The sequence below is a fragment of the Oncorhynchus mykiss genome, chromosome 6 (genome assembly GCF_057628025.1).
Source record: "Oncorhynchus mykiss isolate SJ-2025 chromosome 6, ASM5762802v1, whole genome shotgun sequence".
NCBI lineage: Eukaryota > Metazoa > Chordata > Actinopteri > Salmoniformes > Salmonidae > Oncorhynchus > Oncorhynchus mykiss.
In genome coordinates this window covers 49,235,001-49,370,000 of record NC_143027.1, presented here as the reverse complement: position 1 = coordinate 49,370,000, position 135,000 = coordinate 49,235,001, and the positions used below count along the sequence as shown (strand labels likewise).

General features: G+C 41.7%; 4 protein-coding genes across 32 annotated transcripts in view; all 4 read right to left on the bottom strand.

The window, feature by feature from the left end:
• The window catches only part of rab14 (RAB14, member RAS oncogene family), a 9,877-nt gene extending 8,597 nt beyond the window's left edge, over window positions 1–1,280 (bottom strand). Inside the window, exons 1-2 of one of the 2 annotated variants that reach the window (XM_021606685.3) lie at window positions 1,117–1,280; window positions 167–225 (exon numbers count right to left, since the gene is read on the bottom strand). In XM_021606685.3, the coding sequence (XP_021462360.1) occupies window positions 167–218 (52 nt within the window). In that variant the 5' untranslated portion in view covers window positions 219–225; window positions 1,117–1,280. Of the gene's footprint in view, window positions 1–166; window positions 226–457; window positions 681–1,116 lie in introns of those variants that run through there. The other variant, XM_090238131.1, reaches the window with a different exon arrangement.
• Window positions 1,281–14,236: 12,956 nt separating this feature from the next.
• On the bottom strand, window positions 14,237–79,149 carry c5 (complement C5). Its single transcript, XM_021606684.3, has 40 exons — window positions 78,806–79,149; window positions 78,367–78,562; window positions 77,789–77,945; window positions 77,582–77,652; window positions 74,640–74,734; window positions 74,441–74,523; window positions 74,206–74,296; window positions 73,352–73,454; window positions 72,979–73,111; window positions 72,591–72,706; window positions 55,593–55,796; window positions 54,586–54,789; window positions 54,097–54,306; window positions 53,780–53,929; window positions 53,270–53,399; window positions 53,009–53,074; window positions 52,683–52,886; window positions 45,644–45,728; window positions 45,267–45,352; window positions 44,619–44,767; window positions 44,054–44,290; window positions 43,086–43,146; window positions 41,981–42,070; window positions 41,390–41,602; window positions 41,048–41,126; window positions 40,393–40,645; window positions 40,126–40,297; window positions 39,803–40,008; window positions 23,631–23,786; window positions 23,207–23,269; window positions 21,220–21,313; window positions 20,867–20,906; window positions 20,199–20,301; window positions 18,869–18,943; window positions 18,583–18,688; window positions 18,404–18,490; window positions 18,128–18,217; window positions 17,865–17,948; window positions 14,808–14,946; window positions 14,237–14,680 (listed from the first exon to the last, which is right to left on the bottom strand). The coding sequence occupies exons 1-40, from the start codon at window positions 78,868–78,870 to the stop codon at window positions 14,548–14,550; spliced, it is 5,079 nt and encodes a 1,692-aa protein (XP_021462359.3). The 5' UTR covers window positions 78,871–79,149; the 3' UTR covers window positions 14,237–14,547.
• A 121-nt stretch (window positions 79,150–79,270) lies between these two features.
• Window positions 79,271–83,904, bottom strand: prdm12b (PR domain containing 12b). The gene is made up of 5 exons (XM_021606683.3): window positions 83,421–83,904; window positions 81,921–82,111; window positions 81,561–81,716; window positions 81,025–81,139; window positions 79,271–80,862 (listed from the first exon to the last, which is right to left on the bottom strand). The coding sequence occupies exons 1-5, from the start codon at window positions 83,635–83,637 to the stop codon at window positions 80,429–80,431; spliced, it is 1,113 nt and encodes a 370-aa protein (XP_021462358.1). The 5' UTR covers window positions 83,638–83,904; the 3' UTR covers window positions 79,271–80,428.
• Window positions 83,905–126,004: 42,100 nt separating this feature from the next.
• LOC110526076 (far upstream element-binding protein 3) overlaps window positions 126,005–135,000 on the bottom strand; it is a 79,273-nt gene continuing 70,277 nt past the window's right edge. For 26 of the 28 annotated variants that reach the window (XM_090238076.1, XM_090238078.1, XM_090238080.1 and 23 more), the window contains 4 exons: window positions 134,084–134,244; window positions 132,951–133,021; window positions 132,768–132,853; window positions 128,679–129,135 (listed from right to left, as the gene is read on the bottom strand). In XM_090238076.1, the coding sequence (XP_090094202.1) occupies window positions 128,918–129,135; window positions 132,768–132,853; window positions 132,951–133,021; window positions 134,084–134,244 (536 nt within the window). In that variant the 3' untranslated portion in view covers window positions 128,679–128,917. The other 2 variants (XM_036980327.2, XM_021606682.3) reach the window with 1 other exon arrangement.

The following is a 135,000-nucleotide window of genomic DNA, read 5'->3' as shown; positions in this document are numbered from 1 at the left end:
TGAAGATTTATGGGAAGAGTGTTGTAGTTGGGCTCATTTATAAAAGAGTATGTACACTTAAGCAGTATTCTCAGAGGGCACTTTTACATAAGACCAAAACAACTGCGATGAGACATCAACTAACATTAATTTCAGTGAGCTATGTAAAATATGGGAATCCACTTACCAATAATAATGTATTTGAAGATGTAGGAGTAGTTGTATGGAGCAGTAGTCATTTCGGCTCTTGAATAAGGAAAGGAACGTCAATTTTAATGAAACGTTCTAGCTAGCAATAACACCAACCAGAATGTAAACTATAAACAACCATGCCACAGACTGAGGCCCATTACAACAGTCAAGCTCGAATTGAAAACTATAAGCTAGCTATAACGTTAGCTAGCTAGTTAGCAAACCAATACATTTTCTCGTCATCTAGCCTATGCCATAATAAACATAATGCGAACTGCAAATTCACTTTGGCTATCTACTCCGATTTCAGAGCACTCTCGTCAGTGTGCCAGAGCACAGAAAACCTGATGAATTTATGAATGCTCAACACCGGTTGAATATGGCCCGTGCCAGTAATCTTCGGCAAAAAAAACGTAATTAACGTGTTGCAAAAAGCACAGCAACCAACTGCTAGGGTGAGTAAAATGGTCAGAGTGAGCTGTTATCTCAGTTAGTTTGGGTGCTTGACTGCCGTTGTGAGGTTAGAACACTCGGACCCTATTCATCCGCCAGAGCGTCCAGTGTGCGCTCTGAACGCTCATTTACGAACGGACAATCTGACAACACTCTGAATTTAAAAACGCCCAGAGCGCACTCTGGCACTCAAAAGTCAATTTACGAACACACCCTAAATTAAGCCTATTCGATTTTTTGAAAACGTGGTGCTAGCTAGATCAGAGGAAAAGGACGAAACAGTAATGTAATGGGGAAAACCTAGCGTTCTACATTGTAACGTTGGCCAAAGGGAACTCCCATTCAGTTGCTAGCTAGTTAGCTAGCTGACTCTTGCTCAAGTTAGCATTAGCTAGCTAACGTTACGCATTTAGCTAATTTAAAGTAACGTTGAGCGGTACCAAACTTGAATTCCCCAATTTCAGATAAACATGATACATGTATTTGTTTTACCTTGTATTTGAATACTTATCTAGCAGTCTAACCCGGCGATCTGATAAATCGGTCTTTTAAGAGGCTTTCACAATTCTTCATCAATAACAGCTAGCGCAACCAAGTTCAGCTGTATACCGCAACCTACTGGACAGGAGTACACTCAGCTAATGCTGCACCGATATGGAAGTGATCATTTTTTCCCCATGGGGTTTTTCCAATGATGTGTAAATTATGTGATGTGTATAAATGACACTGTTGGGGAAGCTACTCTGAAAAGACAGTTTAAAAAGCTGCCAGTTACTTCACTCTGAAAGAAGTTAAGCTAGGCTAGTGGCCAATCCTCAAAAATGGCTTTAGTTTTTGAGATACCCCTACCAAATGTAGAACAAAACACAACCATCTTTAAAAAAAAATCTCTGTCTCTCATTTATGAAATGGATTGTTGTGAAAAATATTTGACTGCAAAAGGGGTGACATTTATAGATATTGGGGCACACACCGCAACCTACTGGACAGGAGTACACTCAGCTAATGCTGCACCGATATGGAAGTGATCATTTTTTTCCCATGGGGTTTTTCCAATGATGTGTAAATTATGTGATGATGTGTATAAATGACACTGTTGGGGAAGCTACTCTGAAAAGACAGTTTAAAAAGCTGCCAGTTACTTCACTCTGAAAGAAGTTAAGCTAGGCTAGTGGCCAATCCTCAAAAATGGCTTTAGTTTTTGAGATACCCCTACCAAATGTAGAACAAAACACAGCCATCTTTAAAAAAAAATCTCTGTCTCTCATTTATGAAATGGATTGTTGTGAAAAATATTTGACTGCAAAAGGGGTGACATTTATAGATATTGGGACACACACCCCAACCTGGCTGGAGGGGGGCACAAATCAAATTTTATTTGTCACATGTGCCGAATACAACAGGTGTAAACCGTACAGTGAAATGATTACTTACAAGCCCATAACAACAATGCTTGAAGTAAAAAACTTTTTTTTTTAAGTGTTAAAACATTGATTTCTTATAAGGATTTTTTATAAGCTTCCGGGTTGGAGTCCCGCGCATTGAAAGCAGCAGCTCTACTCTTTAGCTTAGTGCAAATGTTGCCTGTAGTCCATGGCATACAGTCACTGTGGGGACGACGTCATCGAGGCACTTGTTGATGAAGCCAGTGACTGTGGTGTACTCCTCAATGCCATCGGAAGATTCCCAGAACATATTGCAGTCTGTGATAGCAAAACAGTTCTGTAGCTTAGCATCTGCTTCATCTGACCACTTTCTAACTGACCGAGTCACTGGTGCTTCCTGCTTTAGTTTTTGCTTGTAAGCATGAATCAGGATAGAATTATGGTCAGATTTACCAGGACGTGTACTCCGAGCATGCGCTGACCAACTGGCAAGTGTCTTCAGTGACATTTTCAACCTGTCCCTGACTGAGTCTGTAATAACATGTTTTAAGCAGACCACAATAGTCCCTGTGCCCAAGAACTCTAAGGTAACCTGCCTAAATGACTACCGAACTGTAGCACTCACGTCTGTAGCCATGAAGTGCTTTGGAAGGCTGGTCATGGCTCACATCAACACCATTATCCAAGAATCCCTAGACCCACTCCAATTTGCATACCGCCCCAACAGATCCACAGATGATGCAATCTCTATTGCAGTCAACACTGCCCTTTCCCACCTGGACAAAATAAACACCTATGTGAGAATGCTATTCACTGAGTACAGCTCAGCGTTCAACACCATAGTGCCCTCAAAGCTCATCACTAAACACCTCCCTCTGCAACTGGATCCTGGACTTCCTGACAGGACGCCCCCAGGTGGTAATGCACATAACACATCTGCCACGCTGATCCTCAACACGGGGGCCCCTCAGGGGTGCGTGCTCAGTCCCCTCCTGTACTCCCTGTTCACTCATGACTGCATGGCCAAGCACGACTCAAGTTTGCAGATGACACAACAGTGGTAGGCCTGATCACCAACAGCGAGACAGCCTATATGGAGGTGATCAGAGACCTGGCCGTGTGGTGCCAGGACAACAACTTCTCCCACAACGTGATCAAGACAAAGGAGATAATTGTGGACTACAGGAAAAGGAGGACCGTGCATGCCCCCATTCTCATCGAAGGGGCTGCAGTGGAGCAGGTTGAGAGCTTCAAGTTCCTTGGTGTCCACATCAAAACAAACTATCATGGTCGAAACACACTAAGACAGTCGTGAAGTGGGCACGACAAAACCTATTCCCCCTCAGGAGACTGAAAAGATTTGGCATGGGTCCTCGGATCCTCAAAAGGTTCTACAGCTGCACCATCGAGAGCATCCACTGGTTGCATCACTGCCTTGTATGGCAACCGCTTGGCCTCCGACCGTTAGGCACTACAGAGTAGTGCGTCTGGTCCAGTACATCACTGGGGCCAAGCTTCCTGCCATCCAGGACCTTTATACCAGGCTTTGTCCCCCCCCCCCCCCCCCCAAAAAAAATGTCAAAGACTCCAGCTTGTTTTCTCTGCTACAGCATGGAAAGCGGTACCGGAGCACCAAGTCTAGGTCCAAAAGGCTTCTTAACAGCTTCTACCCCCAAGCCATAGGGCTATCCTCTTTTACGCTGCTCCTACCACAGTAAAAATACAAGTGTTAATTTAACTCCTATAGTTTAATTCAACTCTGTTTCAGATAACATTTGGTCCCAGTCTATATACTGTTAAAGTTAATCTTCAGGTAGTGTCACATTTTCAGAGTTAATTGGACTCAAAATGGTGTTAAAATTCACACAAATGTGTAATAATATTTAACACTGGTTTGGTTATACTCTCCAGTGTTATTTAATCACTCTTTTCAGAGTCAAGTATACTCAAAATTGTGTTAAAATTGACACTTTTTTCTCTAGTGTTATCCAGAAAGTTACTGTTACCAAATTACTTAACTTGGTGTCAATATATGTGAATAAACACAACTCCACATGATAAATGTCCAACATTTATTGTAAATGTCATCAATTTCAATGTTAATGCACATCAACCCACCCCTCACCTTTCCTTTTAATCAGTGTAACCATTTACAGATAATGTCAACATTACAAGTGACATGCTCACCAGAAAAAGCAATATGGGACAACAAATGTGTTATTCATTCTATACGACATTTGTATATCAAATCATCTATGATAATGCAGGTTGTCGACATGAAAGAAAACAAAACCATGTTTTGACTTGGTTACTTTGTATGCATGGAAATGTTCTTGAAAAAATTATGCTTACCTTCATACCCCAACTATGAATTACAGGTCAAATTTTCTGGATGCAGTGGGGATAATGAATTAGAAAATGGTGCTTTGGTAAAAGTTTTCTGGGGAAACTGTTTAAATAGTTTGCGGTGCTCCACCATCAAATGTTTTAAATAAACATAGGAGAAAATATTATGTTAACTATTTGAAGTCATAAAAGGAGTAGGCCTCAGTGCTGGTCAGTAGAAGGTATCAAATCCCCCCAAAATAAGAATGTTTCTCAGTAGGCACCATGACAAAATTGCATTAAGTCCCAAATCATTCGATCCTTCTGATAAATTCACAGCCACTGGTTTATTGTTTCTTTTCATGAATCCATAATCAAAACTTTGTATTCTTAAATCTCTAAATCTGCAGATGTTACATGTTTTTCCTTCAGATAAAGAAATAATAACTTCAACTTGCACTGGGCCACACCCTCTAACAAGTCCTCACAGGTGTATGTTAGTCAAACAAGAATTCCATTTAGGAGAGAAGTTCCTTGAAGTAAAATATATAGCACCCAATTTATGAATTCCTAGCTTGGAACCCAAAGGGTTTGCAACCTCAAAATCATTATAGGACAATTTAATCTGTATTGCGTGCCTTTCTATTGAGAACAGAGGGTGACTCTTAATAAAAGTTCCATCGCAAATATCACAGTCTTGTGTCACTGGTATCGCGTCTTTGCAACATCTCTGAAACATGTTGACTTTTGAATGTTGACTGCAAGGTAGACAATAATGGAACATACATACATTTGTCTTGAACTGCAATCTGGTCACATGTTCAAGTCTTTTTCGTCTTGTGTCAAATCTTGAGCCAATGACATGTTCAACTGGTTCTACAGTTTCCCACTTCTCTGTGAAAGAATGTGGACCTCTTGTATTCAGAATTTAGCACAGTGAAAGGATTCTCTAACCCTTCAAAACATTCCTCGACTTTCTTGGACATTTCAGTTTGTCCATCATCACGTAGAACATGCTTAATGACAGTTTCTTCAGCTCACTGTTGGATAATCATGAACTCTTCCATGGAATTCACAACAGAATTAACTGTACTTTGACCTACACCTGCTGCCTTTAGATCAGCAGTTACAGATGCACACCTATTTACAATGTCTGGGGGAGACATCGCTGTCTCACTCTACATTTTCAGTCAACACTTCTCCAACAGCATTACCCTTACAAGTGTTAAAGGTGCTTTGAGGGTTTGAAACAAATCAACATCACCGACTGAACCAAATTAACTGCTAATGTGGCAATTATTTAAATGCTTTCTAAAACCAGAAAAGCTACCAAAGGAATGTGAACATCCCACCTGACCACATTTTAGATGAAGAGTTCTCCCAGGACAGAGTCCATTAATTACTTTAAGGTGCTTGAACTTGTATGCTCAGTCTTGCATAGAAAACACTTAATAATTTCTCCTTAGCAGATCTTCACTAACGCAACATTCTTGCTCTTAACTCAGGGAGTCTCCTTTGTTTCCCCCATATCAATGTTATAGATGCTTGTTTGCACAAAAGTGAAGAAGTTATTCAAGCAAGTACTGTATGACGTACCAAAAACGAAGTGAGCCTTAAAGAGTTCGTAAAAGGCTCCCAGTGGGGCCCGTAGCCTTGCATGGAACCGTATGCTTGCAGATCACAACAAGTAGGAGTGAATGCTGCTCTTTGTGGATCCCAAGGCAAGAAGGTAGGGCTGACTGATTTGGTATCCAGATGCTGCTGCACACTGGTTCCAACCTAACACACAACAGATATTGGTAGGAGCATTTAGTGACTAACTTCTGACAAAGGTTATATGAACATCAGATCACTTCACGCCATGCATGGGAGCTTGAGGTAGGGACATAATGTCAAGTCAATAAACATTGGGTAGTTAAGTTAGTTAGCATATTGTTAATATTCTTGCAAGTTCGATGTTTGCAAGAATATTAACAATATGCTAACTAACTTAACTACCCAATGTTTATTGACTTGATTATTCACATCATTCTTAGCATCGCTAAGTGGTATAGTCGTTGTGGTTCTCAATGGACATTGTTAGGGTGTGTTCGTTTATTCGCTTTGGCTATCTACTCCAATTTCAGAGCACTCTCATCTGTGTGTGCTAGAGCTTAGAATAACTGATGAATTTACAAATGATCAACACTAGTTGAATATGGCTTGTGTCAGTAAACCTTTGGCAAAAAAGCGTAAATAAATTGTTGCCAGCAGCACAGTTAGTCATCAACGCTCTAGATAACATGAAAACAGCCTAACCAGCTATGCTAGGGTGAGTAAAATGGTCAGAGTGAGGTGTTCTCTCATTAGTTTCAAAGTAGCTAGCAAGCCCATGTTAGCCAGTTAGCTTGGGTGCTTGACTGCCTTTGTGAAGTCAGAACGTTCAGATCAACCCTACTCCTTAGCCAGAGCGTCCAGTGTGCACTCTGAACACTGTCTGTTCGTAAATACACAATCTGACAACGCTCTGAATTTATGAACACTCAGAGCACTCTCCGGCACTCCAGATTGAATTTACGAACACACCGAAGTCGTAAAATGTCTAGCTAGTCATTTGTTATGCTAACAAGCTAGCAACTGTCCGGAAGACAGGAGAAGCGCTAGTACGTTCAACTGAAAGGACACTGTTTGTTTACAGCAGGTATTCCCAAACAGGGGTACGCGCCTGAGTAGCCTCTTTTCACTGCCAAAAATAAAACGAAACCATCTAGTGTTCAGCAAAATAACAACACAAGGTCAAATACAGGTAGCCTTGTCAAATAATTAACATCCAATCACATTAACCATTACTCTCTCGCGAGAATTCCATTAACAGTCTGTATGCATCCAAACGTGGCTGCTGCTCATGTTGATATCTGTACTGATGGCGCAAAAGCCATGACAGGGAGGCATAGTAGAGTGGTAACGCGTGTGCAAGCAGTTTCTCCCGAGGCCACTTGGGTACACTGCAGCATCCACCGAGAGGCTCATGCTGCCAAGGGAATGCCTGACAGCTTGAAAGAAGTACTTATTTGTAATAAAGTGAAAATTAATTACTTAAAAATCATACAATGTGATTTTCTGGATTTTTGTTTTAGATTCCGTCTCTCACAGTTGAAGTGTACCTATGATAAAAATGACAGACGTCTACATGCTTTGTAAGTAGGAAAACCTGCAAAATCTGCTGTGTATCAAATACTTGTTCTCCCCACTGTATATGTATATATATATATATATATATATATATATATATATATTCCATGTCAGATATATATATTTTCCATTTTTTATTCAAATGGAATGGAGTAGAACAGCAAACACACACATGGTCACTGCGCCTGCTACTCCTCTCCATTTCCATATGAAATAGCCATTGGGTGCTGTTGGGGAGAGGGCAGGCCCACAACAATGGCCGGAGTTGAATTGAACAGTACTTCACCTTAGTGACTGTTCCCTCTGCTCTATACAATACATATCTGTTTATTTTATGTTTATTTTATGTGATGATAAAAGGCTCATACAGTGATAGCGACTCCGACTGGGAGCCCCCGGTGCCAAGCTGCCCGCTCTACCTCTGCCCCCTCTACTCCTGCCTCCAGTGGTGTTCATATGCCACAGTTCATTACAGCATGGAGGCGTCGTTGTGTTCTGTGTCGCATGAAGTCCCCCATCACCTGCACCACTTGTTCAGTTTGCCTGTGCTTTACATCAGAAAGAGACTGCTATGGGACATGGCACAGGCCGCAAAATATTGTGTAGAGGACTTCCAAAGGGTAAATATTTTTTTCTAATATTTGTATATTTTTTTTGTGTGTTAGAATTCGTTTTTGATATGTTGTATATAGTTATTTGCACTGTTGTATATAATTATAGGTCATTTCACCAATTCGGCCACTTGGGTACATTTGGGCAACTTGTGTGGGACACCTGGGTGACTTCATGCTAAATGTCATGTAGCTCACCCATTCCTGAAGTTATCAGTCTGAAACTTTGCACACCTACAGTTGCCCTCTTGTGTTATCCATCACAATTAACTCCAGCATCCTATCTGACTGTATCAATATTCTAGTACATGTGAAGGATGATGCTACAACAATAAAAAACAGAAAACGTATGCTCTTTCTTTCTCTTTTCTTCCACCAGATCTACTGTGTTATATTCTCCTACATTCAATTAACATTTCCACAAACGTCAGAATGTTTCCATTCAAATGATACCAAGAATATGCATATCCTTGCCTCTGGGGCTGAGCTACAGGCAGTTAGATTAGGGTATGTCTTCAGGTGGAAATTGAGAACAAGGGATGCAGCCATAACAAGATAACTAAGGTCAAGGCGTGACATTCAGGGCTAATCTCTATAGTTAGCCAGCTAATTACGAGCGCTTGCTGAACAAAAAGACCTAACCTCTTCTGATATGTTGGAGTTGGTTCCCTGGTGATTGACATAGGAGCTCAGCCATGATAGCATGGAGTAAAAAGGTACCACCGTTTTCCCACCTGCATCTCCACTTTGACCCTTAATTTAAAAAAAATCTTAACCAACTGCCTCCACTTCTTGTAACAAGCTTCCCCTTCCATCCCCATTACCTCCCTGATCTCTTTTCAGGAGTTGAAACTAAACTATTGTCTTTGAAATCCCTACATGTGGCATCATAAAGATGTTTATATTTGCAACCTTCTTCTGATAGCCTTTCGTCAAATTTCTCCATGTTTGTTCTGAAGGAAATTAGTTTGTGTTAATACAGGATGTACCGCCTCCACCTATTCTCAACCAATCATGTCAATGCAGAGCTATACAGAGCTAAACGGAGGCCTCTGCATTGTTACAACATTTCAGAGGTGCACAGCGATGCGTGACAGATGCGTGGATCAAGCATAAATTGGCTTTTACGGTCGCTGTCCTTTCAGCACAACGAGCCTGTCACTTTTGATGTGACACTTGTTGCTATTGGTGATAGTGTGATATTGGTGTTAGGCTACCATAAGTTATGTAAACTGTGTGTTTTTTGTTTTGCTTCTCACACTATTAATGTTATGACCTATGCAGATGTTCAGTTTGTCCCAGACTCTAATTAGGTTCTATCATTTTCTTTCGTGTTTATTTACTTTTGAGCACTGAGGTGGAAATACTTTTTCTGGTGGGAGTATCTTTTTAACCTGTCTCTCCTCTCTGGGGAGGTTCCCATTGCTTGGAAGGCAGTCCCGGTGCATCCTTCACTTAAAGGGGGAGATCAAGCTGATTCAGATGACCATCCTATCCATAATAGATTACGGAGATGCAATTTATAGATCGGCAGGTAAGGGTGCTCTCAAGCGGTTAGATGTTCTTTACCATTCGGCCATCACATTTGCCACCAATACTCCTTTGGGACACATCACTGCACTCTATACTCCTCTGTAAACCAGTCATCTCTGTATACCCGTCGCAAGACCCACTGGTTGATGCTTATTTATAAAACCCTCTTAAGCCTCACTCCCCCTTATCTGAGATATCTACTGCAGCCCTCATTCTCCACAAACAACACCTGTTCTACCAGTCACATTCTGTTAAAGGCCCCCAAAGCACACTCATCCCTGGGTCGCTCCTCTTTTCAATTCGCTGCAGCTAGCAATTTGAACGAGCTGCAACAAACACTCAAACTGGTCAGTTTTCTTATCCATCTCTTCATTCAAAGACTCAATAATGGACACTCACTGACAGTTGGGGCTGCTTCGTGTGATGTATTGTTGTCTGTACCTTCTTGCCTTTGTGCTGTTGTCTGTGCCCAATAATGTTTGTACCATGTTTTGTGCTGCTACCATGTTGTGCTGCTGCCATGTTGCATTGCTACCATGTCGTTGTCATGTGGTGTTGCTACCATGCTGTGTTTTCATGTGTTGTCATATGTTGCTGCCATTTTATGTTGTTGTCTTAGGTCTCTCTTTATGTAGTGTTGTGGTGTCTCTCGTCGGGATGTGTGTTTTGTTCTATATTTACATTTTTAATCCCAGCCCCGGTCCCTGCAGGAGGCCTTTTGCCTTTTGGTAAGCCGCCATTGTAAATAAACATGTTTTTTTTAAACTGACTTGCCTAGTTAAATAAAGGTTAAATAAATAAAATACAAACATATTGAGGATATTGTTTTTTATATACTTATTGCAAGTCACTTTGGTGTATAACAATGAATTTACAAAAGTCCATGTACATTTTTTTATATAACATTTCATATGTAATTTTGGAACTCAGAAGAGGTTTTACTTGAGCTTTAAGGTATAACTAACCTACATTTGATATTTACTCACCATGTTAAAAACATCCAAAAGATTGATTCCATGCTTAGTTTGGCATGTTTCTACGGGCTGTAACGGAACTTTTTGAACTTTTCGTCCGACGTTCGGCGCCACCTGAACGCACTTTTTGGATTTGTTTACCAAACGCCCTAACAAAAGAAGATATTTGGACAAACATTTATGGTGGAACTGTGATTCCTGGGAGTGCATTCTGATGAAGATCATCAAAGGTAAGTAAATATTTACAATGCTATTTCTGAGTAATGTTGACTACCCAATATGGCGTGTATCTTTTTGGCTGCTTTGTTGTCTAAAGGCTGTACTCAGATTATTGCATGGTTTGCTTTCTCCGTAAAGTTTTAAAAAAATCTGACACAGCGGTTGCATTAAGGAGAAGTTTATCTTAAGTTCCATGTATAATAGTCGTATCTTTAGCCATGTTTATTATGAGTATTTCTGTAATTTGATGCGGCTCTCTGCACTATCACCGCATGTTTTAGAACTACTGAACGTAACGCGCCAATGTAAACTCAAATTTTTTTTATATGAACTTTATCAAACAAAACATACATGTATTGTGTAACATGAAGTCCTATGAGTGTCATCTGATGAAGATCAAAGGTTAGTGATTCATTTTATCTCTTTCTGCTTTTTGTGACTCCTCTCTTTGGTTTGAAAAATGGCTGTGTTTTTCTGTGGCTTGGTGGTGACCTAACAATTGTTTGTGGTGCTTTTGCTGTAAATCCTTTTTGAAATCATACACTGTGGCTGGATTAACGATAATTTTATCTTTAAAATGGTGTAAAATACTTGTATGCTTGAGGAATTTTAATTATGAGATTTTTGTTGTTTTGAATTTGGCGCCCTGCACTTTCACTGGCTGTTGCGGAGTGTTCCAGTCCTAGACAGGTTAATCTACTCATCAGCCCTAACAAAACCTATTGCATAGCATTTCTTATCCTGTGATACACTTAAGGGAAAGTTCAGGGATTTTACACACTGCAAACAACTAGCAACATTTTGGGATCAATTCCCCATGTAAGTCAATGTATTAAAGTAGTATGTATTCAATGTCATGCCTGATATTGTGACCAATGAATTGGTTGAAAGGTAGACAGCATTTGTAGTGTATTGCATTGGATAGCATGGTATTGTACTCATGGATGCCAAGGGAAGTCAGGATCTCCACCCCAACCCCCCCTTTCCAAAACAAACTGAAGAATTTATCTTTCGTCTCTGTGTTTCATACAGTGCCTTGCGAAAGTATTCGGCCCCCTTGAACTTTGCGACCTTTTGCCACATTTCAGGCTTCAAACATAAAGATATAAAACTGTATTTTTTTGTGAAGAATCAACAACAAGTGGGACACAATCATGAAGTGGAACGACATTTATTGGATATTTCAAACTTTTTTAACAAATCAAAAACTGAAAAATTGGGCGTGCAAAATTATTCAGCCCCTTTACTTTCAGTGCAGCAAACTCTCTCCAGAAGTTCAGTGAGGATCTCTGAATGATCCAATGTTGACCTAAATGACTAATGATGATAAATACAATCCACCTGTGTGTAATCAAGTCTCCGTATAAATGCACCTGCACTGTGATAGTCTCAGAGGTCCGTCAAAAGCGCAGAGAGCATCATGAAGAACAAGGAACACACCAGGCAGGTCCGAGATACTGTTGTGAAGAAGTTTAAAGCCGGATTTGGATACAAAAAGATTTCCCAAGCTTTAAACATCCCAAGGAGCACTGTGCAAGCGATAATATTGAAATGGAAGGAGTATCAGACCACTGCAAATCTACCAAGACCTGGCCGTCCCTCTAAACTTTCAGCTCATACAAGGAGAAGACTGATCAGAGATGCAGCCAAGAGGCCCATGATCACTCTGGATGAACTGCAGAGATCTACAGCTGAGGTGGGAGACTCTGTCCATAGGACAACAATCAGTCGTATATTGCACAAATCTGGCCTTTATGGAAGAGTGGCAAGAAGAAAGACATTTCTTAAAGATATCCATAAAAAGTGTTGTTTAAAGTTTGCCACAAGCCACCTGGGAGACACACTAAACATGTGGAAGAAGGTGCTCTGGTCAGATGAAACCAAAATGTAACTTTTTGGCAACAATGCAAAACGTTATGTTTGGCGTAAAAGCAACACAGCTCATCACCCTGAACACACCATCCCCACTGTCAAACATGGTGGTGGCAGCATCATGGTTTGGGCCTGCTTTTCTTCAGCAGGGACAGGGAAGATGGTTCAAATTGATGGGAAGATGGATGGAGCCAAATACAGGACCATTCTGGAAGAAAACCTGATGGAGTCTGCAAAAGACCTGAGACTGGGACGGAGATTTGTCTTCCAACAAGACAATGATCCAAAACATAAAGCAAAATCTACAATGGAATGGTTCAAAAATAAACATATCCAGGTGTTAGAATGGCCAAGTCAAAGTCCAGACCTGAATCCAATCAAGAATCTGTGGAAAGAACTGAAAACTGCTGTTCACAAATGCTCTCCATCCAACCTCACTGAGCTCGAGCTGTTTTGCAAGGAGGAATGGGAAAAAATGTCAGTCTCTCGATGTGCAAAACTGACAGAGACATACCCCAAGCGACTTATAGCTGTAATCGCAGCAAAAGGTGGCGCTACAAAGTATTAACTTAAGGGGGCTGAATAATTTTGCACGCCCAATTTTTCAGTTTTTAATTTGTTAAAAAAGTTGGAAATATCCAATAAATGTCGTTCCACTTCATGATTGTGTCCCACTTGTTGTTGATTCTTCACAAAAAAAGACAGTTTTATATCTTTATGTTTGAAGCCTGAAATGTGGCAAAAGGTCACAAAGTTCAATGGGGCCGAATACTTTCGCAAGGCACTGTACATTTCCTTGCGCAAGAGGCTGAATGTATATCACTGGAGAAAGCATCAGAGTGAACAAAACAGCGCCCCCTCGGTTATGTGTAGCCCATCTAACTGATGCTGTCTGGTCAAAAGGAGTATGACGTTGTTGCCCGTAGCACTGAATGCAAGGGACACCATCAAGCATTTGGCCTCCCTTGATATATATTTTATAGCCAGTTAGCGTTGAGCTAAACTGAGTGAGCTCTGCTGTGAATGGTCCTGGCACACCAAAAAAAAGTGTCAAGGGAAACAAGTTTGGTTTTGGCTTCACAGCAATCACATCACATCAGAAGCCAAACGTCATTGACAGAAAACTGGAATTGTTGCATCTCGTTGTGTCGTTATCCTCCGGTGGCTAGCTAGCTAACTAAAATTGTCCCTTTCCTAAATTAGCCACAGATGGAGATAGGGATTTGGACATGTGATTTTACTTAATTCTCTGTACTGGCCAATGATTATAAAGGCGATTCTGATCCAACTATAAATTCACATATTATGCCCCTGGCCTGAAAGGATAGAAAGGTCAACATGTAGCTAAGGTGTCTTCTTATTGTCTCAGCCTTATATCTTGGTGTCAAGGTACAGTTTATGAACTAACAGGTTATAGAGCAAACAATGCAATTATCACAACACAGGTTGTAATATCTATTTTTTTCCCTGGCTTGGCATCCCAGATGATGTTACACACACAGCTACTGACACACACACGAAATCCATATCATCTGTTTATTTGTACAAAATTAATGAGACCTATGACACGGTTATGTATTCATAATAATCCTAAAAACACCATATCATAAAATTATGTTGTGTCTTTCTGAGTTAGTATCTTGCTGTTTCCTTTTATATTTAGCTGCTATAAACAAAAAATGCCTAAATGTGTCTAAAGCAACCTTTGCCTGCTCATAGTTGTCATGTGATGCACACCAGATGATGTCAGTGTCTCCTGAACTTAAAACCTGCCGTTTTTTGTCTTGGTTCTGAATATTATGAATTTGGTGTTGAAAAGGGTGAAGTGCCCCTTTAACAGCCTTCAAATAGAACACGTTCTGCATAATCATTCAGAATGTCTACATATTTAGTGCAGGCGGGACTTCTCTCACATTCAGTTGGCCACATCTCAACTGTAGCCTGGGAATCCAAAGGGTATCTATACCTGAAACATAGGGTTAGGGTCAGACCTGAATCAAAAAATACGTGGTTATAGTGCAACAGTATATTGTCAGTAGCCAAGTTTTATAATATTTTTGTAATCCAAAATAAAGACCAATGCACACACTCACTTATAACTTCTGCCAACTCGTATCTGCATGCTGTCTGCACCCATGATCAGGTACTGCCCACCAATCTTCATATCCACAGAACTGCAACTGGCCTTTTTGACAAATTCCACCTCTGTGTTGATATTGACATTGTCCAACCCTGTCATTTACACAAAACAGGAATAAAGTTAAACACATATACAGTATATCACAAAAGTGAGTACACCCCTCACATTTTTGAAAATATTTGAGTATATATTTTCATGTGACAACAAAGAAATGACACTTTGCTACAATGTAAAGTAGTGAGTGTACAGCTTGTATAACAGTGTAAATTTGCTGTCCCCTCAAAATAACTCAATAACTCAAAATTGGGCCCAATTAGCCATTTTCCCTCCCCGGTGTCATGTGACTCGTTAGTGTTACAAGGTCTCAGGTGTGAATGGGGAGCAGGTGTGTTCAATTTGGTGTAATCGCTCTCAAACTCCCTCATACTGACTGGTCACTGGAAGTTCAACATGGCACCTCATGGCAAAGAACTCTCAAATAATTGTTGCTCTACATAAAGATGGCCTGGGCTAGATGATTGCAAAGACCCTGAAACTGAGCTGTAGCACGGTGGCCAAAACCGTACAGCGGTTTAACTGGACAGGTTCCACTCAGAACAGGCCTCGCCATGGTCGACCAAAGAAGTTGAGTGCATGTATTCAGCGTCATATCTAGAGGTTGTCTTTGGGAAATAGACGTATGAGTGCTACCAGCATTGCTGCAGAGGTTGAAGGGGTGGGGGGGGTCAGACTGTCAGTGCTCAGACCATACGCCGTACACTGCATCAAATTGGTCTGCATGGCTGTCGTCCCAGAAGGAAGCTTCTTCTAAAGATGATGCACAAGAAAGCCCGCAAACAGTTTGCTGAAGACAAGCAGACTAAGGACATGGATTACTGGAACCATGTCCTGTGGTCTGATGAGACCAAGGTAAACTTATTTGGTTCAGATGGTGTCAAGCCTGTGTGGCGCAAGCCTGTGCAAGGTCTCTAACATCCACCAGCTCTGCGATGTCGTCATGGAGGAGTGGAAGAGGACTCCAGTGGCAACCTGTGAATCTCTGGTGAACTCCATGCCCAAGAGGGTTAAGGCAGTGCTGGTGGCCACACAAAATATTGACACTTTGGGCCCAATTTGGACATTTTCACTTAGGGGTGTACTCACTTTTGTTGCCAGCGGTTTAGACATTAATGGCTGTGTGTTAAGTTATTTACACTGTTATACAAGCTGTACACTCACTACTTTACATTGTAGCAAAGTGTCATTTCTTCAGTGTTATCACATGAAAATACAGTGCCTTGCGAAAGTATTCGGCCCCCTTGAACTTTGCGACCTTTTGCCACATTTCAGGCTTCAAACATAAAGATATAAAACTGTATTTTTTTGTGAAGAATCAACAACAAGTGGGACACAATCATGAAGTGGAACGACATTTATTGGATATTTCAATTTTTTTTAACAAATCAAAAACTGAAAAATTGGGCGTGCAAAATTATTCAGCCCCTTTACTTTCAGTGCAGCAAACTCTCTCCAGAAGTTCAGTGAGGATCTCTGAATGATCCAATGTTGACTTAAATGACTAATGATGATAAATACAATCCACCTGTGTGTAATCAAGTCCCCGTATAAATGCACCTGCACTGTGATAGTCTCAGAGGTCCGTTAAAAGCGCAGAGAGCATCATGAAGAACAAGGAACACACCAGGCAGGTCCGAGATACTGTTGTGAAGAAGTTTAAAGCCGGATTTGGATACAAAAAGATTTCCCAAGCTTTAAACATCCCAAGGAGCACTGTGCAAGCGATAATATTGAAATGGAAGGAGTATCAGACCACTGCAAATCTACCAAGACCTGGCCGTCCCTCTAAACTTTCAGCTCATACAAGGAGAAGACTGATCAGAGATGCAGCCAAGAGGCCCATGATCACTCTGGATGAACTGCAGAGATCTACAGCTGAGGTGGGAGACTCTGTCCATAGGACAACAATCAGTTGTATATTGCACAAATCTGGCCTTTATGGAAGAGTGGCAAGAAGAAAGCCATTTCTTAAAGATATCCATAAAAAGTGTCATTTAAAGTTTGCCACAAGCCACCTGGGAGACACACCAAACATGTGGAAGAAGGTGCTCTGGTCAGATGAAACCAAAATTGAACTTTTTGGCAACAATGCAAAAAGTTATGTTTGGCGTAAAAGCAACACAGCTGAACACACCATCCCCACTGTCAAACATGGTGGTGGCAGCATCATGGTTTGGGCCTGCTTGTCTTCAGCAGGGACAGGGAAGATGGTTAAAATTGATGGGAAGATGGATGGAGCCAAATACAGGACCATTCTGGAAGAAAACCTGATGGAGTCTGCAAAAGACCTGAGACTGGGACGGAGATTTGTCTTCCAACAAGACAATAATCCAAAACATAAAGCAAAATCTACAATGGAATGGTTCTAAAATAAACATATCCAGGTGTTAGAATGGCCAAGTCAAAGTCCAGACCTGAATCCAATCGAGAATCTGTGGAAAGAACTGAACTGCTGTTCACAAATGCTCTCCATCCAACATCACTGAGCTCGAGCTGTTTTGCAAGGAGGAATGGGAAAAAATGTCAGTCTCTCGATGTGCAAAACTGATAGAGACATACCCCAAGCGACTTACAGCTGTAATCGCAGCAAAAGGTGGCGCTACAAAGTATTAACTTAAGGGGGCTGAATCATTTTGCACGCCCAATTTTTCAGTTTTTGATTTGTTAAAAAAGTTTGAAATATCCAATAAATGTCGTTCCACTTCATGATTGTGTCCCACTTGTTGTTGATTCTTCACAAAAAAATACAGTTTGATATCTTTATGTTTGAAGCCTGAAATGTGGCAAAAGGTCGCAAAGTTCAAGGGGGCCGAATACTTTCGCAAGGCACTGTATATACTGATATTTACAAAAATGTGAGGGGTGTACTCACTTTTGTGATATACTGTACATATATACACACATATATATTTCTTACTTTATATTTAAAAAGTTTTATAGGAGATAGACTTACCCCTTTTGAAGGGATCCTCCACATTTGCCACATAAGTACTAAAATCACCTTCTTCCGCAATGGATTTGATTTTTACCTTGAAAGCTGTGAGAAAAGACGCAAACATATCATATGCAAGTCCTCCTAAACGAAACAAATAGAATAAGCTCATCATACCAAAAAGGACTGCCTACAAATGTGAAATGTCTTCAATAAATCAATTGGGCATTGGAGACAATTTTTACTGATGAGGTGGTAAAAGTTCTAACAAAGTATCATCTTACCATATTTTATATTGTCATGGCAGGTAGTTCGTCTTCTTTCCTCAGCAGTGATGCTGGGATCCATCTCTGATTTGAAGTTGCAGCATTCCGCTATCATCACAGAAACGGATTGCAGTCACAAATAAAAATAAACAAAGTAATCACCCATAATTTACATTAACTTGAAAAATGACCAACCAGTTTTATCCAAACCCACTCATGTTCCACCCTCCATATATCTTCAATGCTTATAATTTACTCGCAAACACCACTGTCCTCTGAGCCCATATGACTTACCTGCCATGCAGTGGCACTGTTCCCCTACACAAAGCCGCAGTAGCTTGGTTTCTATAGGCGGGGAGTAGAGCTTGGAACATTGGCTCTCTGTGGAGCAATAGAGAAGGATTATTTTAAAGTTGCTCAAACTTCCTGTGGTATATTAGTTTCTATGGGTTTTGTTTTCCGCCATACTGTACCTTGATCATTGTACTCGTAGATTTTAAACAAGGAAGCACTGACCATGCCAACTCGAAAGAGTTCTTTTATACGGAATCCCACACAGACAAATTGGTCAAAGGGGACCTGTAGTGTGAAAGGCAATGACAGTGTTAACATTATATGACACACTTGAACAAAAGTATAGGACTACAGTATTAGGACAAATTTAAACTACAGTACAGGACTACATTATATGATTAATTTGAATGTCCACACCTAAACCAACATATTCCGATAGCAGAAGAGAAGATAAGTGGAACTTACTGAGTCCAGCTGAAGCACAACCTTGTCGCCTGTGATCTTGTAGTCAGATATCACAGATTCCAGTCCATCCCTAAACTGAGGGAGTTGATCACACAACCAAAAACAGGCCATTTCATTCATGTGGAACAGTGTACAAATACACTGAACAAAAATATGGATTTTACTGAGTTACAGTTCATATAAGGAAATCTCTCAATTGAAATAAATTAATTAGGCCCTAATGTATGGATTTCAGATGACTGGGAATACAGATATGCATCTGTTGGTCAGAGATATCTTTAAAAAAAAAGGTTGTGGCGTGGATCAGAAAACCAGTCAGTATCTAGGTGTGACCACCATTTTCCTCATGCAACGCTACATCTCCATAGAGTTGATCAGGCTGTTGATTGTGTTGTCCAACCCCTCTTTAATGGCTGTGCAAAGTTGCTCGATATTGGCGGGAACTGGAATGTGCTGTTCTACACGTAGATCCACAGCATCCCAAACATGCTCAATTGGTGACATGTCTGGTGAATATTCAGGCGATGGAAGAACTGGGACATTTTCAGCTTACAGGAATTGTGTACAGATCCTTGCGACATGGGGCCATGCATTATCATGTTGAAACATGAGGTGATGGCGGCGAATGAATGGCACAACAATAGGCCTCGGATCTCGTCACGGTATCTCTGTGAATTCAAATTGCCATCGATAAAATGCAATTGTGTTTGTTGTCCACAGAAAACTGCAGTTAGGTCATGACCCTGGTGAGGACGACGAGAATGCAGATGAGCTTCCCTGAAATGATTTCTGACAATTTGTGCAGAAATTCTTTGGTTGTCAAAACCCAGTTTCATCAGCTGGCTGGTCTCAGATGATTCCGCAGGTGAAGAAGCCGGACGTGGAGGTCCTGTGCTGGTTGGACGTACTGCCAAATTCTCTAAAACGACAATGGAGGCGGCTTATGGTAAAGAAATTAACATTACATTTTCTGGCAACCGCTCTGGTGGACAATCCTGCAGTCAGTATGCTAATTGCACATTCCCTCAAAACTTGAGACATCTGTAGCACATTTTAGAGTGGCCTTTTATTGGTGCACCTGTGTAATGATTATGCTGTTTAATCAGCCTCTTGATATGCCACATCTGTCAGGTGAATGGATTATCTTGGCAAAGGAAAAATGCTCACTAACAGGGATGTAAACAAAGTTGTGCACAAAATAGGAGCGCAATACGTTTTTTGTGCATATGGAACATTTCTGGGATCTTTTATTTCAGCTCATGAAACATGGGACCAACACTTGTTCAGTGTAGATTTAGGAGAAAGTGGAAAACATGAATATGTTAATTACCATATTCAGATCTTCTTGGAAGGGTTGCACCCCAGTGGGTAGTTGGATTTCCATGACTGTGTGGCTGGAGTCAGTGAATACCTCGTTTGGAGGGGGATTGTATCTTTAAAACATATGAGACAATTTAAGCACTGTTCTATGAAGTATATTTTACTTTACAGAAATGCACATTGTCTTTACAGTGGTGGAGATAGCGTTAGGTTTTCTTTGTATTTTAATTACATTAAAACAGATACAAAAAACACCTTATGGAACAGCGGGGACTGTGAAGCAACACAAACATTGACACAGACACACGCATACACATGCACACACATACACACGCGCGCACAAGCAATACATACACATGGATTTAGTACTGTAGATATGTGGTCGTGGTGGAGTAGGGGCATGAAAGCACACAGTGTGTTGTGAAATCTGTGAATGTATTGTAATGTTTTAAAATTGTATAAACTGCCTTAATTTTGCTTTGGCAGCAGCTAATGGGGATCCATAATGAATTCAAATACAAATAAAACGATGGTGATTTACTGACTCTATTTATTTTTATAGTTTATAGTTTATTCTCCTTCAGTCAGCACCTCTACATAAAATCATTTCCTCTGGGCGTGCGCCAGCTCATGTTTTTTATTCGATTAATTTTAAAAAACACCAAATATTTTACTCACTTTGCACATGCGACAATTCGAGAGGAATGCAGCATAGTATCTGGTGAAGTAGAAATGAAAGCTACAGTACCAGTCAAACGTTTGGACACACCTACTCATTCCAGTGCTTTTCTTTATTTTTACTATTTTCTACATTGTAGAATAATAATGAAGACATCAAAACTAGGAAATAACACACATGGAATCATTTAGTAACAAAAAAAGTGTTCAACAAATCAAACTAGTTCAAATAAAGAAAATCCTTGAATGAGTAGGTGTGTCCAAACTGTTGACTGGTGCTGTATATTTGTTTCCATGTTTATTGTGAGAGAAATGGTTGTAGTAAGTTTACAGACATTGATTCACTGTCATACCTTTGGACTTTTTGTTAGGATGATGCACTTCAATGGAAATGTCAAATTTGCAGTTTTTGTTGGTCTCTGTTGTTTTATAATAAACGGTTTTCATCTGTTGTCAGATAAGAATTGAGCATACTGTTTAATCTAGAGTTGAAACAACAATTGGGTATGACAGTTGAACTAAGCTCATGAGGCATAAAATCAATTCTTCGAGAATGAATGGGTATATGTAAATCATTACTTAAATGTACAGTGGCAAGATAAAGTATGTGAACCCTTTGGAATTACCTGGATTTCTGCATTAATTGGTCATAACATTTGATCTGATCTTCATCCAAATCACAACAATAGACAAACGTAGTGTGCTTAAACTAATAACACAAATTATTGTATTTTTCTTGTCTATATTGAATACATTAGGTTGGAAAAAGTATGTGAACCCCTGGGCTAATGACTTCTCCAAAAGCTAATTGGAGTCAGGAGTCAGCTAACCTGGAGTCCAATCAATGAGACAAGATTGGAGATGTGTGTTAGAGCTGCCTTGCCTTATAAAAAACACAAAATTTGAGTTTGCTATTCACAAGAAGCATTTCCTGATGTGAACCATGCCCTGAACCAAAGAGATCTCAGAAGACCTAATATTAAGAATTGTTGACTTGCATAAAGCTGTAAAGGGTTACAAAAGTATCTCTAAAAGCCTTGATGTTCATCAGTCCAGGGTAAGACAAATTGTCTATAAATTGAGAAAGTTCAGCACTGTTGCTACTCTCCCTAGGAGTGGCCATCCTGCAAAGATAACTGCAAAAGCACAGCTCAGAATGCTCAATGAGGTTAAGAAGAATCCTAAACTGTCAGCTAAAGACTTACAGAACTCTCTGGAACATGCTAACATCTCTGTTGCCGAATCTACGATACGTAAAACACTAAACAAGAATGGTGTTCATGGGAGGACACCATGGAAGAAGCCACTGCTGTCCAAAAAACCCCATTGCTGCTCGTCTGAGGTTTGCAGAAGTGCACCTGGATGTTCCACAGCGCTACTGGCAAAATATTCTGTGGACAGGTGAAACTACAGTTGAGTTGTTGGTGTGCTGTGCCTTCCAAACATCAAAACCTCATCCCAACTGTAAAGTATGGTGGCGGGAGCATCATGGTTTGGGGCTGCTTTGCTATCATCGACGGAAAAATGAATTCCCAAGTTTATCAAGACATTTTGCAGGAGAATGTTAGGCTATCTGTCCGCCAATTGAAGCTCAAAAGAAGTTGGGTGATGCAACAAGACAACGACCCAAAACTTCAACAGAAGAAAATACGCCATCTGGAGAGTCCTGACCTCAACCCGATTGAGGCGCTGTGGTATGACCTCAAGAGAGCAGTTCACACCAGACATCCCAAGAATATTGCTGAACTGAAACAGTTTTGTAAAGAGGAATGGTCCAAAATTCCTTCTGACCATTGTGCAGGTGTGATCCGCAACTACAGAAAACGTTTGGTTGAGGTTATTGCTGCCAGGAAGGTCAACCAGTAATTAAATCTAACGGTTCACATACTTTTTCCACCCTGCACTGTGAATGTTTACACGGTGTGTTCAATAAAGACATGAAAAAGTATAATTTTGTCGTGCGTTATTAGTTTAAGCAGACTATTTGTCTATTGTTGTGACCTAGATGAAGATCAGATCAAATTTTATGGCCAATTTATGCAGTAATCCAGGTATTTCCAAAGGGTTCACCTACTTCATTTAACTAGGCAAGTCAGTTAGGAACATATTCTTATTTACAATGACAGCTTAACCCGGCCGACGCTGGGCCAATTGTGCGCCGCCCTATGGGACTCCCAATCACAGCCAGATGTGATACAGCCTGGAATCAAACCAGGGACTGTAGTGACGCCTCTTGCACTGAAATGCAGTGCCTTAAACTGCTGCACCACTCGGGAGCCCATAATCAACTTCTGTTTAGAAGGACATTGAGTAACGCAACAGAGGATGGATGGAACTTACCTGGACAATGGAGACTCCTGTACCAAAGCCTGTGGACACTCTGACATCTTTATCCTCAGTCACCTGTTAAAATGAGACACAGTATGACTGTATAATCATGAATTAGATGGGAGACAGAAAATAGCGAGGAAACATACAAACACAGCACATGAGAGATATAATATAGTCTGTACTGCAACTTCAGGGTTCATTTAGTAAAGATCAGTATGAAATGTACCATAGGGGTAGATGCTGAAGAAACTACATCAGTACATAAATGATTGAGATCATGATCAGGTTATACTGCAAATATCATTGACCCGATACATCATAGTCACAGGAAAACCCAAGGAAAAGATGGTCTCATTGAGAAGAAGTGGTCTTTTTGCAGGCAGTGTGTAAATTTGGGGTCACACAGCGTGTGAGGGTGGAGGTAAGCCCTTACCTCTATTGGTTTGCCCACAGGTTTCTTCTGGGTGAGCACAATTTTCCCCAGTTGTTCCCTCGTCTTTATGTAGGATGCCTCGATCAACAGATCCAGCTTGGTATATTTGACCACTTTGCTGTACTCAGTCAGAGCCTCCAGGGTGAGAATAGTGTCCTGTGTAGAGATGACATACAGTAGTGTGATGAAGAAGGTGTAGGTGGTCCTCTGTAAGTGGTCTTCTGTAGCTCAGCTGGTAGAGCATGGCACTTGCAACACCAGAATAGTCAGTTCAATTCCTGGGACTTAAGTTAAAATATATGCATGACTGTAAATCGCTTTGGATAACAGCGTCTGCTAAAAGGGATAATCAACAAGGGGCTATGTGTTATGGAAATTATTGAACAACGTGGAAGGTATGTGCCATGACTAGTGGTGGGGAGTCCATTCCTCAAGCCTCTATTCCGCTAGGGATCGAGTCCTAAGAGTCAGTATTTTGCAATGGAGGAAACTAGCTAGTTGCCATAGGCTACTTCCGAGAACGCCAACTCTCGCAACTTTTACAGCAAAGAAAGAAGCAGCTAGCCAGGGAGGGAGAGAGGGGAGGGGCACAGCCAGGCATGCCGGCCACCAGGCCGTCAGTCAGAACCGTGCATCCAAAACAAATCAAATTTTATTTGTCACATGCGCCGAATACAACTGGTGTAGAAACTTACAGTGAAATGCTTACTTACAAGCCCTTAACCAACAATGCTTTAATTTTAAGAAGTTAAGAAGAAAAACGTGTTAAGTAAAAAACAGATAAGTAGAAAAATACAAAAATAAACGTAACAAATAATTAAACAGCAGCAGTAAAATAACAATGGCGAGGCTATATACAGGGTGTACCGGTACAGAGTCAATGTGCGGGGGGATCGGTTAGTTGCAGTAATTGAGTAAATATGTACTTGTGGGTAGAGTTATTAAAATGACTATGCATATATAACAGAGAGTAGCAGCAGCGTAGAAGGGGGGGCAATGCAAATAGTCTGGGTAGCCATTTGATTAGATGTTCAGGACACTTATGGCTTGGGGGTAGATGCTGTTTAGAAGCATCTTTGACCTAGACTTAGTGCTCTGGTACTGCTTGCCATGCGGTAGCAGAGAAAACAGTGTATGACTAGGGTGGCTGGAGTCTGACAATTTTTAGGGCTTTCCTCTGACACCACCTGGTATAGAGGTCCTGGATGGCAGGAAGCTTGGCCCGAGTGATGTACTGGGCCATACGCACTACCCTCTGTAGTGTCTTGCGGTCGGAGGCCGAGCAGATGCCATACCAGGCAGTGATGCAACCAGGATGCTCTCGATGGTGCAGCTGTAGAACCTTTTGAGGATCTGAGGACCCATGACAAATCTTTTCAGTCTTCTGAGGTTTTGTCGTGCCCTCTTCACAACTGTCTTGGTGTGCTTGGACCATGTTAGTTTGTTGGTGATGTGGACGCAAAGGAACTTGAAGCTCTCAACCTGCTCCACTACAGCTCCGTCAATGAGAATGGGGGCGTGCTCGGTCCTCTTTTTCCTGTAGTCCATAAACATCATCTTTGTCTTGACCACGTTGAGGGAGAGGTTGTTATCCTTGCACTACACGGTCAGGTCTCTGACCTCCTCCCTATAGGCTGTCTCATCATTGTCGGTGATCAGGTTGTGTCATCGGCAAACTTAATGATGGTGTTGGAGTCGTGCTTGGCCATGCAGTCATGAACAGGGAGTACAGGAGGGGACTGAGCACGCACCCCTGAGGGGCCACCGTGTTGAGGATCAGCGTGGCGGATGTGTTGTTACCTACCCTTACCACCTGGGGGTGGCCTATCAGGAAGTCCAGGATTCAGTTGCAGAGGGCGATGTTTAGTCCCAGGGTCCTTAGCTCAGTGATGAGCTTTGAGGGCACTATGGTGTTGAACGCTGAGCTGTAGTCAATGAATAGCATTCTCACATTGGTGTTTCTTTTGTCCACGTGGGAAAGGGCAGTGTGGAGTGCAATCGAGATTGCATCATCTGTGGATCTGTTGGGGCTTATGCAAATTGGAGTGGATCTTGGGTTTCTGGGATAGTGGTGTTGATCTGAGCCATGACCAACCTTTCAAAGCACTTCAGGGCTACATACGTGAGTGCTACTTGTCGGTAGTCATTTAGGCAGGTTACCTTAGTGTTATTGGGCACAGGCACTATGGTTGTCTGCTTAAAACATGTTGGTATTACAGACTCGGACAGGGAGAGGTTGAAAAGGTCAGTGAAGACACTTGCCAGTTGGTCAGCGCATGCTCGGAGTACACATCCTGGTAATCCATCTGGCCCTGCGGCCTTGTGAATATTGACCTGTTTAAATGTCTAACTCACATCGGCTGCGGAGAGCGTGATCACACAGTTGTCTGGGACAGCTGATGCTCTCATGCATGTTTCAGTGTTACTTGCCTCGAAGCGAGCATAGAAGTTATTTAGCTCGTCTGGTAGGCACGTGTCACTGGGCAGCTCTCGACTGTGCTTCCCTTTGCAGTCTGTAATAGTTTGCAAGCCCTGTCACATCTGACGATCATCGGAGCCAGTGTAGTATAAGTCCTGTATTGACGCTTCGCCTGTTTGATGGTTCGTCGGAGGGCATAGCAGGATTTCTTATAACCTTCGGGGTTAAAGTCCTGCTCCTTGAAAGCAGCAGCTCTATGGTAGCCTAGTGGTTAGAGCGTTGGGCCAGTAACCGAAAGGTTGCTGAATGAAATCCCTGAGCTGACATGGCAAAAATCTGTTGTTCTGCCCCTGAGCAAGGCAGTTGATCCACTGTTCCCCAGGCACTGTGCATGTCAATTAAGCCAGCCCCCGCACCTCTCTGATCCAGAGGGGTTGGGTTGAATGTGGCAAGACACATTTCAGTTGTGTGACTGACTAGGTATACACCCTTTAGCTCAATGTGGATGTTGCCTGTTATCCATGGCTTCTGGTTGGGGTATGTACGTACAGTCACTGTGGGTACAACGTCATCGATGCACTTATTGATGAAGCCAGTGACTGATGTGGTGTACTCCTCAATGCCATCGGAAGAACCCCGGAACATATTCCAGTCTGTGCTAACAAAACAGTCCTTTAGTTTAGTTTATCCGTATTCAAACTATGTATATGTTTAATCGTATACTTCCAACTTGTGCTAAATTAAAATATTATACTGAGTTAAATCAACCAGACTCAGGCGCTAAACTTCAACATGTCTTTACTCCATCACTGTCCGTGTAACAAGTCCCATATTCCTTTACTGATGTGGTGACGTCATATATCAGTACGTCACATCAATACATGACATCCCTCCTTTACTTGGATATGAACTTCAACGTCAACCTGACATACACAACAACACTAGTTCTTTACCTATATAGAAACCTTTGTTTTTACCAATAAACAACTGAAATATGTTCAGTGTCTTATTATTTCTGTTCTCCTAATGGACTTTCCTGTTAAAGCTTACTTCTAAGCAAAACAAAACAGTACTATTATTATTATTTCTTAATGTAACAAAACATTCTGCACCTTTTTCACAACATAACAAACATTCAAAGTCTTCGCATTAGTCCTTTGTACATTTTTCAGGTTATTCTCATTTTCTTTACCCCTTGCAGTACAGGATAATTAGTTTATGACAAAGTCTGTTAACTTCTGTGGCAGTTTAATTTGTCTGTGAGGCTTGACTGGCTTGGGTGTCCGTGGTCTTTGTGGTGATCCCTCACAGATAGTCTGGTTGGACTCTATGTAATGTCTCAGAGTAGGACTCTGTTCCACAGTCTCTTTCAGTTGTGTGGTGTCCTTTGGTTGTGGATCTGGCTCCTCAATTGTATACCTCTTTACGAATGTTGTTTTCCTTGAATACCTGGTCCTGGTTGGAGATTGAACAACCACATTGTTTCCCTCTTCATTGATCACAGTGTGTGGTTTCTTTTGAAGGTTGTTGTGAACTTGTGTGTTTTGTCCTGTTTTAGGAGAACCTGGTCTCCGATGTCCACGTCAGAGTGTTTGGCTCTGCGACGGTTGTCTGCATAGATCTTGGATTTCCCTTTCTGCTGAGCATCATATTCCTGTGTCTCCAGGTCACTGTGGTATAGCTATATCCAGAAGCTTCCACCTCATTTTCCTTTAGAAAATGAGCTCAGCTGGGCTCCTGCCCATGGTATAGTGATCAATGGACCTGTAGACTGTGACATACTTGCATAGCTCCTGCCTCAGCTTGTGCAATGCGAATCCGTTTCATGAAGGAGGCATTTTTCCACTCCACTTCACCATTTACCTGTGCCCATTTTGGCATCGTTTTTTCATGCTGTATCCTATTTTCCTGGCAGAAGTTCTGGAACTGGGATAACATGTACTGTGGGCCAAAATCAGATCAGATTGTTAATGGTAGACCATGATGACTGAAAATAGTCTCCAAACGATCAATCACCTTTTCTGCGGTAGCAGATTGCATGATATCATTTTCATAATATCTGCTGTAATACAACTACAAGTATTGAGTGTCCTGTTGGTAGTGAACCCAATAGGTCAGTGGTGACGTCCTGCCTCTGGCAGCTCCTGGCAGACTGACGTCTCTGGCAGCTCCTGGCTGACTGGCGGCTCTGGCAGCTCCTGGCTGACTGACGGCTCTGGCAGCTCCTGGCTGACTGACGGCTCTGGCAGCTCCTGGCTGACTGACAGCTCAGGACACACTGGCGGCTCTGGCAGCTCAGGACAGACTGGCGGCTCTGGCAGCTCAGGACAGACTGACGGCTCTGGCAGCTCAGGACAGACGGGAGACTCTGGCAGCGCTGGAGAGGAGGAAGGCTCTGACAGCACTGGACGGAGGGGAGCATCTGTAGGGAGAAGACGGAGAGACAGCCTGATGCGGGGGGCTGCCACCGAAGGGCTGGTACGTGGAGGTGGCACTGGACAGACCGGACCGTGAAGGCACACTGGAGCTCTTGAGCACCGAGCCTGCCCAACCTTACCTGGTTGAATGCTCCCCGTAGCCAGGCCAGTGCGGCGAGGTGGAATAGCCCGCACTGGGCTGTTCTGGCGAACCGGGGACACCATGCGTAAGGCTGGTGCCATGTACACCGGCCCGAGGATACGAACTGGAGACCAGATGCGTAGAGCCGGCTTCATGGCACCTGGCTCGATGCCCACTCTAGCCCGGTTGATACGAGGAGCTGGAATGTACCGCACCAGGCTATGCACACGCACCGGAGACACCGTGCGCTCCACCGTATAACACGGTGCCTGCCTGGTCCCTCTCTCTCTCCGGTAAGCACGGGAAGTTGGCGCAGGACTCCTACCTGCCTTCGCCACACTCCCTGTGTGCCCCCTCCAATACATTTTTGGGGCTGCCTCTCGGGCTTCCAGCCGAGCCGCCGTGCTGCCTCCTCATACCACCGCCTCTCGGCTTTCGCTGCCTACAGCTCAGCCTTGGGGCGGCGATATTCTCCAGCCTGTGCCCCTGGTCCCTTGCCGTCCAGAATCTCCTCCCAAGTCTAGGAGTCCTGCGATCGCTGCTTCTGCTGCTGCTGCCCGTTACCACGCTGCTTGTTCCTTTTGTAGTGGGTGTTTCTGTAACGATCGTATTCGGGAGGAAGAGACGAGGACCAAAGCGCAGCGTGGTAAGTGTTCATAATTTTAATTAAAGGAAGCACTGAACACTGAATCAATACAAAAATAACAAAATTAACGAACAAAACGAAACAGTCCTGTCTGGTGACATACAAACGTAACACAAAGACAGAACAAAAGTACTAAGGTCAGAACGTGACACTCGGAAAAGCTGTTTTACATGTGGCACGAAGTATGCATTTAACGCAGCCACAGCCCTGACTTAGTCTGTTGGTTCTCCAGTGTCTGCGAGTGTGGAGAAAATGTCCTGCACAGCTGTCCCAGCACGATCTAGAAGCAAAGCTCTCCTCCATTGTTTTGTAACAGCATCAACATCAATGGATAGTATTAATCCTTTACCATCCGCGAACAGCTCAAACGTCATCAACCACCTGGTCCAGCATGGACCTAGCGTAGCAGACTCACTGTAGCAGTCAAACTTTGGCACATTGTTTTCCATCTTGATTACGCTAACTCACTTTTCAGATTTAACTGTAGTTTTCAAACACTGTCATCTTCACCATTGTTTAATCCTATACTTACAACTTGTGCTATGATAATAAGATTTTATACTGAATTAAATCAACCAAACTCAGAGGTAAACTTCACCATGTCTTTACTCCATCATTGTCCGTGTAACAAGCCCCACATTCCTCTACTGACGCGGTGACATTATATATCAGTATGTCACATCAATACACGACACTATAGGCTTTCGCAATGCTGTATCTCTCAATTTCTACGGAACCCAGAGAAGAGAACAGGTTCTCCAACCCTGTTCCTGGAGAGTTACCTTCATGTAGGTTTTCGCTCCACGTCCAGTTGTAAATAACCTGATTCATTTTATCAACCAGCTAGATTTGGCAGGCAAGCACGAGTTTATCCGAGTAACCTTATACACATGACTTTGAACTATCTTCATGCCTAGAGTAAAACCTCCAGGCTTCCGTCATAGGAGTCAATTAAATTAGGAAAAAAATTGAATTACGGGGGGAGTTTGGAAAAACGAATCCTGTGTGAATCGTCCTCTGGAATACTGCACATGCTTGGATAATAATTACAGAACTAATGTCTCTAGTAATACCTGTCCAATAGGGCTATAACACGGCAAAGAATAAGCTTATCAGCCTAGAGTGATATTTCCGCGCACAGCAGAAATATCACTGAAACGTTCTAGTTCCTACACATCACCTTCAAACAAAATAGGCCTTTTATAAGCTAAATTGAAGAGGAAATGGGCAGCATCATGCTCATGTCAGTTCTCTAGAACAGGGTTTCCCAAACTCGGGCCTGGGTCCCCCAATGGATGCACATTTCGTTTTTTTCCCTAGCACTACACAGCTGATTGAAATACCCATCAAGTCCTAGCTTGCTATTATGAAAATCGAAGTCAACAATGCCAACAGTGGTGTACTGCCATGTTTATAGGTGAGAGAGCAAAGAAAAAGAAAAAAACATAATTTCTCAATCAAAGTTAGTACTGACCTAATATCCAACACACTATTAAAGTTTATTGTGAAATAGTCACAAATTACTTATTTGAAAAGTTTTTGTGTGTATTACATGATTTAATTTCTTCATAACGCATTTGTGTACATTACACGAATTCCAATTTGATATGGCTAACATTAGCTAGGCTAGCAAGGTGTCTAATGTTAGCTAGGCTAGCTAGGAGGCTAACTAGGCTAGGGGTTAAGGTTAGGTAACATGCTGGCTAAAACGTAATAAGTAGTTGCAAAGTTGCTAATTAGCTCAAATGCTAAAGTTGTCTGTGATAAGATTCAAACACGCAACCTTTGGGTTGTTTGACGTTTGCGTTATACGCCAACCCATCCTTGTAACGACGTTCGTCTGTAGGAGGAGAAGCGGACCAAAAAGCAGCGTGGTGGTTACTCATGTTCTTTAATGGAAAACTGAACGATACATGAAATAACTCAAATCTACAAAACAACAAACGGAACGTGAAAACCTATACAGCCTATCCTGTGACAACAAACACAGAGACAGGAACAATCACCCACCAAGGACCAAGCGGCGTGGTAAACAGAGGCAGCAGCAACAGCAGCAGCAGGAGAAGCGACTGGTGCAGCAGGAGCAACAGCAGCAGCAGCAAAAGCAGCAGCAGGAGGAGCAACAGCAGCAGCAGCAAAAGCAGCAGTGGGAGAGGCTGCACTACTTGGAGAGATGGACTTGGGAGGAGATTCTAGACGGGAAAGGACCCTGGGCAGAGCCAGGAGAATATTGCCGCCCCAAGGCCGAGCTGGAGGCAGCAAAAGCAGAGAGGCGGCATTATGAGGAACTAGCACGGCAGAGCGGATGGAAGCCCGAGAGTCAGCCCCAAACATTTCTTGGGGGGGGGCACAGGGGGAGTGTGGCAGAGTCAGGAGTCAGACCTGAGCCAACTCCCCCCGTTTATCGTGAGGAGCCAAGGAGGAGCTCAGAACCAGAGCTGGTGTTGGAGGTGAGCGAAGCAGAGACTGTGAAGGAGTTAATGGGGAAATTGGAGGAGAGAGATATGAGGGAGTTGCTGGTTTGGTGCATGAGGCACGACATTCGCCCGACGGAGCGTGTCAGGGATTTAATGGCACCGGGGTCAGCTCTCCATACTCATCCTGAGGTGCGTGGGAGGGGTCTGGTGAAGACTGTGCCAGCCTCACGCACCAGGCCTCCTGTGCATCTCCCTAGCCTTGCACGTCCTGTGCCATCTCAGCACTACAGTGCTCCTAGCAGTGCTAACTGTGGCGGGCGTGGTGCTGGTCAGGCACCGTGTTATGCAGTTGTTCGCACGGTGTCCCCAGTACGCGTGCTTAGCCCGGTGCGCTACATCCCAGCTCCCCACATCTGCCGGGCTAGGGTGAAGATCCAGCCAGGGCGGTTGGTGCCAGCCCTGCTCTCAAGATCTCCAGTACGCCTTCACGGTCCGGTCTATCCGTCACCACCTCCACGCAACAGCCCTCCGGTGGCAGCCCCCCGTACCAGGCTGTCTCTCCAGCCCATCCTTACAGGGGCTCCCTCCTCTCCAGCGCTGCCGGAGCCTCCCGCCTGTCCGGCGCCGGTGCCGGAGCCTCCCGCCTGTCCGGCGCCTCTGCCGGAGCCTCCCGCCTGTCCGGCGCCTCTGCCGGAGCCTCCCGCCTGTCCGGCGCTTCTGCCGGAGCCTCCCGCCTGTCCGGCGCCTCTGCCGGAGCCTCCCGCCTGTCCGGCGCCGCTGCCGGAGCCTCCCGCCTGTCCGGCGCCTCTGCCGGAGCCTCCCGCCTGTCCGGCGCCGCTGCCGGAGCTTCCCGTCTGCCCAGCACCATCTGAGCCTCCCGTCTGCCCAGCGCCGCCAGCGCCGCCCGTCTGCCAGGGGCCGCCAGTGCCGCCCGTCAGCCAGGGGCCGCCAGTGCCGCCAGTCAGCCAGGGGCCGCCAGTGCCGCCAGTCAGCCAGGGGCCGCCAGTGCCGCCAGTCAGCCAGGGGCCGCCAGTGCCGCCAGTCAGCCAGGGGCCGCCAGTGCCACCAGTCAGCCAGGGGCCGCCCGAGCAGCTGCCCCTCTGTCCCGAGCAGCTGCCGCCCCTCTGTCCCGAGCAGCTGCCGCCCCTCTGTCCCGAGCAGCTGCCGCCCCTCTGTCCCGAGCAGCTGCCGCCCCTCTGTCCCGAGCAGCTGCCGCCCCTCTGTCCCGAGCAGCTGCCCCTCTGCCCCGAGCTGCTATCGTCCCTCTGTCCCGAGCAGTTGTCCCTCTGTCCCGAGCAGCTGCTTCACCTCTGTCTCGAGCTGCCCCTCTGTCCCAAGCAGCCCCTCTGTCCAGTGGGGTCATTGAGAGGGGTGGTCATGGTGAGTAAGCCACGGAGGCGGACAATAAGGCGGACTAAGACAATGGTGAAGTGGGGTCCGCGTCCCGCGCCAGAGCCGCCACCGCGGACAGACGCCCACCCAGACCCTCCCCTATAGGTCAAGGTTTTGCGGAGTCCGCACCTTTGGGGGGGGGGGGGGTACTGTCACGTTCTGACCTCTATTTCCGTTGTTTTGTATTTATTTAGTATGGTCAGGGCGTGAGTTGGGTGGGCAGTCTATGTTTGTTTTTCTATGTTTTGGGGCATTTCTATGTTTTCGGCCTAGTATGGTTCTCAATCAGAGGCAGGTGTCATTAGTTGTCTCTGATTGAGAATCATACTTAGGTAGCCTGGGTTTCACTGTGTGTTGGTGGGTGATTGTTCCTGTCTCTGTGTTTGTTGTCACAGGATAGGCTGTATAGGTTTTCACGTTCCGTTTGTTGTTTTGTAGATTTGAGTTATTTCATGTATCGTTCAGTTTTCCATTAAAGAACATGAGTAACCACCACGCTGCTTTTTGGTCCGCTTCTCCTCCTACAGACGAACGTCGTTACAATCCTCCCCGAACAGCCTCCCTCCTATCTTTTCTGTCTTAAGTAACCTACAGTCTTTATCTGTGATTGAAAGGCACTGTACACAAAATTGTGTACTGGACATTAACAAAATCAACTTTTTCGTGTGCCTGTCACAAATTTCCAATAAGTTTTTTCACAATAATCTGTGATACTGGGTTGTGAATATCATTATAGAATAGGCCTATGCATAAAATGTATCTTCCAATTGCAACGTGTCCCTATGCCCACACATATTATCTCAATATACCATCAAACATCAAGTTAGGAATACCTCATTTCAAAATAAGCCATCATCACTGTCAAATGTGAATGATAATTCTTCACGTTTTACCGGTGAAATCTCCAAACTACATGCCTGCCAATCAAATGATCTCAATCAGCTTCATGGGAATATGCATTTAGATCTTCTTGAATTACTGTTTTGTGAACAAATTAAAGCATGTGGAGTTAACAAACTATTAGCCTTTCTTGTAGGCCTATTTTGTTTAAATTAAAGCTTAAATCCTGCCTAGTGGCGCGCCATGTTGAGTTTTGGCCACATTGGTGTAACATATTATAGGCCTACTATGCTACAGTATATGCTATTATATTCCGTTTTGTTAGGCTATGTAAAATACTAATTATTCATTAGGTTACGTGATCATACGAGACATTGATTTAGCTTTGATCTAACTTCAAGCCTACTAAACGAGCATCATTGTAAGAAGTGATACTCTTCTATTTGAAATAATAATCATAATAAGTGGGACTACTATGCTTAGACAACAGATCTTGATGAGGGTTATTTTAAGCGACTTGAGCGCCCTTTGAATCATGGTGCTGAAAGGACAGAACCATAATGAAGTGGTCACATATCGTTCTGGGTTCCACTGCGCAAGAGTGGTTCCACTGTGCAAGAGGGGGTCCGTGGAGATTTATGAACATCAAGGCAAACACGCAGTAAATTTGGATCCTAGGTCTCGTTGGTGTGATGATAAGGTTCATGCGGTGGATCAGTTTGTCAGTATACTCAATAGAGGTGGTGCGTTTCTGTCAGCTAAGCACTCGGACAGTAGGGCGAGTTCAAGTGAGCCCCAAGTCCATAACAAACTGTTTTGAGTACAGCTGTTTTAGCAACCCCTGATAGAGTTTAACTGCACCTGCTTCCTGACTCCCTGCGTCAACATTACAAGGTGGCTGTTCTTGTTAAGTCGGATTTGACCCGCTCAAAGTGGTCAAGCCCCCAATCGACGGGCCTCTGCACACTCACCTACAGTAATTCAACATTTGCACCGCTGCCAGAGAGAGAAGACAGGGGAAAAAACAATTTACAGTGCCTTAAGAAAGTATTCACACACCTTGACTAATTCCAAATGTTGTTGTGTTACAGCCTGAATTTACAATGGAGAACATTTAGATTGTATTGTACCTGGCCTACACAAAATACCCCAATATGTCAAAGTGAAATTATGTTTTTTTTTATTATTGCACTACCATCGGATCTATTGGCCAACGTGCAATCACTGGAAAACAGTGCATCGACAACGTCGTTCCCACAGTGACTGTACGTACATATCCCAACCAGAAGCCATGGATTACAGGCAACATCCGCACCGATCTAAAGGCTAGAGCTGGCACTTTCCAGGAGTGGGACACTAATCCGGACGTTTATAAGAAATCCCACTATGACCTCAGACGAACCATCAAACAGTCAACACGTCAATACAGGACTATGATTGAATCCTACTAATCCTACTCTGACGCTCATCGGATGTGGCAGGGCTTGAAAAATGTTACGGACAACAAAGGTAAACCCAGCCGCAAGCTGCCCAGTGATGTGAGCCTACCAGACGAGCTTAATGCCTTTTATGTTTGTTTTCGAGGCAAGCAACACTGAAGCATGAATAAGACCACCAGCTGTTCTGGACGACTGTGTGATCACATTCAATGTTGTTCATTTTACTTTGACCTGTCCTGTTTTTAGAATATGTTGTTTGTTAACATGTCAGTGCATTTTTTTTGATTGGGCCAGATTAGGCTATTTGATCGAAAAAAACGTTTCCATTTCATTGCATGTTCATACATTTTATTTCCAGCCTGTAGGCTACAGAAAAGGCTGCATACTCTTTCTACCATCTGCTACATGATTTATGTTAGATCATTTCTTTGACGGAATGTTGGTGGAGCGCCGGAGTGATACGTCTTCTCGTCAATCTGCCACCATAGACGGCCGCCTAATCCACAGGAGAAGCTCAGCCATTAACACCATAGTACCCTGCAAGCTCATTATTAAACTCGGGGCCATGGGTCTGAACCCCGCCCTGTGCAACTTGGTCCTGGACTTCCTGATGTGCCGCCCCCAGGTGGTGAAGGCAGAAAACAACACCTACACTACGATGATCCTCAACACAGGGGCCCCACAAGGGTGCATGCTAAGCCCCCTCCTGTACTCTAGGTTCATGCTCAGCCCCCTCCTGTACTCGAGGCCACACACGCCTCCAACTCAATCATCAAGTTTGCAGACGACACAACAGTGGTAGGCCTGGAGGTGAGGGCCCTGACGAAGTGATGCCAGGAAAATAACCTGTCCTTCAATGTCAACAAAACAAAGGAGTTGATCGTGGACTTCAGGAGACAGCAGGGAGCACGGCCCCATCCACATCAACGTGGAGAAGGTGGAGAAGGTGAAAAGCTTAAACACCTTCTCAACGTCAACAGTAAAGAGGCGACTCTGGGATGCTGGCCTTCTAGGTAAAGTTCCTCTGTCCAGTGTCTGTGTTCTTTTGTCCATCTTAACCTTTTCTTTTTATTTGCCAGTCTGAGATATGGCTTTTTCTTTGCAACTCATTCAAGAAAGCCAGCGTCCCGGAAACGCCTCTTCACTATTGAAGTTGAGACTGGTGTTTTGCAGGTACTATTTAATGAAGCTGCCAGATGAGGACTTGTGAGGCGTCTGCTTCACAAACTAGACACTCTAATGTACTTGTCCTCTTGCTCAGTTGTGCACCGGGGCCTCCCACTCCTCTTTCTATTCTGGTTAGAGCCAGTTTGCACTGTTCTGTGAAGGGAGTAGTACACAGCGTTGTACGGGATCGTCAGTTTCTTGGCAATTTCTCGCATGGAATATAGCCTTCATTTCTCAGAACAAGAATAGACTTACGGGGGCCCCCGGGTGTCGCAGTGGTCTAAGGCACTGCATCACAGTGCTAGCTGTGCCACCAGAGACTCTGGGTTCAAGCCCAGGTTCGATATCCTTGCCTCACCACTCACTAGTGACTCCTGTGCTGGGCCGGGTCGCTAGGTGTACGGTGTCCCCTCCAACACATTGGTGTGGTTGGCTTCCGGGTTGGATGTGCATTGTGTCAAGAAGCAGTGTGGCTAGGTTGGGTTGTGTTTCAGAGGATGCATGGCTCTCAACCTTCACCTCTCCTGAGTCCGTACGGGAGTTGCAGCGATGAGACAAGACTGTAACTACTACCAATTGGGGAGAAAAAAGGGGTAAAAAAAGAATAGACTGATGAGTTTTAGAAGAAAGTTATTTGTTTCTAGCCATTTTGAGCCTGTAATCGAACCCACAAATGCTGATGCTCCAGATACTCAACTGGTCTAAAGACGGCCAGCTTCTTTAATCAGAACAACAGTTTTCAGCTGTGCTAACATAATTGCAAAAGGATTTTCTAACGATCAATTAGCCTTTTAAAATTATAAACTTGGATTAGCTAACACAAAGTGCCATTAGAACACAGGAGTGATGGTTGCTGATAATGGGCCTCTGTACGCCTATGTAGATATTCCATAAAAATTCAGCCGTTTCCAGCTACAATAGTCATTTACAACATTAACAATGTCTACACTCTATTTCTGATCAAGTTGATGTTATATTTTCTTTAAAAAACAAGGACATTTCTAAGTGACTCCAAACTTTTGAACGGTAATGTATGTGTATGTGACCAATCAAATTTGATTTGATTTGATATCACTAATGAGCAGGCCGGCCCTGCTTGTAATTGCTAAGGACTGGAGAGTTATTCAGGATAAAAAGTCAAAAGAATGGAGCAATGCGCAGAGGAAAGCCTGGTTCAGTCTGCTTTCCACCAGACAATGAGAGATTAATTCACGTTTCAGCAGGACAATAACCCTAAAACACAAGGCCAAATCTACACTGGAGTTCCTTACCAAGAAGACAGTGAATGTTCCTGCGTGGCCGAGTTACAATTTTGACTTAAAATCTGCTTGAAAATCTATGGCAAGACTTGAAAATTGGACAGAGCTTGAAGAATTTTGAAAAGAATAAGGTGCAACTACTGTACAATTCATGTGTGCAAAGCTCTTAAGAGACTTACCCAGAAAGACTCACAGCTGTAATTGCAAAGGTGATTCTAAAATGTACTGACTCAGGAGTGTGAATAGTTATGTAAATTCAATATTTTTGTATTTCATTTTCAATACATTTGAAAAAAATCTAAAAATATGATTTCACTTTTTCATTATGGGGGATTTTGTGTAGATGATGAGAATTCAGAATTTTGAATTCAGGCTGTAACACAATAAAATGTGAAATAAGTCAAGGGGTATGAATACTTTCTGAAGGCACTGGACCTACCTATAGGCTGCTATAGCCTGCATATTTATTTAGATTGTCATTCTATCATTTTCATGAAATTTTTATTTAGAATTTATCAGAATATATTTTCTATAAATATTTTTACCAACCCCGTGATACGGCAGCACTACGTCCCTGTAATGCCAATAAAGTTTTTAATTCGACTTTCAAAAGCAGCTCATACATAGAACATGTAAGAATGAACTTCATAGCCATTGAATTATACTGTGCATTGTAGGGAAATAATGGACACTCTAGAATGCCCTTTAAGCCAATCAGGACGACTATTCAACAATGCCAACATTGTTGAATACTCATTTTTGATTGGCTAGAGAGTGCATTATTTTACTATAATGTACAGTATAATTCAATGGCTATGAAGTTTATTCTTACATGTTCTATGTCGATTTTCATAATAGGAAGACTGATGGTTTGGCTCGCTAAGCTAGCTTGCTTGGTTACCAAGGCAACTACTGTTGCTGTCAAGTAAACTTGCTAGTTACTTCAGTGGATGTTGAACACATTTCTTTCAGCAAATGAAAACATTTCTAGCAGCAAATAATAGCCTTAGTATAAGCAGGATAATTAACTTGAGGCTCTAAGCGTTCCCTGCAAAATAATGCAACTCGGTGGAAGATAAGTGGCACACACCTTCCACTTCATGCCTTATTTTCCATATAATTCATTGATTACCCATGAAATATTATATACAGTGAGCTCCGAAAGTATTGGGACAGTGACACCTTTTTTTGTTTTGGCTCTGTACTCCAGCACTTTGGATTTGACTAAAGTAGGGACTAATTAACTTATATGTTTTTTAAAGTAGTCAAAAGTTTAGTATTTGGTCCCATATTCCTAGCACGCAATGATTACATCAAGCTTCTGACTCTACAAACTTGTAATGATGAGTGAGAAGTTACAGACGCACAAATGGTATACACCCAAGACATGCTAACCTCTCACCATTACAGAAACAGGGGAGGTTAGCATTTTTTGGGGGGGTATGATACTTATTTGCCTCTAACTTTCTCCATCATTATTCACGATTCAGTCAGAATTATCTGTAATCATGGTACCATCCACATTCATGTTAGAAACATATTATATTCTTATTTACAATAAAAGTGACTCCCAAAATGACACAATACATTATTTACCATTCATTTCTATTGGGAACATAATAATCTGAAACACAAACAAAACTAACAGCAAATGCATCTAACAAGTTTGAAGACTCACAAGCTTGATGTAATCATTGCGTGCTAGGAATATGGGACAAATACTAAACTTTGGACTACTTTAATAAACATATAAGTTAATTAGTCCCAACAGTTTTGGTCCCCTAAAATGGGGGGGACTATGTACAAAATGTCCTAAATGACAAATTAAAAAATACTTGTTATGTATATTGAGACCTGGGTTCAAATAGTAGGCCTATTTTGTTTTCTTTCAAATACTTTAACTGCGCTTGTTTGAGCCGGTCTGGCGTACTGTAACCTGCCCATTTTGCATTTCGTTCAGGCAGGCTCAATCCAATGCTCAAAGAATATGAAAGTAAATACTATCTGATACTAGTGTTAGTATTGCTATGGAACCTGAGTTGAGTGAAAGCCCCCTCCATAGCGCTGGTCCTGGGTCAGCCAGTTGATGATGGGCAGGGCGTAGTTGTGTTTGGCTTTGATCAAGCCTGTGAGTAGGACGTAGGAGGTGGTCTCCACGGTCTGGGCCGATGCCTTGTCAGGCTTTAGCGGGTTCAGACGGGCATCTATCTCATGCCAGTAACGATATTCAACTGGGTTTCCTTCACAAGAAGACACAAGAATACAGACATCACAAGATTGTACTGATAATTTGGAGCTACATTGAATTCTAAATTGTATCCAGTAACTTTTGCCTCAGATTCCACACCACTTCGTACCTTTTTCCCTGGCTTGCTTCTCAAGGCCATCATACAGGATCACGGATTGCATGCTGTCCCTGTCGTCCAGTGTGAGAGCATAGGCAGCCACAGCTTTCGCATACAGGCTTTTCACCCGGGGAGCATGATCAGAGATGTAGCCAGCAGCACGTTTCAGAGCCAAACTAAACTCCTGAGGATAATCACACAAGTCTAGGTTACCACATGGTACTGGAAATATTAGAGCCTATATTTGATAGCCTACTTCCACATTTGCTATAGCCTCACCAGCAAGCCACAATTTTCCACCGACATGGCAGTCTTGATCCCAATCATGACGAAGGATGTGAAGAAGACTGATTGATCCACGGAATCTACACTTGCACCCTGTACTCTGGGACAGAAGGAGAATTCACGGAAGGAACCATCCTCATTTTGAGCCTTGTTGATCAGCCAGAAGATGGAGTTAGACAACATGTCACTGTCTACTTTGACGTATTTGTCCACCTGTCCCAAAGTCTTCACCACAAGAGCTGTTAACCTACAGGAGAGTCGGTCACAACAACACAACAAGGTGAGGTGCATGAGACAGCGCCCTGAGTTTCTTCTAGCCTAGTTGCTGACCCATACTGTATTTACTGTATATATATATATGCTGACTGGCAGCAAGAAGGACAACAGAAAGATGACTACATTTGATGACTACATTTGACTACATTTACACAGGCAGCCCAATTCTTAAATGTTTCCCACTAATTGGACTTTGACCAATCACATTAGATCATTTTCAGGGCGGATCTGGTCAAAAGACCAATTAGTGAAAAAACTATCCGAATTGGGCTGGCTGCCTGTGGCATGACAATGATAGGGAAACTTCCTGGTCCAGCACACAGTATGGGACCAGGCTCTGTCTGTTCAACCCTATACCAAGCAGCAGACTCACCATGTACTAGCCTCCTTGTCTTTCCACATGCTGTAACTAAATTCACGAGGCCTCTTAAAAGATAGGATGCTTGTGATGCCTTAACGACACAGAACAACAAAAAAACACAATTGAGCAACACCAATTCAAAGCTCATGAAACAAAAAGATTACAATTTTATTTCAACTTTGTTTTACCAAATGTTGAAGTTAGGAAACGTTTTCGCAAGGAGGACTTAGCAAACAAAGGAGCAAGGGATTCTAAACAACATGTTTCTGTAGAACAGGATAATAATGTAATGTTGTGTTCACATTTGTATTTTAGAGAAACAATAAGTGTAAAAAAAAAGAGTGAATCTCCCACCCTCTCTGATCTTCCTCTTAAGCTCCAGGGGACTGTTGTGTTCCTCTAGGCCCATGATGTCCCAACGGCCCGTGGTCTCCAGGTAGTGGTAGACAAAGTAGATGGGGAGGACTCTCATGATCTCGCCCTCAGCGGAGCCACTGGGTAGGTTGACAAGCTGGCGCAGGCCATCAGGGTTGTTCAAGATAGCCAGCACCTCTCCCAAAATCTCACCTAAAAGATGTGGTGAGGAGGATACAGGCTCATTTAAATGCAAGATGGAGAGGGAGGAAAAGGAAGGAGTGATAACAATTAGACATAATAACAAAGATTACGATAATGAGGTAAGGTTAGGCTATGAGATTACGATTTCTACAATTATTTTAGGCTAAAAAAAAGAGCAACTGGGTGCAATTCACAAATCATACGGCACAACTTATTGATATGATCTTAAAGACATGATCAATAACTTGATATTGTAGAGTTTCAGAAATTATACACATTTGTATCATTTCTGCTGTTGAAGTTCTGCCACATTTGAGGAAACAAATAGATATCACAGTGCAACCTCTATAGCATACCATATCATTACAATAGAATAGAATAAAATACCATTAATAGTAAGGAGACGTTCCACAGAGGTCTTAGGCACCAGTTGTGAAGGAATGGTATTACTGAGTTCTACCTTCCTGCTGGCGGCGCCTGATACACACAACACAGAACATACATCAGCAGTTAGGAGAAATTATATCAACAATGGCCAACAAGTCGAATGTCTATGTGTGGAGCATGTGCATCCAATGGAATGCTTTGTTCATCAATTTGTTTTGTTTTTCCAAGAAAAGACAGCCCAGCATTACAGAATATGTATTGTTTAGGAGTGATGATCCACAGGAGGCTGGTGAGGGGAGGACGACTCATAATAATGGCTGGAATGGAGTAAATGGAATGGAATCAAACACATGGAAACCATGTGTGTGAAGTGTTCCATACCATTACATTTATTCCGTTCCAGCCAATACTATGAGCCTGTCCTCCCCAATTATGGTGCCACTAGCCACCTGTGATAGAGATAGAAATTAAGCAGGCAGAACCATGACACAGAGGTTTGGAGAGTATACTAAGAAAGATATTATAGTTCATGCACTGTATATCTGCAGTAGCTTTAGGACACAACATCGGGAGTCTGTGTATTGGTTAAACTCCCTGAGTTGTGCATCTTTCTGGTGGGTGGCAATGGAAAATAACCCAACCACAATATAGCCGGCTTAACCACCCAAAAAAATCTACAAAGGTATATGTATAATCTCTAGGAATTCTACTTACAGACTAAAGTGAATTGTGTCCAACTTTTGTCCGAACCACATCATATTCCTGCTGAGTTAAACAGTGGGCTGGCATTACACCATGCACTTCACATGAAACTTCCTACAACAAAATCTACCATATGGAGGTTCGGACAAAAGTTAGATTCAGTTGTTGATTTGATAGCGAGGGATACATTTCACTTTACGTCTGGTAAGTAGAATTCCTACAGCTTATACATATGCCTTTGTTGGCTTCTGTTGACAGGAAAAGTATTTTTGGTGAAGCAGGATATATTGTGGTAGGGTTATTTTCCTTCACCACACACCAGAACGATGCACAACTCAGGTCCAATACACAGACTGCCGATGTTGTGTCCCAGCACTAATGTGAAATAGCATTGAGCCCATACCATAAAGACCCTGTGGGTCCAGTTTTCCTCCGCTGAGGTCCTCAGTCCTGATGCCTTCAGGCTGATGAAAAGACAGATAATACACAGCTTTTAAAACATCATACATATACTGTACATAATATACGTGTATGTAATCACAATATTCACAATATTCATTAGGCAGTTGCAAAGATGTTAAAGAGATATATATATATATATATATATTTTTATTTTTTATTTTACCCCTTTTTCGTGGTATCCAATTGTTGTAGTAGCTACTATCTTGTCTCATCGCTACAACTCCCGTACGGGCTCGGGAGAGACGAAGGTTGAAAGTCCTCCGATACACAACCCAACCAAGCCGCACTGCTTCTTAACACAGCGCGCATCCAACCCGGAAGCCAGCCGCACCAATGCGCCGGAGGAAACACTGTGCACCTGGCCACCTTGGTTAGCGCACACTGCGCCCAGCCCGCCACAGGAGTCGCTGGTGCGCGATGAGACAAGGACACCCCTACCGACCAAGCCCTCCCTAACCCGGGCGACGCTAGGCCAATTGTGCGTCGCCCCACGGACCTCCCGGTCGCGGCCGGTTAAGACAGAGCCTGGGCGCGAACCCAGGGACTCTGATGGCACAGCTGGCGCTGGCGCTGTGCCATCCGGGAGGCGTAACCACTGCGCCACCCGGGAGGCATTAAAGAGATATTTTACTGAGAAAACACATTATCGTTTTTTTTTCTCGATGCAGTCCAAAACATTTTTTTGCATGTCATCAGTTTTCAAGATAGAGCACTTAGTAAAAATCTAAAAGTGTGATGATGATGCATTTTGTGTCAGTTCCATTTTGCATCATCATCCCCCCCTTTTGTTTTGTCATATCCTCAATAATACCAGAGGGTTCGCAACTGTATAATGGTGCGGATGACGCTCATTCTAGTACAGTTAAGTGCAGAAGTAGCAGCAGTTGAACTAGTCGCCTATAAGCTTACCACTACACGGATCGTCTTCACAATTTGGTCGTTGAACCTTGACTTGTCAGTGTGTAAGGTGAATGTGAGAGTGTGACTCCCCACTTCCAAGGCCATGAGAGTGAAGGTGACAAGACCAACTGAGCCGCTTTCCAAAAGAGAGGTCTTGTCACAGTTGGTAGTCTTTATGCCGTCATCTTTCGTTGGTTTTCCTTGGAACAGGCACACCCCTGCCCCAGCGGTCAGAGTTACACAATACTAGCCACGGATGATACAGACAGAAAGAAGAATGGAAGCAATAAGATGCAAGTAAATCAGTACTTAAAATGGGCAGGTATACACCGGTACTGAATACCAGTAACTTGATTTTTGACTGCTTGAGTACCGGCACATCCTATAGAATATTGTCTTCACAAAAAACAGTAATACTGGCCCTTATTTCATTCCACTTCAAGCACATCATAAATTCACCAAAATATGCATTATATGATAAATGTTTTCAATCCTAATGACATGAATAATACCAGGTAAATGTTTTTTTATTATTTTCAATGCATTTCAATAGAACCTCATTTACTGGCTTCACCTTAATATTGTCTTCTGCCTGGTTATAGACGGAGCCTCGCAGCTCGATCTGCTCTCCACGCACCATGGAATAGGGCAGGGGCACATCTACACTCACTGCCTGAGTAACTGAGACCTTGATGGGGTCCGCCACACAGATCCCTGAGCTCCCTGGGAAGAATAAGAAAAACATTAACAACAAAACCGGGGCGACCAAGGGTTGATTCACTCTTCTGTTTTGAGCCAAGCTTTGCTGGCCTGGCTACACAACTAAAATGGCAGCGGGGAGCCATGTAGCTCATACAGGAATGATAAAGGCCTAGTGACCAATTAAAAATATATATATATTGTGATTTATCAGGGAATGCTGAATGACCCACATCAACCCTACTTCCCTCGGCTATGACAACTACCATAGTTCCTGGAACTGTGCTGGAAAGGACAATGTGTAGAGAAAATACTAGAGCCTGCATGGTACGGTTCGGGTTGGCACAATGTGTGAAAGGGGTACAACTGACTGTGTAGAATAGTGGCTAAGGACTCCAGCAAAGATAGTTGCTATTATATGGATGAAAAAATAAGATTGCTTGGTGTGTTGAATGACTGTGGTAAATGTACCTAATTTCTCCTGTAGGTGGTGCTAGGCGTCAGTGTTTGTTCACCAACTTACCCTCCTTCTTGAACACGCCGACAGCTTTTATCTCCCAAGTGGTCAGAGAGTCTGGGAGATTTCTGTTCAAGGTAATCTGCCCTGACCTAGTTGATGACAACAGTAACACACTTACTTGGCCTCAGGTCAACCAAGACACAAGGGCCACTGGGCTAGCACACTCCCCTTTTAGATACTGTTAGATAACGGTACATTCAATTAACATAGAGAATACAATTGTTAAATCTGTCTTTCAGTATTGTCTCACGTAACTTACTTTGCATTAATTGTCAACCTTAATGTTCTATATTTAATATCTCTTCCAGGTAAGAAGATATATTGCATTTATAGTTTGTTTATATTTTTTATGCTATGCCAAGAACCTTTGTTTATCTCACCTGACTGGTTGTACTTCCCATAGCCAGCTCTCTGGGAAGTAGCTGCGTATCTGAGTGGGCATCAGGTCAAAGAGAATAGCCATCTCTGCATAGAAAAGGCAGGGATTGTCAGTTAAAACACAACTATGCTGACCCTCAACACGGGGACTCTCAGGGGTGCCTGCTAAGTCCACTCCTGTACTCCCTGTTCACCTGCGACTGCATGACTCCAACACCATCATTACTTTTGCTGATGATACAATGGAGCTCCCTGCTATCCAGGACCATTGTGAACCAGAACAGGACCACAAAAAAATCCACAGGACCACAACAGGGACTACCCACTGGGCACACACTGGTTGATTCAATGTTGTTGCAACGTAATTTGACAATGTATTGTGACATGGAATCACTCCGAATTTACTTTCACATACAGCTTGTACAAGAAAAGTTTGAGGAGTTACTGTTCAATGTTATTTATGTAGTCTACGCAAATTAGTATGGAAGCTGATCAATGTCAAAATGTGTTAACATGATAGCTCAGCTTAATTGTACACAGTTTGTTTCCAAAGTTAAGCAGAGTACATAGAGGTAGGCATTTGGATGATGGACTTGTTCTCACTGATGTGCATTACCTCTCATACAGCAGTAGAAGTCAATGTCCAGGCAGAAATCGTTGGACTGTGACTTCAGATTTTATTTCAAGGTTGATAGCTTGACATTGAAACAATGACATTGATTAAAGAATACAATTTTATTATCAACATTGAAACAAGGGAAAATCAAATGTGTGCCCCGTTTCAAGAAACTATGCGTATGTCGCACATCAGTACTTTCCAGGAGTGTCACGTTCTGACCTCTATTTCCTTTGTTTTTGTATTTATTTAGTATGGTCAGGGCGTGAGTTGGGTGGGCAGTCTATGTTTGTTTTTCTATGTTTTGGGGCAGTTCTATGTTTTCGGCCTAGTATGGTTCTCAATCAGAGGCAGGTGTCATTAGTTGTCTCTGATTGAGAATCATACTTAGGTAGCCTGGGTTTCACTGTGTGTTTGTGGGTGATTGTTCCTGTTTTTGTGTTTGCACCAGACAGGGCTGTTTTGAGTTCTCACGTTTCTTGTTTTTTCGTTAGTTTGTTCATGTATAGTGTCGTCAATAAATTACAATGAACAACCACCACGCTGCGCTTTGGTCCGCCTCTACTTCACAAGAAGAGAATCGTTACAGAATCACCCACCACAACAGGACCAAGCGGTGTGGTAATGGGCAAAGGAAAAAGCAGCAGCAGGAGCAGCGCGAGGAGGTATGGACATGGGAGGACGAATTAGACGGTAAAGGACCTTGGGCTCAGCCAGGAGAGTATCGCCGCCCCAAGGAAGAACGGGAGGCGGCGAAAGCGGAGAGGCGCTGGTATGAGGAGGCAGCGCGGCGTCGTGGATGGAAGCCCGGGAGTCAGCCCCAAAAATGTCTTGGGGGGGGGCTAACAGGGAGTATGGCTACGCCAGGTAGGAGACCTGAGCCAACTTCCTGTGGTTACCGGGGGGCTAGAGAGACCGGGCAGGCACCGTGTTATGCTGTGGAGCGCACGGTGTCCCCAGTGCGGGTGCACAGCCCGGTGCGGTACATTCCAGCTCCGCGTATCGGCCGGGCTAGAGTGGGCATCGAGCCAAGTGCCATGAAGCCGGCTCTATGCATCTGGTCTCCAGTGCGTCTCCTTGGGCCGGCTTACATGGCACCAGCCTTGCGCACGGTGTCCCCGGTTCGCCTGCATAGCCCAGTGCGGGCTATTCCACCTCGCCGCACTGGCAGGGCGACCGGGACCATTCAACCGGGTAAGGTTGGGCAGGCTCGGTGCTCAAGAGCTCCAGTGCGCCTGCACGGCCCGGTCTATCCGTCACCACCTCCACACCCCAGCCCTCCGGTGGCAGCTCCCCGTACCAGGCTGTCTCTCCGGCCCATCCGTCCAGAGCCTTCCTCCTCTCCAGCGCTGCCGGAGTCTCCCGCCTCTCCGGCGCTACCAGAGCCTTCCTCCTCTCCAGCGCTGCCGGAGTCTCCCGTCTGTCCGGCGCCTCTGCCGGAGTCTCCCGTCTGTCCGGCGCCTCTGCCGGAGTCTCCCGTCTGTCCGGCGCCTCTGCCGGAGTCTCCCGTCTGTCCGGCGCCTCTGCCGGAGTCTCCCGTCTGTCCGGCGCCGCTGCCGGAGCCTCCCGCCTGTCCGGCGCCTCTGCCGGAGCCTCCCGCCTGTCCGGCGCCTCTGCCGGAGCCTCCCGCCTGTCCGGCGCCTCTGCCGGAGCCTCCCGCCTGTCCGGCGCCTCTGCCGGAGCCTCCCGCCTGTCCGGCGCCTCTGCCGGAGCCTCCCGCCTGTCCGGCGCCTCTGCCGGAGCTTCCCGCCTGTCCGGCGCCTCTGCCGGAGCCTCCCGCCTGTCCGGCGCCTCTGCCGGAGCCTCCCGCCTGTCCGGCGCCTCTGCCGGAGCCTCCCGCCTGTCCGGCGCCTCTGCCGGAGCCTCCCGCCTGTCCGGCGCCATCGGAGCTTCCCGTCTGCCCAACGCCGCCAGCGCCGCCCGTCTGCCCAACGCCGCCAGCGCCGCCCGTCTGCCCAGCGCCGCCAGCGCCGCCCGTCTGCCCAGCGCCGCCAGCGCCGCCCGTCTGCCCAGCGCCGCCAGCGCCGCCCGTCTGCCCAGCGCCGCCAGCGCCGCCCGTCTGCCCAGCGCCGCCAGTGCCGCCCGTCAGCCAGGAGCCGCCAGTGCCGCCCGTCAGCCAGGAGCCGCCAGTGCCGCCCGTCAGCCAGGGGCCGCCAGTCAGCCAGGGGCCGCCAGTGCCGCCAGTCAGCCAGGGGCCGCCAGTGCCGCCAGTCAACCAGGGGCCGCCAGTGCCGCCAGTCAGCCCAGCGCCAGCGCCGCCAGTCAACCAGGGGCCGCCAGTGCCGCCAGTCAGCCAGGGGCCGCCAGTCAGCCAGGGGCCGCCAGTGCCGCCAGTCAGCCAGGGGCTGCTAGAGCCCCTCCGCCCGGAGCAGCTGTCCCTCTGTCCCGAGCAGCTGTCCCTCTGTCCCGAGCAGCTGTCCCTCTGTCCCGAGCAGCTGTCCCTCTGTCCCGAGCAGCTGTCCCTCTGTCCCGAGAAGCTGCCCCTCTGTCCCAAGCAGCCCCTCTGTCCAGTGGGGTCATTGAGAGGGGTGGGCATGGTGAGTAAGCCACGGAGGCGGACAATAAGGCGGACTGAGACAATGGCGAAGTGGGGTCCGCGTCCCGCGCCAGAGCCGCCACCGCGGACAGACGCCCACCCAGACCCTCCCCTATAGGTCAAGGTTTTGCGGCCGGAGTCCGCACCTTTGGGGGGGGGTACTGTCACGTTCTGACCTCTATTTCCTTTGTTTTTGTATTTATTTAGTATGGTCAGGGCGTGAGTTGGGTGGGCAGTCTATGTTTGTTTTTCTATGTTTTGGGGCAGTTCTATGTTTTCGGCCTAGTATGGTTCTCAATCAGAGGCAGGTGTCATTAGTTGTCTCTGATTGAGAATCATACTTAGGTAGCCTGGGTTTCACTGTGTGTTTGTGGGTGATTGTTCCTGTTTTTGTGTTTGCACCAGACAGGGCTGTTTTGAGTTCTCACGTTTCTTGTTTTTTCGTTAGTTTGTTCATGTATAGTGTCGTCAATAAATTACAATGAACAACCACCACGCTGCGCTTTGGTCCGCCTCTACTTCACAAGAAGAGAATCGTTACAAGGAGAGGCATTTGAATGTTTATTTTTATCGAAATACATTTTTGGGCAGAAATGCCTTCTGGAACATATGAATTTACATATGCCTTAATTTGTATGCATCTGTAAATAATTGGTTTAGCCAGGGAAAAATACAGGAACCTTCCCACTAGCCATGATTGGCTGAGATAATGGATTGGCTGGACATACAGAGAGATGAGTTTGGAGAATGCTTCTGTCTGTAACGTGAACTGCTAAGTGTGTGTGGATAATCCGGTCTACCTCAGCTTTTTTTTTTAAGATGTCATGAACAACTGAAAAAGTTTTGCTACTGCTCTCAACATTGCTGCCCTGAAGTTAATAGCGCTATCGACAAAGCTCAGTGGGAAAATGTTGTGATGGACTACTTTCTGGAGGTTGATCGTGCCATGCCGACTCTTTCTAACTGAAAATGAATCAGACAATGAGGAAATCCCTGATCCAGACACTGTAGTCTTCTGATGACAATGGTGGGGAAGAAACGGTATTGTTGTCACGGAAGAGTTGACCGAATTTTGAAATCAGTGGAATGCTCAGTGGAAGCAGAGAGATGATTGCCAAATACAGAGAGTCCAAAAAGAGAACACAGAAAGGAGGCTGTTGTATAAAACACCCGTCTATAGATTACATCTTCAAACTAAGTGAAACCTTGGCATCCATGACAGAGGGAGAAGCGTTCATCCATGTATAGGGAGGGGTAAGTGCCCAGCTACATTTTCAGATATTATACATTTCAAATTTTGTCAGAAAGTTGTTTTCATTGCAAGTTAAAGCGTACTGTTAGCTAACTAGCTAATGTTAGCTGGCTGGCTTGCTAGCTAATGATCTGTGTAGGAGCTCTAGAAAGAAGCCCGAGTTCCCGAGTTGGAATTCTGAGTTGGATGACAGTTCAAATCGATTTTTCCCAGTCAGAGTTTGTTTTTCACTGGATTATGGTTAACTGTTTAGCTTGCTAGCTAGCTAAATTTCAAAACAAAAGACTCCACTATGCAAGTAACCATTTAACTGTACCGTTTACACCTTCTGTATCCTGTGCATGTGACAAATAAACATAGATTTTATTTGATATAGTGTGATTACCAGAGACGGTAATGTGAAGAACAACAAGACATGCACCAAAGTCAGATTAGGATATATCAAATCAAAGTTTATTTGTCACGTGCGCCGAATACTACAGGTGTAGACCTTACAGTGAAATGCTTACTTAGGCTCTAACCAATAGTGAAAAATGGTATTAGGTGAACAATACATACGCCAAGAACTAGATAAAGTTTATTTTTAATACAACTTTTTGTTACTACTTTAACCACTTTTATTCTTGAAATCGTTGGTTGTGAACGATGCTGAATGGGTGAAGAAAAGGAGGAGCTCTCCAGTAGGTCTATCAAAATATTCACAGGCCATTTTCTCAAAAGTGGGGTTAAAAGTTTATCAACTTTCAAAGCATAATTAATTGTTCATTGTTCCTCAACTGCAGTGTATGCTATACCATTTTCTAGCTCAGAGTCTCTACTTTGATCCAATGTAAAAAAAAAAAATTTTGCTAAATTTTATTTAAAGATTATTCAAAGTAGCCACCCTTTGCCTTGATGACAGCTTTGCACACTCTTGGCATTCTCTCAACCAGCTTCATGAAGAATGCTTTTCCAACAGTCTTGAAGCAGTTCCCACATATCCTGAGCACTTGTAGGCTGCTTTTCCTTCACTCTGCGGTCCAACTCATCCCAAACCATCTCACTTGGGTTGAGGTCGGGTGATTGTGGAGGCCAGGTCATCTGATGCATCACTCCATCACTCTCCTTGGTCAAATAGCCCTCACACAGCCTGGAGGTGTGTTTTTTGGTCATTGTCTTGTTGAAAAACAAATGATAGTCCACTAAGCGCAACCCATATGGGATGGCATATCGCTGTAGAATGCTATGGTAGCCATGCTGGTTAAGTGTGCCTTGAATTCTAAATAAATCACTGACAGTGTCACCAGCAAAGCACCCCCACACCATCACACCTCCTCCTCCAAGCTTCATGGTGAGAACCACACATGCAGAGATCAATCCTTTCACCTACTCTGCGTCTCACAAAGACACGGCGGTTGGAACCAAAATCTCAAATTTGGACTCATCAGGACAAAGGACAGATTTCCACCGGTCTAATATTCATTGCTCGTGTTTCTTGGCCCAAGACCGTTTCTTGGTGACCTTTAGTTGTGGTTTATTTGCAGCAATTCAACCATGACGGCCTGATTCACACAGTCTCCTTTGAAAAGTTGATGTGATCTGTCTGTAACTTGAACTCGGTGAAGCATTTATTTGGGCTGCAATCTGCACTTAACTTGAATGAACTTATCCTCTGCAGCAGCGGTAACTGTGGGTCTTCCTTTCCTGTGGCGGTCCTCATGTGAGCCATTTTCATCATAGCGCTTGATGGTTTTTGCGATTGCACTTGAAGAAACGTTCAAAGTTCTTGAAATTTTCCGCATTGACTGACCTTCATGTCTTAAAGTGATGATGGACTGGCGTTTCTCTTTACTTATTTGAGTTGTTCTTGCCATAATATGGAATTGGTATTTTACCAAATAGGGCTGTATACCACCCCTACCTTGTCACAACACAACTGATTGTCTCAAATGCATTAAGAAGGAAAGAAATTCCACAAATTAACTTTTAAAGAATCTAAAATATACTTGGAAGAATCTAAAATATAAAATATATTTTGATTTGTTTAACACTTTTTGGGTTATTACATGATTCCATATGTTTATTTCATGGGTTTGATGTCTTCACTATTATTATACAATGTAGAAAAAGGTAAAAAATAAAGAAAAACCCTTGAATGAGTAGGTGTGTCCAAACTTTTGACTGATACTGTGTGTAGTTCTGATGATTATGTTGAAATTAGGTTGATGTAACAACCTGTTAGTCAGGTTAAGTCAATGTATTAAAGTTTAAGTTTGAACCTAATTTCTATATTTACAACGCCGGTTGAAATTAGATGAAAACAGTTCTGGTTAATTACTTTTTTCAAATCCAATGTATTTTCTATGTTGATTCCACGTCACAATAAGTTCACAAATTACATTGAAACAACATTGAGTCAACCAGTGTGTGCCAAAAATCTATAATTTCTCATAAAGTGTGCACTTGTGCCACCTTCACACATATTTAAAAGCATTTGCATCATATTTCTTATACCAATCCATGAAAGGAAGTAAACAAGTGCACACTTTGGGGGAAAGGATAGATTACTGGGATTCAAGGAATATCACATTAACAAGAAGAAGTTTTGTGTCAACATAATCATAGGGGCTGTGATTGCCATCCAAAATATGCACTCACCAACACGTGCCAAGACATGATCACTACTGGTTTGGAGAAGCTGTAGGCTGTAATCACAGCACTCAGTGAACACCGCACGACACTTCTTCACATCACTGGGTAGTTTAACCTTAAGTCTATTGGCACGGTGAGCACAGGTATCCAGGGTTGGGATTTGATGCAATCCCTGCCAGCAGCAGAAAAAGTCCTTGCCATATTGTTTGGCTGTGGGACAGAGACACAGTTAGGGCCCTGATTTATCTAAACAAAGTACAGCTTTTTCATCGTAACATTTAGAATAAAAATAACATTTGTTGTGATGGGGAGTTAGCTCACTATTTACTTGCCTTTCTCTTTCTGTTGGTCATAAGAGAGGGCACGCTTTGGTCTCACAGAAGCAGTGCATGTGTCATCTGATGGAGAGAACATACATGGATAAAAGTGTGTGTAAGGATGCTTATTCTCAATGACGCTTACATGTTCTCCAGTCCTCCGCGACTTTATCTGTGTCTGAAATGGCACCCTATTCCCTTTATAGTGCACTACTTTAGACCAAAGGGAATAGGGTGCCATTTTGGATGCAGACTTTGACAGATACTGTACATTACCTTCAGATTGGGAAGCCTGAGCATTTGCATTGGTTATAAAAGTGAGTCCGGTGAGACGGAAGACATCAGCATTATCTTTGCCACCTCCTCCTCCACACCCTTGGTCACTTTGCTCAATGTGTCGGAGCACCTAAAGAAAGAAATAACAATGATTGTCACCTCACCTTCTACATGCCGGCTTTTTGCTTTCTATGAAATGTGCCCAGTTCAAGTCTTCAGTATTACATTTGGCGTAGTCGGCAGAATATTAATTTTATCAATAAATCCCCATTACTAAGGTTCCATTCACCCGAGAAAATGCCATTCATCCTCTCAGTACTAACCATGCTCAATAAGAGTTTGCTGGAATAACCTGTAAAATGAACACTGTGTGTAATGCTGAATGCATATTTTAACTCTGAGTGCCAAACACAGATGTAATTTTTTTTTTATGTAATGGACAATATTGCTTTCTTTTCTAACAAGTTAAGCATGGCTGTTGTGTGTTTTCTGAGTCTTGAATGGTCTCACTCTTGTCACTGGGTCCTGGAGTGGGGCTCTAAGTGAGTAGACAGCAGTGTCAATAGCAGATAAGGCCACCAGGGAATCCTGCCCAGTTTTCACTTCAAATATCAGTTCATCCTTAGGCTTGTAATCCTTCTTACGAAATGAGAGCTCTGTCTAAGAGATAAACAAACAGAAAATGTTCTGGTGAATAAAGATGGGGTATGCTCATTGTGAAAAGACAAATATTCTGTGCATTCTTAGCTTATTCACAGTTAAATGTGACAACACGATCAGGAATTAAGAGTTTTGAATGGGTTGTGGTGGAGGCGGAGCTACAGTACCTTAAGTGCATTGACACATTTGTCCTTGACATCTATCCACACTGAGTCGGCAACCAGCTCAGGTGTCTTCTCCCCATGCAGTATGTAGTAGACTAGCAGGCGTATCGATGGCACCATGTCTGAGGTCACTGTGAAACTAATGGCTTGGGAACCTGTACCTTGGAGACGCTTTTCAGAAGCAAACTTCACTATCTTACCCCTCGAGATGATCTGGCATAGAAGTCAGATGGGTAGGTCAGGAAGAGGTAAATTGTTAGAATTACAGAACATTTAAAATTATTTTTTTGTTTTGTTATATTACTTTTTTTTTACAGAAATCTTTTTATTTTTTACTTTGACCTAATGGGGTATTATGTGTAGATCAGTGACAACAAATCCCAAATAAATCATTTTAAATTCCACTTGGTAACAAAACAAAATGTGAAAAAGCCCAAGAGGGGTGCATACTTATTATAGGCACAGTATGACTAGAAAACTAACATCACTTACCTGGTAGCTGAAAGTCTCAATTCGGAGGTAGCTGCGAGCATGGAAGTAGATTTGAATGCTGACATGTTGTCCAACTTGAAGGCCGGAGTAATCGGACGGCAAATCAATGTACAAGTAGCGTTCGTTGGGGGACGAGTATGCCTTGGCTTCAAGTGTATATTCCGCTTGACTACCGAAGGGTAACCTCTCATCAGCAGTCTTGAACTGAAACAACATTACAGCATTACATACATTCTATCCCAAGCCTCACAAAACCAACAGAAAAGAGAGCAAGCAGTAGATAGATGCGTGGCATGTGCAGAGCCTGTGGTCTAACGATAACATGCCTGGCTTAGACACATTTAAACTCCCTCTCCCCACTGGAGACTGGGATTCAATCCCCGCTCCAACCTTTCAATCTGTTTCTCCCACCTCCCTGTCTAAACAGTGTCAAAATACCTCCAGAAATATATATAAAAATAGATGTACACTACAGTTCAAAAGTTTGGGGTCACTTAGAAATGTCCTTGTTTAAAAAAAAAAAAGTTAAGCTCATTTTTTTTGTCCATTAAAATAACATCAAATTGATCAGAAATAGAGTGTAGACATTGTTAATGTTGTAAATGACTATTGTAGCTGGAAACTGCAGTTTTTTTATGGAATATCTATATAGGCGTACAGAGGCCCATTATCAGCAACCATCACTCCTGTGTTCCAATGGCACGTTGTCTAAGCTAATACAAGTTTATCATTTTAAAGACTAATTGATCATTAGAAAATCCTTTTGCAATTATGTTAGCACAGCTGAAAACTGTTGTTCTGATTAAAGAAGCAATAATACTGGCCTTTAGACTAGTTGAGTATCTGGAGCATCAGCATTTGTGGGTTTGATTACAGGTTCAAAATCTATTTTTCTTTCAAAAACAAGGACATTTCTAAGTGACCCCAAACTTTTGAACGGTAGTGTATGTCAAGCTGCCTTCACTTAATCAAACATTTAATGAGACTCAATCCACATTGGTACTTACAATAAAACTTGCACTCTCGGCTTCAGAATGAAGGTTGCAAATAAAAAGAGCAATCCCATCGTCCTTGGTCCTCTTACTGTTATCCACTGTCAGTGTAGGACACTGAAGTTTTTCATCTACACCAAGTTTGTTTTTGATGAAGGAATTCACCAACTTCACTGGTACCAATGCCACAGGTTCCCCCAAGTGGTCCTTGACTGACACCTGGTGGCAAAACCCCCATACAGTCTTATTAAAAAGGGTTCCAAAAGGGTTATTTTCAGTGGAATAGGTTTCTACCAAGACCCGTTTTCATCTGAAGAACCCTTTTTGGAAGACAAGGCTTCTTTATAAGGCAAAGGGTTCTACCTAGAACCTTTAAAGGGTGTATATGAAACAAGGGATGGTGGAGAAGGAAACCATTCTGCAGGCACCATAATATTATTTTTCATTCTATTTGCTAACACTTGATCCCAAAAAAATAAACAATATGAATTTTAAACCAACAGTTTGCATAGTACCTTGGAACATTACGGACGTTTGTCGTTCTGAAACAATGGACTTTGACATCACTTGGGAACCATTCGATCAACTACAGCATCCCAGTACGCAACATTTTTTCCTCCCTCTTGCTATTTTCCTCTCTACATACGCCCAAGGCTATACATTCTTTCCGCCAGCAGGGGCGGGCGGAGTTTGCAGTTCAAGGTGTGATTTGCATCTCTGGGCGAGTAGCCCTTACTCATAGGACCGCTATAAGCCCTTGGCTGGCCGCTTTTGCACCTATGCCGTTTAGCCTGCACTCAGAGGACAGCCATAAGCCCTAGGCAAACCATCTAGCCATGAGAAAATTTGAAAGACAATAGCAAGGAATTTCAATAATCTCAAATTCAGCCTGCCACTTTCCAGCTAACCACAGCCAGCCAGAAGCTGCAAGCTGTTTTTGTTGTTTCTATAAATACCTTACATTTATTGTGATATTAATTAAATGTATTAGTCAATTAAAAAACACAATTACAACCACACATCTGGACATAATACATTTAAAAGCATCAAGGATTACAAAAAATGTGATAAACCTAATAATTTAGTTGAAGTAAATTAAAGATATATTGATTATGCCAAAAAAATTGCCTACATTTTTGCTATTGCTTTAATATACTATATTTCGAGGCAATAGCAATAATGCCACTCCCTAAACCGCCTCATCCACTTGAATAAAAGTGTTGATCACTACAAACAGTATGTGGCAGCACCTCTTAAACCCCACAGAAGAAGCCAAAAAACCTTAAACTGGAAGTTATCTTTCTTACAAACCTGTCTTTGATACTTGACATTAGTAGCTTTTAGAAAATAAAATTCCCCAGGCTTTTGGAACAAAACAACAGTTTAATTATTTTTATGTATCATCACCGAATGTTTTGAAATAGCGAACAATAATACACTAGCGGCACCCGTTCAGTCGATATAGATCAGGGAAGGGTAACTTTGATGGGGGTGAGGGTCACAAAAGATTTGAATGTTATAATGCAGGTTTGCTGCAAATTTACATATTTTAACATGGGGCAGAGAGAAAATTTAGCAATTTTATAACTAACTACACAATTTGCCATAGGGTGGAGAGGAATGTTTATTCATATTTTTTATTTTTTTATTAACCCCTCCACCACTCCCCCTCTTCGGAGGACAAATATCTTTTAGTTTTTTTTACAGCTTTTTTGCTACATACATTTTACATACACATTTAGCATAACATTTTTACATACATGGTACTTATATATGTACTTATATATAAAGCAGTCACATAACAATAATACATTACCAAACATAAACTATTTAATCCCAACCCTCAGCCACTCTCAACCCATCCCACCTATCACCATAGACCACCCTCGTTTGGTTTCCATGTGCCATATATTTTTCAATTGTGCTGTGATGTTTTACATCATTTTTTTACCTTTCGAATCGTATAGATTCCACAAAACGTGAGCTAAAGATGAAAACCTTTACAGAAATATTGTTATATTATTTATTGACTATGGCTTTCCAAACCGCCCAACGCTGCTATTTGTAAGATTCATTTTAAGAGCATGTTGTGATTTTATTAACATTTCAGAACCTGTGACCATAAACAAGCTACATAGGGGCAATACCTGAATAAATGAGCTATTGATTCTGTCTCGTCGCAGCAATATCTACACAGCTGAGACTGTTGTATTTATTCATCTTTATTTAACCTAGGAAAGTCAGTTAAGAACAAATTATTATTTTCAATGACGGCCTAAGAACAGTGGGTTAACTACCTTGTTCAGGGGCAGAACGACAGATTATAACCTTGTGGATATGGGGATATGATCTTGCAGCAAGTCCAACGCTCTAACAACTAGGCTACCTGCCGCCCCATATATACATAGCATTCTGTCGGTGGCAAGAATTTTATATAACAATCTAAATTGAAAACTCTAAGTCTTGAATCAAGTGTAGTTTTTTGTACCAGTTCATAAACCATATTCCATAGAATTGTTACACTGAAAATCTCTTCCCATTTATTTTGAAACCTGTATGGCGCAGCTGTCAACATTTGTTTCCTCAAATTAAACTGGTATATTTTTTTATTCATGCCAGTTCCTTTAAGCCAATTTGTATCTTTAATATATGGCAGACAAACAAGTTTTTGTGGTAGTGCTGCAATCAGTTGGTTGTAAATTTGGATTGAGCAGATATTTTCGATAACTGCATATGTGACATAACTCCTCCGTTTCTATTCATAATATCATAAACAAATATAATATATATATTTTTTAAAATTCCATAAAGAATGTTTTTGTTTAAATTAATCATTAAATTTGAATTTATCCATAACATTTGTTGTAATATATGTTCTATCTTTTCTGGAGAATAAAACTGAAATTGCAACCAGTTTGTATGGCTTGTTTAAGAAAGGGTGATACTTTGAAAAAAAAGTTCAATTAGTTCGGAAATTCGAAATCTGTATAAAGGCAAAAAGGCAATTTTTGAACAAAGGATGAGCCTTTCTTAAATCTTCTTAGGGATAAGGGGCAGTATTCAAAAGTTTGGATGACTGAGGTGCCCAAAGTAAACTGCCTGTTACTCAGGCCCAGAAGCTAGGATATGCATATGCATGGGAATATTGGATAAAAACACTCTAAAGTTTCTAAAACGGTTACTGATTTGGCAGGCGAAACCCCGAGGACAATCGATCCAGGAAAATGTATTTTGAGGTAATTGGATTATCCAATGCTTTTCTATGGCGAAGCCAAATTATTAGGACCCAGGTTGCAGTTCCTATGGCTTCCACTAGATGTCAACAGTCTTTAGAAATTGTTCGATGTTGTTGTTTTTTTAATGAAAAAGTAGTCGAATTCTTTCTAAGTGTCACTCAGGTGGACTCTAGTCTTTTGGTGCGCATGAATGAGAGTGCGCTCTGTGTTGTTTTTCTCCGGTATTGGAAACAGTTTATTCCCTCTAAAATTGTATCGATTATTTAAATTTTAGGGTACCTGAGGTTGGATTAGAAACGTTGTTTGAAATGTTTGAACCAAGTTTACAGGTAACTTATTAGATCCTTTGTAGGCATGTTGGGCAAGTTGGAACCGGTGTATTTCTGAGTAAAACGCGCCAGATAAACAGACATTTTGGGGATAATAAAGAAGGACTTTATCAAACAAAACGACCATTCATTGTGTAACTGAGACCTTTGGGATTGCAAAAGGATGAAGATCTTCAAAGGTAAGCGATTTATTTTATCGCTATTGCTGACTTTCGTGATGCATCTGTATGGTTGAAAAATGTTTTTCATACTTTTGTATGCGGGGCGCTGTCCTCAGATAATTGCATGGTATGCTTTCGCCGTAAAGCCTTTTTGAAATCTGGCAAAGCGGCTGGATTAACCTCTCTGAGCACGGAACCCTGTAGCGGGCTGAAATTCCACAACATACGGTGATTGCAACATAAATAGTCATATTAAACATTCATGAAAATACAAGTGTCTCACATGTATCGAAAGCCTAGAATCTTGATAATCCAACTGCGTTGTCAGATTTAAAAAAGGATTTACTGCGAAAGAATACGATGCGATTATCTGAGGATAGAGCCCATAAAAAAAACTATTTCAACCAGCACAGGCTAACAAAATCACAAACTGCATTAAAATAAATTGTTTACCTTTGACGATCTTCATCTGTTTACAATCCCAGTGCTCATTGTTACACAATGAATGATCTTTTGTTTGATAAAATCTGTTTTTATAGCCTAACACAAAACATTTTGTGAACCGCTTGTGTCATGAATTCCATCTCACTCCATTTTCAATGACACATTCGAGGGTAAATACCCACACAAAACGTGACTTTTCCAGTCATGTTTGGTTTCATTGAACTGGTTTGTTTGTAACACAACCAAACCTGATGGGCCATTTTGCGGGACGTATTGACTGAAAGAAACCGATTTGAAGACAACAAGTAATGACATCATTGTGCACCAATGATATGACTGACCACTGTTTCGTTGATTGACTGTATTTTAACCCAATGACCACTGATCATCTTGAAATCTAGGTGGGTAGATAGCCAATGAGCTGAGGTATACGGCAATATGCAATGGTTATGTGTTGGAAGACCAACCCATGTCGTAAACTCCTGTGTAAAGAGAGTCATTCGCTATTGAAGTTTTATACCGGAAAGAGCTACGCATATTACGCACAGCATTGTTTGGTAAACGCGCAGATTCAGCTGTTTATATATCAATCAGTATGGCGACTAAGTCAGTTAAAGCTAAATCGAAGTCTAGATATACAGGTGTACACACAACTTTAGAAGAAATTGATTGGAAAAGTGAGACAGAGATTGTTGTAGGACGATTAATTTAGCGATTCCCAAGTGGAGGAATATTTTTTGAATAGAGAGGACATGTTTTGGACTGGTAAGTTCTTCTCATGCTAATGCCCTTGTTTGAAATTAATAATATGAAATATTATTTGTGATTTTAGAAGCAATATATAAAAATATAATGCAATGAAATGTGAGATGCGTGTGTCTGCCGCCCCACCCCAACCCACATGAAATAGCCTATTTGAGGCTGTTGAGGGGAGGGCAGACCCACAACAATGGCCAAAGTGAAATGGAGACAGTAGATACAGCTGGTCTGTTGTAATATAATAAAGACAGTAGATCTAGCTGGTCTGTCATAATATAATAGAGACAGTAGATCTAGCTGAAATGTCATAATATAAAAGAGACAGTAGATCTAGCAGGTCTATAATAATATATTCAACCTTATGTTCCCTGTATTCTATACAGTGGGGCAAAAAAAGTATTTAGTCAGCCACCAATTGTGCAAGTTCTCCCACTTAAAAAGATGAGAGAGGCCTGTAATTTTCATCATAGGTACACTTAAACTATGACAGACAAAATGAGAAAAAAAATCCTGAAAATCACATTGTAGGATTTTTAATGAATTTATTTGCAAATTATGGTGGAAAATAAGTATTTGGTCATTAACAAAAGTTTATCTCAATACTTTGTTATATACCCTTTGTTGGCAATGACAGAGGTCAAACGTTTTCTGTAAGTCTTCACAAAATTTTCACACACTGTTGCTGGTATTTTGGCCCATTCCTCCATGCAGATCTTTTCTACAGCAGTGATGTTTTGGGGCTGTTGCTGGGCAACACGGACTTTCAACTCCCTCCAAAGATGTTCTATGAGGTTGAGATCTGGAGACTGGCTAGGCCACTCCAGGACCTTGAAATGCTGCTTACGAAGCCACTCCTTCGTTGCCCGGGCGGTGTGTTTGGGATCATTGTCATGCTGACAAGACCCAGCCACGTTTCACCTTCAATGCCCTTGCTGATGGAAGGAGGTTTTCACTCAAAATCTCACGATACATGGCCCCATTCATTCTTTCCTTTACACGGATCAGTCGTCCTGGTCCCTTTGCAGAAAAACAGCCCCAAAGCATGATGTTTCCACCTCCATGCTTCACAGTAGGTATGGTGTTCTTTGGATGCAACTCAGCATTCATTGTCCTCCAAACACGACGAGTTGAGTTTTTACCAAAAAGTTATATTTTGGTTTCATCTGACCATATGACATTCTCCCAATCTTCTTCTGGATCATCCAAATGCTCTCTAGCAAACTTCAGGCGGGCCTGGACATGTACTGGCTTAAGCAGCGGAACACGTCTGGCACTGCCGGATTTGAGTCCCTGGCGGCGTAGTGTGTTACTGATGGTAGGCTTTGTTACTTTGGTCCCAGCTCTCTGTAGGTCATTCACTAGGTCCCCCCGTGTGGTTCTGGGATTTTTGCTCACCGTTCTTGTGATCATTTTGACCCGTCGGGAGATCTTGCGTGGAGCCCCAGATCTAGGGAGATTATCAGTGGTCTTGTATGTCTTCCATTTCCTAATAATTGCTCCCACAGTTGATTTCTTCAAACCAAGTCTTCCCAGCGTGGTGCAGGTCTACAATTTTGTTTCTGGTGTCCTTTGACAGCTCTTTGGTCTTGGCCATAGTGGAGTTTAGAGTGTGACTGCTTGAGGTTGTGGACAGGTGTCTTTTATACTGATAACAAGTTCCAACAGGTGCCATTAATACAGGTAACGAGTGGAGGACAGAGGAGCCTCTTAAAGAAGAAGTTACAGGTCTGTGAGAGCCAGAAATCTTGCTTGTTTGTAGGTGACCAAATACTTATTTTCCACCATAATTTGCAAAGAAATTCATTCAAAATCCTACAATGTGATTTTCTGGATTTTTTTTCTCATTTTGTCTGTCATAGTTGAAGTGTATCTAGGATGAAAATTATAGGCCTCTCTCATCTTTTTAAGTGGGAGAACTTGCACAATTGGTGGCTGACTAAATACTTTTTTGCCCCACTGTATATATATATCTGTTTATTATACCTGTTGATACTCACTTTACAGCAGAAAGAGACTGCTATGGCACCTGGCATCAGCAGCACAACATTGTGTAGAGCTTTGGCAAAGTGGGTGGGGTTATATCCTTCCTGTTTGGCCCTGTCAGGGGGTCTCATCGGATGGGGCCACAGTGTCTCCTGACCCCTCCTGTCTCAGCCTCCAGTATTTATGCTGCAGTAGTTTATGTGTCGGGGCCTAGGGTCAGTTTGTTATAACACGGAGGACTTCTCCTGTCTTATCCGGTGTCCTGTGTGAATTTAAGTATGCTCTCTCTAATTCTCTCTTTCTCTCGGAGGAGGACCTGAGCCCTAGGACCATGCGTCAGGACTACCTGGCATGATGACTCCTTGTTGTCCCCAGTCCACCTGGCCTTGCTGCTGTTCCAGTTTCAACTGTTTTGCCTGAGGCTATGGAACCCTAAACTGTTCATATTTACTCTTGAGGTGCTGTCCTGTTGCATCCTCTACAACTACTGTGATTATTATTATTTGACCCTGCTGGTCATCTATGAACGTTTGACCCTGCTGGTCATCTATCTCGGCCATGTTCTGTTATAATCTCCACCCGGCACAGCCAGAAGAGACTGGCCACCCCTCATAGCCTGGTTCCTCTCTAGGTTTCTTCCTAGGTTTTCTAGGGAGTTTTTCCCAGCCACCGTGCTTCTACACCTGATCAGATATTAGCTGATGTACGAAGGGCTATATAAATAAATTTGATTTGATAGAAGACTGAGGGTCTTCCAAATATTGAAAGTGTGTAAATAGTTACCCATGTTATTTTGGAAATGTATATATTTTTTTCCCCATTTTTTTTTGGGGGGGGGGGGGGGGTGTTAGAATACCATTTTGGCATTTTTTATATAGTTATTTGTTTCAAAATGTATACCTTCACCAATTTGGCCACTTGGGTACATTTGGGCTACTTGTGTGGGACACCTGGGTGACTTCATGATAAATGTCATGTATAGCACACTCATTTTGGAAGTTATCATTCTGAAACTTTGCACAAGTACTGTTGCCCTCTTATGTTTTTCACTGAAATTGTCCCCATCATCCTATCTGAATGTTTGTTTTATCTTGTTCATTTTAAAGATGATGATACAACAATAAAAAGAAAAAACATGTTTTTTTCATTGTATTATCTAAACCAGATCTATTGTGTTATATTCTCCTACATTCAATTCACATTTCCACAAACTTCAGAGTGTTTTCTTTCAAATGGTACCAAGAATATGCATATACAGTAGTTACAGTCAGTTAGATTTGGGTATGTCTTCAGGCGGAAATTGAAAAAAGTAGGGGGTAGCTCTAAGAGGTTTTAACAAGAAGTTAATCTTTAAGCCGATGTCTAACACTTGTATTTTTTATGAATGTCTATTATGACTATTTCTGTATTTTGAATTTGGAGTTCTGCAATTTCACCGGATGATGTCGAGGTGGGTCGCTAGTGGAACGCCTGCGCCAGAAAGGTTAATAATCTACTGGAGAACCATTTTGGGTTAAAGTAAAACCTATGTATGAGTGAAGCTTTTAGTGTGAAGTTTAAAGCTTTAATATTTAATCATTTTAGCCCCCAAACTCATGTTCATTATATACAGTTGATGTCGAAAGTTTACATACACTTAGGTTGGAGTCATTAAAACTCGTTTTTCAACCACTCCACAAATTTCTTGTTAGCATAACATAGTTTTGGCAAGTCGGTTAGGACATCTACTTTGTGCATGACAAGTCATTTTTCCAACAATTGTCTACAGATAGATTATTTCACTTATAATTCACTGTATCACAATTCCAGTGGGTCTGAAGTTTACATACACTAAGTTGACTGTGCCTTTAAACAGCTTGGAAAATTCCAGTAAATTATGTCATGGCTTTAGAAGCTTCTGAAATGCTAATTGACATAATTTGAGTCAATTGGAGGTGAACCTGTGGATGTATTTCAAGGCCTACCTTCAAGCTCAGTGCCTCTTTACATGTCATGGGAAAATTTTAAAAAATCAGCCAAGACCTCAGAACAAAAATTATAGACCTCCACAAGTCTGGTTCATCCTTGGGAACAATTTCCAAACGCCTGAAGGTACCACGTTCACCTGTACAAACAATAGTACGCAAGTGTAAACTCCATAGGACCACGCAGCCGTCATACTGCTCAGGAAGGAGACGCGTTCTGTCTCCTGGAGATGAATGTACTTTGGTGCGAAAAGTGCAAATCAATCCCAGAACAACAGCAAAGGACCTTGTGAAGAAGCTGGAGGAAACGGGTAAAAAAGTATCTGTATCCACAGTAAAACGAGTCCTATATCAACATAACCTTAAAGGCCGCTAAGCAAGGAAGAAGCCACTGTTCCAAAACCGCCATAAAAAAGCCAGACTACAGTATGCAACTGCACATTGGTACAAAGATTGTACTTTTTGGAGAAATGGCCTCTGGTCTGATGAAACAAAAATAGAACTGTTTGGTCATAATGACCATTGTTATGTTTGGAGGAAAAAGGGGGAGGCTTGCAAGCCGAAGAACATCATCCCAACCGTGAAGCACAGGGGTGGCAGTATCATGTTGTGGGGGTGCTTTTCTGCAGGAGGGACTGGTGCACTTTACAAAATAGATGGCATCTTGAGGTAGAAAAATTATGTGGATATATTGAGTGGATAAATAAAGTGGTGATCCTAACTGCCCTAAGACAGGGAATTTTTACTTGGATTAAATGTCAGGAATTGTGAAAACTGAGTTTAAATGTATTTGGCTAAGGTGTATGTAAACTTCTGACTTCAACTGTAAATAGGCATGTTCAATTTTGTCTGGCTTAGCATTTAAAAAATGAGACATCTGGAGTAGGCATTGCCATTAGTAAATAAGTAAACTGTGATAGGACCAAAGAGTAAATCAGTGTGATTTTTAAAGTATTTATCTCTCCATGGTTGCAGAATCTTTTCTATTTTTGCTAACTTTCTATTGAAATTAAGTTCATTCATATTTTTTGAGATGTGAATACCATAGTGAGGTATGTCTACCTCACTATCCGCCCATTGTATTGGTAAACTACAAGGTAGTGTAAACATTGTATTTTTTTAACGATCCAATACGTAATATTGTCATAATTAGGTTTTAATCCAGTGAGGCTAAAAAAGTGATCAAGATCTTCAATGAGACTGTGCAGGGATCCAGATTGTGGACTTGTGAAAAAAACTACAGATATCGGCATACATTGACACTTTTGTTTTTATCCCTTGGATTTCTAACCCCTTGATGTTCTTGTTGGATGTAATTTTAATAGCTAGCATTTCCGTGGCCATAATAAATAGATATGGAGACAACAGACAGCCCTGTTTAACTCCTCTTAAAAGCTCAAAACTTTCTGAGAAGTAACCATTATTTACATCTGGGGTTGCTGTACATAACTTTAAGGGATTCACCAAAATTAAAGTAATCCAGGCATTTATATATAAATTCTAGTCGTACTTTATTAAACACATTTTCAAAACCTGCTATGAAGACCAGGCCTGGTATCTTCTATGTTTCATAATGTTCAATTGTTTCAAGTATATTATCTCCAATATATAATCTATGTAAAAACCCTGTCTGATCATTGTGAACAATATCTTGCAAAACCTTTTTTATTCTATGTGCTATGCATTTCGCCAGGATTTTCGGATCACAACATTGAAGTGTTAGAGGCCTCCAATTTTTTAAATGGACTAGATCTTTATACTTACCACCTGTGTCCTGTTTTAGTAGTAATGAAATCCGACCTTCTTGTTGAGTACCTGAAAGTCTACCATTTGTATAAGAGTAATTAAATGGATCTTTGAGTAGATCAAAGAGAAGAATGTTTGCAGTTTTTAATATGATATCTGACTGTGAGTGACTAACAAAATCAACAGTAGAAAGCCCCGAGTCTTCTTGGGTATGAAGCTACAAGTTTCTCCCATTCTTCACTGCATATCCTCTCAATCTCTGTCAGGTTGGATGGGGAGCGGGTTCAAGTCTGGGCTCTGGCTGGTCCACTCAAGGATATTCAGAGACTTGTCCCGAAGCCACTCCTGCGTTGTCTTGACTGTGTGCTTAGGGTCGTTGTCCTGTTGGAAGGTGAACTTTCACTCCACTCTGAGGTCCTGAACGCTCTGGAACAGGTTTTCATCAAGGATCTCTATGTACTTTGTTCCGTTCATCTTTCCATCGATCCTGACTAGTCTCCCAGTTCTTGCAGCTGAAAAACATCCCCACAGCATGATGCTGCCACCCATGCTTCACCGTAGGGATGGTGCCAGGTTTCCTCCAGACGTGATGCTTGGCATTCAGGCCAAAGAGTTCAATATTAGTTTCATCAGACCAGAGAAACTTGTTTCTCATGGTCTGAGAGTCCTTTAGGTGTAATTTGGTAAACTCTGGGCTGTCATGTGCCTTTTACTGATAAGTGGCTTCCGTCTGGCCACTCTACCATAAAGGCCTGATTGGTGGAGTGCCGCAGAGATGGTTGTCCATATGGAAGGTTCTCACATCTTGACAGAGGAACTGTGGAGCTCTGTCAGAGTGACAATCAGGTTCTTGGTCACTTCCCTGACCAAGGCCCTTCTCCACTGATTGCTCAGTTTGGCCGGACGGCCAGCTCTAGGAAGAGTCTTGGTGGTACCAAACTTCTTCCATTTAAGAATGATGGAGACCTTCAATGCTGCAGACAATATTTGGTACCCTTCCACAGATCTGTGCCTCGACACAATCCTGTCTTGGAGCTCTACGGACAATTCCTTCGACCTCATGGCTTGGTTTTTGCTCTGATATGCACTGTCAACTGTGGGACCTTATATAGACCGATGTGCACCTTTCCAAATCATGTCCATTCAATTGAATTTACCACAGGTGGACTCCAATCAAGTTGTAGAAACATTCAAGGATGATCAATGGAAACAGAATGCACCTGAGCTCAATTTCGAGTCTCATAGCAAAGGGTCTGAATATTTACATAAATAAAACTTTTTTATTTTTTTATTAAAAAACTGTTTTTGCTTTGTCATGATGAGGAAGAAATTAGGAATAATGTATCCATTTTAATCTAATCCATTTTAGAATAAGGCTGTAATATAACAAAATGTGGAAAAAGTTAAGTGGTCTGATTACTTTCCGAATGCACTGTATTTACCACAGCTCCATGTGGATGTGATAGCCATTGAGGTATGTAAACGTTACATTCACTTAGCCCAGATGGGACTTTGCTTATCTGTTCTTTCTTACACCGTATTTACTTAATTTCAATGTAACATTATTGTTTCAAACAGGGCCAGAAGTGAGACACTACAACGGGTCAACGTTGCCAAGTTTGGGCCATAGACATGAAGGGAAGAACATAGCTAACTGTTACCAACTTGAATGTAAATACGTATTGGAAATATCTGCCATCTGTCTTTACAGACTATCACAATAAATGAACATAAAATATAGAGGGTGGAGGAAGAAATATGTTATAACATAGCTTGTCATTTATAATACTTCTCTTGCATTTTGTAGCTTCAGTTTCTGGCTGTAATGGGTGCCAAGGACCAAGTCGCCAGTGTTTTGGATGCTGCCTGGCATTTTGTCAAATCGTCTTGCCATCGCCACAACCGGTGATAAGGCCTGTTTCAGGGACTTGTTTCTGAAAACCATTCTTCACAGTAAGTTTTGACATTATTAAATGAGTTAGTACTTTTAAGTACATTCTTAAACTCTTGTAAGACCGTGTGCAATTCAAATGTATCTCAATGTTCTTTCTTTGTGTATAGGAGCCATTAGGAAGAACCCGAGATGCCACGGATGAGGGGATCCAGATTCAGGTCGTTACCTGAAAGGGGCCTCCGATTGTAAATATATGCTGCTACTACACTGTACCTTATTCCACTCACTATCCACATGGACAAAAAATGTCCATACAATATCCCTATAGGCGATATAAATTAAAATATTATTTTTTCAATCGTATTTTATTTGATATGCATGCCTCTTGTACTTGATTTTTGTTTATTTAGTATTTTTATTAGTATGTTATATATTTACAATGACACTTACTTGATTGCTTTCTTATGTTACATTTTTTTGTTGTTTGACTGGATTTGGATTTGATTTGTCATCACCAGTGGATCCAGGTGACCAGGACTGGCCCTTGTTATCTGATATATATTGTATACAAATAATAACTTACAGTACTTTGCCACAAACCTTTTTCAAATGGCACCCAAAGTATCTTAAATATTACAATTCAATGGTAACACTTCATTTGAATAGTCCATCTACAAATGCCCTAAAACATTTCAACTAACTACACTGAACAAAAATATAAATGTAACATGCAACAGACCATTGCCTAATACCAGAATTAAGATGGACCTGCCTATTCCTTCACATAGGTACAGTGCCTTCAGAAAGTATTCAAACTCCTTGACTTGTTCCACATTTTGTTGTGATACAAGCCTGAATTAAAAATGGATTGAATAAAATGTATATTTGATAGAACTTGAAGAATTTTGATAAGAATAATGGGAAATTATTGTACAATCCAGGTGTGCAAAGCTTGGTTGTTGATCATTGCTAGACAACCGTTTTAAAGTCTTGCAATAGGTTTTCAAGCAGATTTAAGTCAAAATTGTAACTCGGCCACTGAGGAACATGCACTGTCTTCTTGGTAAGCAACTCCAATGTAGATTTGGCCTTATGTTTTTGGGTTATTGTCCTGCTGAAAGATGAATTAATCTCCCAGTGTCTGCTGGAAAGTAGACTGAACCAGGTTTTCCTCTAGGATTTTGCCTCTGCTTTGCTCCATTCATTTTATTTTTTATCTGGAAGAACTCCCCAGTCCTTAATGATTACAAGCATCCCCATAACATGACGCAGCAATCACTATGCTTGAAAATATGTGAGAGTGGTGCTCAGTAATGTGTTGTATTTGATTTACCCTAAACATTACACTTTGTATTCAGGACAAAACGTGAATTGCTTTGCCACAGTTTTTGCAGTATTACTTTAGTGCCTTGTTGCAAACAGTTTTGGAATATTTGTATTCTGTACAGGCTTCCTTCTTCTCACTCTGTCAACTAGGCTAGTATTATGGAGTAACTACAATGTTGTTGTTCCATCCTTACTGGCACTCTGTAACTGTTTTAAAGTCACCATTGGCCATGGTTAAATCCCTGAGCGGTTTCCTTCCTCTCCGGCAACTGAGTTAGGAAGGACGCCTGTATCTTTGTAATGACTGGGTGTATATATACCACCATCCAAAGTGTAATTAATAACTTCACCATGCTCAAAGGGATATTCAATATCTGCTTTTTTTTTATTTGTACCCATCTACCAATAGGTGCCCTTCTTTGCGAGGCAATGGAATACCTACCTGGTCATTGTGGTTGAATCTGTGTTTGAAATTCACTGCTTGACTGAGGGACCTTACAGTTAGCTAGTTGTAGGTGTGGGGTACAGGGATGAGGTAGTCATTCAAATATCTGGTTAAACACTATTATTGCACACAGAGTGAGACCATGCAACTTATTATGTGACTTGTTAAGCACATTTTTACTCCTGAACTTATTTAGGCTTGCAATAACAAAGGGGTTGAATACTTATTGACTCAAGACATTTCAGCTTTTCATTTATTACATGTATTTTAATATATATAATTCCACTTCTACATTATGGGGTATGTGTGTAGATCAGCGTCCCAAAAAAATCTAAGTTTAATTAATTTTTAATTCAGGTTGTAACACAACAAAATGTGGAAAAAGTCAAGTGGTATGAATACTTTCTGAAGGCACTGTAGACCCCTTATAAATCTGAAGAAGATTTTTTATTATAACAATTTTTCTTTCTTTTAAATACCTCAGTATTAAACTTTAACATCAGGAGTTTGAGTAATCTGATCAGTTTAAAAAGATTGGTGTGAGAATGATTTAAACTGTACATACTGTATATGGGAAAATTTTTGTATTTATCTGGTGGTCCCTTAATAATTGTGCATATACAGTACTTAAATGCACACGTGACTCAGTATGCAATTTTCGGGGACCACTTTTGGCTCGTGGGCGCTACTTTCAGAACTACTGGCTAAAAGGTATAAAAAAGTACCAGGTAATATCTTTAACGTAGGTTGCAGGTGATTAATAGGTCCAATTGTTGGATATTCTCACTCTGGCTGGATTCCAATAGGAATTACACATCACTTTGCAAGTCAGCATAATATGACTTGCTGGCCTAATGTGGTCTGTAAGCCAGGAGTTTCCTAAAAACCACTGTGTTAGGGTATAACTAGGCACTCAAAGAAAGACCGTATGATATATGAAAGGTATTGTCATAAAGACTTTAATTTAAAATGCTAATAAGGCTGGTGGAACCATTCGTAGAGGGTTCTAGGAAGAACCGGTAGAGGATAAAAGGCTTCTCGGTAGAACCATCGTAGAGGGTTTGAGGCAGAACCCTTCATACAGGGTTCTAGGTAGAACCATTTAAAAGGGATTCTATGAAGAACCCTACAGGGAGGGTTCTATAGTAAGTAAAACCATCTGCAAAATGTTTGACCCTATGGGGACAAACTAAAGAACCCTATATGGTTCTACTTAGCACATTTGTTTCTAAGATTGTAGAATTAAGCAATAAGGCACGAGGGGGTGTGGTATATGGCAAATATACCATGGCTAAAGGCTGTTCTTAACACGACGCAACGAGGAGTGCCTGGATACAGCCCTTAGCCGTGGTATATTGGCAATATACCACAAACCCCAGAGGTGCGTTATTGCTATTATAAACTGCTTACCAATGTAATTAGAGCAGTAAAAATATTTTTTTGTCATATCTGTGGTATACGGTCTGATATCCCACAACTGTCAACCAATCAGCATTCAGGGCTCGAACCACCCAGTTTATAATTACAATTATGTAGTCATGTGAAGAGTAAGTACACCCCCTAGAAAGTGGTCTTATTTTAGGTAGACCGCTACCTTACCATCACATAAAATAGCTAAAATTAGAATCAGGTGCATGGAGGCGGTGGCATTATGGTTTGGGGCTGCTTTGCTTCATCAGGGCCTGGCCAACATGCCATCATTGAGTCAACCATAAATTCAATTTTGTACCATGGAATTCTTGAGGAAAAGGTGAGGCCATCTGTCAAAAAGATCAAGCTGAACCGAACATGGATCTTGCAACAGGACAATGATCCAAAACACACAAGCAAAGCTACAACAGAATAGCTCAAAAATAAGAAATGGAGGGTTATGGGAATGGCAGAGTCAAAGCCTTGATCTCAATCTTGTCAAAATCCTGTGGGGGGCCATGCATGCAAGAAAGCCCTCAATCATGACAGCTGAAGCAGTACTGTAAAGAATGGGCAAAAATTCAACTGAGTCGATATAAGACTGATAGACAGTTACAAGAAATGGCTACATGGAGTTATCTCTACCAAAGGTGGCAACACCAGCTATTGAAGTTAGGGGTGTACTTGTTTTTTTCCACACCATGGAATTGCATTTCTGTAGATTTTTGATGAATAAATGATTGCAAAGTATAATATTTTAGTGTCATTTGTTAAATTAGGTTACCTTTATCTGTCAATAGTGTTGAAGTGAAGATTACATATCCACTTGTCCAAATATGTACAAAAAAAGACTACTTTCCAGGGAGTGTACTTACTTTTTCACATGACTGTATTTACTTCTGTACAGTAGATCTTACAGTAAGGATATATTCGGTGTCGACTTAATTTGCAATTTTCTTATTGCATGTATTTCAATTTGTGCATAAAAGATAGCTTGGTCCCAGATCTGTCATGTTTGGCAGAACAATGACCATAGGAGTTGGGAACTGTCAAAAGAGTATCTATCAAGATGTGTCAAATAACAGTCTAAAAATCACTTGAGGGCATATAAATCAGATTTGACCAATCAGACACAAGTCGCATGGCCAGAAATCAGATTTAGGTGGTTTGAAATTAGGCTTGAAATATCTGATTCTATGTGCTTTTTGACTGTTCAGACTGCAGGAAAAATAACAGATTCTAATCAGGTATGCAACAAAATGGGATTTGAGTCACTGCAAACTTCCAATGTGAACAAGGCTATAGAGGTGCCCTACCCTGATAGCGTATGGCAGTCCTGGTTTGATGAAAGGAGGAGTAGCGACAAGACTCAGTCTGTACGGGGACTTTAGGAACTTCACATTGACCATCTCAGCTTCCTGGGAGATACCACCTAGAGAGATTAAAAATAACCTTGTCTGATCAAAAATAGAGTAATAATATGTTCCTGCTAAACTAAATGATGCAATCATTTTGCAATAATGGAATGATCTTCTTTGAATGATCAATCAAACTCTAGGTCAAAGTGAGCTAATCTTAGATGCATTACTATTGTTTAAATGGATAGGCCTAATGGAGCTGATTTTTTTTTATAGAGTATGTATTTTGGCATCAATACTGTAGATATGTGTATAACAAGGGGGGCCTACACTGTGCGTCTCTCACCAGTTGGCTCTTGTACCATCACAGCCAAATACAGGAACTTTTCCACCATCCCTTCCAGCTCTTTGGGTCCATCTTCAAGTGATAGAGCTTTCTTCATGTTTATGCACACCTCCACGTCACCACTTTCTGTCATCTGAAAGGTTTGATCACAATTTTGCTTAAAAACCCCAGTGGCTCTAGAAGATCAATGTGAAACAATAATATCATATAATAATATTTATTATATGATATATTTAGCTGACATTTTTATCCAAAGCGATTTACAATCGCACCAGCGGGACTCGAACCCACTATCTTCTTTCTCCGTGTGTAGTGCACTGACACACACACCCAACCGCACAAACATAACTTGTTACTCATAACTAATTCTTACTTGCTCTCTTCTCACTGATTTGTGTAGGATGACAGTTGTTTTCCCAATGTATCCAAACCGTAGGAATACGTCTGCATTTGCAACTGGAGCACCATGAATATACCTGATACACAGCACAAATAACAAAGAAACTCAATATCATTCAGGATAACGTAGAACTGCAAAATGATCAGACAGACTGAATATTGTTGGACAAGACAACTTAATCAAGAATTAATGCAAATAAAATGTATAAAATGTATAACGTATCTCAATCCAACAATATTCAGTCTGTCTGATCATTTTGCCTAGTTAAATAAAGGTTAAAAAAATCTATATTTAACTAGGCAAAATTATCAGACAGACTGAATAATTTTTTTATTTTTTAAATTTATCCCTTTTTCGTGGTATCCAATTGTTTAGTAGCTACTATCTTGTCTCATCGCTACAACTCTCGTACATGCTCGGGAGAGACGAAGGTTGAATGCGTCCTCCGATACACAACCCAACCAAGCCGCACTGCTTCTTAACAGCGCGCATCCAACCCGGAAGCCAGCCGCACCAATGTGTTAGCGTGCACTGCACACGGCCCGCCACAGGAGTCGCTGGTGCGCAATGAGACAAGGATATCCCTACCGGCCAAGCCCTCCCTAATCCGGACGACGCTAGGCCAATTGTGCAATTGTCCACGGACCTCCCGGTCGCGGCCGGTTGCGACAGAGCCTGGGTGCGAACCCAGGGTCTCTGGTGGCACAGCTGGCGCTGCAGTACAGCACCCTTAACCACTGCTCCACCCGGGAGGCCCCAGACTGAATATTGTTGGATTGAGATACGTTTCAGTTAAAAAAACATAACTTTTCTGTTCTTAAACCCACCTGGCGGATATCTTGATCTTAAAAGCTTCAAAAGTACTGAAACTGATGTAGTTAGCCTGTGGCTGCATGTGGATGGATAGACTGGGTAATACTAATAATAAAGAAATCACAGTTAAACTCAAAAGTTAGACTCAAAAGTGTCTAAATAAATGTAACTTGGTAGGAGGTATAATAAAAACAATGTTTTAAGTACAATTCAATCATCAATCACAATCAATGTTTCTTGTAGAGTTACCGTATTCTTTGACTTCAAATTCAGCTTTGTTTTTTGTGGTGAACTCATCTGTGTAAGAAGCTTCAATTATCCAGATACCTAACCTATGACATGGACCACACCGTATGTACTGTCATTAATGATACATACAACTGATATTATCATGCTGAATCATGACTAACAGTGTGATGTCAAATGTTGTATTGTAGATACCACTTACTTGGGTTTTAGAGGGATTTTGAAAGGATTTTGCATTGATGGGATTCCATTGACATCTGTCATGTCTACAATTTCCACCTTCTGTAACTCTGGGTCCTATACATTGCCAGACAAAACAAAGACCCATATCAATGTAGTGTATGGCTAAGTGTATGACTAAGTGCATCGCTACTGCCTTCCTGAGACCTAGAAGTACTGTCGTCCAGGACTCAGAAATAACTTAGCTTAACTGGATCACTGGTATTGAAGGTGCTTCGTAAAGGGACCGTTCACCCAAATGACAAAGTTCCATGTCATTCCAAAGAGTAGGTTTAACTGAGCAAATTAAATGTGACCATACTTTATCGCTCATATATCATCAATTTTGCTATTTAGGTCTATAGAGCATTTGCAAAGTCATCAACAGCTATTGTTTCAATTCAACCCATAATTAAACTAAAAATAGACAATAGAATAGGCCTAGGGATTTAAGCTCTGGTTGATTTCAAATGTAAGGATATTTAGTGATATTGAATTGTTTAGTTTAACAACGCCACCAATTATCTACATTTTAAGGAGAAGTATCGGCTGGTTGGATAGTTCCATCTGTGCCACTGACTTAGTCTGGAGTTAATTACATTATGTCTACAAATTCATATGTTGGATTCGGTCAAATTTGAGCTCAATCCAGGCTGTATCACAACCTGCCGTGATTGGGAGTCCCATAGGGCGGCGCACAATTGGCCCAGCGTCGTCAGGGTTTGGTCGGTGTAGGCCGTCATTGTAAATAAGAATTTGTTCTTAAATGGCTTGCCTAGTTAAATAAATACAAAATATATATTCAAAAATACTCCAAAAGACAAGTACTGTAGCTTTGGAAAGTGGGAGTGGGTAGCACTCAAACTCCACGGAACCAGTACTCAAAGTTGAACAGGTTAAATTCCATTTAAAGTTGCATTTAGTCATATTCTTTAACATATGTAAGGGATAATCAATGAGGGACTATGCGTTCTATGAAAAATAATGAACTACGTGGTGGAACGTTATTTGGATGAATTTATTCATACTATTTCATCCTTCCACAATATATAATCCCGAAACAAATCTAAGGTTGCTACCCAAACCGGCTGGTCGTTCGTTCTATCGGTTCGGTTGCTAGAGACGCGACCCAGTCTTAGTCTTTTTGTTCTGTATCTATGGACACGACCCAGTCGTTCGTTCTAAATGTTCCATTGCCATACTGGCTGGCAACAGTCTTATCCCTTGCTTACTAGCTAGTCAGCCAACTACGACTAATTTAGCCAGAATAACATCAAAGTAGCTGCATTTGCATTTGTTTGAACTGTTTTCTAGAGACATTTATTTGGATACAACCATAACAATGAGATAACGAGGCGCGATTTCGCCTGGCATATAGAATGTGCTCTCTCGTCAGGTCACTGTTGTTCAGAGGAGCTAGCTAGCTAGCTAACACAATCATTTCAAACTGAAGCTGGAAAGACTGCAAACTAGCTGCACTTAATTTCACCTTTTTTCTATTTACATTTCTTTGTCTATATCCATAAAAATGATGCCAATTGATTAATGATTTCGACTGATTGAGAAACGCTGCCTGCCATTCTGTCTCGTTCCGACTCCCGACACATTCATTACTATGGGACAGCAGATCGAATTTGAATATTGAAACAATGTTGCAAATGTCGGAGAAAGACAAGGTTTATTCAAATCTCCGCTGTTAAAAACTAAATGTGAGATAATGTCTAGAGGCTTTTTATAGTGGAGATCAAGTGTATAAAGTGCCTGGCTGGGTTGATGAGACAGTGGATTGCCAGTCAGATGGAACAGAGTAAATAGGCATTTTAACATCATAGATGTTGGTAACTTGGTGGAAAAGACACCGGCTGGAATGCGGTTTTAACCAATCAGCATTCAGGATTAAACTCACCGGTTGTAGAAGTAAGGGATAATCAACAAGGGGCTATAAATTCTACAGACAATAATGAACGAATGTGTCTTCCACAGAGTGCATTATTTTGGCTAGCACGTTTGCTAGATAGCTACAGTATTTGCCTTGGTAACCAAACAAACATACTTGCTACTTTAGCTAAACATATTTGTGTCTGAGTAAAAAAAAGTATACTAATGCAAAATACTCCAGTCTGAATTTAGACGACATAAACCAGGTAGAGAATGTGTATAAATGATAATGAATTTACATTTTTTTAATAATTTAATCTAAGGAATGTTTTTCTTCAGTCACAGTATTTTCAATATAGAGCTATTTTGGTTAGTAGCACTATTTTGGTTGATTTTGTGGTCTCAAGCTAGTGAGTTTATTCAAATGTTGCATCAAGAATATGGGCAAAATGTTATTATTGACAATGAAAGAGGTGGGAATGTTGTTCTCATGTCATATAGTTGCAACATTTACTATCAATAGAGCATTAAAAATAGTTTTCCAGATTTATTTTGGCTATTATTTTTCGCAATGCGAATATTGGGTCTTGACTGAGACCACCTGGTTCAATTTGGGTCCCGAGGCAAAACCAGTTGAGGACCACGGATGTAAATGTTCAAGATAGCATGCATAGGTTGTCGCTGTTCCGTGGAGATCTTCACAGTTTCTGTAATAATCTGTGCAGATTGTCGAACGACATTGATCAATTGCATACATTTAATGTAATCTCAACTGCAATCCAGGTCATTTGGTTCCGCTATTAGATAAAGCACAGTGATAACACAATCTGTTGTATAAATAAACTAAATATCTGACACTGTATTCCCATTTAAACTTTGCTGTGCTTTTAGTGTGGGTGACACCTAAACCAAAAATCAAACATTGTTTTTCCATTGGAATATGGTTGTGCTTTTAGATGGTTGAAATAATAGTGAAAACTAACTTTTGGCTGTCTTTTTATGTGGGTAAATAAAGGTTGTAATCTCATTGATTTGTGATACACTCACCCTGAAAGTTAGAGTCACAGGTCGAAGGGCTGGCTGCAGATCTTCATTGAGAGAGAATGCTCGCACTTTCACTGTTGGATCATGCTTAGCATTAGAAGGGGTATGTGTGTCCACTTCTCACAATGGCATACAACTAGCAACGGATACGTTCAAACACACATGCACATACGCACCAATACACGCGCACAATGCTGTTATCATCCTCACCTGATTGTTCTGGGGTATAAATGCCTTTGTCAGTCTGAATGAAGAGGAAGCCATTTTTACGAGAGACTGGTATCTTCACGTGCTGCGCAAACTGTTCTGGAACTATAACTTCAAGGTATGCATGAGTGGCATCCTTAAGGAACGTACTAGGGAAAATCTGTGGAGAGTTAAGATATTGATAAAAAAATCCTTACTAAGAACAAATATCTCAAATAAAATTCATACAAACCTGGTGTGCCCTATTGCAAAGAAAGATGTGAGACAAAAAACGAATGCAAAATCATAACCACATACATTTCATAACCAACATAACATAAACATTTCAAATCTCCATGATCTTTGTATTAACACGTATTTCCTGTTTTACACAGATATAGACACTTGGGCCTGTATTTGTAAAACATCTCAGAGAAGGAATGGTGATCCAGGACCAGGTTCCTCCTGTCTTCTTTTTTTTATTAGAAAAGACTAAACTGTTCTTAGATCAGCACTCCTACTCTGAGGGACTTTGTGAATACTGCCCTGTCCTTCAAAAGGAAACATGACTGCCTGTTTCACTCGTTGGAACTTTGTCTGACCCTCAATGTGACAGCCTCCAGGAAGCCATTCTGGGTGTTGAGGGTCACAAACTGATCAGCATATTTTATATGGGATGCGTCCATAGAGCTTTTCAAGTAAACATGGACATTGGCTTCTTGGGTATAGCCAAACAGCTGAATCACCACTTTCTCAGATGCATCCAGTCGGAGGAGTTTAGGAGCAGTAATCAGGTACCTTAGGAGTTATATGGGAAAAACAGGGTTATAGAAAATATGTCACTGTGACACACTAGTGTCCTGTTCAGGGGATGTACTTGTACATTAAGCTGCCTCATGCTACAGAAATGGGAGATACGCCCCTGCCCTATGGGCCATTCTGGCTCAGACAAAGCTAGTTACTATACTTACTAATCCAAACAAGTCTAAATTTAAAAAATAAAGGACAATTGCCAGGATTGTCATAAATGCAGCCACTTACGTCTTTTCCTGAGCACCTGCCAAACAGCAGCGATGAAAAACACAAAGAAGCAGTAAGAGTTTCATCTTCCACTGCCGATGAGACTGACTGACTCTGCAAACCCAACCGCTGATGTTTTTATCCAGCCCACTAAGGAGTTATGCAGTATGCTTGTTTTCAGTTAATCATCAACTGTTGTCATCCAAGCTCAGAATTTCCAACCATTTCTAGTCACAAAGGTGAGTTTGCTTAAGCTCTGTTTTCACAACATTATTTCACAAGAGCGATTCTGTTGGCTCTGTGATGCAAGTCGATAAGGAGGTTACTGGAAACCACGTTTACTTCACGCAATTTGGTTTATCAATGGATTAACTCACTAAGGGAAACTGAATTTAGACATACAGTATATGGTACAGTTAAATTATATATGGAGAGATTGTGTGATATAAACAGTTATAATCATGGGACAATTAACAGAAGACAAGGAAGGTTACAATGATTTATTTGGAGTACTAGGTGAAAATACAAAGTAATTTATATATGCAAACATAGTATAGGTAATACACTGCACCCCGCTTTGTAATTTAAGTTATACATACTGTACATGTAGAGATAAAGTGACTGTTCAATAATTCTGGAAATAGAGTACATTTTAGGATTATATTTACATCTTATATAGTGTTTTTACACGTCATGAATCATTCTATTCCCTGACTGGGACACAACAAAGCTAATGGTTATTGGGAGAGTCTGGAAAATCCTGTTAAGTGACCAGTTCAAATGATCCTTCATCCATTACGGTGGCAAATTATACAAATATTGTTACAATAGTCAAAAATATGAGTTAATCAATGTTATGAACGTGTGAATGTACTCCCAAACCCAGATCTTGTTTGTACAAATCAATTTGACTGTCAGCCTGGGCTACCTCATTCAGGTGGAAATAAACAAATAGCATTATTTTCAAAAAGAAAAAACTGCATGCAAACAAAAGTGAACTACATTTGCCTCCCAGATACAGTACCTCTGAAGATGTACAAGAACATCCCAAGACTTGTCGTCACTGAGTAGACAGATATTGTCCCATGCACTGGTAAGAGTGAAAAATAACTTCCAATAACTTCAAAATGTTAAACCATTCAGAACTTGACCTGTAGATTTTTTAAATATCTATAAAATAAATGGATTTCTATATGTTATCAGTATGACGGTACCTGGCATGACCAATCAATACACTACATACAGTACTGTATATTATGGACCCAAATATATATATATATTAATCAACTGTGGTCATCCATAGTTGATTAATACACAGAGATTAAACTTAATCTCACAAGAACGGTCACAGTGACAACATCAGGTCTAGTTACATTTTTGACAGTAAGTTAACAGAATTCCAGTACCTAGATCACCTTCGTCCTACATAGTGCATTGTAAAAGAGAAATTGTGAGGGCCAAACTATTATATGTGATCAGAAAGTCCATTTGCCGGTAGCTCTAACAGTGACACCACTACAGCCAGTTAATTTACATCAAATATGTGCAAGGAAGTGCAGACTTGTAGAAAAGCATCACATTTTGCAGTACGATCATCACTGTCGAGGGGATGTGCCTATTGGAATGAATGTACAAGGCTTTCCTTCACAGGACCATGGTGGGGATGTGGTGCACCAGAGAGGCTGGGTGGGGCACCGTGGTCATCTGGGGGGGTGGGGGGGAGTGTGCCTGGTGGAGGCCCACCACCACTCCCCCAGCACCACCGGGCCGGTGTCTGGCGCTCTTCTGGTGTGCCCGCAGTCCTGCCAACTGAGAGTAGGCACTCTGGCACACGTGGCACTTGTATGGCCGCTCGCCAGTGTGCAGGCGCACGTGGTTGCGCAGGGTGGACGACTGGCTGAAGCGCCGATTGCAAAAGCGACATACAAATGGCTTGTCCAGGGTGTGGATGCGCATGTGGGAACGCAGGTTGCTGCGAGAGTTGAAGCCCCGGTGGCAGATGACACAGCGCATCCGGCTAGCGGTGGTAGGCAGGGCAGAGGACGAGGAGGTGGAGCCGTCGCAAATATGAAACTCATCTAGGAGAGAGAGAGAGAATGGAGTCAGACTCATCTCGACAAACACTCTTGATGTTGTACATGAAATAAATACATCTAAACTTTGGCAGCCTATTTCAGAAAGTGATAGTGAAAGGCCCATCTGCATGTTTTGGCCCAAGTCGTTTCCGACTAAAGACTCACCGGTTTTGCTCTTTTTCTGCTGGTCATCCTCTATTCCTGGAACTCCGGGTATCCCCAGGAATGTGTTATGTGAGTTTCCATACCACACTAGCAGCTCCTGGTCGGGGGGAATGGTCTGCGGAGGGTTGACATACAAAATACATTACTTTTATGGAATAACAATAACATCAGAAACAACACAACAATACATCAAAAGCAATGACTGCCTAATAGATTGATTGACTGATGGACTGACTGACTAATTTACTAAGAATCATAAACACACAAAGGGCCCAGCTCATTTGAGTCTGTAAGACAACTTCTTGTGAATATAGTATTAGTATAACATTTGTATTATTATTAGTACAATATCATGTAGAAGTAGAATGTAGTGCATATTGATGTAATAACGTGAGTAGCCATGATAATAATAACAATGTAATGAAATAACGCTGTTCTAGGGGTCTAGCCATAGAAATTGAATCTCATAGAGAGGGATCATTGACTTGAATGAGGATCCCCGTTCTACTCATTCTAGTTATGTGGGTCAAACTCACCTCCATAGCTTTGTAGAAGATACTGCTGCCAATCTGCACAACTTCCAGGTTCTGCTCCTGCTCGTTGCGGGCACATTTGATATAGGTCATCCAGCTGCGGTGATCCTCCTGACTGGCATCAATGAAGTAGCGCACAGTACCATCCTCATTGAACACCTAAGGGAACACACAAAAACAATGGAGTGTCTATCTATATCCATACAAGCAATAACCTGATCCTGTCCTATTTATTATTTTCATGTGTATGTGGTTGTATGTGTCAAACAATTGTTAAATGACTAGCATTGGGGTGTAGTAAGCCTGTACATGACCTACCAGTGTCTTTTCTGCAACATGCATGCACACTCCACCTTTGCTTACCTCCCACATGAGGTTGTTGTTCTTGAAGAGATCCACATGCTCAGGAGAGATGACTCGGCCAGTAAAAGGCCCCATCTCTGTCCCAGCTTTGATCCAGGTCTTGGAGAAGATTCCTAAGCCCTCGCCAGGGATGGAGCTCTGGGCTATTATCACTTCACTTGGCAGCACCAGACTGGAGAGCTTGTGAACCTCTGGGGAACAGAGAGGGACATTTAGCATGATAACATACACCTGTATTGTAGCAACATCATGCAACATTTCAGTTGTCTATGCTGCAATTGCCATCACTGGTCTCAATGCTTTCCTATGAAATTGCTCCTTGCAGCAGAATACAGTGCTTTCACAAAGGGGATATTGAATATTGTGGGCCATCAATTTTCCCCAGTTCACAGCAAAGGTTGTTAGTATTGTTACAAATACCACAGAATGTCTTTGTCTTTTATAAACTACATTTTATACAATCACTGTTCATTGGGTGCCTAATCATTTAGGGTGTGAAAACCAGTGAAATTTAATTTGAGCCTAAGCAGAAAAAGGTTAAAAGTTAATTTTCCAACCTGAAAGCAGCAAATTGTTATGCTTTTGATGTGATGGGCCCTTACACATTAAAGGCTAAATGCAAGTGGAAAGAAATGTATAATTCCACATTCATGATCCACTTAAAAACTTTGTAGCAACACATGTAGGGACAATGAAATGATGACTTCTTTAAAAGGGCCTGGAATTTCTGGGGGAAAAAATGGAAAGGCGATTTAGACGGCTGACATGGTGTGAATAGCAATACAATTAGCCTTCGCCGCATATTAACGGAGGAACACCCATCTTTATTAAAGGCGACTGAAAGAGAAAAGTGCCGTCCGTGTAATAGCTGCCAAAGCCGGGGAGAGAGGCTTTTCTGAGATTGTTGAATGCAATATAAAACCTGGGACATTTAAAATAAAGGGTTTTTCTTTCCCTCTAAAGTCCGTGGTCTGTGTGGAAACTTTATTTGGTCAAGCACAACTTTAACCAAATTAATGTAATATCCCTATTTAAGTCACCATCAGTTAGTTACACGCGATCCTAAACGAGTCTCTAAATATGCTACGTGGGATCATGTCGTTAAACGGTTAATAAGCTTAATGGAATGGAAATAAATGGAATTCAAGGAAAAAGTGCATGTGGACCAAAACAAAACTTTAGAAAGGGTTTTCTGGAAAATTCTCTAAGCCCATAGGTTATGTGAATTTGATAACTTATAGTTCATAGTTATACTACATGCTGTTTCTAGACAGACGGCATTTCAACACTTGAATTACGTAAAACATTATCAACACACTTTAGAGTCGCCTAGGAAATTCAAAATAACGGAACTCAATCATATCAAAAAAATATGTAACTTTGTTTTACTTCATACTAATATATAAACAGGCTATACGTGGACAAAGACATGGAAACAGTTGAAAGGATACAAATAATAAAGGCCTGCATAATTCGAAATGAAACATCCAATTGACTCACCCCCTGAGAATGATTGCGCAAGGACCTCTGCGGTGAAAGCTGTTTTGGGACTGACGTTTATCTTCTCCTCCAAAAGGTGTTCCCCAAGCACGTTCCTCCATCTACCATAGAGAAAACTATGGAGAATGTCCGAGGTGATAATTTCAGACAGAGACAAACTCTGTTGCTTAAATCCAGACTTCAGCACCAATGCTTCAGCGGGCAACACGGAACCCATGGTGCCACAAATCTGTGAGGTTTATCTAAAAAATGCGAAATATAAGTAGGCTAGTCGGTGCGCAATTTCAGATGTCCATCTGCCTTTTTTAATGTATGGAGAATAAATGGAACACACACACAAATACAAATAAACGAATACTTATATGCACAACAATTTCAGACTAGGCTATTTGCCAAATACACGTCCTCCTTTGCTGCCTGAAGTTTTAAAATGTTTCGCCTTTTCAAAGTCCTGGTAGTCTTTATATGCTGCTGGTGTGACCCCCTCTAATTAGTTATTAATGACCCTCCCCTTATGTTCTGGAGCCTTGTTCTACCAGAAAAAAAGCCAAGCTCTTTATTGAGTGGCCAATCCTCAGGGGGGCAGGGGAGGGAGGTGTGTGTCAAGGGAACGGGACTGTTAACTGAGGTGTCTAATGGTGCGAAATACAACCACCTTGCCCGAGGAATATAACAAGCTCAGTCCACCACTCTCTCACCAACCTCCGGCGTCTTGCGCTGCAGCAGCAGTAGCGTGCCCCAAAATGCTCCGGGCAGGGGAAAAACCCAAGGCAGCAAAATAAAGACAAACTTAGTTTAGCATAAAAACAAGCTAATAACTGGAATAATTCTGATTTAAAATGATTTTACTTCAGAGCATTAGTCTTATTGAGAAAATAAACGTTTTGCCTCATTGACTGTGAATATGACCAATTACACTTAGGCAACAATTACTTTTTGTAAAGGACCATAACTTTGTTCAGAATCATTAAATAGTAGGTTATACAACACGACATACATTTTCAGCATGGCACGTTGTTATTAGCCTATACAGTAATAGTCGAATTGATAGCTAGCCTTTAGCAAGTGTAACCTGCATCGCAGACGCACAATCACATAGCTTTCATAACATACATGCGAAATTATGTATTTGGGCTAATTAGCCTGTATTTCTTTCAAATATAAACGGAACAAGTAAGAAGTTAAATAATCTATGCATCATCTACATGTAGGATTACAGTGCAAATCTAACCACATAATTTACAGTGACTCAAATAAGGTCACAAATTGTTTACTTGCTAAATGAGTAGGTTAGGCTACAGGCCTACATGATCTAGAGATTATGTAAAGTAATGTAGGCCTATAGCCAATAGGTTTATGCATCACAAGTGAAAATGGGAATATTGCAGTCATTTTTACACGCATGGAAGTATAACTTTACAAAGTATACACCAATAGAAACAGGCTTAACAAAACCGTTCCCTTCACAGCCCTGCCCTAAAGCCAATTAATAACATTACTGAATTTGAGAAGCAATTTATGCGATGGGAGATTCAGCTATCCATCCCTGCCTTAAATATTAATGAATGTTAATATAAAGCCTTAAGAATTGTGACAGTGTTAAGAGGTGTACCGGACTCTCTTTGAATAGACATGGCTCTTTATTTTCCTGTTTTTCAGGGTTGATGGACTGGGAGTAAATGGGTAGTTTTCCCCCTTTTCCAGCAGAGAGAACATCTTTATTCCATCCAAGCTCGCGGGTTCCCTATTCTGCTCTCTTCGCAATAATGTCAGCTGAAAGGAAAGTGCTGCAAATCAATCTTTCATGGTGTTTTGAGAGCAATTTGACATCGATGCACTCATCTTTTATTTGGATAAATACAAGGGGATGGTTGGGAAATCTGGACCAGGTTGGGGTCTTACAAGTGCAAGACGAGATTTTTTTTTTTTTAGATGAAAATGAAGAAAAGCGCTCGAAGTGAGAAGGCTGCATGCGACAAAGTGACAAGGGAAAACGAAGGTGAGTGACAGGGCACGAAAAGAGATTACTGCTCAACACCTGCTTTTTAGGGGGCTCCCCCCCCCCCTCGATTTTTCTTCTCGGGATTTTTTTCTACGCTTTTGAATAGGATTTGCACACATTGAGATTGATTTATATTTATTGCAGTTTAACATGTATTGCACTCGAAGACAGTTGAACAAGAAATACGCCGGGAGGGATGGACAATATCTAGGGTATTGAAGAAATATAAAAATAGACCTTATGAATAAGCAGTAAGAATTACATTTGATATTTCCAGTAAACAGTAGCCTAGCTCATACAATTATTATTGGTCTGTAATATCATCGATGTAAAAGGGAAGGTATAGACATGTGAAATAAAATGACCTGCAGTTAAGATACATTCTTGAAATATGCTGGCAAAACATTTTCATACCATTTTTAATGACGTTGTCTTGGCGAATTTGAGTTAGCATACAGCAGGAAACTAACCTAAACATGTTATGGAGCGTCTAGTTTTGCATGTTTTGGAGTACTATAGCTAGCTAGCCACACACACGCACACGCACACACACACGCACACAACGTTATCACAGTACATTGGAGTAGTTACTAATGATTTATCAAATTCCATTTGGCAACAACAGACCATTTCCAGTTTGATATTGCTAATTTGGACGCTTGAATTTCAACAAGTGTTTTTGTAAAACTCCCATGGGCACATGTGGGACCCATGGACACAGATTATGCGAGCGGCAGTATCACGACCCAGTTAACCTACTGAAACAAACAACTTTATGCTACATGCAACTATTAATAAAACATGTACTTAATTGTGAATAGAAAATAACCTGGATATGCTATATAATAAGTGATTGCGCGGATATCATACAATTAATTTACCAGCGAATTAGTCCATATTTAGGGGCAACTAAACTCAGGCAGAAACAGACATATTTAAAACGATGTCTTATTAGTGTTGCGTAAAAGTTTATTGCAAACAATAAAGTGAAAATAAATAAAAGCTGTAGGCTACACAGAAAGATAAAAGAGAGGTGCCCCAATGCGTAATTTATTTAGAATTCATAGCTTCCCTGCGCGGCTCAGTTGCACAAAGCAGCAAGCTGCTTCTGTGGCTTTTGTGAAAAGAGAAAGACAAAAATCCAGGAATAATGGAGATTTGCAAATGTTTTTCAATTGATTTGACTCGATGAACAGAGGATTTTTTTCATGGGGTAAAAATGGGGGAGTTTGGCTGGAAAGCGATGGGCGAATTTAACAGGAGCGAGGCCGGGAGATGCTTTTTTATTTGGTAGGATAAACTTTAATTAGCTTAGTACAGCCCTTGAGAGACAATGGGAACTCAATATGTACCCAATCTGAATCTATTTAGAGAAACAGACTACTGAAAGTCAAAAGAATTGGTAAGAGAAAGGCAAGCTTCTTTAAACTGGGGTAGAGAATGAGGGCGGCTAAGGGAGACAGCAGGTGACTGGCACGCGTAAAAACAAGAGGGACACTTTTGGCACACGGCTGATTATTTGAGAGCGAAAGAATAGGAGACAAAAATGTAGGTTTCTTACAGGCTATGTGAAGACGAGGATTTGAAAAGAACGAAAGAAATAGAGGGCTCTAAAGCAAACAGAAAGCATTAATAGACGTTTTGTAAAAGGTTGCGACATCACATAAGTGGTTATGGGAATGTACCCAAATGGCACACTCAAATTGGGTTCCTAATATCCAACACAATCCAACCAACACAATATCACCAATAATGTAAACATATTAATTTACCGTATGCATACAATAATGCTAAATACTAATTCATCCAACACTGATCCATGGCCAAGCGAGGACATGTGCACAGTCTTAATAATCCAAAAAGAAAGCCTCTTGTCCAATCTCGCGTTTCGCTTCATTATCGCTTCATTATGGCGATAATGTGAATGGATAATGCAAGCTGGTTCTAACCGCTTTGGAGTTTATCATATCAAATGCACTTTAGGTTTCCATCTGAATAAAGGACGGTGTCTGCGACACACGAGAAATTAGTGCACAATAAGCTCCCTGTTCAATTAAATTATACACCCAGATTTTGTGGCACACTTCTGAATACGACAGAAACAATAGTGTTTAGAGACCAAGCACATGTGCTCAAATTAGTGAAGAGTTAAAATTGAATTATTAAGCGCACCAAGGAAAGGTTTAAATAGCATTTTACTACATGAAACAAATCGATGCGCATCCCCACGAGGCAAGGATAGGCCTAAGTGTAATCACAGGTGGCTGAGTTAGTAGGTTCTTATTTTCACTATAGAGTAACAAGAAATAACGAATGGTTGAAGACGGGAGTGCAAGGCACACAGCTCGAGACGTATTTATCAGAAGTAGGTTTTTAATAGCATAATTATGGTTGAAATTGCCTGCCAAGAGTTTGAATTAGTGATTTTTCAGCCTTTAGGAAATACAAATTACAATTTCAAAATACCAAACAGACCATTGGTAATTTGAAATGTAGTAGTAGCCTATTTTGCAACACTAATTAGTTAGATGATTGACAATTGACAATCATTCAAGAGATTATGCGCACCACAAGTTACGAATCTATTGGTATATTAATACAACGACAGAAGTAGAAACTTTTTGGCTAACACAAAACAATGTAAATGTGTAAATGTCTGTCCTCATATTTATTAAATAAGCGTGGTCAACGGAAACCTATGCATTGCTACATAGTCATTTTAGGTCAATTTGAACGACTTATAACCACACTAGCAAAACATAAAATCAATCAAATTAAGGCCAATATTCCCTGATATTAAAATACCATTTAGGTTATAGCTACAGCAAAGTGGCCAAATTTAGCTACACACAACAATCATAGCCTTTCTTAAATTAGCGCTATATTCCAGAAAAAAAAGGTTCCTTATACGAACAAAAATATAAACGCAACATGCAACAATTTCCAAGAAGTTACAGTTCATATAAGGAAATAAGTCAATTTAAATACATTCATTAGGCCCTAATCTATGCATTTCACTCGACTGGGAATACAGATATGCATCTGTTGGCCATGGAAAAACGGGGACATTTTCAGCTTCCAGGTATTGTGTACAGATCCTTGAGACATGGGGTCGTGCATTATCATTCTGAAACATGAGGTGACAGTACATTCATCGATAAAATGGAATTGTGTTTGTTGTCCGTAGCTTATGCCTGCCCATACAACGACCCCACCGCCAACATGGGTCAATCTCACAACGCTGACGACTCAATACACGCTGTCTGCCCGGTATAGTTGAAACCGGGATTCATCCGTAAAGAGCACACTTCTCCAGCAGTTGCCCATTGAGGTCAGTTAAGACTCGGAACTGCAGTCAGGGCAAGACCCTGGTGAGGATGACTAGCTTTCCTGATTTGTACAGAAATTCTTTGGTTGTGCAAACCCAGTTTCATCAAGTGTTGGGGTGGTTGGTCTCAGACAATCCCACAGGTGAAGAATTTGGACATGGAGGTCCTGGGCTGGCATGGTTACATGTGGTCTGTGGTTGTTCGGACAGTTAGACATACTGCCAAATCCTGTAAAATGAAGTTTGAGGCGGCTTATGGTGGAGAAATTAACATCAAATTATCTGGCAACAGCTCTGGTGGACATTCCTGCTATCAGCATGCCAATTGCACACTCCCTCAAAACTCCCTCACATCTGTGGCATTGTATTGTGTGACAAAACTGCACATTTGAGTGATCATTTATTGCACCCAGCACAAGGTGCACCTGTGTACTGATCATGCTGTTTAATCAGCTTCTTGATATGCCACACCTTTCAGGTGGATGGATTATCTTGGAAAAGGAGAAACACTCATTAACAGGGATTTAAACTAATTTGTGCACAAATTTGATAGAAATAAGCATTTTTTGCTTATAGAAAATGTTTGGGATCTTTTATTTCAGCCCATGAAACATCGGACCAACACTTTCAATGTTAATGTTATATTTTTGTTCAGTATAGAACCAAAAAGGGTTCTATTGCTTGCTTCCACCCTAGATCTATACAAACTCAGCAACAACAAAAAAAGTCCTCAGCAAACCTAACGTGTAAATATTTGTATGAACATAAGATTAAACAACTGAGACATGAACTGAACAAGTTCCACAGACATGTGACTAACAGAAATGGAATAATGTATCCCTGAACAAAGGGGGGGGGGGGGGGGGGGGGGTGTTCAAATCAAAAGTAAAAAGTAACAGTCAGTATGTGGTGTGGCCACCAGCTGCATGGAGTACTGCAGTGCATCTCCTCCTCATGGTCTGCATCAGATTTGCCAGTTCTTGCTGTGAGATGTTACCCCACTTTTCCACCAAGCCACCTGCAAGTTCCCGGACATTTCTGGGGGGCATGGCCCTAGCCCTCACACTCCAATCTAACAAGTCCCAGACGTGCTCAATGGTATTGAGATCCGTGCTCTTCAATGGCCATGGCAGAATACTGACATTATTGTCTTGCAGGAAATCACGCACAGAATGAGCAGTATGGCTGGTGGCATTGTCATGCTGGAGGGTCATGTTAAGATGAGCCTGCAGGAAGGGTACCACATGAGGGAGGAGGATGTCTTCCCTGTAACGCACAGCATTGAGATTGCCTGCAGCGACAACAAGCTCAGTCCAATGATGCTGTGGCACACCGCCCCAGACCATGACGGACCCTCCACCTCCAAATCAATCCCAATCCAGAGTACAGGCTTCGGTGTAACTCTCATTCCTTCGACGATAAACGCAAATCCGACCATCGCCCCCTGGTGAGACAAAACTGCCAGTCCTGTCTGGCCCAGTGATGGTGGGTTTGTGCCCATAGGCGACGGTTGCCGGTGATGTCTGGTGAGGACCTGCCTTACAACAGGCCTACAAGCCCTCAGTCCAGTCTCTCTCAGCCTATTGCGGACAGTGTGAGTACTGATGGAGGGATTTTGCGTTCCTGGTGTAGCTCGGGCAGTTGTTGTTGCCATCCTGTACCTGTGCAGGTGTTGTTACATGTGGTCTGCCACTGCGAGGACGATCAGCTGTCCGCCCTGTCTCCCTCTAGTGCTGTCTTAGGCATCTCACAGTACGGAGATTGTAATTTATTGCCCTGGCCACATCTGCAGTCCTCATGCCTCCTTGCAGCATACCTCAGGCACGTTCACACAGATGAGCAGGAACCCTGGACATCTTTCTTTTGGTGTTTTTGCAGAGTCAGTAGAAAGGCCTGTTTAGTGTCCTAAGTTTTCATAACTGTTACCATTAATTGTTTATGTTTCATTGAACAAGGATGGGAAACAGTGTTTAAACCCTTTACAAGGAAGATCTGCGAAGTTACTTGGATTTTTACGAATGATCTTTGAAAGACAGCGTCCTGAAAAAGGGACGTTTCTTTTTTTGCTGCGTTTAGAACCCTTTTATAGGTTTCTTTGATCAGAACCCTAGAGTTTCTTCTTCACTGAACAAAAATGGTTCAATTTCTGAATTATGGCTACTTCTATAAAATGGTTTAGGCTAAGAAAATAATTTAATAAAAATTAAATAATGGACAAAATAATATCTGTGTAGTTTTTATAATGTATTTTCATTATATGCAAACATAGTTTGGAAATATGCACTGGTGACCAGGGAGGCATCTCTTTGTTCGAATGATGGCTCATGTCAACTCTGGTTGACTTCTTTACAATACAATTAAACGTTGTCCACTAGTTACAGCGAACAACATAAATGGGTCTTCTGCTCCATTCTCAACCAGTTGAGATGGGCACAGGTTCAATCTGCAGTGCAGTGCCCCTAGATGAAAAGCATGTTGTGGGGTTTAAGGGCCATGCTCAAGGACGCAACAGTAGGGGGATGTTTTGAGGATGTGAAGCCAGCAGCCCTGCAGTTGTCAGATCAATTCCACCCATTTTTCCCAGCGCTGGCCCTTGATTTGAATCGGCCACATTTCCAACCAGGGTCAGCGCTAGAACGAATCAGTTGAACTGGCCTTTGATTTCCATAAGCAAACATTTTTTTTTTCACAGGACCTCCTTATGTGTGCACGTGCTTGCAAGTTCATATGTCTTTTTAACTTCTTAAGACTAGGGGGCAGTATTTGAAAGTTTGGATGACTGAGGTGCCCAAAGTACACTGCCTGTTACTCAGGCCCAGAAGCTAGGATATGCATATGCATATGCATGGTAGTATTGGATATAAAACACTCTAAAGTTTCTAAAACTGTTAAAATAATGTCTGTGAGTATAACAGAACTGATTTGGCAGGCGAAACCCAGAGGACAATCCATCCAGGAAAACATTTTGAGGTCATTGGATTTTCCCATGCTTTTCTATGGGAAAGCATAATTATTAGGACCCAGATTGCAGTTCCTATGGCTTCCACTAGATGTCAACAGTCTTTAGAAATTGTTCAATGTTTTTTTTGTTAAAAAATGAAGAAGTAGTCGTATTCTTTCTAAGTGTCACTCAGGTGGACTCTTTTGGTGCGCGTGAATGAGAGCGCGCTCCTCGTTGTTTTTCTCCGGTATTGGAAACAGTTTATTCCATCTGAAATTTTATAGATTATTTACATTTTAGGGTACCTGAGGTTGGATTAGAAACGTTGTTTGAAATGTTTGAACCAAGTTTACAAGTAACTTATTAGATCCTTTGTAGGCATGTTGGGCGAGTTGGAACCGGTGTATTTCTGAATCAAACGCGCCAAATAAACTGACATTTTTGGGATATAAAGAAGGACTTAATCGAACAAAACAACCATTCATTGTGTAACTGAGACCTTTGGGATTGCAAAAAGATGAAGATCTTCAAAGGTAAGTTATTTATTTTATTGTTATTTCTGAATTTTTTTTCATGCTTTTGTATGCGGGGCGCTGTCCTCAGATCATCGCATGGTATGCTTTCGGCATAATGCCTTTTTGAAATCTGACAAAGCAGCTGGATTAACAAGAAATTAAGCTTTTAAATGATGTAAGACACTTGTATCGTCACGAATGTTTAATATTACCAATTTAGTATTTTTGAAATTCGCGCTCAGCAATTTACTGGATGTTGTCAAATCGATCCCGTTAACGGGATTCTAGCTGTAAGGGATCCCTAAGAGGTTTTAATGGGTGTAATAGTAGAGACCATACATAGGCAGCTCATGAGTTTCAAGTTTGGGGAAGCTTACAATTTATCCTACCAAAGCTACCGATCTGCTTGCCAGTTCGGATTAATTTTATATGCATATTTTTGTTGAACATTTTAATTTCAATAGTAACGTTTTCATTTCTCAAAATCATTGTCACGTGGTTAGTCATACAAATCTGAAGTAAAATGTTAAAAATCTCAAAGTAAAAATTCAAGTATGGGGAGAGCACTGGCCTCTGCCATATGGAGACATCGACACACTGTGAAATGAGCATAGAACTCAGAGATAGCCTATAGCCTATGCAGCAGTAGGCCTATAACTTCCATCGACAACTAAGTAAAATACATAGGCCTAAAGCCGACAAATAAAAACAGTACAAAATATCCTAAAGAAAATGAATCTCTCTACTCCCCCTGTATGCCTCCTTTTCTATCCGTCTTGGCTTGAGCTATTGCTAGTAAAGTGCAACATTGTATCAAATCATCACTAGGTGTCCAGAAGCTGTTGCTAGTGAACTTGGAACATTTTATCAACTAGCCTATGTGCCAGTGACCTCGGGACAGTTTTTTTTAACGACGTATACACTTGATATATGGATTCATCAGATCATTATATTTTGCTCTTTCATACCGAGGCATGGTGAATATCGAGGCCAGGAGTGTTGGAAAGATTTTTCAAATACTGAGGAACTATCAGTCGCAATGGATATTAAAAAAAAAGACTTCCTTGACGAAGAAAAAAATGACAGAGAAAACAGTAATTGCCAAATGGGCACTTTCCTACATGTGTGTACATTCTGGAGAGAGACGCACCATATCTTCACCACACACCCCTCCTCCTCTTAACATTTCAAATTATACTCAAGACACATTATCTAAAGACATATTTTAGAAGCTTTTCACTGACAGCTGCAACTCAATCCAATTGAGTGTGTTCAGTGCTTTCAGAAAGTATTCAGACCCCGTGACTTTTTCCACATTTTTTTTTTTGTTACAGCCTTATTCTAAAATTGATTAAATCGTTTTTTCCCGCTCATCAATCTACACACAATACCCCATCATGATACATTTGAGCAAAAGTATTACAAATAAAAATGAAATATCACATTTACATAAGTATTCAGACCCTTTACTCAGTAATTTGATGAAGCACCTTTGGCAGCGATTACAGCCTCGAGCCTTCTTGAGTATGATGCTACAAGCTTGGCACACCTGTATTTGGGGAGTTTCTCGCATTGTTTTCTGCTGATTCTTTCAAGCTCTGTTAGGTTGGATGGGGAGCTTCGCTGCACAGCTTTTTCAGGTCTCTTCAGAGATGTTCGATCAGGTTCAAGTCCAGGCTCTGGCTGGGCCACTCAAGAACATTCAGAGACTTGTCCCGAAGCCACTCTTACATTGTCTTAGCTGTGTGCTTAGTGTCTTTGTCCTGTTGGAAGATGAACCTTCGCCTCAATCTGAGGTCCTGAATGCTCTGGAGCAGGTTTTCATTAATAATCTCACGGTACTTTGCTCTGTTCATCTCTCCCTCGATCCTGACAAGTCTCCCAGACCCTGCCGCTGAAAAACCTCAGACAGCATGATGCTGCCACCACCATGCTTCCCCGTAGGGATGTTAGCATACTTTGGTGTGGGGGCTGTGCTTTGGCAAAGTGGGTGTGGTTATATCCTGCCTGGTTGGCCCTGTCCGGAGGTATAGTCGGACGGGGCCACAGTGTCTCCCGACCTCTCCTGTCTCAGCCTTCAGTAATTATGCTACAATAATTTAAGTGTCGAGGGGCTAGGGTCAGTCTGTTACATCTGGAACATTTCTCCTGTCATATCCGGTGTCCTGTGTGAATTTAAGTATGCTTCCTCTAATTCTCTCTCTCTCTTCTCTCGGAGGACCTGAGCCCTAGGACCATGCCTCAGGACTACCTGGCCTGATGACTCCTTGCTGTCCCCAGTCCACCTGGTTGTGCTGCTGCTCCAGTTTCAACTGTTCTGCCTGCGGCTATGAAACCCTGATCTGTTCACCGGACGTGCTACCTTGTCCCGGACAAGGTTTTAGACTCTCTCTCTCTACCGCAACTGCCGTCTCGAACTCTGAATGATCGGCTATGAAAAGCCTACTGACATTTACTCCTGAGGTGCTCACCTGTTGCACCCTCTACAACCACTGTGATTATTATTATTTGACCCTGCTGGTCATCTATGAACGCTTGAACATATTGGCCATGTACTGTTATAATATCCACCTGGCTTAGCCAGAAGAGGACTGGCCACCCCTCAGAGCCTGGTTCCTCCCTAGGAGTTTTTGATAAGTGGCTTCCGTCTGGCCACTCTACCATAAAGGCCTGATTGGTGGAGTGCCGCAGAGATGGTTGTCCATATGGAAGGTTCTCCCATCTTCACAGAGGAACTCTGGAGCTCTGTCAGAGTGACCATAGGGTTCTTGTTCTCCTCCCTGACCACAGCCCTTCCCCACCAATTTCTCAGTTTGGCTGGGCGCCCAGCTCTAGGAAGAGTCTTGGTGGTACCAAACTTTTTCCATCTAAGAATGATGGAGGCCAGTGTGCTTTTGGGGACCAGTACCCTTCCCCACATCTGTCCCTTGACACAATCCTGTCTCTGAACTCTACAAACAATTCCTTCGACCTCATGGCTTGGCGTTTGCTCTGACATGCTCTGTCAACTGTGGGACCTTATATAGACAGATGTGTACCTTTCAAAATAATGTCCAATCGATTTAATTTACCACAGGTGGACTCTAATCAAGTTGTAGAAACATCTAAAACATCTCATGGAATAGAATGGTGCCGGAGGGAGGTGGGTGCCGTTTTACGGGCTCCTAACCAATTGAGCTATTTCGTGTTTCTTCACATTGTTTGTAACTTATTTTGTACATAATGTTTCAGCCACCGTCTCTTATGACCAAAAATTACTCACCATCTAATTGGACAAAGACTATTTCTTTAACAAGTCAGACGCAAAGGATTTACTCGAGATACCCGAACAGGCCCAAATCCCAACATTCGCATGAAGAGAAGACACAGATACATGGGACGAAGGTCGGGGTGCCTTGTGAGAATTCGTCGACGAGTGGGTAACCCGACTCTACCATCTGTCTTATTGGCCAATTTGCAATCATTGGAGAATAATCTGGATGAGCTCCGTTCAAGGCTATAGTACCAACAGGACATTAAAAACTGTCATATCTTTTGTTTCACTGAGTCGTGGCTGAACGACAACATGGATAATATACAGTTGGCTGGGTTTTCCGTGCATCAGCAAGACAGAGCAGCTATCTCCGGTAAGACAAGGGGTGGCGGTCTGTGGTCTATTTGTCAATAATAGCTTGTGCGCAAAATCAAATATTAAGGAAGTCTTAAGGTTTTGCTCGCCTGAGGCAGAGTATCTCATGATAAGCTGTAGACCACACTATTTACCAAGAGAGTTTTTATCTATATTTTTTGTAGCTGTCTGTTTACCCCCACAAACTGATTATGGCACTAATACCGCACTCAATGAGCTGTATAAAGCCATAAGCAAACAATATATTTCTCATCCAGAGGCGGCGCTCCTAGTTGCCTGGGACTTTAATGTAGGGAATCAACTTAAATCCGCTTTTACCTCATTTCTACCAGCATGTTACATGTATAACTCTCGACAACCTTTACTCCACACACAGAAACACGCACAAAGTTCTCCCTCACCCTCCATTTGGTCAATCTCACCATAATTCTATCCTACTGATTCCTGCTTACAAGGAACAACTAAAGCAGGAAGTACCAGTGACTTGCTTAATACGGAAGTGGTCAGATGACATAGATGCTAAGCTACAGGACCATTTTGCTAGCACAGGCTGGAATATGTTCCGAGACTCATTCGATGGCATTGAGGAGTATACCACATCAGTCACCGGCTTCATCAATAAGTGCATCGATGACGTTGTCCCTAGTAACCGTACGTACATACCCCAACCAGAAGCCACAGATTACAGGCAAATCCACACTGACTCTAACCTGGACAGTTCTAATAAATCCTGCTATGCCCTCAGACGAACCATGAAACAGGCAAAGAGTAAATACAGGACTATGATTGAATCCTACTCCACCGGCTCCGGCGCTCATCTGATGTGGCAGGGATTGCAAACTATTAAGGACTACAAAGGGAAGCCAGATGAGCTAAATGAGTTGTATGCGTGCTTTGAGGCAAGCACAACTGAAGCATGCATGAGAGCACCAGCTGTTTCGGACAACTGTGTGATCACGCTCGCCTTAGTCGATGAGAGCAAGACCTTTAAACAGGTCAACATTCACAAGGCCGCCGGGTCAAACGAATTACCAGGACATGTACTCCGAGCATGTGCTGACCAACTGGCAAGTGTCTTCACTGACATTTTCAACCTGTCCCTGGCCAAGGCTGTAATACCAACATGTTTCAAGCAGACCACTACAGTCCCTGTGCTCAAGAACACAAAGGTTACCTCCCTAAATGACGTCTGTAGCCATGAAGTGCTTTGAAAGACTAGTCATGGCTCACATCAACACCATCATCCCAGAAACCCTAGACCCACTCCAATTTGCCTACCGCCCCAACAGATCCACAGATGACGCAATCTCTATTGCACTCAACACTGCTCTTTCCCACCTGGACAAAAAGGAACACCTACATGAGAATGCTGTTCATTGACTACAGCTCAGCGTTCAACACCATAGTGCCCTCAAAGCTCATGACTAAGCTAAGGACCCTGACTAAGCTAACACCTCCCTCTGCAACTGAATCCTGGACTTCCTGACGGGCCGTCCCCAGGTAGTAGGGTGTAGGCAACAACATATCTGCCACGCTGATCCTCAACACGGGGGCCCCTCAGGGGTGCGTGCTTAGTCCCCTCCTGTACTCCCTGTTCACCTAAGACTGCGTGGCCAAGCATGAGTCTAACACCATCATTAAGTTTGCAGATGACACAACGGTGGTAGGCGTGATCACCGACAACGATGAGACTATAGGCAGGAGTAGGGGTGCAAAGGGTCTGGATTTTTCTGGAAATTTTCCAAGAAAAGTTAAGCCAGGGAATTTTGAGAATTTCGCTAAAATTATTCAAAAAAAGTCAGCTTCTACAGTGAACCTTTTTATGTGGGACACACATAAGGCAATTATAAGTCTTGTGGCATATTTTGTTTAAACTATCCCCAATTCAATAGAATTGCAACTCTGCATGCACAGTGCATTCTTCCATCACATGTGTAGCTGAATCTCAAGATCTTGCTGTGTACATTTGTGTACATTTGCAAATACTGTGCTAAATCATATGTGAAGAATGCAACAAAGATGCAGAATCTGGCCAAGAGCACAAAGTTCCCTCAGTGCTCACAACAAGCAACCTCTGACAAAAGTCCCTCTATTTCTATTCGAGGTGAAAATGTTGAATCAGACACCTTATCGATAGCAACAGCTCATGGTCCTACTGGAATCAGAAGTTTTTTTTGACTCAATGGAGGAACGTAGTCAGAGATATGCTGATGAATGACTTGCTCGAGCTGTGTATGCAACTGGTTCATCTGGCAATGTGTATTAGAAGAGATTTCTGAATGTTCTTCGCCCAGCATACACCCCTCCAACCAGACATGCTTTATCTACTCATTTGCTGGACGCAGAGTTCAACAGAGTTCAAGTGAAGGTCAAACGAATCACAGAGAAAGCAGACTGTATTGCAATCATCTCTGATGGGTGGTCGAATGTTCTTGGGCAAGGAATAATTAACTACATAATATCCACCCCTCAACCAGTATTCCACAAGAGACAACAGGCACACCGTTCTCGACATTGCAGATGAGCTGAAGGCAGTCATCAATGACTTTGGACCAACGAAGGTATTTGCACAGGTCACAGACAATGCTGTGAACATGAAGGCTGCTTGGTCTAAAGTGGAGGAGTCCTACCCTCACATCACACCCATTGGCTGTGCTGCTCATGCATTGAATCTGCTCCTCAAGGACATCATAGCACTGAAAACAATGGATACACTCTACAAGAGAGACAAGGAAACGGTTAGGTATGTGAAGGGTCATTAAGTTATAGCAGCAATCTACCTCACCAAGCAAAGTGAGAAGAATAAGAGTACCGCATTGAAGATGCCCAGCAACACCCACTCTCCTGGAGGGGAAGGAGTCTCTCTATGAAATGGCCATATCACAGTCTGCCGATATGGAAAGCCCCATCAAGAGGATCCTCCTGGATGATGTATTTTTGGAGAGAGTGGTAAGCAGCCTGAAACTCCTGAAACCTATAGCAGTAGCCATTGCACGGATTGAGGGAGACTCCCTCAATCCTGTCTGATGTTCAGACTCTGCTTGTAGATGTATGAGAAGTACTGCCCTGCCCACTTCAATGTTGCTCCAAGCAGAGGAAACTGCAGTTCTGAAATACATAAAAACGCGTGAAGACTTCTGCCTGAAGCCCATACACCGCAGTGTACATGTTGGACTCCAAGTATGCTGGCAAGAGCATCCTGTCTGGTGCAGAGATCAACCAGGCCTATGGTGTCATCACTACAGTGTCTCGCCAACTTGGCCTGGATCAGGGCAAGGTTCTTGGCAGTCTGGCGATGTAATAGGGCAGTCGTGCCAACATATCTCATCAGCTACCTGGTGGAAGGGACTTCATGGATCTGAGGCTCTTTCCCCAGTTGCCTCCATCATCCTCCAAATCCCATCAACATCAGCCGCCTCAGAGCGCAATTGGTCCTTTTTTGGGAACACACACACCAAAGCACGCAACAGGCTGATCAATACAAGGGTTGAAAAATTGGTGGCCATCCGAGCAAATATGAGGCTTTTTGAGCCTAACAACGAGCCATCGTCAACAAGGTTGGAAAGTGGCAGTGAAGATGAGGCCTTAGAGGCTTTCAAAACCTGGGGCACTTCCGGATTGGATTTTTCTCAGGCTTTCACCTGCAACATCAGTTCTGTTATACTAACAGACAATATCTTTACAGTTTTGGAAACGTTAGAGTGTTTTCTATCCAAAGCTGTCAATTATATGCATATTCTAGCATCTTTTCCTGACAAAATATCCTGTTTAAAACGGGAACGTTTTTTTTTCTCCAAAAATGAAAATACTGCCCCCTAACACCAAGAGGTTTTAAGTGTTATTACATACAGCCGGGAAGAACTATTGGATATAAGAGCGACGTCAACTTACCAACATTACGAACAAGAATACGACTTTCCTGAAACGGATCCTTTGTTCGGACCTTCATCCTGGACATTGGGTCTAATCCCAGAGGCCGACTCAAAACAACGTCGTCCCCTCAAGAGAGAGTCAGATGGAGCGGCCTCTTGGTCAGACTTAGAAGGCAAGCACACCGTCCACAGCTTCCAGGCATATTACTCGTTGTCTCCAGACAACAAGGTGGACAAAATTAGGGCACGAGTTGCCTTCCAGAGAGATTGCAACATTTTCTGTTTCACGGAAACATGGCTCACTCCGGAAATGTTGTCAGAGTCAGTACAGCATCCAGGTTTCTTCATGCGTCGCACTGACAGAAACAAACATCTCTCTGGTAAGAAGAGCGGTGGTGTGTCCCTCATGATTAACGACTCATGGTGTAATCATAACAACATACAGGAACTCAAGTCCTTTTGTTCACCTGACCGAGAATTCCTTACAATCAAATGCCGACCACAATATCTCCCAAGAGAATTTTCTTTGATTATAGTCACAGCCGTATATATATCCCCCCCAAGCAGATACCTCGCCCGTGCTTAGGTCTACCCAACGCTGGTCTGACCAATCAGATTCCACGCTTCAAGATTGCTTCGATCATGTGATTGGGATATGTTCCAGGTAGTCTCAGACAATAACATTGACATATACGCTGACTCGGTGAGTGAGTTTATTAGGAAGTGCATTAGAGATGTTGTACCCACTGTGACTATTAAAACCTTCCCTAACCAGAAACTGTGGATTGATGGCAGCATTCATGCAAAACTGAAAGCGCGAACCACCGAATTTAATCATGGCAAGGCGAATGGAAACATGACCGAATACAAAACAGTGTAGTTATTCCCTCCGCAAGGCATTCAAACAAGCAAAGCGTCAGTAGAGACACAAAGTAGAGTCGCAACGCAATGGCTCAAACATGAGACGTATGTGACAGGGTCTACAGGCAATCCCGGATTACAAAAAGAAAACCAGCCCCGTCGCGGACATCGACGTCTTGCTCCCTGATAAATTAAACAACTTCTTTACATACTTTGAAGACTGTTGGCAGTGCCACCGACACAGCCCACTACCAAAGACTGTAGGCTCTCCTTCTCTGTGGCCGACGTGAGTAAAACATTTAAACGTGTTAACCCTCGCAAGGCCGCCGGACCAGACGGCAGCCTCGGACGGCAGCCTCGTCCTCAGAGCATATACCCACTCAAATTTACTTAGCGCCCCAATAGGTCCACAGACGGTGCAATCTCCATCACACTGCACACTGCCCTATCCCATCTGGACAAGAGGAATACCTATGTAAGAATGCTGTTCATTGACTACAGCTCAGCATTCAACACCATAGTACCCTCCAAACTCATCATTAAGCTTGAGACCTAGGGTCTCGACCCCGCCCTGTGCAACTGGCTCCTGGACTTTGACGGGCCGCCCCCAGGTGGTGAAGGTAGGAAACAATATCTCCACTCCGCTGATCCTCAACACGGGGGCCCCACAAGGGTGCGTTCTCAGCCCTCTCCTGTACTCCCTGTTCACCCATGACTGCGTGGCCATGCACGGCTCCAACTCAATCATCAAGTTTGCAGGTGACACTACAGTGGTAGGTTTGATTACCAACAACAACGAGACAGCCTACAGGTAGTAGGTGAGGGCCCTCGGAGTGTGGTGTCAGGAAAATAACCTCTCACTCAAAGTCAACAAAAGAAAGGAGAATATCGTGGACTTCAGGAAACAACATAGGGCGCAACCCCCTATCCACATTGACGTGACAGTAGTGGAGAACGTGGAAAGGTTTAAGTTCCTCAGAGTACATACACATCACGAACAAACTGAAATGGTCCACTCACACAGACAGCATGGTGAAGGCACAACAGCGCCTCTTCAACCTCAGGAGGCTGAAGAAATTTGGCTTGGCACCTAAAACCCTCACAAACTTTCCCAGAAGCCCAATCGAGAGCATCCCGTCGGGCTGTATCACCTCCTGGTACGGCAACTGCACAGCCCTCAGCATCAAGGTTCTTCAGAGGGTGGTGTAGTCTGAACAATGCATCACCGGGGGCACACTACCTGCCCTCCAGGACACCTACAACACCCGATGTCACAGGAAGGCCAAAAAGATCATCAACGACAACAACCACCTTAGCCACTGTCTGTTCACCCCACTATCATCCAGAAGGCAAAGCCAGTACAGGTGCATCAAAGCTGGGACTGAGAGACTGAAAAACATCCTCTATCAGCCATCACTAACATAGAGAGGCTGCTGCCAACACACAGACTCTTATCACTGGCCACTTTAATAAATTGATTTAATAAAGGTATCACTAGTCACTTTAAATAATGACACTTACATATCCTATATTACTCATCTCATATGTAAACTCAGCAAAATACAAAACTTCCCTTTTTCAGGACCCTGTCTTTCAAAGATAATTTGTAAATATCCAAATAACTTCACAGATCTTCATTGTAAAGGTTTTAAACACCGTTAAACACCAAAATTAAGGTCACAGTTATGAAAACTTAGGACACTAAGAGACCTTTCTACTGACTCTGAAAAACACCAAAGGAAAGATGCCCAGGGTCCTTGCTCATCTGCGTGATCGTGCCTTAGGCATGCTGCGAGGAGGCATGAGGACTGCAGAAGTGGCAAGGGCAATAAATTGCAATGTCCGTACTGTGAGACATCAAAGACAGCGCTACAGGGAGACAGCTGATTGTCCTCGCAGTGGCAGACCACGTGTATCAACACCTGCACAGGATCGGTACATCCGAACATCACACCTGCGGGGCAGGTACAGGATGGCAACAACAAATGCCCCAGTTACACCAGGAACGCACAATCCCTCCATCAGTGCTCACACTGTCCGCAATAGGCTGAGAGAGGCTGGACTGAGGGCTTGTAGACCTGTTGTAAGGCAAGTCCTCACCAGACATCACCGGCAACAACATTGCCTATGGGCACAAACCCACCTTCGCTGAACCAGACAGGACTCGCAAAAAGTGCTCTTCACGGTTTTGTCTCACAAGGGGTGATGGTCGGATTCACGTTTATCGTTGAAGGAATGAGCGTTACACCGAGGCCTGTACTCTGGAGCGGGATTTGGAGGTGGAGGGTCCGTCATTGTCTGGGGTGGTGTGTCACAGCATCATCGGACTGAGCTTGTTGTCATTGCAGGCAATCTCAACGCTGTGGGTTACAGAGAAGACATCCTTCCTCATGTGGTACCCTTCCTACAGACTCATCTTGACATGACCCTCCAGCATGACAATGCCACCAGCCATACTGCTCTTTCTGTGTGTGATTTCCTGCAAGACAGGAATGTCAGTGTTCTGCCATTGCCAGCGAAGAGCCCGGATCTCAATCCCATTGAGCACGTCTGGGACCTGTTGCATTGGAGGATGAGGGCCAGGGCCATTCCCCCCAGAAATGTCAGGAAACTTGCAGGTGCCTTGGTGGAAAAGTGGGTGTTACGGATACAGGTATCCTGTGTGTGTGTGTGTGTGTATCCTGTGTTGTTTTCTCTCCTTCTCCCCTCACTTGTGAAAATCATCAATCCCCAATCAGTCAACAATCAATCATCAATCAGAAGACACACCTCCTCCTGTTTCCTACCCTATCACAGTTCCTTTCCCTTGGTTTAAAAACCCCATCAGTTGTTTGCTCTAGAGCTCAATCTCTCTGTAAATGCCATGTCTGTAGGTCTCTGTGTTTCACTCTCTCGTTGTGTCTTAACCTCTCTTTTGTTTGAGCACCTCCATAGCACTTTGTCATCACCTGTGAGTATTGTTTTTGGTTATGGTGTTTGTGTTTGATTGCTGGTGGGAAAAGGGGAAACCAAGACAAGTCGCCCATGGGCATACACTACCCGTAGGTAGACTTTGTTAAATACACTAGTTAGAACTGGGCGGACCACCCACTGTATTTTTGGTTAGTTAGTTAGCTGTTGTTAAAATAGGCTAGTCTAGCTTAGGGGTGTTTTGGATGCTTGTTTCTTTCCTTGGGTCCAGCTCAGCCCCTTTTCCTGCTCCCCCCCATTACCGTGTGTTTTACAATAAACCCTGAGTTTAACGGTAGATTTCAGTTGTCGTGGTTATTTCGTTCACACTTTTACTTTGTCACAATTATAATTTGCATGAGTTATGTTACAGGTCTCATTACCATCCCCCCTAGACTGTCGGGCCAAAAGGGATTCGTAACAGTGGGGTAACATCTCACAGCAAGAACTGGCAAATCTGGTGCAGTCCATGAGGAGATGCACTGCAGTACTTAATGCAGCTGGTGGCCATACCAGATACTGACAGATTTTGACCCCACTTTGTTCAGGGACACATTATTCAATTTCTGTTAGTCACATGTCTGTGGAACTTGTTCAGTTTATGTCTCAGTTGTTGAATCTTATGTTCATACAAATATTTACACATGTTAAGTTTACTGAAAATAAATGCATTTGACAGTGAGAGGACGTTTCTTTTTTTTTGCTGAGTTTATATACTGTATTTTACACCATCTATTGCATCTTGCCTATGCCGCACGTCCATCGCGCATCCATATATTTATATGTACATATTCCATCCCTTTACATTTCTGTGTATAAGGTAGTCGTTGTGAATTTGTTAGATATTACTGCCGGAACTAGAAGCCCAAGCATTTCGCATTAACATCTACTAACCATGTGTATGTGACCAATAAAATTGTATTTTATTTGATGAAAACCTGCTCCAGAGCGCTCAGGACCTCAGACTGGGGCGAAGGTTCACCTTCCAGCAGGACAATGACCATAAGCACACAGCCAAGACAACGCAAGAGTGGCTTCGGGACAAGTCTCTGAATGTCCTTAAGTGGCCCAGTCAGAGCCCGGACTTGAACCCGATCGACCATCTCTGAAGAAACCTGCAAAACGCTGTGCAGCAATGCTCCCCATCCAACCTGAAGGAGCTTGCGAGGATCTGCAGAGAATAATGGGAGAAACTCCCCAAATACAGGTGTGCCAAGCTTGTCACGTCATACCCAAGAAGACTCAAGTTCTTAATTGCTGCCAAAGGTGCCTCAACACTTATGTAAATGTAATATTTCAGTTTTTTTTATTTTTTATAAATGTGTTAAAACCTGGGGGGAAAAAACCTTTTAATACATTTTAGAGTAAGGTTGTAACATAACAAAATGTGGAAAAAGTCAAGGGGTCTGGATACATTCCAAATGCACTGTATGTCTATGGCTACAACGCAACATGCTGCATATTTGGCGCGTATGATGCTCAAATTGCGGCCTTCCTTACGATAGGCAACGTGTAATTGCCAAAATTAAGGAAACACTTGGCGTAAATAAGGGATACAAAGTTTGTTGTGGGGTGCATTTTCCTGGCATGGTTTAGGTCCACTTGTGGAATCTATGCCAAGGCGCATTGAAGCGGTTCTGCCAGGTTGTGGTCGCCAACACCCTTTTAAGACACTATGTTGGTCTTTCTTTTATTTTGGCAGTTACCAGTATGTGCTTGTGATCAAATTTAAACCAGTTAATTTAAGAAAAACTATTGATCCTCTGTGGCTAAATTATTCTCTCTGGTGTATTTTGAACATTGACAGCGGGCTCCTGTGGTTGGATAAATTTGTTTAAAAAAAGGCAATGTTTTTTTTGGCTCTTTTTTTTGTTGAATTACTATTAATCAGTTTCCCAATCAAGGAAGGGCCCCAGTTACCCAAGTGGGCCCCTACCTCCTCTCCTCCCACCATCTGACGATAAGCAGAGCGGCAGTAGGCAGCAACAGGCTGTCTACACTCATTGAGAGGGGCTCCTGAATCCTCCAGTGGTTGGCGGTTGCAGTAAATGTTTTTAAAAACTATATAGTACTACATTTCCAATATACTGTATATGTATAATTTTTTTTACTGCCTCTTGCGCAATTGTTTAGCGGTTGCAGTAAATGTTAATATATACAGTACTACATTTCTAATCTACTGTATATGTTTTTTTTTTGCTGCCTCTTGGGCCCCCTTGAATAAATCCGTCCCTGTCAGTACAGTATGGGTTGTTGGTTCAAAAAACAAAACAAAAAAAGAGCAAAAACAAGTTAATATTCAGAAATAAGAATGAGTTAATCTGCCAAAATGAAGACAAAATGCTATGCCAGACTTACAATTATGATGTAGAGGAACAACATACATGCAGTTATCGGCAGCAGCCGAAAGAGAGATCCTCTACCTCCGATAGTTCTGGGTTACTGCCAGACTGAGGAAAACAGTGTTAAAAGTCACATAATGCTTAACTAGGTAGGCTATTGAATAACCAAGACTTATTATACATAATTTATTATAAATAATTTATACATGCCTCCTCTCATTCAGCAAGTCTTCTAATTGCTTCATGAAACATGGTCCCCGAAATTGACTCCACACTGACATAAAAGTCACGGTCTGTAGCTTTATTTGAAAGAGTTAGCTGGCAAAGTGGCGAATTAAAGTAGCCTTTTCTGTTTAGCTAGCTATCTTACAAAAGGTGCTCAAATTATAATAGCATTTTTTATTTATGTAGCATAGGATATAGTTTATCAAATGAATTTGGCTTCATATATTTGAATTAAATAATCCATTTTGCTTATCTTAATGCACAGAAAAATAATGAGGTTATTGGTAGGTTACTGGCAAGTTGGTTCAACCACCGTCCCTCTTGCGTCAGCATGCTGGAATGGCAGTTCAATTTGAACTGACCAAAAGGTTCTATAGGCCAATATAATATTTTTTAATCTAAGAATGTATGCTTTTATTAAACACATTATTTCCTCTTGCATCTAGCTAGCATTTAGCTTGCAACAGCATAGGTTTATATGAACCTTTCTGTTTGCCACTGAGACCTCTGCAACAATGTTGCAATATATGAATTAGATCTCCCTCCTGCCATAGAGAGCTAACATATTTTTCTGACCAGGCGAAATCATGCAGCAGCATCCTTAATATGGTTGTACATTTCAATACAAAACAGCTGAAACAAATGAAAAGCGATTGTTACTTGTCATTTCAGAGTTTGATGTGACTGGGTTAGCGTTTGTTAGCTGTTGTTTTCAAAAATCCCCATTACAGTCTGGGGTAGGGTTAGAACCCTCAAGCTTATTTGCCTTCACTGGTTATATACAGTGCCTTCACTGTATTCACACCCCTTGACTTTTTCCACATTTTGTTGTGTTACAGCCTGATTTAAAATGGATAAAATTAAGATGTTTTTGTCACTTGCTTACACAGAATATCCCATAATGTCAAAGTGGAATTGTGTTTTTTTATTTTTTATTTTTTACAAATGAATAAAAATGATACCCTGAAATGTCTTGAGTCAATAAGTATTCAACCATTTTGTTATGGCAAGCCTAAAGTCCAGGAGTAAAAATTTGCTTAACAAGTCACATAATAAGTTGCATGGACTCACTCTGTGTACACATACAGATAATTGTAAGGTCCCTCAGTCATGCAGTGAATTTCAAACAAAGATTACACCACAAAGACCAGGGAGGTTTTTCAATGCCTCACAAATAAGGTCACCTATTGGTAGATTGGTAAAAAATATATATATATATTGAATATCCCTTTGAGAATGGTGAAGTTATTAATTACATCTTTACAGTTAGAGTTTAATGGCTGTGATAGGAGAAATCTGAAGATAGAGCAACAACATTGTAGTTACTACACAATACTAACCTAATTGACCTAATTGAGTGCAGAAAAGGAACCCTGAACAGAATAAACATTCCAAAACACACATCCTGTTGCCAACAAGGCACTAAAGTAATACTGCAAAAAATGTGGCAAAGCAATTCACGTTTTGTCCTGAATACAAAGTGTTGGATTTGTGTATTGGATTTGCCCCAAACAACATAACACATTACCGAGTATGACTCTCCATATTTTCAAGCATAGTGGTGGCTGCATCATGTTACGGGTATGCTTGTAATTGTAAAGGACTGGGGAGTTTTTCAGGGGGAAAAAAATTAAATGGAATGGAGCTGAGCACAGGCAAAATCATAGAGGAAAACCTAGTTCAGTCTGCTCTCCACCAGACACTTGGAGATTAATTCACCTTTCAGCAGGACAATAACCTAAAACATAACGTCACATCTACACTGGAATTGCTTACCAAGAAGACAGTGAATGTTCGAGTTACAGTTTTGACTAAAATCTACTTGAAATAGTTGTCTAGTAATGATCAACAAACAATTTGACAGTTTAAAGAATTTTTAAAATAATAATGTGCAAATGTTGCACAATTTAGGTGAAAAAAGCTATTAGAGACTTAAGTAGAAAGTCTCACATCTGTAATCGCTGCCACAGGTGCTTCTACAAAGTTGACTCAGGGGTGTGAATACTTATGTAAATAAGATATTTCTGAGAATATTTTTTTTTATTTAATCCATTTTGAATTCAGGCTGTAACAACTAAATGTAGAATAAATCAAGGGGTATGAATACTTTCTGAAGGCACTGTATAACTTTTTTTTTAGTAAAGGGTTCTTTAATCTTGTCCCCAAAAAACAAAATGTTATATATAGAACCCCAAACAGCGCTTTTTTCTAAGTGTACATTTTGGGATGTAGACTTAATTTAAAGTAACCAAATTAAGTTTTATTCCAGTACTAGCCTCATCTGTGTTTGGGGTAAACCAGCCATCAGTATGTTGATGGTCCTGACCATATAGCCCATATAAAACACATAATGATATCTGCTTGATTGGTGCAGTTTAAATTCAACTAGGCAGGCCTACATGAGATTTGACACAAAAGCCACAGCAACCATACAATCTTGGTTCCACATGTGCTCATAAACTCTGCCCTAAAAAAACATGTTTTAAAATAGGCTAAATACCTGTTTGGGAAAAGAGAAGGGAGTCTTCGACCCCATGGCCATTTCTGGTGACTAAAACAGCTTAATTGAGACTTCTCATTAAGTTTAATGGCCTTGCACTAAATGATATGTTTAGTAAATTGGGCTACAATTATCAGTCACATGTAGTGGCTCAGTCTGTTTTTTCTCACTCACAGAGCTGCCGGAAAGCCCCAGTCGGGATTTTGGATGATAGTGGGAATTGGAGGAGGGAGGTGGGCTTCTGAATACTGGAGAAGCCCCGCTTTGGGAATAGCCAGCCGAATTGGACAGACATCTCATTCCTGCCAATGCTGCTGTGCATCACTATTCATAAAGTAAGGGCAATGTGAACAGTAAACACTATGAGCGGTATGGCTCCGATTATGTGGTGGACAAAACCATCAACCTTAAAGGGCTTTCCAGACCGGACTGGGAGCGTAGTTTTCCAAAATATAGCATACTCCAATTTTTTCCTGCCTCAGCTGAGCGGCTTTCACATGCACGAGCACCACCGACCGTGCCGCCCCCCACCTACAGTGTTTGCTCAACTAAAAGTTTTGAGATTATGCTGCGGAACATAGAGGTAATTTGTGGTTTAGTATGGTGCCCTGCGTCACTGCTCCAGACCAGCGCAAGGGATGAGTTAGAGCACTGATTATGCTTACTGGAAAATACTCTTTCAAAATTAATGGAAGAGGCAAGTGGAAGGGGAAAAAGATAGCATTCAGAGGTCAAGACAGCACTGCTCTGAGACAAGCATGGGGACTGGTCTCGATAAATCAATGAGATTTCTATTTCACTGAATCTCAGTTTGGGTATTGGTTAGACTACAATTAGGGTGTAGAAATGTTAGGATTATTTGAGCTCTTACTGTAGTACTGTAGCCTACTCCCGACCGGTCACGTTGTACAACGCCATTATGGGCTATTAGAAGGACAATAGATACTTTGTGCAAGGCAATTGATCAGCATTAAAAACTTTGTGGATGGGGCCTCCCGAGTGGTGCAGCGGTCTAAGACACTGCATCGCTGTGCAAACTTCGTTGCTACAGATGCTGGTTTGATACCCGTTCCGGTCTCGACCGGGAGACTGATGAGGCGACGGTGGGCTTTTGGTTTCTCTCCCTCTAAAAACAGAAATACATAATTCTAAATAACAAAAGGTATTTTTTATTTTATTTTTTACAAACTAGTAAGAATGTCTCACCCTATGTTCATGAATAGCCTTTTTCCTCGCTCACTTTTTGTTGTTTGAAAATGAAATCTCAAAAATATTGTTAGAAAAAAAAAACAAGGCTTCATTAAATAGTACCTGCAAAACACCAGTCTCAATGTCAACAGTGAAGAGGTGACTCCGCGATGCTGGCCTTCCTGGCAGAGTTGCAAAGAAAAAGCCATATCTCAGACTAGCCAATAAAAGAAAAGATTAAGATGGGCAAAAGAACACAGACACTGGACATAGGAACTCGGCCTAGAAAACCAGCATCCCGGAGTCGCCTCTTCACTGTTGATGTTGAGACTGGTGTTTTGCAGGTACTATTTAACTTCTTCGGGGTAGCCCCCCTTCTTCTCAATTTCCGCCTAAAGACATAATCTAACTGCCTGTAGGTTAGGCCCAGAAGCAAGGATATGCATAGTCTTGGTATCATTTGAAAGGAAACACTCTGAATTTTGTGGAAATGTGAATTGAATGTAGGAGAATATAACACAATAGATCTGGTAGAAGAAAATACAAGGAAATAAACATCAGTTTTCTGTTTTTTATTGTTGCTGTATCATCTTTCAAATGAACAAGAACAGGCAAACATACAGATAGGATGCTGGGGGTGATTTGAATGAAGAACATAAGATGGCAAAAATAGCTGAGCAAAGTTTTAGACATATAACTTCAAAAATGAGCGAGCTACATGACATTGAGCATTAGGTCACCCAGGTGTCCCACACAAATGTACCCAAATGTACCCAAGTGGCCGAATTGGTACAGTGATACATTTGGAAAGGAAATAACTATATACAAAATATATAAATGATTTTCTAACACGCCCCCCCCCAAAAAAATATAAAAATATTTCAAAAGATAAATTAAAAATAACAAATAACAAAAGGTAACTATTTACACATTTCCTATTTACAATATTGTGAAGACCCTCAGTCCTCTACACAATATTGTGCTGCTGTTGCCATGGCCCATAGCAGTCTCTTTCTGCTGTAAAGCAGAGGCTTACTGAACAGGTGGTGCAGGTGATGGGGCATTTCCTGTGATAAAGGGCACAACAACGTCTCCCTACTGTGCCATTTTAGCCCTGAGGCACCTTCATGCCTACAGAGATGAATCTGGGCAGGTGAACACCACTGGTTGGAGCAGAAGGGACAGAAGGTGCTGCAGTGGACTTGCTGTAGCTAGAAAGCTCCTGGATGAGCAGCTCCCTGAAGGCTAGCTGTGAGATGGCGGGCTGTCCACAGCTCTTGGCCATTTCCTTCTGGAGGATGAAGGCATTCACCACAGCAATGTCAATGAAATGAAAGAAAAATGTCTTGTACCATTTCATGGTCTTGTGGAGAACATTGTAGTATCCTATCAGTGCGTCTGACAGGTTCACACCTCCCATGCCCCTGTTGTAGTCCTTCACAGCAGCTGGAATGGGGACATTTTTTGTGGTCCATGCTCCGCTACCGTCTTTCACACGCCTGACGACGTGATCACCACTGAAGGACTTGTGGATAGTTGTGCACATGACCACCTCTCTGGTAACCATCCACTTTACAAAGAGCAGGCCATCTTCACGAATCCATCGCATGGTACCCCGCTCATGCATGTCGTTCACCTTTGTTTTTGGAAAGCCCACCCTGTTGGTCTGAATGGTGCCACAAGCCCACACATCCCGCTTGCTTAGCTCTGTAAACAGGGTAGGGCTTGTGTAGAAGTTGTCCACAAACAGTTTGTAGCTTTTCCCCAGCAGTTTAAAATCCAATAACTCCATAACAGAATCATAACTCAGTTTGTAACCCCATTTGGTTAGTTTGTTACACATGTATTGTTTGATGCTGATTCTGGCCTTTGAGGCTACCATCCTCTCGTCGATGGACAGGTTCTGGGCAGGCTGAAAATAGGTCTTGCAGGCCTCAACGATGCTGGGGTAGAGAGGTTTGATTTTGCAGGGCCTATCAAACCTTGCTGTGCCTCTCTTGTCATTCTCCCCATCAACTTCTGGGTCACTGATGTGAAGCGCCCGTGAGATAGTCAGAAACCTTTTAGAAGACATGGCAGTGGTGGGGAAAGGAAGTTGATAGAGAGCTGACGTTTTCCAGTCGTCCCTCAGAGTTTTCAACTTCACCAGCCCCATGTAAATGACCAGTGAAAGAAATCAGAAAAGGTCTGACATGGAAATGTGCTTCCATGCCTCTTTCTTTCCTGCCTGCTTCTTAGCCCCGTACTTATTGGTGTTCGCCACCAGGGAATCACCAACTGACGAGGTGAAAAACAGTTGAAAAAGATGAAGGGGGCTGTACTTTGCAGTCATGTCTAGTTGAGGTCCTGGCTGCTTTTTTGGTCTAAAAACTGGTGGAATTGGTTCCCACACAGAGTGCCAATGACCCTCTGTCTGCAGGTTTCTGTCTTCCCCAACTCTGCTTCTTTGTCACTGACTTCAAACCTCTAGATGGCCGGGTAGGTGTGGAGCCAGAGACAGCAGGGGTCCGGCTGGATGAACAAGCTTCAGAGGGGGATGGACACCTAGACATTGGTGGCGCATAATCAGAATCACTGCCACTGTGGGGAATGATTTTTTTTTCAGTAAGAATACTTTCACGTATGAGCCCTGTATCAACACATAAAATAAACAGATGTACTGCTATGAGTAACATTTGTGGCTCTGTCAAGTAGGATTTGCAATGGCAAATTAACTTGTTTTACGCCAGAGTTTACGACAAAGGCTGGTCTTCGAACGTATAACCATTACATATTGCCGTTTACCTCAGCTCATTGGCTATCTTCCAAGCTATATTTCAAGATGATCAGTGGTCATTGAGCCAAAATACAGTGCCAAAATAGTGCTTGAATTCACCCTCTTAGATGCAGCTACTCATCCGTAGCCTGGGTAGAATAGGATTCCTTTGTCTTCAACCTTGTGTTGTGTTTTGGGTTAGTTGACTACTCAGACCTTTGCTGCAGCTCGGGTCACTTAGTCTGATATATTCATTCTTAACTCAGAAGTGGGCGTAACCGCCTTCAGGGCAATTCTCTGGGCATACCAAGTTGAGGCAAGGTCTAGATTTCACTCAGATCCAATTTAGACAACTAACTTCACATTTCATCTTTACAAAAACACTCTCTTTGATTTGGACATTTTCCACACAACGTACAATCTATAAACATCAAGCACATATTAGGAAAACTCTTAAAGTTATAATGTTTTCGTTATAATGCCGTCCTTTGACTTTTAATAACATAACAAAAATTACATTAATTTTCATATTCCATCTATTGTCATTACCACCATTGTGCCTGACGAAACCATTGTTCCAAAGTCCATTTATTGCATGTTTAATGTTCTTAGGATGGTTCTCCATAGTGAGAGGACAAAGGAATTTTGTCTGTTGCCTAAGATTTACAATGGGCGTGAGGGGTCATGAAAACCCCACATCTTCATACTCCTAGATCTCTCCTCCTCTATTGAGGTGAGAGATAATCTGTAGGCTTGTGGTCTCCTGTAACCTGACCTGATCAGGACAGTCATGACACACGGGGACAGACACACGTCTGAAAACTCTATGAAATTTCTATTTTCACTGAATCTCAGTTTGGGTATTGGTTAGACTAGAATTAGAATATTAGGGGGTAGAAATTGTATGCTCTGGGTGTAACCTTTATTTAACTAGGCTGTCAGTTAAGAACAAATTCTTATTTACAAGACAGCCTACTCCTTTCTCCCCGTTGGGGAATTGAACCCCGGTCTCCCACGTGCCTGCATTTTCTAGTACAGCCATTATCGAAGGTAAGGTCACTGAGAAAGCCTGGACATGGCCTTCTCTCCCTTATGTAAGGAATTAGGCACTTTCCAATGTTTACTACAGTATGTTTGTAGGCTATGTTTACTTGTCAGACTGCACATTAGCCTAATAAACAAATGCAGGTGGCTTATATCTTAAATGCTTTATTATCCAAATGTGAAAGCATATACTGTACAGTACTGTATATCTTCAACATCTATGTTTTCGTTAATAAAATAATGATACAAATACTCTTTCAAAATACAGATGTTGATTTAGTTATGGATCCATAACGAACAACTATGGGAATAAATATCACTGAATTACAGAAATATTAGAACAAACTGAAGGCAAACAAATTGTGGCTTACTGGAAAATACTCGTTCAAACACACTGTCACGTTGTACAGCGTCATTATGGCTATTAGCAGGGCTATATTTTGGCCTTTATGAATATTATTTTGGCCTTTATTCAGATTACAATTGCTCACTGTCATTTAAAAAAAACAAAATAATCTCCAAAATATAACTATATATAGGCTTCCCGGTGTGGATGTCTATTCCAGCACCGCTTAGCGCTGCTCTGAGACAAGCATGGAGAAATTAAAATGTTCCATCATATTCTTAACTTCTTGGTGACAGGGGGGCAGTATTGAGTAGCTTTAATGAATAAGGTGTCCAGAGTAAACTGCCTGCTACTCTGTCCCAGATGCTAATATATGCATATTATTAGTGGTATTGGATAGAAAACACTCTGAGGTTTCTAAAACTATTTGAATGATGCCTGTGAGTATAACAGAACTCATATTGCAGGAGAAAACCTGAGACAAATCCAACCAGGAAGTGAGAAATCTGAGGTTTGAAGATTCATTTAAGTGATTGCCTGTCCAATATGCTGTGTCTATGGGGCCAGATTGCACTTCCCAAGGCTTCCAGCGGATGTCAACAGTCTTTAGAAAGTTGTTTGAGGCTTCTATTGTGGACGGGGGTCGAATAAGAGCTGTTTCAACAAGTGGACTAGGATGTGGCCAAACAGTTGTTTACTGCGCGGTCACGCGGGTGCGTCGTGCCTTCTTTTTCCTCTGTAATGAATACGCTATTGTCCGGTTGGAATATTATTGAAGATTTATTATAACAAGACCCTAAGGATTAATTGTAAACATCGTTTGACATGTTTCTACACACTGTAATGGAACTCTTGACTTTTCGTCTGGATTTTGCGCTCGCGCATTGTGCCTTTGGAATAGTGAACTAAACGCGTGAACAAAACGGAGGTATTTGGACATAAATATGGACATAATCGAACAAAACGACATTCCTTGTGGAAGTGGGAGTCCTGGGAGTGCATTCTGACGAAGATCAGCAAAGGTAAGTGAAGATTTATAATGCTATTTATGACTTGTTGACTCCACAACTTGGCGGGTAACTGTAGGGCTTGCTTTTGTGGCTGAACGCTGTTCTTAGATTATTGAATACTGTGCTTTTGCCGTAAAGCTTTTTGAAATCTGACACAGCGGTTCTATGTAAAACATGCATCTTTCATCAAAGTTTATGATGAGTATTTCGGTTATTTGATGTGGCTCTCTGCAATTTCTCTGGATGTTTTGGAGGCATGTTTTGGAGGTTTTGGAGGTTTTTGGATATAAATATGAACTTGATTGAACAAAACATACATGTATTGTGTAACATTGAGTCCTGGGAGTGTCATCTGATGAAGATCGTCAAAGGTTAGTGATTCATTTTATCTATATATCTGCTTTTTGTGACACCTCTCTTTGGTTGGAAAATGGCTAAATGCTTTCTGTGACTAGTTGCTGACCTAACATAATGAATGATATGTTCTGCTTTTGCCAAAAAGCCCTTTTGAAATCGGAAACTGTGGTTGGATTAACGAGAAGTGTATCTTTAAAATGGTGTAAAATACTTGTATGGTTGAGGAATTTTAACTTTGAGATTTCTGTTGTTTTGAATTAGGCGCCACTTTCACTGGCTGTTGGCGATGTGGGATGCTAGCGTCCCAAACGATCCTAGAGAGGCTAAGATATATGTGTTGACTGAATATAAGCAAGTAATGTCTGCTATATAATCAAGTTAAAATAAATAATTTCTGGAGAAACCTAAATAACAAACTGTCTTTATTTACAAATTAGTGAGAATGTCTCACCCCATGTTTAAGAATTGCCTTTTTCTTGCTAACTCTTGGTTAAAATGAAAACGAAATCTACAAAATATCATTATTTTTTAAACAAAGAAATTATTATTATTAATTTAGAATTATATAAAAGCCTCTTAGATATTATCACAGATCGTAATGGAAAATGGCCCTTAGATATTTATTTAAAATCCTCCAATCCTTTAAATGTAATTATTGGCGGAGAGTCACGTCATTGAAAAACATATTTTTAGATATACTGTAGGCCTACCATAGGCGAAATGAGTATTGGTTCCACTACAATTATGGTGAGGAAATGTTATGCCCCTTAGATATTAATTCCCGACCGTCACGTTGTACAGCACAATATTTTCCATTCCATCCTAACGGAAACCCTGAGGGTTTTGTTTTTCTCAGAATAGAAACACTATAATATTAAATCAAATGAATTAAGCCAAATTTCTTGAAAACAATCTCATGTACTATCTTATTACAAAAAAGGTTTTAAATTCTCTAGTTATGCAAATATGGGAGACTATCAAATGCTTCTCAAAGTTGCCCTCTGGTGGTCAAACTACCTCTAACTTGAATTAACATAAAACATATTTTACTCTTATTGTAAATCGTGTGTAAATAGTTGTTTTTTCACTTTGTATGTGGTGTGCGCACTTATGACATTAGATCAGTGTTGGCTGCTAACTTGGCCCTTATCTTAAATAGTTCACTTCTGTGTTGGAAGGCATTGGATCAGCGTTCTCGTCACGTCTCCTGTTAGTACCTTTTATGCAAGAAGGTAATGATCCATCATGTATGACATTCCTGGGAGTGTGTAAATTTAAATGTTTTATTACCATATCATTTTTGCATGTTCTCTATAGTTATGTACTTGAAAATGTATCAATTCGGCCACTTTGGTATATTTGGGCAAACTCGTGAGGGACACCTGGGACACTTCATACTAAATATTATGTAGCTCTCTCATTCTTGAAAACTTTTGCACACACAATGTTGACCTGTTGTGGACAACATCTAAATTATCCCAGCTTCCTATCTCAATGAACAGCCTTTGATAATGCAACAAAAAAATCAAATTTGAAAATTCATATATTTTTTACATTTTGTTTTATCTTAACATATCTATTGTGTTATATTCTCCTACTTTAATTTCACATCTTCACAAACTTCAAAGTGTTTCCTTTCAAATAGTATCAAGAATATGCATATCCTTGCCTCAGGTCCTGAACTACAGGCAGTTAGATTTGGGTATGTCATTTTAGATGAAGCGTCCTATCCAGAAGAGGTTTTTAAAGTGACCAGTGTTTCATGACTATGTATTATCAGATTGTGACAACTATGTGACTAAGTCTATTGTTGTGATATTATTTTATAATAACCTCGACAACAGCCAGTGAAATTGCAGGGCACCAAATTCAAAACAACAGAAATCCCATAAATAAAATTCCTCAAACATACAAGTATTTTACACCATTTTAAAGAAAAACTTATTGTAAATCCAGCCACAGTGTCCGATTTCAAATAGGCTTTACGGCGAAAGCACACCAAACCATTATTTTAGGTCAGCACCTAGTCACAGAAAACCATACAGTCATTTTCCAGCCAAGGAGTGGGCTCACAAAGTCAGAAATAGTGATTAAATACATCTCTAACCTTTGATGATCTTCATCAGATGGCACTCACAGGATTTCATGTTGAACAATAAATGTGTTTTGTTCGATAAAGTTCATCTTTCTGTCCAAAAACCTCATTTGAAATGAGGGTTTTATGTTCAGAAAGGCATTGTCTCAAACAAGCATCCGGTGAAAGTGCAGAGAGCCACATCAAATAACAGAAATACTCATCATAAACATTGAAAAAAGATACAAGTGTTAAACATATGAATACAGATAAACTTCACCTTAATGCAACCGCTGTGTCAGATTTCAAAAAAGCTTTACAGCGAAAGCACACTTTGCGATTATGTTAGGTCAGCTCCTAGCCACAGAAACCCATACAGCCATTTTCCAACCAAGGAGTGTCACAACATTTTTTGCATTAAAATAAATCACTTACCTTTGATCTTCATCTGGTGGCACTCCCAGGTCTCCATGTTAGACGACAAATGTTTGTTTTGTTCGATACAGTTCATCTTTATGTCCAAATACCTCCGTTTTGTTAGTGCGTTTTGTTCAGAAATCCAAAAGGCACAACGCGCGCTCTCAAAACCAAGGCGAAAAGTTCAAAAAGTACAATAAAAGATAGAAAGATGTCAAACGATGTTTAAAATCAATCCCCAGGTTGTTTTTGTCATAAATAATAAATAATATTTCAACTGGACAAAATCTTCGTCAATGGAAAAGGTAAACAAGAAATGCGCGCTCTGTATCACGTGCTTGGTTCATGGATGGAAATTTCCACTGTCCTCTCATTGAAAGCGGTGTATCTCCCTCATTTTTCAGAGTAAAATCCTGAAACAATGCCTAAAGACAGGCCAAATGTAGAGGAAGCCACAGAGCTCGTGAACAGGGTCCTAAGTCTTTGTATGGTGGATAGGCTTTCAATGGAAAAACAGCCTTCCAAAATAATAGTACTTCCTGGTTGGACTTTCCTCTGGGTTTCGCCTGCTATATCAGTTCTGTTATGCTCACAGACATTATTTTAACAGTTTTGGAAACTTTATAGTGTTTTCTATCCAAATCTACTAGTAACAAAAGGCAAAAGGCCTCCTGCGGGGACGGAGCTGGGAATAAAAATAGAAATGTAGGAGAAAACACACATGACAACAAGAGACACCACAACACTGCTCAAAGAGAGACCGAAGACAACAACAGCATGGCAGCAACACATTACAACACAGCATGGTAGCAACACAATATGACAACCACACGGTAGAAGCACAACATGGTAGCAACACAAAACATGGTAAACATGATTGGGCACAGACAACAGCACAAAGGGCAAGAAGGCAGAGACAATACATCACGGGAAGCAGCCACAAGTCAGTATTACAAGGGGTATTAAAAGGGGTAAGCTAGCTAATGTCACATTTGGAGTCTTTTAGAATCAAATGACAAGTGCTCTCAAGGACCTCAGCTACCCGAGCCACAGCCTGTTCACTCTGCTACCATCCAGAAAGATAGGTCAGTACAGATGCATCAAAGCTGGGGCCGAGAGACTGAAAAACAGATTCTATCTCACAGGCTGTGGTTTGGGTGGCTGAGGTCCTTGAGAGATTAGAGTCAAATGTGTCTGTTCCCTCAAAGTGAACTTAAACCTATATCTCCAGCAGCTCAACAGGTAGGGCAAACGTAAAAAGAAGGGGGTGACCAAAAAAACGAGTGGTGGATTTGAAAACAGCTGTAGATATTGTAAATGGGGGCCTGAGAGGAGCACTACAGGGACCAGGCCAGCATTGCACCTCGCCCATTAGCTAGCTCATCCCTTCTAATAACATATGGCGGTGGTGATCTACAATCCACCAATCACGAGGAAGTGTGATGTAAACAATGAACAGATGCAGCATACTCATACTCTTCAGCTTTGTGGCTGTTATCTAGTAGGTGCTGGTGCTTGTTGCCATGGTCTCAAAACGAAATAAAATCATACTTGCTTGCTCTAATTGTGTAGTACCTCGTCTGTTCTCCTTTTTGTTTTGCCAACTCTTCGGTATGTTCTCTGTGAAGTAGGCTACGGGAGTGTTGTAACTTTTTCCACCTTGGCTTAGTGTTAGCACACTAGCTGGAAACAATCTATTTTTGAATTTTCTCGCTATATAGCTATTGGATTTCTCTTCTCCCCCACTTGCTTTGGTAGCTAATTGAGCCTGCACTCTTACAAGTTTTACCATCAAATGGGCCCCAGCCAACAATCTGTAAGTCTCTGCTCTCTATTTGCTTTTGATATGCAGTTATGATTTAGTTGTGGCGGTAGGCTAATAGCTATTTGGCTAAAGAGCTAACGCTAGCTGTCCGGCGAAGATAACTGCATATACAGTGCATTAGGAAAGTATTCAGACCCCTTCCCCTTTCCGTTACAGCCTTATTCGTAAATGGAATAAATACATTTTTTCCTCTCATTAATCTACACAAAATACACCCACAATGACAAAGCGAAAACAGGTTTTTTAAAATGTTTGCAAGGAGACTCGAAATTGAGCTTAGGTGCGTTCTGTTTCCATTGATCATCCTTGAGATGTTTCGACAACTTGGAGTTAAATTCAATAAATTCAATTGAATGGACATGATTTGGAAAGGCACACACCTGTCTATATAAGGTCCCACAGTTGACAGTGCATGTCAGAGCAAAAACCAAGCCATGAGGTCGAAGTAATTGTTCGTAGAGCTCCGAGACAGGACTGTGTCGAGGCACAGATCTGGGGAAGGGTACCGAAAAATTTCTACAGCACTGAAGGTGCCCAAGAACAGTGGCCTCCATCATTCTTAAATGGATGAAGTTTGGAACCACCAAGACTTTTCCTAAACCTGGCTGCCTGGCCAAACTGAGCAATCGGGGGAGAAATGCCTTGGTCAGGGAGGTGACCAAGAACCCGATGGTCACTCTGACAGAGCTCCAGAGTTCCTCTGTGGAGATGGGAAAACCTTCCAGAAGGACAACCATCTCTGCAGCACTCCACCAATCAGGCCTTTATGGTAGAGTGGCAAGATGGAAGCCACTCCTTAGTAAAAGGCACCTGACAGCCCGCTTGGAGTTTGCCAAAAGGCACCTAAAGGACTCTCAGACCATGAGAAACTAAATTCTCTGGTCTGACGAAACCAAAATTGAACTCTTTGGCCTGAAAGCCAAATGTCACGTTTGGAGGAAACCAGGCACCACATCTCTATGGTGAAGCACGGTGGTGGCAGCATCATGCTGTGGGGTTGTTTTTCAGCGACAGGCAAAGGAGAGACTAGTCAGGATCGAGGCAAAGATGAACGGAGCGATGTACAAAGAGATCCTTGATGAAAACCTGCTCCAGAGCGCTCAGGACCTCAGACTGGGGCAAAGGTTCACCTTCCAACAGGACAATGCAGGAGTGGCTTTGGGGCAAGTCTCTGAAGTCCTTGAGTGGTCCAGCCAGAGCCCGACTTGAACCCGATTGAACATCCCTGGAGAGACCTGAAAATAGCTGTGCAGTGACGCTCCCCATCCAACCTGACAGATCTGCAGAGAAGAATGGGAGAAACTCCCCAAATACAGGTGTGCCAAGCTTGTAGCGTCATACCCAAGACGACTCAAAGCTGTAATCGCTGCCAAAGGTGCTTCAACAAAGTACCGATTAAAAGGTCTGAATACTTATGGATAGTGCATTCAGAAAGTATTCAGACCTATTCCTTTTTCCACATTTTGTTACTTTACAGCCTTATTCTAAAATGTATTAAATACTTTTTTTCCCTCATCAATCTACACACAATAACAAAGCGGGGTTTTAGAACGTTTTTCAAATGTATTAAAAAATAAAAAACAAAATGTGGAAATACTCAAAGGGTCTGAATACTTCCCAAATGCACTTTTCTAACATTTGATAACTGGTTAGCTGGTGTTATGTACTTCCAAAGCTTTGGTTAACTTTCATATAAGATAGGTGTTGATAGCAACTGGGTGACTCATTCAGTGCTAACGTAACTTTAGCAGGCTGGTAGGGCTAACGTTAGCAGGTTCGTAGGGCTAACACTAACACGGAATCCAAACCGGCTGCACGCGTGCGCTATCGTGCATACATTCATTTTGTCCCCGTACACTAAACACGACCACAACACGCAGGTTAAAATATCAAAACAAACTCTGAACCAATGACATTAATTTGGGGACAGGTCGAAAAGCATGAAAAATGTATGGCAATTTAGCTAGTTAGCTTTCACTTGCTAGCTAATTTGTCCTATTTAGCCATCTTGCTGTTCCTAGCTAATTTGTCCTGGGATACAAACATTGAGTTGTTATTTTACCTAAAATGCACAAGAGCCTCTACTCCGACAATTAATCCACATATAAAACGGCCAACTGAATCGTTTCTAGTCCTCTCTCTTCCTTCCAGGCTTTTTCATCTTTGAAACTTATATGGTGATAGGCATCTACACTTTCATAGTATTACCACAACGACCGGCAAAACATTTAGTCTTTCAATCACCCACGCGGGTATAGCCAATGAGGAGATGGCACGTGGGTACCTGCTTCTATAAACCCATGAGGAGATGGGAGAGGCAGGACTTGCAGTGCGATCTGCATCAGAAATAGGAATGACTTCTATTTTAGCCATTGGCATCACAGACGCTCGTTGGCACGAGCTAGAAGTGTGGGTGCAATAATTGGATAACATGGATTTCTACATTTATTTTGCGACTCTTGCGCACGTGACGTGTCCAGTCTGGTCAGCATGTAACAGGCTAGTTGGCTAGCAACCTTGTTGGCTAGCAAAGTTGATTTGTAACAATAAATTCAGTATTTGCATGTAAGTTGGCTGAAAATGTTATTGAAACCAGTAGACATGAGTGCAAATTATTTGGTTTAATTTGAAGTTATTTATATTGGAGTTTACATTATAGGGAATAGGCTGGCTTGCCGGGTCCTCCATATTACATCACACGCCGGAAAAACATTTTCCGACATGACTTAGTTCGACATGACTCAGTTTTAAGTAATAATTTGAAAAGTAGGAAAGTGAGGCATAACTTTGCATTGGGACTCTTATGTTACGTTTACACTACTTACCCTTTAAACATCATTCAATAGTAAGGCTCCCTGGGGCTTCATTATGTGAAGATTTTAAAGTCATGGTGACATTCCAGCTTCTCTGCAATCTCACAGACTGGCCACAGACCAGGATAAAACTAACATGGCCATGTAGTCATGGAGCAAAGAGCTGAGGATAGCCAAAGTGTAATGAATAAAATATTACACCTAAACAGGTGTCGTGGGGGTTCTCCAACAGATTAAAATTTAAAAGGCAAAAAAATAGAATACAAGTAAAAAACCTATAATCCTTTAAATACTGCTTGGCATGTATCATTCTAAGAAACAAGAGAGGTGATGGCTAAAGTCAAAACCTGGCAGTATTAGTATTGGTACCTATCGATTCATAGTTCATAAGGCTAGTTTATGCATTCAACTCCAGGCTCCTAATTAAGGGCCAGAAAGTGACCTAAACTAAGCTAGGTTCCCTGGTTTTAAAGAGAGAGAAGAAAATCAGTAGAAGAAAACACATTCCTTAAAGACTAGAGTTGAACACCTTTGGTCTAAATGTCTGGTCTGCAGCCAGCCTCAGCAGCCAAACAGTTTGAACTTCTCAACTGAATCCAAGAGGAACAATTGCACTGTGGTCAATACAGAAATGCTACACAAGACGTTCAAACTAGTGCTGCCATCAAACTCCTCAGACACAGATTTATACTGGGCCCACTCACTTGTAAAGCAGGTTGCATTGAAATAATGTAGAGACAACTGGGAAAGGATGACTGGCAGTCATGATAAGGCTGTTTAAAAAAAACCCACATTGCTGTCAAGTCAGGTGTTGGAATTCATCAGATTCTACTTCTGATGGTACTGATCTCGTCCCCAGGTGTGAATAACTGGCACCTAGAGCCTGGTAACAATGTGCTACAGAGACTTGAAAGGGGTGTCGTTAAAATGTATATATTATTTTTGGAAAGCCCAATTGATTCTGAGTTCGGGCATATAGTTTATATGTGACAACTCTTTCTAAGATGCGTACTATCCGATTTTCAAAACTCACTTCCTTGTAAAAATCAGTTGCGCTGCTCGCGCTTTGAAGTCCACAATGAAAGTGAGGGAGGGGTTCTAAGGGTTGCACTAGATGGTGGACTGCGAGATCAGCCAATTAAAACTGGTGGCTGTTTTCGCCGCTCCTGCCAAGTCCCGTTCTGAGGCGGTGTGAAACCAGACGTCTCGACAGAGACTGGTGGGCGAGACTATGATGGCACAAATATCACCTCCATACTGGAAACGTTAGCTCTTGTACTGTTCCAAATAGATTTCAGCATCAACGGATTCTATGACAATAACAGAACACATAATTTGTCTTACGTCAAAGAGTGCAACTTTCATCTGCACTTAGGGACTCAAGTTCTGTAGCCACTGGAGGTGTACCTGTGGATGGCCTACCTTCAAACTCAGTGCCTCTTTGCTTGACATCATGGGGAAATCTAAAGAAATCAGCCAAGACATCAGAAAAAAAATAGTAGACCTCCACAAGTCTGGTTCATCCTTGGGAGCAATTCCCAAACGCCTGAAGGTACCACGTTCATCTGTACCAACAACAGTACGCAAGTATAAACACCATGGAGCCTTCATACCGCTCAGGAAGGAGATGTGTTCTGTCTCCTAGAGATGAACGTACTTTGATGCGAAAAGTGCAAATCAATCCCAGAACAGCAAAGGACCTTCTGAAGATGCTGGAGGAAACAGGTACAAAAGTATCTATATCCACAGTAAAACAAGTTCTATATTGACATAACCTGAAAGGCCACGCAGCAAGGAAGAAGCCACTGCTCAAAAAACGCCATAAAAAAGCCAGACTACGTTTTGCAACTGCACATGGGGACAAAGATCGTACGTTTGAGAAATGTTCTCTGGTCTGATGAAACAAAAATAGAACCGCTTGGCCATAATGAACATCGTTCTGTTTGGAGGAAAAAAGGGGATGCTTACAAGCCAAAGAACACCATCCCAACCATGAAGCATGGGGGTGGCAGCATGGTGCACTTCACAAAATAGATGGCATCATGGGGTTGGAAAATTATGCGGATAGATGGAAGCTACATCTCAAGACATCAGTCAGGAAGTTAAAGCTTGGTCGCAAATGGGTCTTCCAAATGGACAATGACCCCAAGCATACTTCCAAAGCTGTTGCAAAATGGCATAAGGACAACAAAGTCAAGGTATTGGGAGTGGCAAGCACAAAGCCCTGACCTCAATCCTGTAGAAAATGTGTGGGCAGAACTGAAAAAGAGAGGGGGAGCAAGGAGGCCGACAAACCTGACTCTGTTACACCAGCTCTGTCACACCAGCTCTGTCAGGAGGAATGGGCCAAAATTCACTAAACTTATTGTGTGACGCATGTGGAAGGCTACCCGAAACGTTTGACCCAAGTTAAACTATTTGAAGGCAATGCTACCAAATACTAATTGAGTGTATGTAAACTTCTGACCCACTAGGAATGTGATGAAAGACATAAAAGCTGAAATAAACCATTATCTCTACTATTATTCTGACATTTCACATTCTTAAAATAAAGTGGTGATCATAACTGACCTAAAACAGAAAATCTTCACTTGAATTAAATGTCAGGAATTGTGAAAACTGAGTTGAAATGTATTTGGCAAAAGTGTATGTAAACTTCCGACAAAATACAGATAAAAATACAGATAAAACTGTATTTTATCTTCTTTAGATCGAGTCCCACTCTGAACACTATGACAAAAACACTAAATGGCTATCCTCCAGCAACAGTTAAATCTTTAATCTAGGGTCAGCTACCTCAGGGGCACACAAAATAAATGCAGGCTCATCTTTATTTACAATTCCACTTAAGAATATGTTTCCTTTGCTAATACATCGGCTTTTATTACTTCTGGCAACCCTTGCCTACACACACTACTCAATTAGGGGACACCTTGAGGTCATTATGGAATAATTACTCATTTGTTATTGATGACAAATGTGCTTTTGGCATGGGAACCACCGTCTATTAGTGCAGTGCAAGTGCAGTAGAGCCGTGCCAGTAATTCCCATGCCGACATCCCATGTACTGGATCCGCTTGGCTTCCTGTCTCCAACTTTTAAAATGCCCATTTAGCACTCCCATTCTGATCATCAATTTAAAGCAGAGGTCATCTGATGTGTAATTACTGGAAGACTTTAAGGGGTTGACGTCATCGTCTGCATCCCATATGGCACCCTATTTCCTATATAGTGCACTACTTTTGATGAAAAAGCTGTGCACTATGTAAGGAATAAGATGCCATTTGGGACACAGCCTTTCTCTTTTCGAAACACATGACCATCTGGGGCTAGGGCTTGATGGCAACAGTCATAAAGGATTAGACCGCAAGTTGACAGACTTCTACAACTTTGTTTGCTAATGTGTTTTACTGCATAAGTGAGGGGATGGGGGCATGTATTTCACTAATGGACTAAATTAAGAATGACAGACCAGAAAAGACATTACACTTATGGTATTTTTTTCTGGCAGAAAACTAGTTATTACATTTGCTGTCCACATGCAATCATCATTTGTCCTTCTATATCTGGAAAAAAATCAAATATGATCAGATTAAATTCATACTCAATCTTGAGAGAGTAGATTTAATTGAAGCACGGTATACAGCAACAAAGAAAACTGTTAGGGAGATTGACAAATCATTATACAGATAAACTTTTTAACAGTACAAAAATAAAGATTCTATATTTTCACCACAAAAGCAATTGTGGCAAATTACTGAGTCAAACAACTAAGAAAGCATAGAAATAAACAAGTGAGAATGTATAGTCTCTTTTCCTGTTTATGGCATATAAAACTTTATACTTAAGGTATCTAAATCAAACTGTATGCTACAGAAAGATGAACTTGTTAGTCTAGTGATATGGCTCTTTGGGTAACTCCGCCGTTAAACTAATTTGCCATTGAAAAGGCAGCAAACATCTAAAAACAGGAATGTGCATTACAATAGCCCAAATGATATCAACTGCCCTAGAAACAAACAAATTACTTGACTTTTAAATACAAGGTTATCTGTGCATATGAGAAAATGTACACAAAATTCATAGGTAAATGTATGTCTTGTCATCAGAAAAAAAATTGTAGGGAGTAATCATTTAATGAATCATAGCATACATTCTTGCTTAAACAAAAACAATTATGTTAGCAAGAAACAAAGTGTACTGGTTGGGATACTGTGGAAGCTATGAGGTTCAAAAATATAAATAAATCCACTTACATTTGCCATACAAAAACAAATATTTTGAACAGGTAGAATGAAAGCGGCTTCGCAGTCTTGAGCACAGAAGACATGCTGGGTTTATATTTGCACTTGGTGAGAGATGCAACATCAAATTTCAAAACAACATTTACCATATTAGCAGTGAATACATAAAATTGGGAGAGCATCCTTGTGAATATTACACTAACAATCCTTATTCAACAAATATACTTAAATACCCATGTACATGAGGATACATACATAAGATTAAATCAAACTCATAATATCCCAGCTCTCTAAAATATCATTTTGATAAGCATTTATTACACTTAGGCTTAAAACTAGGATGTCTAATGTAGGAATAATAACTTAATAATTTATCAGCATGTGTCTCAAAACCGAAATTAGATAACCAACCCTTCCTGAACAGAAAACAAAACAATGACACAGAAGAATAACATGATTGAATAAGAAATTAGATACCATACCAGGAATATAGTTAGAAATTAAAACTTTTTCCCAACAATCACACATTACATTTCAATCTCTCAAAATTAAAAATGTTCTACGTAAAAACACAAATCAAAAAGCAAACGCATGCTTAAAACATTATTGTTCACAAAAACACACCTGTCATTATACCCAATCCTCAAGACTGCTAAGCCAATACCATTTTATTGCAAAAACTAGACAAAATAGATTATACTACATCTTGTTCAAAGACAAGGCGATACATTAAAAAAAAGTATACTTAAGACGAGTGTATCCCAAAATTGCCAAGTAAAATATCAGTTTTTAGGTTTAGTTATTCTACAGCGAATGCATTACAAAAAGGAAAGGTACGCCGTAAAGTGTTGAAAATATACTTTAGAAACCTCAATAGTACTGTTAATAGCTCTCTTTTCGTCTCAATGATTCCAAAGTCTTAATTAGATGGGTGTCCACTCTAATGCTCCTGGAAGATATTTTAAAAAGGAAAATGTTATGTAGTTTAACCATGTATGCAACAGCACACATCCCAATACACACATGCATGTAAACTTTTCAAGACTTGCCAGTAATAGTTGACATACGCTGAGTGTACAAAACATTAAGAACAGCTGTGATCCCTTATCGACGTCACTTGTTAAATCCACATCAATCAGTGTAGAAGGGTAAGCGAAAGATTAAACAAGGATTTTAAAGCCTTGATAGAATGAGACATTAATTGTGTATGTGTGCCATTCAGAGGGTGAATGTGCAAGACAAAATATTTAAGTGCCTTTGAATGGGGTATGGTAGTATGTGTCAAGAACTTCAATGTTGCTGGGTTTTTCACGCTTAACAGTTTCCCGTGTGTATCAATAACAGTCCACCACCCAAAGGACATCAAGCCAACTTGACACAACTGTGGGAAGCATTGTAGTCAACATGGGCCAGCATCCCTGTGGAACGCTTTCAACACCTTGTAGAGTCCATGCCCTGACGAATTGAGGCTGTTCTGAGGGCAAAATGGAGGAGGGGGTGCAACTCAATGTTAGGAAGGTGTTCTTAATGTTTTGTACACTCAGTGTATATAAACAGAGAGTGCTGTTTAGCGGCAGAGCTGTTCATAGGCAGAGCAGGCACTTTTAAGAGGCAGAGAGAGCTGTGTTGAGGCAGAAACAGAGCTGTTTGAAGGCAGAGACAGAGCTGTTCAGAGAGAGCGGTTTAGAAGCAGAGACAGAGCTGATTAGAGACATAAGTTTAGAGGCAGAGTTGTTTGGAGGCAGAGACAGAGCTGATTAGAGACAGCTTGTTTAAAGACAGAGAGCTGTTTAGAGTCATAAAGAGGGAGGCCTAATTGGTGGAATAAACCATTGTTTAGAGAGCTGTTTAGAACCAGTGTTAGTATAAGTTTGGCAGTGTTGTACATTACCTGAAGACCTGGGCCCTGGGTTGCCTGTGCACCCGGCCAGAGGTACGCTCCTTGCTGCCTGTAATATTCTGCCATAGCTGCACTGTATTCTGGGAGTGAGCTCTGCTGCTGAGATGTCTGACCTTTTGGGACACAAGCGTATAGACATTCCGAGAAAACAGCATCACATAAAGCTATCATAATTGAAATTACAATCTTGACTATGTCTAAAGACAACTGACAAAATGAATGAGACTACTCTTGTTTCTTATAATAATCCTCCCATGCATTGCTGTAGTCATGGACAATAATCTGAGCTTGGGTCTTTTGGCCTGCAAACACAGAATGGGCCATTACACAACGGTGGACATGGAGAATCATTTTCATTACGTTATCTGCAATATCTACCACTGGAGATATACTGCGCCAAATGCCGAACCGCAAGCTTTGCTGCAGTTGCACTAAATGTATGGCAAAAATAATGCAATTGTTCGAAAAGTAATGTGGGTATGACAGCGTTTTCACTGTCAGAGCACTTGCCTAGCTTTTTATAATACTGCTCCCAAGCTGTAGAGTAGTCCATCTGGCCTGCCTGGGATCCATTGTGACCTGTACCCAAATAAAATAACATTGCATTAAACATAGAACAAATACCAGTTTATTTCAAATGGACTTAACTTTTTTTTTCTTGCTATACAGCCTTTTGCCCAAACCTGTCAGAAGTCATTTGATTTGGGAAAAATAGGAATATTTAAATGAAACGGTTGACTAACTAAAAGCCTGTCTGGCAATTTCTTGACAATATTTATGTGTTATTTGTTGCACATTTATGTTTCCCCGACGTCATTGGTTCAAGCGGCAGGGTAGCCTAGTGGTTAGAGAGTTGGACTTGTAACCGGAAGGTTGCAAGTTCAAACCCCCGAGCTGACAAGGTACAAATCTGTCGTTCTGCCCCTGAACAGGCAGTTAACCCACCCCTAGGCCATCATTGAAAATAAGAATTTGTTCTTAACTGACTTGCCTAGTTAAATAAAGGTAAAAAAAAAAAAAAAAAAAGCCATGGTAGACTCCCCTTCCAATTGGCTTAGAAATAAAATAGATGAGCGGATGAAAGCGAATGTGTACCTTCTACACCTGGTTCATTGTAGGGCTGCACAATTAACATCGAAATTGCGATATTGACACATGCGATATACATATCGCAAGAGGCGGCGAAATTATCAAATGCTACTCAGCCGCGTGCAACGTCTGTTTTTATAGTTGTTACTTAGGACAATAAGTTGGGTGAATTTTGGCCCGTTCCTCCTGACAGAGCTGGACAGAGTCAGGTTTGGAGGCCTCCTTGCTCGCACACGCCTTTTCAGTTCTGCCCACAAATTTTCTACAGGATTTTGGTTAGGGCTTTGTGATGGCCACTCCAATAACTTGACTTTGTTGTCCTTAAGCCATTTTGCCACACCTTTTGAAGTATGCTGGGGGTCATTGTCCATTTGGAAGACCCATTTACGACCAAGCTTTAACTTCTTGACTGATGTCTTGAGATGTTGCTTCAATATATCCACATAATTTTCCTACCTCATAATGCCATCTATTTTGTGAAGTGCACCAGTCCCTCCTGCAGCAAAGCACCCCACAACATTATGCTGCCACTCCCGTGCTTCATGTTTGGGATGGTGTTCTTCGGCTTGCAAGCGTCCCCCTTTTTCCTCCAAACAATATAATAACGATGGTCATTATGGCCAAACAGTTGCATTTTTGTTTCATCAGACCAGAGGACATTTCTCCAAAACGTACGATCTTTGTCCCCATGTGCAGTTGCAAACCGTTGTCTGGCTTTTTTTTATGGCCGTTTTGGAGCAGTGGCATCTTCCTTGCTGAGCGGCCTTTCATGTTATGTCGATATAGGACTTGTTCTACTGTGGATAGATACTTTTGTACCCAATTCCTCCAGCATCTTCACAAGGTCCTTTGTTGCTGTTCTGGGAATGATTTTCACTTTTCGCACCAAAGTACATTCATCTCTAGGAGACAGAACATGTCTCCTTCCTGAGCGGTATGAAGGCTGTGTGGTCCCATGGTGTTTATACTTGCGTACTATTGTTTATACAGATGATCGTGGTACCTTCAGGCGGTTGAACATTTCTCCCAAGGACGAACCAGACTTGTGGAGGTCTACAATTTATTTTCTGATGTCTTGGCCGATATCTTTGGATTTTCCAATGATGTCAAACAAAGAGGCACTGAGTTTGAAGGTAGGCCTTGAAATACATCCACAGGTACACCTCCAATTGACTCAAATTATGTAAATTAGCCAATCAGAAGCTTCTAAAGCCATGACAATTTTCTGGAATTTTCCAAGCTGTTTAAAGGGACAGTCAATTTAGTGTATGTAAACTTCTGACCCACTGGAATTGTGATAGTGAATAATAAGTGAAATAACCTGTCTGGATTGGTTGAAAAACAAGTTTTAATGACTCCAAACTTCCGACAACAACTGTATGTAAATAAGGTATTTTGATGTTTCGCTTGGTCATTATGGGGTATTGTGTGTAGATTGATGAGGACCTCTTTTATTTAACTTCAATGGGATAGGGGGCAGCATTTTCACTTTTGGATGAAAAGCGTGCCCAGAGTAAACTGCCTCCTACTCAGTCCCAGATGCTAATATATGCATATTATTATATGCATATTAGTATTGGATAGAAAACACTCTGACGTTTCTAAAACTGTTTGAATGATGTCTGTGAGTATAACAGAACTCATATGGCAGGCTAAGAGGTTTGTCATTTTTCAACTCAGCTCCTATTGAAGATACAGTGGGATATTGGTTATGTTGCACTTCCTAAGGCTTCCACTAGATGTCAACCGTCTTTAGAACGTTATTTGATGCTTCTACTATGAAGGGGGGCTGAATGAGAGGGGAATGAGTCAGAGGTCTGCCTGAGTCCCACGAGCTGACCATGCGCGGTCATGAGAGAGTTAGCTCTCGTACCATTGCTTTTCTTCAGACAATGGAATTCTCAGGTTGGAACATTATTGAACATTTATGATAAAAACATTCTAAAGATTGATTCTATACATCGTTTGATATGTTTCTACAACCAGTAATATAACTGTTTGGAATATAACTGTTTCGTCCGACCTTTCCGCTGGAAGTTGCACGCCCGTTTCGATTTGTTTACCAAACGCCCTAAAAAAAGGAGGTATATGGACATAAATGATGACCTTTATCGAACAAATCAAACATTTATTGTGGAACTGGGATTCCTGGGAGTGCATTCTGATGAAGATCAAAGCTAAGTGAATATTTATAATGCTATTTCTGACTAATGTTGACTGCGCAACATGGCGGATATTTATTTTGGCTGGTTTGGGCTCTGAGCTCCGTACTCAGATTATTGCATGGTATGCTTTTTCGTAAAGTTTTTATTAAATCTGACACAGCGGTTGCATTAAGGAGAAGTTTATCTAAATTTCCATGCATAACACTTGAATTATCATCAACATTTATAATTAGTATTTCTGTGAATTGATGTGGATCTCTGCAAAATCACTGCATGTTTTGGAACTACTGAACATAACACGGCAATGTAAAATTAGATTTCTGGATATAAATATGCACTTTATCGAACAAAACATACATGTATTGTGTAACATGAAGTCCTATGAGTGTCATCTGATGAAGATCATCAAAGGTTGGTAATTTATTTGATCTCTATTTGTGCTTTTTGTGACTCCTCTCTTTGGCTGGAAAAATGGCTGGGTTTTTCTGTGACTTGGTGGTGACCTAACAATCGTTTGTGGAGCTTTCGCTGTAAAGCATTTTTGAAATCAGATACTGTGGCTGGATTAACGAGAATTGTATCTTTAAAATGGTGCCTAATACTTGTATGTTTGAGAAATTTGATTTATGAGATTTCTGACGATTTGTATTTGGCGCCCTGCAATTTCATTGGCTGTTGGCGAGGGGTTCAGCGGAACCCCAGTCCTAGACAGGTTGACCTATTTTAAAATAAGGCTGTACTGTAACAAAATGTGGAAAAGGGGAAGGGGCTGCAGTGTTTTAGCCAAGTGCAACCAGCTTGATCATTGCGTTGACCATTTTGTTTCAGTGGTGAACATAGAGATCAGCCTGGCTCCACCATGTTAGCAGAGTTGATATTAATTGTAAAATACAAGACAACGTTGCCAAATGTTTACGAGATGTGCTTAAGACAAGTTGTAGCGCTGAGGTGACTTACTGTGGTCTTGCTGGCCTTGAGGCTGCCATGTTTGATAAGCCGTCCCCCATCCCCCTGTCATTAAAGTCTGGGCTCCACTGCCACAACTGATCAAGACAGAAAGCAGGCAGAACGACAGCAACACAAAGAAAATGCATATAGTAGACAAAAAAATGACAGGGATGAACAGAAACTGTGACTTACTTTTGATGAGTTGCAGGGCTTTGAGTGTAAGGGCTCAACCCAAAACTACCATTGCTCACTATTCCTGAGCCCTGGAAAAAACACGAGACAATCAACATGGTTAACTAGAGTAAATAACAACAGTTTAATTTAAATCATGGTTGTATTTATTTAGTCGACTAACAGCTAATAATGAAACATAGAAATTGCAAGCAATTTGCCTAGGTAGCCTTGCCTAGCTTTTATTTTTTATTTAACCTTTATTTAACCAGGAAAATACCATTGAGACTCTTTTTCAAGGGAGACCTGGCCAAGAAGGCAGCAACAATCAATACATTACATAATTAAAACAAACAACATGATCCAGCCTAAAAACAGCATTTACACTCCTCTGTAACAGAGTCTCCATCAATATTTTAAATTAATTCAGTGGCACTAACAAATCTAGATGAAGCATGGATTGTAGACTATTCCATGCATCTTGTGCATATAAAGGGAGGTCCAACATACAATGTGCAATGGTGGGTGAGTGTCTTGGCATTTGTAATAAAGCGCAAGGATGCATGATAAGTCCAGTCTCTGTAAGACAGAGGTGGTTGCATGCATATCCAACAAGTCACCATAATCAATTACAGAGAGAAAAGTGGCTTGAACAAGCTTCTTTCTAGCCATAAGTGGGAAGCAAGCCTCATTACGAAAATAAAAATCCAATTTCAGCTACCTAAACTCGTTGCTCCATCCAAACGCTACGCCACGCCCACAAACGTTAGTTTCTTCTCCGCAATGAGTCTGGATCTAAGTACTTCCACAATGCTTGTTCCAAGAAACCCATGGGTTGGGCCAGAGTAAGAACATACGTGGGTAAAGCGGCATTGTGAAAATTCACCATTGGCTTTGATAATCTGAATTGTTAGAGATTATCCAATCGCTGGTGACTTTGTTTTGTACAACACCCCTCATTTTGATGTCTCCACAAACGACTTCAAAGACGGCCATCTCAGACTGAAGTATGTAGCGAACACAGAGCAGCGGAAGAATTCCGTTTAAGTTGTCAGGCAATACAGTTTAAGTCGTCAGACAATAAATAGGTAGTCATGTTGACTTATCGAGACTTAGTCTTTGGACTTAAAGGCACTTGACTTGGGGGAACTTACTCCGATCTTGTCGTCAATGAGCTGGCATGCTACCTCCATCTGTTGCGGGGTGCCTCTGATGGAGAAGACGCGAACATTGGGGTCGGTGTTGGGAGGGGGGTTCCTCTGCAGCTCCACGTGGGCTCCAGACTGCTGGTTGATGCTCTTGATGGTATCTCCACCTAGACAAACAACACACATCACACCACATGAGGCTACTGACGGATGGGAATAACACATCCTTTGTCAACGCCCCTTGATGTTTTGGATGCAATAGTGTTGGGCCACTATATGATAATGTTGGGAATTGGCAATATTTGACCTCGATGATATATGGTTAAGATATCGTGATGCGCAAGAATATTCTCCATTTGACATCAAAACCATGCAGTTTCACAAAATTATTTTTAAATGACGAATTATGTTTTTCACCATAACAGTATTTTCAATGAGCAACTATATTATCATCACAAATAAGTACACAAATAGCAATCTGGAATTATTTAGTCATTAGAGGCGCAAAACGATATCAAATATCCCTTTAAATCTTTTGATGATAATATGATCAACTAGTACTTCACCTGCATTCATACACACTGCATATAAAAAGGTGCATTTCCAATATTATGACTCAATGGCCGAGAGGTCTGGAGTTCGTATTTGAAGTGTAAGGGAATGTTGTACGCTAACTAACTAAATAAAGGAAGCAAAAAAGTATACACCTCTCCACGTCTCAATTTTCCTTTACACCCGTGAAAATTTGCAACAAAAATAGATTGCACTTCCCACCGACCCGACATTAAGGGTGAGTGCCACCAGTCTATGTACTGTCTGCAACTCGACTTCTGTATGTGGGGAGCAATTACACGTCAGGCCAAACAGAATCATTACGGCTGGGGAAGGATTTTTCTTTTATTAAACCGTATCCCTTTTTTTGT

Coding starts and splice junctions, on each gene's coding strand:
- c5 (XM_021606684.3), bottom strand. CDS start 78,870: ATGAAACTCTTACTGCTTCTTTGTGTTTTTCATCGCTGCTGTTTGGCA. Junction 54,307..54,585: donor TTGAGACTTTCAGCTACCAG/GTAAGTGATGTT, acceptor CTTCTATGCCAG/ATCATCTCGAGGGGTAAGAT. Junction 44,291..44,618: donor AGGCAGAAGACAATATTAAG/GTGAAGCCAGTA, acceptor ATCCGTGGCTAG/TATTGTGTAACTCTGACCGC.
- prdm12b (XM_021606683.3), bottom strand. CDS start 83,637: ATGGGTTCCGTGTTGCCCGCTGAAGCATTGGTGCTGAAGTCTGGATTT. Junction 81,717..81,920: donor ACAACAACCTCATGTGGGAG/GTAAGCAAAGGT, acceptor GTGTTCCCTTAG/GTGTTCAATGAGGATGGTAC. Junction 81,140..81,560: donor TCTTCTACAAAGCTATGGAG/GTGAGTTTGACC, acceptor AACCCTCCGCAG/ACCATTCCCCCCGACCAGGA.